Source organism: Sorex fumeus, unplaced genomic scaffold, assembly GCF_029834395.1.
Source record: "Sorex fumeus unplaced genomic scaffold, SorFum_2.1 ptg000041l, whole genome shotgun sequence".
Taxonomy (NCBI): domain Eukaryota; kingdom Metazoa; phylum Chordata; class Mammalia; order Eulipotyphla; family Soricidae; genus Sorex; species Sorex fumeus.
Genome location: NW_026606098.1, coordinates 9244259 through 9376431, shown reverse-complemented (window position 1 = coordinate 9376431; position 132173 = coordinate 9244259). Strand labels below are relative to the sequence as shown.

At 58.1% G+C, this 132173-nt stretch overlaps 12 protein-coding genes and 2 non-coding genes across 19 annotated transcripts; 5 read left to right on the top strand and 9 right to left on the bottom strand.

Moving 5' to 3' along the window:
- Positions 1–13329: 13329 nt before the first annotated feature.
- On the top strand, positions 13330–37623 carry LOC130028852 (zinc finger protein 433-like). The gene is made up of 8 exons (XM_056119696.1): positions 13330–13419; positions 15397–15523; positions 15934–15991; positions 18448–20698; positions 27196–27261; positions 34571–34665; positions 36120–36312; positions 36463–37623. The coding sequence occupies exons 1-8, from the start codon at positions 13387–13389 to the stop codon at positions 37621–37623; spliced, it is 3984 nt and encodes a 1327-aa protein (XP_055975671.1). The 5' UTR covers positions 13330–13386.
- Positions 37624–49897: 12274 nt separating this feature from the next.
- MAN2B1 (mannosidase alpha class 2B member 1) lies at positions 49898–64004 on the bottom strand. The gene is made up of 24 exons (XM_056119250.1): positions 63792–64004; positions 63053–63155; positions 62744–62917; positions 62195–62388; positions 61218–61350; positions 60564–60709; positions 59502–59618; positions 58412–58494; positions 58191–58311; positions 58036–58114; positions 57669–57778; positions 56536–56643; positions 56242–56358; positions 55615–55785; positions 53859–53956; positions 53661–53778; positions 53256–53374; positions 53070–53171; positions 52864–52951; positions 52677–52757; positions 51899–52120; positions 51344–51499; positions 51136–51238; positions 49898–50248 (listed from the first exon to the last, which is right to left on the bottom strand). Exons 1-24 carry the CDS (start codon positions 63951–63953, stop codon positions 50130–50132), a joined length of 3024 nt encoding a protein of 1007 aa, XP_055975225.1. The 5' UTR covers positions 63954–64004; the 3' UTR covers positions 49898–50129.
- A 795-nt stretch (positions 64005–64799) lies between these two features.
- WDR83OS (WD repeat domain 83 opposite strand) lies at positions 64800–65982 on the bottom strand. Its single transcript, XM_056119271.1, has 3 exons — positions 65853–65982; positions 65651–65756; positions 64800–65217 (listed from the first exon to the last, which is right to left on the bottom strand). The coding sequence occupies exons 1-3, from the start codon at positions 65900–65902 to the stop codon at positions 65053–65055; spliced, it is 321 nt and encodes a 106-aa protein (XP_055975246.1). The 5' UTR covers positions 65903–65982; the 3' UTR covers positions 64800–65052.
- Positions 65983–66206: 224 nt separating this feature from the next.
- On the top strand, positions 66207–69540 carry WDR83 (WD repeat domain 83). The gene is made up of 9 exons (XM_056119268.1): positions 66207–66379; positions 66461–66581; positions 66672–66777; positions 66923–66971; positions 67061–67187; positions 68499–68566; positions 68672–68780; positions 68866–68980; positions 69319–69540. The coding sequence occupies exons 1-9, from the start codon at positions 66277–66279 to the stop codon at positions 69466–69468; spliced, it is 948 nt and encodes a 315-aa protein (XP_055975243.1). The 5' UTR covers positions 66207–66276; the 3' UTR covers positions 69469–69540.
- Positions 69541–69545: 5 nt separating this feature from the next.
- Positions 69546–73638, bottom strand: DHPS (deoxyhypusine synthase). 2 transcript variants are annotated; one of them, XM_056119258.1, is made up of 9 exons: positions 73326–73638; positions 72655–72819; positions 71487–71608; positions 71311–71407; positions 71106–71192; positions 70314–70419; positions 70141–70244; positions 69762–69887; positions 69546–69676 (listed from the first exon to the last, which is right to left on the bottom strand). In XM_056119258.1, exons 1-9 carry the CDS (start codon positions 73530–73532, stop codon positions 69581–69583), a joined length of 1110 nt encoding a protein of 369 aa, XP_055975233.1. In that variant the 5' UTR covers positions 73533–73638; the 3' UTR covers positions 69546–69580. The 2 variants fall into 2 exon arrangements, with proteins under 2 accessions (XP_055975233.1, XP_055975234.1); XM_056119259.1 differs by lacking the exons at positions 71487–71608; positions 72655–72819 and having other exon boundaries at positions 73326–73461.
- An 858-nt stretch (positions 73639–74496) lies between these two features.
- GNG14 (G protein subunit gamma 14) lies at positions 74497–74928 on the top strand. Its single transcript, XM_056119621.1, has 3 exons — positions 74497–74512; positions 74599–74691; positions 74760–74928. The coding sequence occupies exons 2-3, from the start codon at positions 74599–74601 to the stop codon at positions 74883–74885; spliced, it is 219 nt and encodes a 72-aa protein (XP_055975596.1). The 5' UTR covers positions 74497–74512; the 3' UTR covers positions 74886–74928.
- Positions 74929–75245: 317 nt separating this feature from the next.
- Positions 75246–80177, bottom strand: FBXW9 (F-box and WD repeat domain containing 9). Its single transcript, XM_056119424.1, has 10 exons — positions 79727–80177; positions 78430–78569; positions 78214–78342; positions 77641–77753; positions 77464–77555; positions 76184–76332; positions 75986–76099; positions 75805–75894; positions 75663–75728; positions 75246–75591 (listed from the first exon to the last, which is right to left on the bottom strand). The coding sequence occupies exons 1-10, from the start codon at positions 80124–80126 to the stop codon at positions 75517–75519; spliced, it is 1368 nt and encodes a 455-aa protein (XP_055975399.1). The 5' UTR covers positions 80127–80177; the 3' UTR covers positions 75246–75516.
- Positions 80178–81929: 1752 nt separating this feature from the next.
- On the bottom strand, positions 81930–92236 carry TNPO2 (transportin 2). Of its 3 annotated transcripts, none has more exons than XM_056119428.1 (25): positions 92081–92236; positions 90636–90747; positions 90100–90175; positions 89873–90022; positions 89089–89195; positions 88867–89000; positions 88685–88766; positions 88477–88599; positions 88282–88400; positions 87437–87497; positions 87191–87356; positions 86943–87095; positions 86588–86813; positions 86219–86390; positions 85955–86041; positions 85765–85872; positions 85453–85611; positions 84935–85022; positions 84660–84758; positions 84242–84337; positions 83936–84041; positions 83746–83845; positions 83590–83664; positions 83368–83499; positions 81930–83285 (listed from the first exon to the last, which is right to left on the bottom strand). In XM_056119428.1, exons 2-24 carry the CDS (start codon positions 90732–90734, stop codon positions 83392–83394), a joined length of 2694 nt encoding a protein of 897 aa, XP_055975403.1. In that variant the 5' UTR covers positions 90735–90747; positions 92081–92236; the 3' UTR covers positions 81930–83285; positions 83368–83391. The 3 variants fall into 3 exon arrangements, with proteins under 3 accessions (XP_055975403.1, XP_055975405.1, XP_055975404.1); XM_056119430.1 differs by having other exon boundaries at positions 83936–84011; XM_056119429.1 differs by lacking the exon at positions 92081–92236 and adding an exon at positions 91745–91855.
- On the bottom strand, positions 84826–84900 carry LOC130029050 (small nucleolar RNA ZL2). Its single transcript, XR_008793265.1, has one exon. It is a non-coding gene; the product is annotated as a small nucleolar RNA ZL2 (small nucleolar RNA).
- On the bottom strand, positions 86463–86532 carry LOC130029047 (small nucleolar RNA SNORD41). The gene has a single exon (XR_008793262.1). It is a non-coding gene; the product is annotated as a small nucleolar RNA SNORD41 (small nucleolar RNA).
- Positions 92237–96136: 3900 nt separating the features above from the next.
- Positions 96137–98839, bottom strand: TRIR (telomerase RNA component interacting RNase). 2 transcript variants are annotated; one of them, XM_056119472.1, is made up of 3 exons: positions 98420–98832; positions 96633–96710; positions 96137–96466 (listed from the first exon to the last, which is right to left on the bottom strand). In XM_056119472.1, the coding sequence occupies exons 1-3, from the start codon at positions 98753–98755 to the stop codon at positions 96359–96361; spliced, it is 522 nt and encodes a 173-aa protein (XP_055975447.1). In that variant the 5' UTR covers positions 98756–98832; the 3' UTR covers positions 96137–96358. The 2 variants fall into 2 exon arrangements, with proteins under 2 accessions (XP_055975447.1, XP_055975448.1); XM_056119473.1 differs by lacking the exon at positions 96137–96466 and having other exon boundaries at positions 96634–96710; positions 98443–98839.
- Positions 98840–100212: 1373 nt separating this feature from the next.
- Positions 100213–105594, top strand: GET3 (guided entry of tail-anchored proteins factor 3, ATPase). Its single transcript, XM_056119427.1, has 7 exons — positions 100213–100393; positions 101147–101294; positions 102679–102827; positions 102919–103069; positions 103882–103989; positions 104091–104288; positions 105372–105594. The coding sequence occupies exons 1-7, from the start codon at positions 100233–100235 to the stop codon at positions 105501–105503; spliced, it is 1047 nt and encodes a 348-aa protein (XP_055975402.1). The 5' UTR covers positions 100213–100232; the 3' UTR covers positions 105504–105594.
- A 4351-nt stretch (positions 105595–109945) lies between these two features.
- On the top strand, positions 109946–114238 carry BEST2 (bestrophin 2). The gene is made up of 9 exons (XM_056119695.1): positions 109946–110097; positions 110218–110312; positions 111082–111315; positions 111417–111571; positions 112083–112160; positions 112330–112482; positions 112605–112685; positions 112768–112922; positions 113815–114238. The coding sequence occupies exons 1-9, from the start codon at positions 109946–109948 to the stop codon at positions 114236–114238; spliced, it is 1527 nt and encodes a 508-aa protein (XP_055975670.1).
- A 1483-nt stretch (positions 114239–115721) lies between these two features.
- On the bottom strand, positions 115722–124422 carry HOOK2 (hook microtubule tethering protein 2). 2 transcript variants are annotated; one of them, XM_056119347.1, is made up of 21 exons: positions 124268–124422; positions 123729–123814; positions 123583–123655; positions 122736–122786; positions 122522–122654; positions 122363–122430; positions 121653–121715; positions 121353–121433; positions 120966–121267; positions 119878–120079; positions 119354–119464; positions 119137–119224; positions 118964–119033; positions 118430–118567; positions 118263–118350; positions 118047–118081; positions 116828–116910; positions 116618–116718; positions 116409–116519; positions 116254–116325; positions 115722–116183 (listed from the first exon to the last, which is right to left on the bottom strand). In XM_056119347.1, exons 1-21 carry the CDS (start codon positions 124310–124312, stop codon positions 116034–116036), a joined length of 2151 nt encoding a protein of 716 aa, XP_055975322.1. In that variant the 5' UTR covers positions 124313–124422; the 3' UTR covers positions 115722–116033. The 2 variants fall into 2 exon arrangements, with proteins under 2 accessions (XP_055975322.1, XP_055975323.1); XM_056119348.1 differs by lacking the exons at positions 115722–116183; positions 116254–116325; positions 116409–116519 and having other exon boundaries at positions 116613–116718; positions 118166–118350.
- Between the last annotated feature and the right edge of the window lie 7751 nt (positions 124423–132173).

Genomic DNA, 132173 nt, shown 5'->3' with positions numbered 1-132173 from the left:
AGCTCTATATTTGTCTGTCTTTGCACGCATCTTGGAGTACTACTTCTGTTTGTTTGTCTTGTTGTTGTTGTTCTTTGGGTCGCCTCTGGCGATGCTCAGGGATTACTCCTGACTCTCTACTCAGAGATCACTTCCGGTGGCACTCAGGGGACCATATGGGATGCTGGCGGTTAAACCCAGTTTGGCTGCGTGCAAGGCAAACACTAACTAGACCCACTGTACTATCACTCTGGCCCCTCTCCAGTCCTGTTTTGCTTGTTTGTTTGCTCTTTTGGCTATACCCAGCTGTGCTCAGGGTCCTCCAGACGGTGCTCAGGAATCACTCCTGCGAGCCTGGAATAGACCCAGCCCTGGCCGCTGTCCTCTCTCTGCTGCTCCCGAGCAAAACTTCTGAGTGAGGCTGAGCCCTGATGCATCACTCGACAGAGAGAAAAGAGCCGATGCTTGGCTGGGGCAGACGTGGATGCCACACTTGTGCGTTGGACTCCCCCTGGCGGTGCTCCCGCACCTGCACTTCTTCGGCGGAGGACGCTACGAGGCACAAACTCATTTTCTTTCTTCTTTTTTTTTTTAGGGTGCTCCAGGAGGAGTGGAGAAGGCAGTGGGACGGTGGGGAGGGGGACAACGGCTGCTATCCTTTCTCCCACCACTGAAATGATAGGTCACACTTGAGCACCGATTCCCGAGCAGCAAGAGAGGGTGGCCACGGAATATCCCAACTCTGGGGAAGGGGCTGGAGGACACCCACTTTCTATTCTTCCCTTTGTGATTTCTGGGCTGCACCTGGCAGTGCTCAGGACTTGCTCCTGGTTCTGTGCTCAGGGATCACTCCTGGTGGGGTTCAGTGAACCCTATGGGGTGCGGGAGATGGATCCCAGGTCGGCCCTGTGCAAGGCAAGCGCCCTGCCCGTGGTCCTATTGCTCCAGCCCAACCCCACTGCTGTTTCCTTAATAGCCACATCCACACCGCCTGGCTGGGGACTGTCCCTTTAATTCCACACCCTTTACAAAGAGCAGAAACCTTCTACCTGCATTGAAAATGGTTTCAAAATGTGAGTTGAGTACATCTTAATATTAACTCCTCCCATTAATAGACCATTAATGAGCTTATCTCCTGACAAGGCAGACAGACAGTGAAAGTGGAGGTGATTACGATGGAGAAACCTTTAACCACAGTTCAGATCTTTTTGATAATTTTTGGGTCCCACCCAGCAGCGCTCAGGGCTGACTCCTTGGCTCTGCAGTCAGGGATCACTCCTGGCGGTGTTCAGGACACCCTAGGGGACGTCAGAGATGGAACCAGAGTAAGACGTGCGCATTTAGACACGCTGGGGCTGATTTTGCAGCAAACTTTCTCCTCTGAGAGGCGAAGTTACATCTCCAGTCTGTGTCCATCCCTGTGGCCCCACCATTATTTTTGGTTTGTTTGCTGGCTTTGGGGTCACACCTGGTGGTGCGCAGGGTTTACTCCTGGCTCACTCAAAAATTACTCCTGGGGGCTGGAGCGATAGCACAGCGGGTAGGGTGTTTGCCTTGCACACAGCCGACCCGGGTTCGATTTCCAGCATCCCATATGGTCCCCCGAGCACCGCCAGGAGTAATCCTGAGTGCATGAGCCAGGAATAACCCCTGTGCATCGCTGGGTGTGACCCAAAAAGGAAAAAACAAAATTACTCCTGGAGATTCTTTTTTTTTTTTAATTAATTTATTTATTTATTGAATCACCATGGGAAAGGTTACAAAGCTTTCAGGTTTAGGTCTCAGTCATGCAAATATCAAGCACATTTCCCTTTACCAAAACTTATTTTTTACCATGAAGAACCCCAATAAAACCCCACCCCCACCCCTCCCAGTCCCTGTGGGGCAGATGAATTCTAGTTAACACTCTATCTGCTTTGATTAGATTCATTGTTTCAATAAAAGATTCACCACTATTATTTAGAGTTTACTCCCCCCCCCCCGAATCAGACATGCTGACAAAGCATTGTGAAGTGATTTGCTTTCTACGGCTGGGTTCAAGAATTAAATGTTGGTTTTGGATTTCTGCTCTTTTACCTATTGACCCTGGAAGTATTTCTACTGAAAGTCAGATAGTTAAGAAATTGGTTTCTGTGCTCTGGAGTCGTGGCCGTGCTGGAGAGCCGCTAGTGGGGGGCAATTGGTGGCCTCGGTAGGGCGTGAAGGGCGGACCGAAACGCCCCCCTTCCCATGAGGTTTTAGTCGCCCCCAGTCCCCCGGCTCATACCTGCTGTCCACAAGGCTCCCATGCGGCCACCATCTTTCTTTCCAGAGAGGAGAAGGTGACTGGGGCAACACCCTTTCCCCTACTCCTGGAGATTCTTGGGGTGCTGGGGATTGCAAGCCCAGTGCCCTACCCTCCCTGCTGTGCTATGGCTTTATTTTTTTCTACTTGGGTCACACCCGGTGATGCTCAGGGGTTACTCCCGCTCATGCACTCAGGAATTACTCCTGGTGGTGCTCGGGGGACCATATGGAATGCTGGGAATTGAACCTGGGACAGCCACGTGCAAGGCAAACGCCCTACCCGCTGTACTATCACTCCAGCCCCTGTGCTAGGGCTTTGACCCCAAGGCCCCTCCATATTTTGGAGGGTGATGCGGTCACACCTGGTGACTTTTGGGAATTCTCAGTTCTCTCTTCAGGGTTGCTCCTGGTGGTTGTGGGGGAACATGTAGAGCTGGGGATGGGTTTCTGCGTTCCCTCTGCTCCTGAATTTCTCTGAATACCCCCGCCCCATACACACACCCCTTACCTCCTGCCTCCTTCCTGCCAGATGCAAACTCTGGAACTTCGGCTGGTTTCTCTCCTTTAGCTGCATGTACCAGGCTGGGCTCCGCTGACTGGCTCAGAGGGGAGCTGGCAGGGAGCTGAGGGTGTGCGGGGAAGTTGTCCTTCATCATCTCTTCCAGCAGCTCCTTTTTCAGCCACTGTATCAGGAGAGGGAGGGGATCAGCATCCAACACCCCCAAAACGCTGGCATCCCTGGGAATTTAAGGTGGGACTGGGGGAGCTAAGTTTTCCCTATTTTTTGTTCTTCTACTTCCCTTGGGGGCACACCCAGAGTGTCTTGGTTGCTCTTAGCAGAACTGAGGGTCCAGGAAGTGCCAGGAATGGAAGCAGGGACAGCTGCACGCAAGCAAACGCTTTTAGTGCCTGAGCAATCTCTGGGACTTAACTTTCTTGGAGGGGCATAACGTGATACTCCCGGCACTGTACTCAGGAATTAGGGTTCGGGGGACCGTATGGGATGTGGGGACTGAACCTGGTCCGCAGTATGCAGGGCAAATGCCCTCCCTGCTATACAATTGCTCCGGCCTTGCCTATTTTTATAGCACAAAGACCCCCATTGGTCAATTGACACGAGTTTACAGCATCTGTCTCTCCAGAGTTTGTTTTTGGTTTGGGGGCCACACCCAGTGGTGTCTAGGGCTGACTCCTTAGTTCTGTGCTCATGATTCGCTCCTGGAGGGCTTGGGGACCATATGAGATGCCGGGGATTGAACCCAGGTTAGCCGTGTGCTAGGCAAACGCCCTCCCTATTGTCCCATCTCCCCAGCCCTGGGGCTTTTCACTCTTGCAGCCCGTTGACAAGACCCTGGTGCGCTTTGGTGAGACTGCACTGGCCAAACAAGTAAAGGCAAGTGGGCTGGGTTCCCCTGTGCCCCCCAGGTAAAAGTAACTTCATGAAAATAGAAAAGAAATTTACCCCCAGGAAAAATACCCGCTCAGGTACGTGCTCAGGAAGCGAGAGGGCCCCTGTCAGGAAGTGAGGGGGACCTGGAGTGCTAGTACACCAGATAAGGTGTACTAACATATGGCCAATCCGGGTTCAATCCGTGGCATCTGGTCCTCTGAGCACATCCAGAAGTAACCCGAGTTCAGAGCCAGGAGGAAGCCCTGAGCATCACTGGTTGTGACCCAAAAAGACAAAAATAGAAAAAAAATAAGTGGGGGGTTCCTATCAGGAAACAAGGGGGTGCTGTCAAGAAGTGAGGGGGCCCTGTCAGGAAGGGGGGGCCATTATCTGGAAGGGGGAGCCCATGTTAGCAAGTGAAGGGGCCTGTGCCAGAAGTGGGGGGCCCATGTCAGGAAGAGGGGAATGTGTCAGGAAGTGGGGGTTCATGGCAGGAAGTATGGGGGCTGGTCATGAAGTGGGGGGAAATGCATCAGGAAATGGGGGCCCCATGTCAGGAAGAGGGGAACGTGTCAAGAAGTGGGGGTCCATGGCAGGAAGTGAGGGGGGCCCTGTCAGAAGTGGGGGGCCTCTGTCAGGGAAGTTAACTGTCTAGAAAGCAAGAACAAAGCGTTTACAGAAAGAACTCCAGATTCCAGTGATCCAGGCCAAACGACACAGTTTTTATTTTTATTATATTATTTATTTATTTTTGCTTTTTGGGTCACACCCGGCGATGCACAGGGGTTGCTCCTGGTTCTGCACTCAGAAATTACCCCTGGAAGGGCTCAGGGGACCATATGGGATGCTGGGAATTGAACCCGGGTCGGCCACATGCAAGGCAAACGCCCTACCTGCTGTGCTATTGTTCCAGCGCCATGACACAGTTTTTAATGACAGATACTACAGACACCCTCCCAGGGATTGACACAGTGGTTCTGCAGAGTCGGGGTGCGGGGACTGGGGGGCACCATCTGGCTAATGCATGCAGGGGGATGCAGGAGCCTGGGGCAGGGGATCACAGCAATCAGGACATGGTGATGTGGACGATGAGTCTGGGCCACGGACCCCACAGATCCACCTCGGAGACGGTCAGTGTGTGTGGTCAGGGGACCAGGAAGGAGCCGTGATGGGCCTTCAGGAGGGTTGCAGGAAGGCGCGGTGGCCACGGGCACCCGGAGGAGAGAGTCAGGCCCTGGCTGGGTGCGGAAGGATCGGGAAGGTCAGCGAGAGGCCGAGTGTCCCTCTGGGAGCAGCCCAGCTCTCACGGGCAGGTGTGGCCCCAGGCGCAAGCAGATAGGGCCTGGCCTGTGACCACGCCATAAGCCCCCAAGATCCTCGCGCAGGGAACAGCCTTAGAACGGGGCACCTTACCCAGAGGGCGAAGCTCAGTGCAGAGTTGTGGCCAAGGGTCTCCAGGGAAGAAAGGCAATCCATGGCCCCAACGCCGTTCTCAGGCCTGGGAACATGCATTCAGGTTTTTGCTTCTTTTATTTTCGAGCATCACACACAGCGATGCTCAGGGCTTAATCCTGGCTGGGCTTGGGATCCCTGTGGGGTGCTGGGGATTGAACCCGGGCCGGCCTGCTGTCCGATCGCTCCAGTCTAAGTCTAAGTCTCTTTGGATTTTGTCTTTGGGTCGCACCCAGGGATGCTCAGGGCTGATTCCAGGCTCTCTGCTCAGGGATCACTCCTGGCGGTGCTCTGGGGACCCTATGGGGTGCTGAGCCCCGAACCCGGGCCACCCACATGGTGAGCGCCCTCCCAGCTGTCCTGTGGCTAGATATCCCAGTGGGGGAGGGACGTGTGATCCCTGGCAAAACTGGCTGATAGGACCATCCCAACAGAACCCCAAACGTCACTCACGGGGTCCCATTCTCACATGGCCAGGGCACATGGTGGCATCTCGTGGACCCGAGAGCTGGCATCTGAAGGTCTTGGGGCACTGCCCACCCTTCAAAGCTCCTGACACCTCCGTGTGCATTGTCCAAGCGCCTGTAAAAACCTTCAGTCCCCTTCCTGTCCCGCATGCGGCGTCCCACCCGTGGACCGCCTAGTGGATCCGAGGCCCGGAGAACTGAAGGTTTCCCTGCAGCATCTCAGCCATCACGTCACCGCTCGAGGCTCCGAGAGCTGCTGGGTGGTCCAAGGCTTTGCCACACGTCACCAGGCTTCCTCCATGCGGTCTCTCTGGTGGGTTCCGGGCGCATGCAGGACTGTTCTCTGGCTGGGTTAGGTTTGAGGGTCTGTGTGAGCGGGTGACCACAGCGCCCACCTGGCACAAGCTGGGCCCCCTCTGACTTCTGTGAATAAGCCAGGGGCGTGGGGCTGAGGGCGCGAGGGGGGGCAGAGCTGCAGGGGACGGCACCATGGACGGTTTTCTGGCCCCTAAAGCATCTCTGTGAGAGCACGGGATCTGAGACGAAGGACAGAGTGACACTAACAGTGACATTAATAGTGGCACTAAACACTGTCGCTCCAGCCCCAGTCATGATACCTTCTTAAGGATGCTTCGAGTGACTGATTTTTTTTCCAAGCACATGTTACCCTGGGGGTGTGTGTACGGGGGGAGACTGGGGCCAGAGAGTTAGGACAGCAGGGAGGGCATTTGCCCGGCAGGAGGCCAACCCGGCTTCAATTTCCAGCGTCCCATAGGGTCCCCCTGAGCCTGTCCAGGTGTGATCCCTGATTCCAGAGTCGGAGTCAGCCCTGACCACCACCAAGACTAAGAAATAAAATACAATAAAAGTTATGGGAAAAAATATCAATATTAAGCCACAGCTCTCGCAGATGGTCTGTGGCAGGGACTGTCTGCTCTGCAGCTGCCAATGCCCCAGTTTGGAGGGTGAAATTTCTCCCCCAGTCCCTCACATTGTTCCACTGGGGGGTGCCCACATCTTCCTGGGGGTGTAGATTTTCTTCCCTCTGGGGGTGCTTGTCTAAACATCTCCCCCATGCAGAGACGTGCCCAGCGCTTGGGGCCAGTCACCCCAGATATTCACCTGAGCGTCCTTCCCAGGGTGTGGAACCGACTTTGCAAAATCTTCCCACTTCTGTCCTCTGAGACAGACCCAGAAAAACAACACTGAAATAATCTGATTTTGCAGGCAGAGTCCAAGGCACCACGTCGCCAGTAACTGCGCTGAGCTGCTTGCCCAGCAGTGCTCAGGGCTCGCTCCTGGCGGGGTTGGAGAACCCTATGGGGTGCCAGGAAGAGAACCAGGGCCAGTTGCATGCAAGGCCAGTGCCAGGCCCGGCTGTTCTTGGCTTCTGCCAGCGCCTCGGCCTGGGGCTGCAGGGACGGTGGGCAGGTGCTTCACTAGAGAGGATGTTTCTGTGGGTCCTCCTCCTGAGAGGGTCCAGTAGTGCCCACTTCTCAGGGTGATGTTCACGGCCACGTCCTCGTAGGTCACCAAGTCCTGCAACAGCCACTCAGTGGGGAGTGTCAGTGTGTGCGTGTGTGGCTGTGGGAGTGAATCTGTAGATTCAGGTGCCTGAGTGTGGATGTGAGTGGAAGTGTGAGTGTGTGTGGATATGAATGTGGATTTAATTTGTGAGTGTTGATGTGAGTGTATATGTGTGTAGATGTGTGTGAATGTGCGTATGTGTGAGTATATATGTGAGTATGACTGTATGAGTGTATGTGAGTCAGTGTAAATGTGAGTGACTGTGGATGTGAGTATTTGTATATGAGTGTATGGGGATGCGTGAGTATGAGTGTGTATGTGTGAATGCATATGTGAGTGAGTATGAGTGTATGGATGTGAGTGTGGGTATGAGTGTGTATGTGTGTGTGTGGGACGTGAGTGTGAGTGTGTGGATGTGAGTGTGTATAGATGTGAGTGTGTGTGTATGTGTATGGATGTGAGTGTGTGGGTGTAGTGTACACACGTGAGTATGGGGGTGAATATGAGTGTGTGAGTGTGGGGTGTGGGGGGATGTGAGTGTGTGTTGAGTGTGGCTGAGTATGAGTGTGAGTGTGGGTGTGCGTGTGGGATGTGAGTGTGAGTGTATAGATGTGAGCGTGGCTGTGTGCATGAGTGGGTGCTGGACACTTAGTTCAGCTCAGCCCTTGATTCCTGGCATCCGTGGCCTCCCAGCGTGTGGCTCACTGCTCGCTTCTCCACTCAGAAGCCCCCTGAATCCACAGCATGGGGGTGCTGGCTTTGGCTGGTGGGGGAGGGGGGCGTTCTGATGCAAGGCCGGGCCAGTGGCCCGAACAAACAGCGGAAATGCTGCAGGGGTGAAGCAGCGAGTCTTGGCACCCGCCCACCTGCCGCTCGCTGGGACACAGCAGTCCACGATGGCAGCAGGCTGGATATACTCGAGATTACAATAAACCAGAATTCTGCCGAGAACCGCCAGCTTGGCCTCCTGCCAACACCGTGGAGAGTCCGGGGCCTCAGGACTCCATCCTGGCGGGGCCCAGGGCCCGGAGCCTCTCCCAGAGATACTCATGGTTGACTCCTGACTCCTGGAAGGGCTCGGGGGACCCTAGGGGATGCCAAGGATTGAACCTGGGTCAGCTGCGTGCAAGGCCAGCATGAAACCACTGTCCTATCGCTCCGGCCCCCTAGAAGACGAAGTTTCACGAGGGAAAGATCGCTGCTTCTCAAACCCCACACGCGGAGCTTTTGTGCTCGAGAAGGCGATGGTGACTTGATGGTGTCACTGAGGATATACTGTCGATGGCAGGACAGGAGACGAGGGTGGGGCGTTACTCACCATTCCGCCTGGCCTGCAGGGGACACCTCGGGAGTGGGGGTTGTAAATCAGATGGATGAGACCAGAGCAGGAAGCACAGCCAGGAAACTCTGGCTAGAGCGAAAGCCCGGGTTCAAGACCCAGGCTCCATAAGGTTCCCTGAGCACCACCAGGAGTGATCCTTAAATGCAGAGCCAGGAGTAACCCCTGTGCATCGCCGGGTGGGACCCAAAAAGCAAAAAAATTATAATAATAAAAATAAATAACTGTAGCACTGCACTGTCCTCCTGTTGTTCATCAATAATAAATAAAATTTAAAAAACAATAATCCTGTGATTCACTACCTGCCCCTAAGAATGCTAAAACTCGAGACACACAAACAAATCTCGGACCTGAACAACTTGCTGCAGAGATGGCCCTGGACTTTGCAATAGGCTGTTTCCGGTGGGCCGTTCCAGACGGGGACAGGTGCTGTCGCTCCACCTGCCCTCCAGGAGCTCCGGCAGCTGCTGGTGGGAAAAGGGCTGCTCGTCTGCACCCCGTTTCTAGGGTTGCAGACAAGCAGGAGACAGAACCTTCAGAAAGTGTCTGATGCACAGAAAAGGGCGCTGTCTGCCGACCAGCTAACTCCAGCTATTGGGTTGATAAAAGTTCGGGGGGCAGGGTGAGGAGGGTCGGGGAATCACCCTTATTTTGGCACCAAATGCCTTTCCCTGGGGCTAGAGCAATAGCACGATGGGTAGGGCAGTTGCCTTGCACGCGTCTGACCCAGGTTCGATTCCCAGCATCCCATATGGTCCCCTGAGCACTGACAGGGGTAATTCCTGAGTGCAGAGCCAGGAGTAACCCCTGTGCATTGCCAGCTATGACCCCCCCAAAAAAGGGGAAAAAACCAAATGTCTTTCCATTTAGAAAGGATCTCACGGCTTTATGACACTAGGCCTCATCATCTTCCTTACACAGCTATGTTGTTATGTCTTTTTATGCAAAAACAAGTTTCTAAGGGGTCAGAGCAATTTTCCTTGCCTGGGTTCGATTCCTGGAACCCCACAATGGTCCCAAAACCCTGCCATGAGTATTTCTGAGTTCAGAGCCAGGAATAACCTCCGAGAGTGCTAAAGAGAAAAACAGGAAAAATTACACACACTCTCTGAAACACAGCTAAGAAGCGGCACTGGTCACCTGAGCCCTGTGTGGGATCTCATGGTTTTGCTTGTGGAAGGGTGTGACAAGGTCCAGGGTACCTGCAAAGCACAATAAAACCAGGGGTGCCTGTACTTAATTCATGGGATTTACAAAGTGTCCTTGCTGGAAAAAGGCAGATAGCGGGCTCGCACATCTGGGCCTCGCCCACACACTTTATTTGTCAATTTCATCTCAGTAAAAGTGGCAAAAAAGTATTTGCCAAAATAGTAACAGGCCCTCTTACTGCGTTCAAGACCGCCATATGCACCAGAGGCAACTGCCATGACAAAACGTTTGCTGCCCCGACAAGGATCAGCAACAGAATCTCAGATGTAAGTTTCTCCCATATTTATCCAAAGTACTGAACTTCAGTCTGCTAAGTGAATTATTTTCCCTACCACTTTCTGGAAACAACTGATCCGGGGCCAGAGATTGAGCAAAATGGGCTGGAGCACCTGGTCTGCAAGTGGGAGGCCCAGATTCCATCCCCAGCACAGCATGGCTCCCCACATGGCCAACATGGACACCAAGTGAATCAACAGAATTGGGGAGGGAGGCCGGAGGCATTCACTCGCAGATACACAAATGCACATGATTCGCATCTAACGGCATAAACGGACTCAAGGAAAAATTAAATTTTGGGGGAGGACAGTGGGCAGTGCTCAGGGCTTGCTCCTGGCTCTGCACTCTGGAATTACTCCTGGCAGATTCAGGGGAACCCTACGGCATGCTGGTGATGGAGCCTGGTCAGCGGCAAGGAAGGCAAGCACCCTAGCGGCTATACTATCACTCTAGCCGCTCCAGGAAAACCTGTAAACCAAGGACAGCATCGTGCTGCTCAGAAGAATCAAGAAGGGGCTAGAGCAACAGCAGAGCGGGTAGGGAGTTTGCCTTGCATGCGGTGACTCGGGTTCGATTCCCAGCATCCCATATGGTCCCCTGAGCACCGCGAGGGGTGATTCCTGAGCGCAGAGCCAGGAGTAAGCCCTGTGCAGTCCCGGGTGTGACCCAACAAGCAAAAATAAATAAATAAATAAAAAGAAGAAGAAGAAGAATCAAGAATAGGCCATGATGAGCAGCCAGCCAGCCCTGCCAGGGCCAGGAACAGAGTGGGCGCTGTGGTAACGAATGATTGTCAGGAGCTTAACCAAGGGCTCAGGGCTTTAAGAACGTGGATGTGTGCATGTGTGTGTGTGCATGTTTATGTGCGTGCTTGCTCGCTCAGGGCCGTCTGCTGTCAGGAAGCACCTTCTGTTCAGAACTGTGTGTCTGGACTGCCACATGACTGTCCACTGAGATGCCACCATGGTAACATCCTATCTGGACCTCAGAGCAAGATAGCTGCAGAGATGGCATGTTGGCAACTGTGCTGAGGTCCCTGAGGGAGTCCAGATAAAGGTGACTCAGGCCTGGTAGAGAGAACGCAAACGCCGCGGAGACGAAACTGCAGAACGTGGCTTAGCTGCTAGTTGGACCAAGCAGAGTGCTACCCTGCTGCTGACTGGACGAAGCAGAGTTTTGCCCAGCTGCTGACTGGAAGAAGCTGTGTTGCTAGCTGCTGATTGGATGAAGTACGGTTGACCAGATGCTGATCGGATGAAGCTGGGTTGCCCAGCTGTGATCGGATGCGGTAGAGTGTTGCTCAGCTGCTGACTGGATGAAGCACTTTCATGTGCATGGAGGCCAGGGCTGTAGAAGATGTGACCAGTCTTCTGGTAGTGGCCATCCGCAGTGTCATTCGTACTGTTGGGGTTCAAGAACAGACTAATTAAGGCTGTTAGCATAATCATTCCCTCACCAGAAGGCAGTGTATAATGTCTTTCAATCCTTGGACGCCTAGTGACTGCGTTCCGGACCAGATCAATACTGCAAGCCACTGAGACTTTTAGAGAGCTTATCTTCCTCTGTGGCACTTATTTTCAGGATTTAGTAGGGCTGGAGCCATAGCACAGCGGGCAGGGCGTTTGCCTTGCACGCGGCTGACCCGGGTTCGATTTCTCCGCCCCTCTTGGAGAGCCCAGCGAGCTACCAAGAGTATCCCACCCTCAAGGCAGAGCCTGGCAAGCTCCCTGTGGCCTAGTCATATGCCCAAAACAGTAACAACAAGTCTCACAATGGAGACATTACTGGTGTCCTATGGAGCAAATCAATGAAGAATGGGAGGACAGCGCTACAGTGCAGCAGGTTACTAAGTTGCCAGAGGAGGGTTGAGTTTACTACCTCAAATGCTGCAGGAGTTTCAGATTCAAGCATGCTTTGAGAAGCTGTCCTCTACAACCTAAATAGGAACTTGATGGGTTCCACCTTTAACGTTTCAACAGCAGGGGCTGGAGTGATAGCACAGCCGGTATGGCATTAGCCCTGCATGTCGAACCCAAGTTCGATTCGCAGCATCCCATATGGTCCCCCAAGCACCGCCAGGAGTAATTTCTGAGTGCATGAACCAGGAGTAACCCCTGTGCGTTTCCGGGTGTGACCCAAAAAGCAAAAAAAAAAAAAAAGTTTCAACACTAGGCCAGAGAGACAGCACAGCAGATACTGTGCTTGCTTTGCATTTACTGGCACCATAATGATTCCCCCAGGGCTGTCGGGAGTGACCCCTAAGCATCACTGGGTATGGTTCCCACACCAAAAAATAAATAAATGAAAGCCCGAAAACTTCAACGCTGCAGACATGAAACCTGGTGTCAAAAATAAGAGGACAGGACGTTTGCCTTGCACGCAGTGGCTGGATCTCCAGCACTTCATGTGGTCCCCCAGGCTCTGCCAGGAGTCACCCCCTGCACGCAGAGCCAGAAATAAGCCCTGAAAACTGCTGGGTATAGCCTAAAAACGTAAATTTTTTTTCAGTAAAAATTAAAAACAGGTGAGTTTTTTCTCCCCTGCGAGTGCTTGCAGCCACAGTTCAGATTTGTACATTACTTTAATAACTCTATCTACCATCATTTACCAAAAATAAAATGAAGTAAAATAAAAACATATCTGGAGGGGCTGGAGAGATAGTGCAGCAGATAGAGCGCTTGGCTTGCACGCCGTGGTTCGATCCCCAGTAAAGGTAAAAGGTAAAGGCCCTCCCGTTGATCGTCGATTTGCTCGAGCGGGCCCAGTAACGTCTCTATTGGAGACTTTGTTGTTACTGTGTCTGGCATATCGATCCCCAGTATTCCCTATTATTCCCCGAGACCCCCAGGAGTGACCCCTGAGTTCAAAACCAGGAGTCACCTTGGGCATAAATCTAGCGGCGCCTCCCAGGGACCCTGGACGAACTGGGCTCCTCAATACTATGTCTGAGTAGTTAATAAACTTAGTTTAGGAATTTTTTCCCTGCTAGCGGGTTTCGCTTCTACCGCTGCTTTTTCTGATTCTGACTTCAGGTCTGGCAGGATGCCTAACTCCTGCTTCCCGGTCATCTGTGTCCCGGAGCGGGAACCACCAAATACAACTCCGGTTATGAGCAAAGGCCCAAGCCAGGAGACTTACTTACTGTAATAGTGCGGCGAGTCAACCAACTGCGATTGCAAAGACAGACCCGGGTTCCAGGGCTGCAGCTGGGCTCCCGGGCTGCGTGCAGAACGCCGTCTGGCAATCGGCTTAGACACCTAACCAGGGGGCTGTCACTCCATCACGGGGGGGGGGGGGGTCTTCCAGGCGGCCCAATCAGGAGGGACGCCGAGATGGGTGGGCGGGGCAATTGTCAGAACCTCGCGGGACCTCGCGCCTCCTTCACTTAAAGGCACCGTGGGGGCTTCACAGTCTGTTTCGGTGCCCCGTGGCCTGCGCCGCCCGCACAGAGGGTCGTAGCTATGGCGCCGAGACCCCCGGGACCCCCAGACACGGTGAGGGCGTGGGGTTGAGATGCAGACGCGCTGGCAGCTGCGCACTGGCCGTGAAACCCGGGACTCCCCTCTTTTCTCCGCGATGGGGCGCGGCTCGAACTCAGGCCCCGGGCCACAGCGTGGGTCCTGCCTGTCCCCGGGGATCCCGCGTGTCTCTGCGCGGCCACTGGGGCTCGGGTCCGGAGCCTCTCCGCCAAGCCCCCGCCGCCCCATCTCCCCCCAAGTCTGCGGGGCGGGGACCCCGGGGAAGGGGCTGGTGGGGGGCGTCCTGAGTCAGATTTTGAGGTTGCTTTAGTTCCCGAACTTCAGCCGCAGGGGTTCTAGTGGGAAGATGCCTGGCTTCGGGGGTCCCCAGCCTCTCTCCCTCCTCTGTCCCAGCGGCACCAGCCGGGGATGAGCCGCTTAGACCGAGGTCCCTGCACCGACCAGTGTCTAGACCGACAACGAGTGTCCAGATTTCCCTGATGTTTCCTGGCTGGAGCGATAGCACAGCGGGTAGGGCGTGTTTGCCTTGCGAGCGGTCGACCCGGGTTCAATTCCTTCATCCCTGTCTGAGAGATGGCAAGCTACCGAGAGAGCCTGGCAAGCTTCCTGTGGCCTATTCGATAGGCCAAAAACAGTAACAAGTCTCACAATGGAGACGTTCCTGGTGCCCGCCCCAGCAAATGGATGAACAATGGGAGGACAGTGCTGCAGTGCTCCTGCGGTTCCAAAGCCACCTCCACTCCTTCTCAGGGTCACCATATTGTTGTCAGCAGTTCGTCACTGGTGCATTTCATTTCGTGCCAACAAGATTTGTCTTGGTTCTATGATTAAGCAGGAAGCAGAATCAGATCGTGGGATGGGGGATCCCTCCCTGACTGAGCACCGCTGGGTGTGATCCAAATTCACTCTCCTCCATTCATTTAGTCCAATTCTTCTTGTTTGGGGGCCGCACCCAGCGGTGCTCAGGGCTGATTCCTGGCCGTGCTCTGGGATCCTCCTGGCAGGGGCACTTGGGGATCAGATATGTGGTGGCAGGGACTGAACCCTGTTCGGCCGCATGGAAGGCAAGTGCCCTACCCACTGTAAGTGTATTTTTACGTTTTCAACTTTATGTGGAGTTTAAAAACCTGAGCCTCATGGAGGGATGCCGATGGTATCAGTGCTAGGAAGATGGTGGAACTGATTTACCAGGAATGAATGGTGGCAAAGTAACTTTTGGACATGTTTTGGTCATTGTCAACCTCCTCTGAGCTTTCCAGCTAGAACTAAGACAATGGGATCAGAGTGAAAATGTGTCAGACCTGGGGGCTGGAACGATAGTACAGCGGGGAGGGCGTTTTCCTTGCACATGGCTGTCCCGGGTTCAATCCCCAGCATTCCACAGGGTCTCCTGAGTACTGCCAGGAGTAATTCCTGAGTGCAGAGCCAGGAGTAACCCCTAAGCATTGCTGTGACCCAAAAAACAAACACAAAACAAAAATGTGTCAGACCTTTCTGTTGTTGCACAAAATTTACATTTATTAGTATGATGAACGGCAGAGATCAAAAGTGCCGTGAGGGATTGGAGCAATAGAACAGTAGGGAGGGCGCTTGCCTTCACAATCCAGAATTGATCCCCAGCACTCCCCAAGCACTACCAGGTGTGATCCCTAGCACAGAGCCAGGAGTAAGCATTGAACACTGCTGGTAACCAAACAACAAAAATAAAGTTCACGTGTCAGGGGCTGGAGTGATAGCATAAGCGGGAAGGGTGTTTGCCTTGCATGCGGCCGACCCGTGTTTGATTCCCAGCGTCTCATATGGTCCCCTGAGCATCACCAGGAGTAATTCCTGAGTGCAGAGCCAGGAGTAACTTCTATGCATCACCAGGTGTGACCCAAAAAGAAAAAAAGAAAAATTCACGTGTCATTATACAAGACCTTTGTATCACTGATAAACAATGTCCAGTCCTGTCACTCACTCCCCTTCTGTGTATGCATGGGGGTGTTGCAGGGCGCAGTGGTCTATGAGGATGTGGCCGTGAACTTCAGCCTGGAGGAGTGGGCCCTGTTGGATCCTGCGCAGAAGCAGCTGTACCGGGAGGTGATGCGGGAGACCTACAGGAACCTGATCGCCGTAGGTAAGGATGGCCCTGCCCCAACTCCTTGTGCACTGAAGGACAGTGTTTCTCGTTCAGCAATGTGCCTCCTATTAAATTCAGGAATTGGGCCTAGAGCAATAACACAGCAGGCAGGGAGTTTGCCTTGCATGCGGCCGACCTGGGTTCCATTCCCAGCATCCCATATGGTCCCCCAAGCACCGCCAGGGGTAATTTCTGAGTGCATGAGCCAAGAGTAACCCCTGAGCATCACTGGGTCTGACCCAAAAAAGCAAAATAATAATAATAATAATAATAAATAGAATTCAGGAAGGAAGAATATTCATAAATGGGCATGGTCAGAGCTGCCCAGAGGCCTAGTAACTTAATGAGCATTTGGACCTAGAAGCTAATGATTTGTGTGTCATTTCTGATCATTGGATTCATTTTAGGAAAAACTTGGGAAGATCATAGCAAAGAAGATCAGAACCATGAATGGAGTCAAGTAAGGTGAGTCACACAGCAGAAAACAGTGTCTGCTGCGGGAATCTCTTGTGCTGTACATGTAAAGACAAGGCCTTTATATAAATAGTACAGAGGGTTGGGCTTTTGCCCTTTGCATGCGTCCCACCCAGGTTCAATCCCCAGCATCCCATATGGTCTCCTGAGCACTGCAGGAGTAATTCCTGAGCAGAGAGCCAGGAGTAACCCTTGAGCATCACTGGGAGTGGCCCAAAAACCATAGGGGAAGAAAAAGTTTTTAATGGGTTAGAAGACTGATCAGTGTTTAGAACTAACCACAAGTGTGTGGGGCTGAGGGTAGGACAATAATAGCTGGGAATGATCACACTGGACAAGATCTGAGGGTTAAAAGTAGGTAAGGGATATTCTTTATATGTATATAAGGGATATATGACCTTTCAGTATCAATATTGCAAACCATAATGCCCAAAGAGAGGGAACCTGGGGACACTGGTGCTGGGAAATGTGCACTGGTGGAGGGATGGGTGTTGGAATATTTTATGACTGAAATCTAATCATGAACAGCTTTGTAAGGGTTTTTTCTCACAGTGATTCGATAAAAATGTTTTTTTTTTCTTTTTGGGTCACACCCAGCAATGCACAGGAGTTACTCCTCTGCACTCAGGAATTACCCCTGGCGGTGCTCAGGGGACTATATGGGATGCTGGGAATCAAACCCAGGTCGACTGCATGCAAGGCAAATGCCCTACCCACTCTGCTATCACTCCAGCCCCTTAAAAAGTTTTTTTTTTTTTTAAGTTTTTAATAGCTAGAACATGCTAAGCATTTCTTGAAGAAATATTTTTGGTAAGTTGTGCAGTGCAGGGCTAATACAACCTTCAGTGTATGTAAAAACCATATGACTATGAATTGTAAGGTGTGTAAGCTCACACAAAGGGGGCACGGCACACAGCGGTGGCTCTATCTCTCCCGCTGCCCGCGTTTGGTAGTCTCACCCTTCTTCCCCACCCCGGGGAGGTCGATGGTGATGGGCAGGCAAAGGAAGGAACGAGGGCCAGACTGGTTGGTCTTAGTCACAGTTTATTCCAATCCTCTCTCCATCTACACCAGTCTCTCCTCTCTGCCTCTGTCCCCCTCTTCTTCCTCCCCCATGCTACTTCATTCCCCTCCATCCCCCTTCATCCTCCTTCTGTTCCTTCTGATCCCCGAGCCCACTCTCACAGTCTAGTTATATCTCTCTCCATGAGGAATTGGGGGAACCATTACACATAGGAGCGGTCACAATCAATAGGAATAGAAATCTTAGCCTCAGGGAAAGCCGCTCCTAGGACAGATCCTCATTATCAGATCAACCCACCCTAGAGCTGGTTCTCCTGGGTGTGTTTCTTCTCTCCTTGTCTAGCAAACATATAAGCATATATAATATAAATCATTTAAAGCAATATCCATTTTGTATGGATACAGTAAGAAATACCTTAAACTTAAAGAATTGCTCTCCTAGGGCCATCTCGATCTCAGACTACAGTGCTCAGGCCAGATAGTCTTTCCCACCCCTAGCAGGATCCTAGTCTCGTCGTTACCTTTGGATCATGACAGAATTTGTCTATGATCAAACTCTTAACTTATAGTTAAGAATCGTGGCACTTTGGCCTGGCCCATTTCGATGCCAGGGTAGCTCACCACTTGCCCTGGGTCCATTCAGTCCCTCGTCGTGACCCTGCTTTTGGGGTGTTAGGAACTAAGGGCAACTGAGGCTTAAGTTGAGAAAGCAGATGCCCGGGAGTGATAATATTCAAAGCCAATCAAATCCTAAATTACAAAGCATAATGTTAACGGTCTTCCTGTATCTATACAAAAAGGATATTACTTTAAGGTAAACTGTTCATAAGGCATAAGGAGAGGAGAAAGGCAATATTTCACTCATACATATAAAATCATAGATTTCTGGGAAACTGACCTTACAAATTAACAGAGTCTGATTAGGGGGAAAGCTGATTAACTGGGTGGGGAGGAGAGCATAGGGAAGACTGTTTACAGATAAACACAATGGAATGGAAGTGCCTCAGGAGCACTGTGATGGGTGTAACCATATAAACCTAAACTTCTTGTGGAAGGACAAAGCAATGTCACCCTACAGTAAGGAAACCACTCTTGTCTGGTTCTAGAAGTCACTATTTTGGTAAAGCCAAGAGCACCATTTTCTTGCAAGATAGTATATTTTAATTCAGAAAATCAATCAGGGAAGGGAGCCGGGAGTCTTCCTGTAAGTGATGAGTAGTACAGAGTCCTCACTGGGGGCCAGGGAAGTAACTCAACTCTCTGGCGCTAGTCCTTTGTAGCCAGGAGCCTGGCATTGGATTGGCGACACTCCTGGTCTCCTGACTGTCACCAGGAGCAGTCCCTAAGCACCTAAGTCTCCCGAGCCTGCTATCACAAAAAAAAAAAATTATCATAAATGAAGCATGTGATTCTCATTTTTACAGATGTCAGGTGCTCGAGAGACTCCGTGGAGGTAAAGAGGTTAGTCAGAGTGGAGAGAACTTCAGGCAGCTTCCCAGTCTCAGTCTGAACAAGAAAATGACTACCCTGAAACCATGCAAAAGCAGCACGGGTGAGGAGGACTCCAGCCTCCCCGCATCCCTTGCTCAGCATGCCCGGTGCCCCGCTGCGGGTCAGCCAGCTGCATTGGCGAACTCTGGAGAGAAGCCACATCACTGTAAGAGGTGTGGGAGGACCTTCAGATTTCCCATTTCTCTCCGAATCCACGCAAGAACCCACAGTGCAGAGAAACGGTCCCGGTGTCAGCAGTGCGGGAAAGCATCTGCAGGCCACGGAAGGAGCCAGCGTGGAGAGAAGCCCCGTGCTTGTAAAATGTGTCGCCGCACACTGCCCCATGCCTCATTCCCGAGCCATGCACAAACTTCCCCGGTGACGAAGCCATATGAATGCGGGGAGTGTGGGAAGGGTTTCCGCGCCCCCTCCGGCCTTCGAGAGCATGCGATCACCCACACCGGGGACGCAGCTTATAAATGTCTCGAGTGCGGGAAAGCCTACAGGTACCACAGAAGCTTAAGAGCGCACGGGCGGACCCACGCAGGAGAGAAGCCCTACAAGTGTGAAGACTGTGGCAAAGAATTCACTTGCCTCAGATACCTCCGGAAACACACGCGAACTCACACCGGGGAGAGGCCCTACCAGTGCCAGGAGTGCGGGAAAGCCTTAACTTCGTCCTCCAGCCTCCGGACACACATGATCACGCATACCGGTGAAGGACCGCATAAATGCCAGGAGTGCGGGAAAGCTTTCAGGGCCCCCTCGAGCCTGCGCGAGCACGCAATCACGCACATGGCAGACGCCCCCTACACATGCCAGGAGTGCGGGAAAGCCTACCGCTACTACAGCACCTTCCAGACGCACCAGAAAACACACACAGGAGAGAAGCCCTACTCGTGCGGGGAGTGCAGCAAAGCCTTCAGTTGTCTCAAGTACCTCCGGAAGCACGAGAGAACTCACACCGGGGAAAAGCCCTATGCGTGCCAGGAGTGTGGGAAAACCTTCACCACCTCCTCCAGCCTTCGGACACACATGATCACGCACACGGGCGAGGGGCCTTACAAGTGTCAGCAGTGTGGGAAGGCCCTGATTTCTCCCAGCTCGCTGCAGATCCACGAGAGAACGCACACGGGGGAGAAACCTTACGTGTGTAAGTGCGGGAAGGCTTTCCGATCTTACTCGAGTTTCCAAGTCCACGAAAGAAATCACACCGGGGAGAAACCATACGTTTGTAAGACCTGCCCCAAGGCCTTCAGTTGCCTCCATTACCTCCGGCAGCACGAACGAAGCCACACGGGCGAGAAGCCCTATCAGTGCCGAGTGTGTGGGAAAGCCTTCAGTTCCAATTACGTCCAGCTCCACGAAAAGATGCACACAGGGGCCAAGCCCTATGGGTGCAAGGAGTGTGGGAAAACCTACACTTCCGTTTCCAGCCTCCAGAAACATGCCATCACACACTCGGGCGATGCCCCGCACAAATGCAAGGAGTGCGGGAAGGCGTTCATCTCCCTCAGCTTGTTCCGGATCCATGAGAGGACGCACACGGGAGAGAAGCCATACGCATGCAAGCAGTGTGGGAAAGGCTTCAGCACCGGGAGAGGCTTCGAAGCCCATGAGAGGAACCACGCCGGGGAGAAGCCCTACGGATGCCAGACGTGCAGCAAAGCATTCAGTTGTCCCCGTTACCTGCGGCAGCACGAGCGGAGTCACTCCGCAGAGAAGCCATTTCAGTGCAAGATCTGCGGCAAAGCCTTCAGCTCCACGTACATTCGGCTCCACGAACGGACACACACAGGCGAGAAGCCCTACGCGTGTCAGACGTGCGGGAAAATCTACACTTCTTTCTCGAGCCTGCAGAAGCACACAGTCACGCACACGGGGGACGGGCCATACAAGTGCAAGGTCTGCGGGAAGCCATTCATCTTCCCCAGCTCGCTGCAGAAGCACCAGCGGACACACACAGGTGAGAAGCCTTACAAGTGTCAGCAGTGTGGGAAAGCCTTCAGCTCGGCCCTAAGTTTTGAAGTCCACGAAAGGAATCACACGGGAGAGAAGCCATATACATGCAAGACGTGTCCGAAAGCCTTCACCAGCCCCGTGTACCTGAGAAAACATGAAAGAACACACAGTGGGGGCCTGGAGAAGCCAGCACCTGCTTCCCGTGCCTCCAAAGACGCCCAGGTCACTGTCGCAGAACCCACTGAGGAAGGCAGGGAGCCTTCTGCCACCGCTGCTGTCTCTGAAGGGACCAAGGATGCACTGGATAAGACCTCTTGCTTACAAAAAGAGAAAGGACAAAAAACAAAACAAAAAAAGATGTGATTGCAAACAGCCTGGAAAAGGCAGAGAAAGGTCTACTGTTTCACATCTGCGAACTGCAGTGATTCAGGAAGATGTTCGGGGGACTCGCCCACCTGAATTCAAGGACAAGTTCCAGTATGAAAGAGTGTTAGTGGGGGGCTGGAGCGATAGTATGGCGGGTGGGGCATTTGCCTTGCACATGGCCGACCCGGGTTCGATCCCCCTGCATTCCATATGGTCCCCCAGCACCGCCAGGAGCGATCCCTGAGTGCAGAGCCAGGAGTAACCCCTGAGCATCACTTGGTATGACCCAAAAAGCAAAAATAAATAAAATCCACCAAGCTTTAAAAAAAAAAAGTGTTAGTGGGCTGGAGCAATAGTACAGCAGGGAGGGCTGCCTTGCTTGCAGCCAGCCTGGGTTCTATCCCCAGCATCCCATATGGTCCCTCGAGCAACACCAGGAGTAATTCCTGTGTGCAAAGCCAGGTGTGACCCAAAAAAGCCAAAAAAAAAAAGTGTTAGAAAACCAGCTAGGCTGGCTTTCATAGGCTTCTTGGATATCTTAATTTCTTTGCTGCTCAGAGCTTCGTCCTGACTTTGCGCTCAGGAATGATGCTTGCTGGGCCCAGAAGCCCACGTGGGGCACTGGGAATCGTGCAGGGCAAGTGCCCTCCCCGCTGCATTAGCGCTCCTGCCCCAGTGCTTCTTGCGTTTCTTCATGGTTGGACTCTTGTGGACTTCTTCCAGAAACACCGAGGTGTTAAATTCCGCAGGCCAGCTTTGAGCGATGTTCCGGAAAGGTGCCAGAGACTTCCATCAGCGAACAATATTTCCTTTCCATTCTGAAGCCTGTTGGACATGGTTGAATTCAAGTGTGTGCCTAAATGCAATTAGGATTCATGTATTCATACATATTGTCTTGGGGTTACACCGGGCTGTGCTCAGGGCTTATTCCTGGCTCTGCACTAAGGGATCATGCTTGGTGGACTCCAGGGAACAGACCATATGGGGTACCAGGGGTCAAACCCGGGTCAGATCTGTGCCCTGTTGGCTGTACTATCTCCTCAAGTCCTCCCAAGTACACTTAACAAAGCATATACATTCACCTAAGCTGTTTTCACGTTTGGCCCTTTGCTTGTCATTCTACTGGTTATTTAGTGAATAGACTTTGAATTTAAAGGAAATCCTATGATAGATTAAGAAAATGCATGTTCACCCGAGCAATAGTCCAGCAGGTGGATGTTTGCTTTGCATGCAGCCGATCTGGGTTTGAACCTCGGCTTCCCATATAGTCCTCCAAGTGCCGCCAGGAGTAATTTCTGAGTGCAGAGCCAGGAGTAACACCTGAGCATTGCTGGGTGTGACCCCCAAAAAAGCAGAAAAAAAAAAGAAAAAGAAAGAAAATGCACGCTGGAAGGGAGACAGTCTCATTCTGATGCCACTATCCCAGGGAAGACAGATTCACACACAGTGGAGGCTGGGAGAAGCCAGCACCCCCTCCCTGCACTTCAGGGAATCTGTTCCAGCACATTTACCAGGTTCTTTGCTCTTCCAGTAAAAAGCATCACCAAACTACCAACTGAATGATAGTTGTTTGTTTGTTGGGGGGGGCACACCCAGCAGTGCCCAGAGCTTAGTCCTGGCGCGGTGCTGTGGAGTCACCCCTGGTGGGCTCCGTTATCCCTCCTGGATGCTGTGGGTGGAACCCGTGGGCCATGTACGAGGCAGGCACCCTCCCTTCTGTACTATCTCTGCAGTCCTAGGGCTGTTAGTATTTGGGGGAGGTTCACACAGTGGTGCTACTGGGGTGAGGGTATTCCTGAGAAATCTCTCCATCTGTTGTCTGCAGTGCTTAAACACCTTTGAATCCTTTATGCTTCAAATCTCTAAGGACACAGAACAAAATCATCAGCATCATAACAGATCTTCAGTACATTTCCTTGGGGTGGGGGGGTCTGATGGTGCAAGGATGCAGCTTGTGTCTCGTGCTCAGGTTAGACCAGTAGCATTGGGCAGATGGCACTTGGATCAGAGGGGTGTGTGTGTGTGTGTGTGTGCGCGAGCGCGCGTATGTCTGTCTGTCTGTGTGGGTGTGTTGGGAGTGACTTAAATTGATCTGGTGCTTTGCCCTAGAATGATCCCTGAGGTTCCATCACTATCACCAAAATAGAAGAGCCAGACTGTGCGTAAACTGGTGAGGACACAGACGGAAAGGACAATTCACTCAGTCCGCCCCCAAACCTGGCCGTTTAAAAGGACTTAAATCCCCTGACCGCAATCAGGCCTGGCCCCAGCTGCTACCCTAGGTTAGTGCTTGCACCTCTGCAAACAGAATCGGGAATCCGCTGATCTCACCTGGGTCGCATCTCTCCAAACCGGCAATCGTGCAAAACAACCCCAGACAAGGAAAAAAGCGAAAAGTTCTGTTTAAACGCAAAGAAACTTTCTCCACTAACCTCACGCCTGCGGGCACTGGGGTTTAGGCTCTACCCCGAGCCCGCCCACTTCACCTGTCGCTCCTGCTGAAAGGGGCGTGGCCCTGGGCACGGTCCAATCAGTGGCGCCGTAGGGCGGGTTGGCGTGTCACCACCGACCCCAGGCCTGAACAGCAGTCCTGGCCCGGCGCGCTGTGGGTATGCGACTGGCCGGCCGCGCACCGTCCCTGCGGGCTTGGCTGCAGCCTCAGTTGCGCTGTGCATCCCCGCCCCCCCACCCACCTCGAGTCCTGGAGCCGAAGGGAAAATCCCTCCAGAGGTCTCCGACATGGCAGGGGGCGTGTTTTGGGGACTCCGATCTCCCCGCTGTTCCCTACCGCAGGCTGCGGACCCCAGGTCACTGGGGAGCCCGGGCACCTCCGTCTCCCGGGTTCAAACGCGGGGCCGCTGTGATCTGAGGGATCCCCAGTCCCTACTGTCACCCCCGGGGGACCCGTTTCTGTTTTTTGAAAGTTTCGGGGGCAGAGGAGCAATCCCCACCCCGGTGTCCCCCCGCCCCCCAGTTTCCCTGGGGGCATCTGTTAAGTCCAGAATCGTCCCCGCGTGCGTCCCCCAAGACCCCCTTCTTCAGAACCCCCAGCATTCTCGGAGTTCTCATAAGATCTATTCCAGCCCTGCCACGCCATGGTCTCTCTCATTTTGTCTCACTCCGTGGGTTTATTTGTAAATACTTACTATTATTATTGATTGGAGGGGGGGTGTTGGGGCCACACACCCGGCGAGTGCTCAAGGATCACTCCTGGTGGACTCGGGGGACCTGAAGACGCAGGAACTGTATCCTCTCAGGTGAGAAACCCTCTCCCCGCAGGCCTGCAGTGAGGGCAGGCCTTCAGCTGCCCCCACCACCTGCGGGGTCGGGACAGGAACCCCTGAGCATCAGTGAGTGTGACATCAAAAACCCAAACCAGGCCATCTTACAGTACACAGCAACAAAGAAGAAAAGCGGCTGGAGGGCCCCCAGCTCCCGGAGAATGCTCCAGGTCCCAAACAGAGCCGATAACACCAGGAGGTCCCAGATGGGGTAGGTGCTGCCGTCCCACCTTCTCCAGATGGAACCCCGGTGACCATGAGCTCCTACAAACATAGCTCTGGCAAATGGGTACCAGGACATTTTTTCCAAACCACGCGGCCATTATGCAGCCGCGCGACATCTCCTCATATACAAAGTGATCAATGGAAAGTAAATCATCCAATATTTCTCCCTGAAAATCAGGCTTAACTCTTTTGCAAACCACAACATCCAAAAGGAGAGAGAACAAAGGGAAATGCCCTGCCACAGAGGCAGGGTGGGATGGGGGGGATGGGGAGTGGGAGGGATACTGGGATCCGTGGTAGTGGGAAATGGGCACTGGTGGAGGGATGGGTATTTGAAAAATTAAATAAATAAATTTAAGAGAGAGAGAGAGAGAGGTGTCTGCCATAGAGGCAGGCTTCAGGGGAGAGGTGGGAGGGAGGGGATACTGGGGACATTGGTGGTGGAAAATGTACACTGGTGAAGGATGAGGGTGATGGAACTTTGTATGACCAAAACTCAATCACGAACAACTTTGCAACTATGTATATCAGGGTGATTCAATTTTTAAAAAACGATTAAAAAAATTGAATGTTAAAAAAAAAAACCGAAACCAAACAAAAAGAAAACCATAAGGGCAAATGCAGACTGAGTGCAAGCTTTGTATGCAGGATGCCCTGGCTTGATCATGGCTCTATGTGGCCCCCTGAGCACTGCCAGTGCTGGGAGTAGCCCGTGGTGCCCAAACGCTGGTGGAGAATGGAGACAGAACCAGCGGATCAGAATGAGCCCCAGTGGCCAGCGCGATCTGCCTCTCAGGGGGCGGGGCTAGAAACCACCCAATCAGGGCCGCCGAGGGGTGGAGTGGGCGGGCCGCGTCCTTGAGCGCTAAGTTTGGATAAGGCGGGCCGCGTGGCTTCTGAGATGCTACCCCGGATACCCTAGGAGACACGGGGGACCCCAAAGCCATGCAATGGTGAGTTTACAAGGCCAGGAGCCCTACCTGGGCTGGCCCTTGCTTCCCGGCTCCCTCGGATGTAGCCACGGGCAGCTGCGGACCCGAGGCCAACAGGTGCCGTCAGTCCCCAGGACCAGGGATGGATGTGTGGGGTCCCCATCCCTGCATTCTCCCAGGGGACCATTCTTCGAGATGTTTAGGAAGCGGGGCGTCAGATACACCGTATTCACAGCACCCCCAAAGTGATCTATGCCTTTCATCTCCCCAAATCCAGTCTCCTGCCAACTCATAGCTTTGTTGTTGTTTGGTGGGGAAGGGTCCCGGGGCCACCCACAGGGATATGAGGCTGAGTAATATCAGATCCTCCAGTACTCGCAAGTCACCAGGACTGCACCCCAGTGGCGCTGCGTATCCAATCAATCCAGTTGGACCGCGTGCAAGGGGTGCCCCTGTTCAAATGTCCCTGTGCCCTCCCACACCGTGTGTTCGCCACTGGCAATGCAGGGCGCTTTTCATTTGATTCTTTTTCTGATTTGAGGGCCACACCCAAGCAGTGCTCGTGGCTTACTCCTGGCTCTGTACTCAGGGAGTCATTCCCTGCAGTATTTAGTGGAGACCCTGTGTCACTGGGGGTCGAACCAGGGTTGTCCATGCGCAAGGAAAGCACTATCCGACCTTGGGTTTGTGTATTTTTTTTTGTTTTTTATTTATTTATTTTTTGCTTTTTTGGGTCACACCCAGCGATACACAGGGGTTACTCCTGGCTCTGCACTCAGGTGTTACTCCTGGCGGTGCTCAGGGGACCATATGGGATGCTGGGAATCAAACCTGGGTCGGCCACGTGCAAGGCAAACGCCCTACCCGCTGTGCTATCTCTCCAGCCCCTATTTTATTTTTTATTATTTCGGTTTGGGGGTTTGTATATTTTATTCGATTTGGGGGGTTGTATATATTTTATCCAAGGGGGGTTTGGGGAGGTTGTAAGGGCGTCAGGGAACACAGAGGCGGAAGCACAGGCTTAGCGTGCCGGGAGCAGAACAGATCCCCAATGCCACCTGCTCTCCCAAACAGCACTGCCAGGTGTGGCACCCCAAAACCAAAAAATAAGGCACAGAGCCCCTTACATGGGGAGCAGAGGCCTGAACACTGTTTCCAGGCTCAGGGCCCACACAGTCTGCAAAGGGAAGTTTCCAGAGGCTGAGTGAATGAATCCTGGGGTGCCCCCCACCCGTGGGTGTTTGAACTGAGGCCCTCCCCAGGGAAGGAGCTTCTGAACTAAGATTCTGTAAAGCCCCTGGCAAGTGGGGGAGCAGAGCGGTGGGAGCCCAGAAAGGGGCACTTTTTGAGGTGGTGCTGGGTTCCCCCACCTTTCCACATGGGTTTGGGGCTCAGGGGTGGGGGTTTGGCTCTTGAAGTAGGATTCAGTACACTTGGAAAAAGTGGGGGCAGTCCTGGAGTTCTGGATGGGGGCTCGGGCTAGGAACCCACAGGTTTGTTTGGGTCAAAACCTTCAAGGATATGAGGCTGGGTGCTCTGTCACTGACCAGTGGGAATCCTGGGGAGCAGAGCCTTTTATTGGGGGGTTGAGGTGCTCAGGGATCACCCCTGGCAGTACTCAGGGGATGCCTTGGATCTAACTCTGGTCAGCCATGTGCAGTGCAAATGCGTCCCCACTGCACCAGCTCTGTGGGCTGGGAGTGATGCTTTTCATCATTTCTCTCAGTCCAGGCATCGGGCCCGCTCCCTGGGTTCATTCCTCTAGCCCCTCAGGTGACCCACCCCCTTTCTTCAGGCACTGACCCCCTCAGGAATTCTGTTGGACAGGATGTGGGATGCAGGCTCCTGGGCTGAGCCCTGGTGATTAATCCCCTCTGTTATCCCTTAGCTCGCTTCCTGTCTGTGTCTTTTCCAGGACTTGGAAAGGGAAGTTGATGACAAGTCTCTTGGGAATACAAGGAAAGTCTGGGACAGTGAGAAGGTTTGTTCATTCTACGTATCTTTTATTTCTCTTTGAGGGGGTTGAGGCCACATCCGGTGGCGCTCAGGGCTTGCTCTTGGCTCTGCTCAGGGCTCACTCCTGGCCTCTCCTCTTGGGGATCACTACTGGGGGGGGCTCCAGGGGCCCTCTGCAGTGCCAGGGATAGAACTTGTTTCAGCTAGGGTATACCCCGCAGCACTGACTGGTGTGGAATTGCCAGGATGAGGCGGGAAGGCAGAAGGTGGGGACCCTGGGCAAAGAAATGGGGGAAGGGCAATGGTTTTGCTGGGGTACCCCAGAGACAGAGGGCGCTGTGTCTCTGATAGGCTTGGGGGAGAAGGACCAAGCCCCAGGCAGGAGATGGGCTCCCCCAAACAGCTGCCACTTAACAAGAACAGAGGGGAGATAGTCTCCTGTCCTGGGGGCCCCCAGTACTTCTACTGTCCCCCACCCCCTCGAGTTCTGGGATCAACCTCACCCTGTGAAACCACCATCCCTCATGTGTAAGCCTCCTAACCCTGATTTGAGGGCTCTGGAAAGGAAATGATATATCCCAGGATTTACAAGCCTCCAGCGGGGACCCCCTCCCCGAATTCCATGTACTTGAGAGGCCTAAAATGCAGCTCAGAGGGGACCCAGGGGACCAGGACAAGGCAGTGAAACCAGTAAGATTCCCCAGCTGACCCCAAGTAAGGCTAAGAGCCTGCGTACCCCCACAAGAATGAGGATGGGCAGAGCCGGAGTGATAGTACAGAGAGGAGGGCGTTTGCCTTGCACACGGCCAACCCAGGTTTGATCCTTGGCATCCCATATGGTCCCCCAAGCACTGCCAGGAGTAATTCCTGAGTGCAGAATCAGGAGTAACCCCTGAGCACCGCTAGGTGTGGCCCAAAAAGAAAATAAAATGGGGGGGGCACTGGATCGATAGCACAGCAGGCAGGGCCTTGCATATGGCCAACCTGGGTTCAATTCCCAGCATCCCATATGGTCCCCCGAGCACCGCCAGGAGTAATTCCTGAGTGCAGAACTGGGAGTAACCCTTTGTACATCGTTGGGTATGACCCAAAAAGCAAATAAATAAATAAATAAATAAATAAATAAATAAATGAGAAAAGGAAAAAAGAATGAGGACAGGGTGTTGGGTCTCATGCTGACACTGGTTGACCTGCCCCTTGGGGACTTGCACTTTTGCCCGGGATCCCACCGCAGAGAACCGTGGAACCCTAGTGATCTGGGGTAGAACTGAGATCTCCACAATGAGATATAGTGTTGTGGGGAGCGTATATGCTTTGCATGTGGCCCACCCGGGTTCAATCCCTTGCAACTCATAAGGTCCCCTGAGCACTGCCAGGAGTGATCCCTGAGTGCAGAGCCAGGAGGAAGCCCTGAACATTGTAGGGTGTGGCCCAGAAAACAAAACAACAACAAAAAACAGAAAAAAAAATCCCTGGCATCCTTTTTAAATAGACACACCCCTTGGGTACCAGGTTTTGCTGCCAATGTCACTGATGGAAATGCAGATTGTCATCTTACTGGACAGATTAAATATCGTTATCCTCTTTGCAAACTGCATCCTTGAGATTTTTACCCCTCAATCTCTGCAGAAAAGAATGTGCAAACTGGTTTGTAGAAAGATCCATTCTCCAGCGTCCTGGGGTGCCCGGATGCTGCGTCCACAGACGGACAGGGCCTCAGAATGGGCCTGGCTTGCCTGTCCCGCCGTGTGACACCTCCTGACTTGGTCCCTCGCTAGCCTTCCCCACGTGTCCTGTCCCCAGGCGGATCTCCACTGAGGAGCATTGGTGGAATTTACCGGAAAGCTCCTCAGGGTTCTTGGTCCGTTGGATTGTCTGGAGCAGAAACCCTTGTGGACCCGGGTTCGGGCAGGGTCTAGTTCTCCCAAGGGAAGAAAAGGTGGAGGTGGGGAAGGGATGCGCATGCCCCAATGACCAGAGCTGGGCATGCGGACCCCCAGAATGACAGATGGTGGTCACTTTTGCATTTCAGCCTCTGGGGAGAAGCGTCCTGGGCTACTGCCTCGATGCCGCGCACTGTCCCTGCAAAGGCCGCCCAGCCTGGACACAGGTCGGCCCAAAGGCGAGACCCTCTGGCCCGTCACTCAGTCCCGCAGTGGGTGTGGCCAGGAGAACCGTCCGATCGGAGGCGTGGCCAAAAGCTTGCGTGGAGGCGTGGCTTTGTAGTTGCTATAAGGTGGCATGGGCAGGACGCCGGCTTTCCTGCATGCAGCCTCACTTGCTGCGCGCCCCTCGCTGCACTCCTGCACCCGCGGCCTTCCAAAGGCCCAAGATTCCCACGCCCGGATTACCACCAGGCTGCTGCTTGCGGCAGAGCTCGGAGCATCTACTATCGCGCCTCCCGGGATGGTGAGAGTGCAAAGGGAGGGTGACAGGCACAGCAGGGTACCAGGCTTCCCGAGGGCGTTGGGCATCAGTGGGGCCACAGGGGCGACTCCAGGGTCTATCCGCTCCTGCACGGCTACTGGGACCCCAGCCCCAGTCCTCTGTCCACTGTGCGTCTTCCATCCTGTGTCTGTCCCGGTGGTGTGGGGGGCTTCGGGGAGCAAGCTGGGGGGCGGACCACGATGACTGGTCCCTCCTTTCTTCAAGGAACCCAATTTTCAGCAGTTTTCCGAAATCTTTGGGAGCAGGGTTGCGATTCACACACCCAGGTTCTTCCACCATGCTTCCCCCAGGAGTGGCCGTGCGCCCCTGCTGCACATCCAGGCACGCAGGCCCGAAGCTCCAGAACCTCCCCGAAGCTCCAGAACTTTCCCGCATTCCCCAGCACCATCTTGCCCTCGCCAGTTCCTCCCAGCGACCTTAACCATTTGTCCCCCGCGTGCATTGCCGCTGCAGGATCGGGATCGCAATCCCGGCTCCCGTCGGCGCCGGCGCCGCCGCATCCGCAGAGTTCTGGGGACATTCCCGGGGGTTCTTTTCTGGCCCTGGAAGCAGCCCTTGCAGTGCACGTGAACCCGCCTGGGATGGTTCCCCCGCACTGCCCAGGGAGGGACCTTCAAGCCCGGAGTATGACGAACACCCCTGCATGTGACCCAAGTTCCGCTCCCCACACCCTACCCTTGCCCTAATGTTCATTGCTGTGTATGGATGTTTGACTAGAGCAAAAAAGAAGCGAATAAGCACCTCCCCAGAGTCAGGTTCCGGAGGCCTGGCCCCGAGCCCGAGACCACCCCTGGGCATACATGTCCTATGATCCAGGCAGAGGTAGTTCTTTCAAACTTTCCTGGGTGATTTGTCTTCAGCAAACCTCCTCAGGATTGATGGTTTAGTAATTTTGTCCCCAATTTTTTCCAGAGAACTTTTTTGTTTTACCTTTTTTGGTTTATCTTTGGCCTTTTGGGTCACTCCTGGCGATGTTCAGGAGTTACTCCTGTCTCTGCACTCGGGAATTACTCCAGGTGGTGCTCGGGGGACCTTATGGGACACCAGGGATCAAACCTGGGTGGATCATGTACAAGGCAAACACCCTCCCTGCTGTAGTATCGGTCGGGCCCCTTTTTTTTCAGAAATTTTTAATTAATGGTTAGGCAACTCAGTAGGAGAGCACTCGCGTTGTGCCTGTGAGGCCGTGGATTGAGTTTTTCCTCACAAAAGAGTAACAACAACAAAAAATAAATATATATTATACTTTTCTTGGATCGATCTGGGATCAACCCAAGCCACCTCTATGTAGACAGCATCTGAACCACCATATTATCTCTCCAGACCAATTAGTATATCTTTTTTTGAGGGAAGGGGGTTGGGTCACACCCAGTGATGCTCAGATCTTATTTCTGGTTCTGTACTCAGGAATCACTCCTGGGGACCTGGCAGAGGGGGGGTCCTATGATTGCCAGGAACTGATCCGGGTTGGCTGTGTGCAAGGCCAGCACCCTGCCTGCCGTTCTCTCTCCAGCACTATCTGAGGATTTATTTTGGTAGGTGGATATGGTATCACGGGGGCGGATGGGGTGTGTGTTGTACTCCCTGCTCGGCTTCCCTGGTTTGCTCCCAGGGAACCTCAGGCTTGCAATATTGGGGATGAGCCTAAACCCCTGGGCTGCCACGTCTGCCCTCTCCCTTTGACCTCTCCCTGGTCCCTGGTGATTTCAGATGGAATACAGGGCTTGGATTTCCCACATGGAGACATGAGTTCACTTAGCACTGTCTGCCAATTGTTTGCCCTAAGAGCGCAATAACTGCTATTATTTTCTGGAAAGGAATAATATTTGTGCGTTTTTCTTAACTATACTCAAGCCTGTGCTAGGGACCCCCATGGTCAAGCAGTTGGGCCCCCTTTGAACTGGGTTCCAGGCTTACTTACACCCCCTGGTGGTGCATCGCAGCTCTGCATGTACCCGCACCCCCACCCACCACCATCACCATTTTTTAAAAAATTGTGTTTGGAGCGAAAGCATAGCGGGTAGGGCGTTTGCCTTGCACGCGGCCGACCCGGGTTCGATTCCTCCGCCCCTCTTGGAGAGCCCAGCAAGCTACCGAGAGTATCTCGCCTACGCTCTCCCTGTGGCATATTCAGTATGCCGAAAACAGTAGCAACAAGTCTCACAATGGAGGCGTTACTGGTGCCCACTTGAGCAAATTGACGAACAACAGGAGGACAGTGCTACAGTGCTACTGTGTTCAGGGAGCACTCCTGGCAGGTCTCAGATCTCGGGGGACCCTATGGAGTATCGAACCTGGGTTGACCACGTAAAAAAGCCAGCACCTTCCCAACTCTATCATCTCTCCTTCCCTTTGTGCTTTGAATTTTTTTCTTTTTAATTTTTTTGAGGGTCACACCCAGCAACACTCAGGGGTTACTCCTGTTCTGCACTCAGGAATTACCCCTGGCGGTGCTCAGGGAACCATATGGGATGCTGGGAATCAAACCCGGGTCGGCCGCGTGCAAGGCAAACACCCTACCCGCTGTGCTATCACTCCAGCCCCATGTGCTTTGAATTTTTTTTTAACAGTCTGGGTGTGGGCGCCATGGGGTACTGGGGCTGAAACTTTAGCCTCCCACTCACATGCTAGACTCTTGCTCTGGACAATTAAGCCACATCCTTCCCTGCAGCCATTAGTCTTCAAAAATTATCCCAGAGGCCAGAGCAATAGAACAGCAGGTAGGGCGCTTGCACGCGGAGGCTAACCCAGGTCCAATCCCACATAGTCCCCTGAGCACAGCCGAGCCTGGCCCAAAAACAAAAACACAAACCAAGAAAACAATTGGTTTGGTTCTAATCATGGTTTCTTCTGCAGAAACGTAACCATTAAATCCCGTCACTGCCACAGGAATTTACATTTTCTGACTATGGAAGAGAAAATACAGCCTTGGAATTAGTTGAATTATTTTCAGTGATGCTTATGAAGAAGTCGGTGAGACAGTTGAGCACAGGCTTTGCATGTGGGAGCCCCGGATTTGCACCTCCAGGGTGGGAGTGTAGGCAGGATGAATGGGACTCTGGACAAAGCATTGCGTTTTGCGAGCGTTTCCCTGTATGTTCGAGGGGGGACTCTGCCAGAGGTTGGGTGTCCCGAGTTGCGGGGGGGGGGGGGATGGGGAGAGAGAGGCTGGACCCGCATTGGGGGCTTCCCACAAACAGTTGTCACTCAAGAGGAGCAGAGCGAGACGGGGGCAGCCACGTCCACTTTCCTCTGCAAGAGCTCCTCAGGCTAACCCCACTCCTGCTACAGAGACCCTCATCCTCGTGGCTTTGGGGTCAGCACCCCGGTTTTGCTATGGTGCAGCCACTTACCGGAGCCGCTTAAATTGCCTGAGTAGCAAAATCTGCCTAGAAACAGAGGCTGGTTCCAGGGAGCGGGGCGGCAGCGCGTTGCTTGGAGACACTGTGAGCGTGCCTGGTCCTGGCGCGCCCTCTGCCGGTGGCTCTGGGATTCCTGTCTGTGTCCCACCTTCCCCAGGGAGCCGGGGATCACGCCCTTCTCAATCTCCCCAACATCCCTTGTCCCCCCTCTTTATGTTTTTTTTTTGGCTTTTTGGGGTCACACCTGGCGATTCACAGGGGTTGCTCCTGTCTCTGCCCTCAGGAATCACTCCTGGAGGTGGCTCAGAGGGCCCTATGGGATGCTGGGAATTGAACCCGGGTCGGCCGCGTGCAAGGCAAACACCCTACCCGCTGTGCTATCACTCCAGCCCCTGTCCCCCCTCTTTAAAGATCCCACGAGAGCAGGAAGGACCGAATCTCAGCGAGTTACAAGCTCACTTTTGCACTTGGAAATCATTAACAAAGCTGGACCTCCTCCTTCTGACTTTTTTATTTTTGGTCACACCTGGTGGTGCTCAGGAATCACTCCTAGCAGTGCTTAGGGTACCCTAAGGGCGCTGGGGATTGAACCCTGGTCGAGTGAAAGGCAAGCTCCCTAGCTGCAGTGCTATCTCTCTGCCCAGAGAGGGACTTAACACGGTCCCATTAAAGAGCATTTTTACTAATTCAGCTGCATCTGACTACTTCTCATGGCTCAGAAACTTCTGGTCTAGGGTTGGAGTGATAATATAGTGGGTAGGGCGTGTGCCTTTTATGTGGCAACCTGGGTTTGATCCCTGGCACCCCATAGGATCCTCTGAGCATTGCCTGGAGTGATCCCTGAGCACAGAGCCAGGAGTAAGCCCTGAGCATCACTTTGGGTGGGGAATAAAAATAGACAAACAAAAAGCCAAGAAGCTGGAGATGAACTCATTTCCCTGGTTCTCCTGAACTCAGATCCTGGAGAACAGTAACTTTTGTTATATTACATTTTATTTTATTTTTGGCTTTTGGGTCACACCTGGCAATGCTCAGGGGTGACTCCTGACTCTTCACTCAGGAATTACTACTGGCATTGCTCAGAGTACCATATGGGATATTGGGGATCGAACCTGGGTCAACTGTGCAAAGCAAATGCCCTCCCCGCTATACTATCGCTCCAGCTCCAGAATCTTTGACTTGTCCCACCTTATGGGACGGTGATGCTTGTTTTACTTATGTGAATATTCCTAGCAGTGGTCTGAAGAGATAATACAATGGGTAGAGCACTTGCCTTGCATATAGCTAACCTGGTTTCAATCCCTGGCATCCCATATGGTCCACCAAGCACCACCAGGAGTAATTCCTGATTGTAGAGCCATTTGGTGGACTCGGGTGCCCGCTGTGCTCTTGGACTGACAAGGATGGCACGGTTGGGATCTGGGTAACGAGGTCCGAGAAGTGATGTTTTGCCGTCACAGTTGTAAGTGAACCTGCATGTGGCTGTGCTCCATGGATCGTTCGTGTGGCTGGTCCGTGTTGTAGGATTTGGTGGCCTGTGAGGACGTGGCCGTTTACTTCAGCCTGGAGGAGTGCGTCCTGCTGGACCCTGCAGAGAAGCAGCTGTACCAGGAGGTGATGTAGGAGACCTACAGGAACCTGGCGTCAATAGGTGAGGATGGCCCTGCTGCCAGCACCTTGTCCCAATAGAACACATGTCCCTGGCCCAGGAACATAGTCCCATTACATGTTTAGATTAGATACTCAGAAAACCTTGGGGGGTGGGGAGGGTGGACCACACCAGGCAGTGCTCAGGTCTTATTCTTGGCTCTGCAATCAGGAATTACTCCTGGTGGTGCTTGGTGGACCATATGGGATGCCAGGGATTGAAACCAGGTTAGCTATATGCAAGGCAAGTGCTCTACCCATTGTATGATCTCTTCAGCCCACTGCTAGGAATATTCACATAAGTAAAACAAGCATCACCGTCCCATAAGGTGGCAACCCAGTATGACTGACTGCTCTTCTCTGGGTCTGCATTCTACAGAGGAAGAAGGAAGACCCTGACATGGGGTGGTGAGTCCAGAGCCTGGGGGAGAAATCTAGCATGAGTCAAGCTCAGCAGGACAGCAGGGCCCACAGAGGCTTCCCTGCAATGAACACTTTATTGATTTGGGCCACATCTGGTGGCTCTCAGGGATCATTTCCTGGAGGGGCTCAGGAGATCCTCTGGGGTGCCGGGAATTGAACCCAGGTCTGCTGCATGTAAGGTAAATACCTTAACCACTGTACTCTAAACCCTGGACAGTTTTTTTTTGTTTGTTTTTGGGTCACACCTGGCGATGCACAGGGGTTACTCCTGGCTCTGCACTCAGGAATTACTCCTGGTGGTGCTCAGGGGACAATATGGGATGCTGGGAATCGAACCTGGGTCGGCCTAAACACCCTACCCGCTGTACTATAGCTCCAGCCCCCTGAACACTTTATTTTTAAATTTATTCTTGAGCGGTCCCAGTAACGTCTCCATTTTGAGACTTGTTATTACTGTGTTTGGCATATCGAATACGTCACGGGTAGCTTGCCAGGCTTTGCCGTGCAGGCGAGATACTCTCGGTAGCGTGCCGGGCTCTCCGAGAGGGGCGGAGGAATCGAACTCGGGTTGGCCATGTTGGCCGCTTGTAAGGCGAACGCCCTACCCGCTGTGCTATTGTTCCAGCCCCAAATTTATTCTTACAGTGTTTTTTTTTTGGGGGGGGTGGAGGGCGGTGTCACACTCAGTGGTGCTCAGGGCTTACGCCTGTCTCTATGCTCAGAGATCACTCCTAAAGGAGCTTTGGGGTGGGGGTGGGGAACCGAGCCCTGGTCGGCCACATGCAAGGCCCGTGCCTTTGCCACTATCCTGTCTCTGCCTCCTCTCCTTTTTATTGTGTTTTGACACCACACCGCCAGTGCTCATGCCTGATACCGGTCTAGTTCTGCGCTCAGGGATCACTCCTTCTGGGGATCGAACCTGGGTGGCCTGTGTAGACAAAGCAAGCGCTTCGCTGCTGTCCTAGGGCCCCGGCGCCATCCTGTGCCCCATCGTTTCCCGCAGGGGTCCCACGGTGGCGGCAGGGCACACGGGGAAGCAACGCAGTCCTGACGGAGACCTCTGCAGTGGTGAGAAAGCAGCAGCGCAGGCCAAACCCCGGGGCTGCAGCCTGGGCGCCAAAGCCTTCGCCACGCATTCGTCCCGGAACCCGTACCTGCGCTCCTGCAGCGGCGCCCCGATGGCCGCGCCCGGGAGGGTGGGGCGGTGACCCACCCGGCTGCCGGCAGAAGCTCTACACGTGCCAGGCGTGCCGCAAAGTCTTCAGCTGCCTGCGGCCCTTCCGGAAGCACAAGCAGAGACACTGCGCCGAAGACCGAAGACCTACGCGTGTCCGCACTGCGGCCAGGCCTGCTCCCTGCAGTCAGTGTGCAAGCACGCGTGCACGCACACGCGCGAGCGGCCCTACCCGTGCCCACGCTGTGGCAAGGCCCTGTGCTGCACCAGCTCGTTCTGCAGCCACACATGCACGCACACGGGCGAGTGGCCCTACCAGTGCCCGGGCTGCGGCCAGGCCTTCCCGTCGCGGGGCAGCTGCCAGCACCACCTCATCACGCACACCGGCGACTGGCCCTATAAGTGCCAGGCGTGCGGCAAGGCCTGCAACCGCCCCGGCTCCTACCGCGTCCACGAACGCCCGCACAGGCTGAGAAGCCGATCACCTGCCCCGTCCGCAGTGAGGCCTTCAGCTGGGCCAGCTCCTCCGGCCCCGCACTCGGCTGAGAAGCGCCGCCACCGCGCCCGTGGCAGTCAGGCATTCCACCCGCTCCCCACCTTCCGGGTGCTTGCGTGTAGGCACACGGCCGAAAAGCCCCAGAGCTGCCGGCAGCGTGACGAGATCCTCGCTTCACTCACCAGCTTCCACCGCCAGACGACAGGTGACGGGCCATGCAAGTGCCTCGACTGTGGCCAGGCCTTCAGCTGTGCCAGCTCCTACCGCGTGCACACATGCAAGCACATGGGCGAGAAGCTGTTCGCCAGCGCTGTCTGTGGCCAAGCCTGCAGCTGCGCCAGCTACGTGCAGGTGCACGCGGGCTCGCACAAGGGCGAGAAGCTCTTCACCCGTCCCATCTGCGGCCAGGCCTGCGGCTGCGCTAGCTACATGCAAGTACACATGTGCACACACACGGGCGAGAAGCCCTATGCGTGGCCCAGGTGTGACCAGGCCTCCGTCTCCTGCACCACCTTCCGGGGCCACCTGTGCCCGCACACAGGTGAGCAGCCGTACCGCGGCGATACGTGCGCAAGACCTTCCGCCCTCCCAGCTCCTACCGCAGCCACGGGAGGATCCACACGGGCAGAAGCCGCTGGTGTGCAGGCACCGTGGCAAGAACTTCAGCTGGCCCACATCCCTGCACAAGCGTGTGGTCAGGATGCACAGCACATGGGCTGCGGTACCTGCGCCTCCGCGAAGGCCGCCAGCAGCCCCCAGACCAGACGCAAAGGCCTGAGATTGGAGGCGAGTGAGGGGTCCACTCCACTCAGCGTTGACCCTTACGTGGCGACTTGAAGCACAAGGTCCCGGGCGGCTTTTGCAAGTCCGAGAAGTGGGTGAGCAGCGCTGGCTCCTTATCCCGCAGGCGGCCTGGATGCCTCAAGTGCCCTAGATACCTCGAACTTGCAGACTGGGGCAGCCTGTCTCCATGGAGACAGAGCCCGCACTCCCTCACTTCCTAACGTCTTTTCTGTTGTTGTCTCATCCTATAGTAATGACGTCTGTGTTCCCAGACCCCTGTGCTAGGCAGTCAGGAAGAGCGGCTGGGAATATACTCCTCTCTGGCCTGAGCTAAAAGTACCCCAACTTCCTGTGAGAAGCTTCACCTTCCAGAACCTTTCAGACACTGAGGACTAGTTCTGGTTATTCCCAGGCCAATATGATTCCTCACTACATTTAAAAGTCTTCTTTTACTGTATGTATCACCTTTGGGTCCATATTCCTTGGAAGGGACTGGATCTATAGGCCAGCAGGGAAGGTGCTTGCCTTGCACAGGGGCTGACCCAGGTCCAATCACTGGCATCGCCTAGACTCGCCTGAGTACCGTCAGGAGTAATTCCTGAGCGCAGAGCCAGGTGTGTCCCAAAACAAACAAAAACCCAAAAAGTTCCTTGGAAATGCTTTATTAACTGCTTCAACAATATGTACACGAGCAGATCATTGCTTCTTGTCCCGGCTAGACTAGATTAAAACCATACTGTCGGGGCTGAAGCGATAGTGCAGTAGGTAGGGCATTTGCCTTGCAAGCGGCAGACCCAGGTTCAATCCCCGGCATCCCATAGGGTCCCCTAAGAACTGCCAGGAGTAATTCCTGAGTGCAGAACCAGGAGTAACCCCTGGGTGTGACCCCAAAAATCAAAACAAAACAACAACCATTACTTTCATTGGGACTTTCTGATCAACCTCGTTAGTGTAGTGAGTTCGTCCTTCCATAGACTGACTTCCTGGTCCTACAGGTTCTTTAGGATTTCTTTATTTTTTTATTTTTTTATTTTTTTTTGCTTTTTGGGTCACACCCGGCGATGCTCAGGGGTTACTCCTGGCTCTGCACTCAGGAATTACTCCTGGCGGTGCTCGGGGGACCATATGGGATGCTGGGAATTGAACCTGGGTCGGCCATGTTGGCTGCGTGCAAGGCAAATGCCCTACCCGCTGTGCTATCGCTCCAGCCCCCAAGGATTTCTTTTTCTAGACAGCTTTTCACTATTTATGCCTTCATCCCGTGCTAGGTTTGTCATGGGATAAGTTTCTCATTTATGCTTAATTAAAATGAACGTATTTTGTTGTGATTCCTTCTTCCCCACAAGGATCAGGATGGGGGCTGGAGCAATAGTCCTGCATGGCAGGGGGGCATTTGCTTTGTACGTGGCCGGTGCGGGTTCCATCCCTGGAACCGTGTCGAATCTCCCAGCCCAGCCAGAAGTGATCCCGGAGTGTCAATGGCTGTGGACCTGTGACCCTATACAGTGAGTCAGAGGGGCCTGAGGGGCAATAAGGGTGTGATTGTGAATCTCCTCTGAGACGGTCTTTTGGTTTTTGTCTGTTTGTGGATGTCACACCTGGATGATGCTCGGGGGTGATAGTACAGTGGGGAGGGCACTTGCCTTTCACATGGCCAACCCGGGTTCGATCCCTGGATTCTCAATAAGGTCCCCCCAAGACCCTTAGGAGTGATCCTGTAGCACAGGCAGGAGTGTCAGCCCTGAGCACTGCTGAGTGTGACTCCAAAACAACCCCCAAATGTTAATAAGGCCCAAGTAGAGGAACTCTGGTTCCAAAGTGGCCACTCAGCGGTTCCAGAGTGGTGGAACTTTGGGTGCCAAAGTATAGAAAACCCCCTGCTGAGCCCGGGACCACAAAGTACCCCAGAACAGCAGCTTTTTTTTTTCTTTTTAAGGAAAGAGCATGAGAAATACAGAGGGTCTTGGAAGAAGCACTGTGCCACCCCATAATAGCTTTCTTGAATAGAACAAAATCTATTTGGAACATGGAAATTTCAGAGGGAACAGAACCAGAGGAGAAATGTTGAAACACCTTCACATCCAGGTTGGGGGACAGTGTCTAAAATGACAGTGAGGGGCTGGAGTGATAGGACAGCGGGGCACATGGCCAACCTGGGTTCAGTCTCTGGCATCCCATATGGTCCCCCAAGCACCACTAGGAATTACTCCTGAGTGCAGAGCCAGGAGTAATCCCTGAGCATCGCTGGGTGCGACCCCCAAAAAGAAAAATAAATAAATTTTAACAAAAATAAAATACAATGACAGCGAGGGGCCGGAGTGATAATACAGTTGGGAGGGCACTTGCCTTGCACACAGCCAACCTGGATTCAATTTCCAGCATTCCACAGGATCCCCTGAGCACTTCCACGAGTAATTCTTGAGTGCAGAGCCAGGAGTAACCCCTGAGCATCAGTGGGTGTGACCCAAAAAGCCAAAAATAAATCAAATGATGGCCGATTTCCCAAGGTCGGGTAGGACCTTCAATTCTGGGTACTGAATTAAGAAGCTTTAGACACTGTGTTTGCTTTTGGGGCCATACTTGCTAATGCTCGGAAGTTTTGCTCCTGGCTGTGCACCCAGGAGTTACTTCTAAGATCTGCAAGGCAAGAGCCCTACCTCTTGTACTACCTGAACAGCCCCCGGCCCTTGACATTTAGTGGTTGTTTGTTTGTTTGTTTTTAGTTTTGGGTCACACCTGGCAATGCTGAGAGGTTACTTCTGGCTCTGCACTCAGGAATCACTCCTGGCGCTGTGCTAGGGACCATTTGGGATGCTGGAAATTGAATCCAGGATGGGATGACAGGGATCGAACTCGGTCGGTCATGTATAGGACAAACACACATCCACTGTACTTTGGCTCTGGCCCCGCATTTAGGGTTTTGAGGTACAGTGACCAGAACTTACTTTTGCCAGGGTGCCCAGTACCCTCTATCACTGTCCCAAGGTTAAAATCTCAATATTTTTACATGTGGTTTTCTTTTCTTCCTTCCTCACCACACCCGGCTGTGCTCAGGGCTACTCCTGGCTCTGCACTCAGGACTCACTCCTGGTGGGCCCAGAGGATCCTAAAGGGAGCTGGGGGTCGAACCCGGTTGGCTGTGTGCAAGTCAAGCACCTTCACTACTGAACCATCTCTCTAGCCAGCTCTGCATATGCTTTTTTTTTTTTTACAGTTCAGTGTTCCAGGCAATAGCAACTGTTTGCTAGATCCATGTCTTATCTCAGAAGTAAACTTAAATCCAGCAATCCAGTAAAATGATCCAGAGATTCAGTGGATTCCCACGAGCAAAATCCGCAGAACTTGATGAGGAAAACAGAAGAAATGGCTGAAGAAAGAGAGCCAGAGTGGCAGCACAGTGGGGAAGGCACTTAGTACCTTGCACACCAATCTGGATCCAGTCCCAGCACCTCTGACCGTCCCTTGAGCCAACCAGGAGTGATTCCTGAGCACAGAATCAAGAGTAAGGACTGAGCACCTCCAGGTGTGGTCAAATCCCACCTCTCCCCGTCAAAACAAAAACATCAAGATTGGAGTACTCTGGGGTTCATTTTTATTAAGACTCAATATTATGGGGTCAGAGAGATAGAACATAGGTTAAAATTCACACACCTGCACCTTGGGCCAGAGTGATGCACGTGGCCGACCATGGTTCGATCCCCGGCATCCCATATGGTCCAATGAACACCACCAGGAGTAATTCCTGAGTGCAGAGGCAGGAGTAAGCCCTAAGCATTGGCAAGTATGACCCTAATAGTGAACACCTACACCTTGTATGGTCCCCCGAGCACCACCATTGTAGGCCTGCCAAAACTTTTAAAAACTTTTAAAATTGGAGGACTCATTAATAGTTTTTAACCATATGAAGAGCTGAGAGAAATCTTTTTCTCTATCCCTGGTTTTATTTCATCCAAGTTCACTGTCACTATCACTGTCCTCCCGTTGTTCATCGATTTGCTCGAGCGGGCCCAGTAACGTCTCCATTGTGAGACTTTGTTGTTACTGTGTTTGGCATATTGAATACATCATGAGGAGCTTGCCAGGCTTTGCCGTGTGGGCGAGATACTCTCGGTAGCTTGCCGGGCTCTCCGAGAGGGGCGGAGGAATCGAACTCGGGTCGGCCATGTTGCTTGTGTGCAAGGCAAACGCCTTACCCACTGTGCTATAACTCCAGCCCTTCATCCAACTTAGCCAAAAAAAAAAAAAATCAAACATACAAACAAATCAAAACCTGAAGCCCATGGAAGACTAATTCTTGCTGGAACCTTCCATTATGCGTTTCCATCTTTGACCTTGTGACTCAGTACATCTGGTGAACCAGCAACATTCCTGCCTGGCTCGGGGCACCCGCAGAACCTTTTGGTTTTATCTCCATGTTGGCTGATAGCTACGTGAGCCCAGGAACGTTCTCTCCTGGCCCGAGAGTGGCCCGGTGGGAAAGAGGTATCTGCTGTCTCATTTCCTCACTTTGGACACTTGCTGGTTCCAAAGGAAACTGACTGGAACTCATCCTTGCCAAGCCCGGTGAATCTGGGTTCCACGTGTGCTGCACATTCTGCCCAGAGGCTGACAGCAGTGGGGTGACGACAGATACATGGGCTGAGGAGTGAGCTCAGAGGACTTGATGTTACATGCTGGAGCCCCAGATTTGACCTCTGGTCCCTGAGCAGAGTGGACTGCAGCCCCAGAGCAGAACAAAAATTAAAACACGATTCCAGACTCGTTGAGTCACACCCCGTGGTGCTCAGGGGTTACTCCTGGCTCTGCACTCAGGAATTACTCCTGGCGGTGCTCAGGGAACCATATGGGATGCTGGGGATCAAACCCGCGTCAGCCGCGTGCAAAGCAAACACCCTACCCACTGTGCTATCGCTCCAGCCCGACTCATGCATTTTTGAATAGCAATGATAGTACAGTAGGGAGAGCATGTGCCTTGCACACAGCTGACCAAATGTTCAATCCCCAACACCCTATGTGCTCCCTTGAGCCCACCTGGAGTGATCCCTAAGCACTGCTAGGTGTGGCCCACACCCCCAAATAAAGAATAACAGGTTCATGTACTTTCAGTTTAATGCCCCAAACAATTGCCATTTCATAAGTTAGTGGGGGGGGGGGGGTGGAGCCATAGTACAGCAGGTAGGGCATTTACCTTGTACATGGTCGACCTGGGTTTGATCCTTGGCATCCCATATGGTCCCCCTAGCAATGCCAGGAGTACTCCCCTGAGCATTGCCAGGGTAACCCAAAAAGCCAAAAGCAACAACAAAAATGCACCTTGGACTATTGCTCTAGTCTCTGTCTCCAGCTTAAACCAAAATGCAAGGGGGTTCTTGTGGGAGCCTACCTCTGGCAGCCCTCGTGAAGACTTTCAGGAGAGATCAAACAGAAAGTAAGGTGTTTTCCTTGCATGTGATAATCAGGGTTCGTTCCTGGCACCTCATAGGGTCCCCAAAGTCCTACCAGGAGTGATCCCAGAGCACAGAGCCAGGAGTCAGCCCTGAGGGTGTGGCTCCAAAACAAAAAGTTTGAGTAGGAAAATTTACCAAAAAATGGGTCGTGGAGAGGCACCCCCTCATGCCCCTTAAAATATTTCCAGGGATGGGGCTAGAGCGATAGCATAGCGGGTAGGGCGTTTGCCTTGCATGCAGCCAACATGGCCGACACAGGTTCGATTCCCAGCATCCCATATGGTCCCCTGAGCACCGCCAGGAGCAATTCCTGAGTGCGTGAGCCAGGAGTAACCCCTGAGCATCGCCGGGTGTGACCCAAAAAGCAAAAAAAAAAAAAAAAAATTTCCAGGGATGTAGTAGGCCAGGAAGAAGGAACTATCTGAGAAAAAGGGCCACAATCAGACTCACTCTGGGAATTCATGCAGAAAAAGAGCAGATCAGGGCCGCAGAGATAGTACAACAGTTAGCATTCACCTTGCACGCATCGCATGCATCCAACCCAGGTTCCATCCCTGACATTCCATAGGGTTCCCAAATCCACCAGGAGTGATCTCTGTGCACAGAGCCAGAAGTAAGCCCCGAGCACAGCCGGGCGTCACACACACACACACACACACACACACACACACACACACACACACACCAGGTGCGGGTCCCTGCACTCTCTACCCCCAGTCCCACATGCACCGGGCTCAGGACGCCCTGGTGGCCCCTGAGTAACTCTGGGCTGAGAAATGCCTGGAATGTAGCCTAAGGACATAAAATGAATAAGCAGATAAAAGTCCAGAGGGCTGGGGTGAAGGAATGCTGTGCTGGTCTAAGTGCTTGGTGTTGGAGGGTCCGGCCCGAAGAAGTTCACACGTAAATTTCCTTTTGGCCCCAGGCCCCGAGGCCCCACCCCTTTCCTGAGGCCCCGCCCCTGCCCAGAGGCCCCGCCTACTTAAAATTGAGCATCAGTCAAAGAACTATGGGGAAGACTAAATCTCAGCGCCCCCCTCCGCGCGCCCCTGGCTCTCCAGCACTCGCGTGCCACTTCGGCATCCTTGGAACTTTTCCCTTTCCTTCTGGAATGAAAATGTGCCCGCTTGTAGCTCAGAGGAGAAAGCACCTTTGTAGCACTTAGGCGTCATTTCTTCTCCTAACCGGTCACATTTCAAAAAAACTTTGCTCATTTTCAGCCCAAGCTGGAGGCAGATGGGCTTGTCACTCCAATCCATTCTGCAGATGAGTATTGGGATTTCTGGATTTGGGCGGATCTGACCAGGATTTGACCAGAATTAGTTCTCGGGCACCCCATATGGTCTCCGGAGCCCTGCCAGGAGTGACCCTGAGCGTATAACCAGGAGTAAGCCCTAAGCGACACCCGGGTGTGATCCCAAAACAAGGAAGGAGTAAGAAAGGTGCTTGGGATCTGTGTGATAGTACAGCGGTTAGGATGCTGTCCTTGCCCGTTGCAGACCGAGGTTCAATCCCTGGTACCCCAGAGGGTTCCCTGAGAATGGCCAGGAGTAAGCCCCGAGCATCACTGGGTGTAGCCCAAGCACACACACATGTGCGAGAACTCGCGTGCGCACACACACACACACACACACACAACATTTTCAACAAATTCTTGTGATCACAGCAGGTGGAAGTGTCTGAGCCGGCGACCAACAGGGATGCTGAACTAGCGTCTCATCGCTGAGCAAACCTGGGGCCTCCCTGGAAACGCCCGCTGGCCCCGTCCGAGGTGGGGACCTCCATGCTTGGGACTTGCTTTAGTCTGGGCCCGGGGCTTTAAGCTTTCTTGCAGCCCGTCAACCCAAAAAGGAATTCCCTGATGGATTCCTCAAAGTTCTCCGAGGGCACTTCCCACCACTCCTCCAGCCATAGGTATGAGGTCCTAAGACCAAGATTTTGCCCTCTGTTGTGTACAATGGGCTGAAGTGATAGCACAGCGGGTAAGGCGTTTGCCTTGCACGCAACCTGCACGGGTTCAATTCCTCCGTCCCTCTCGGAGAGCCCGGCAAGCTGCCGAGAGTATCCAGCCTGCATGGCAGAGCCTGGCAAGCTCCCCGTGGCGTATTCGATATGCCAAAAACAGTAACAAGTCTCACAATGGAGACGTTACTGGTGCCCTCTCGAACAAACTGATGAATAAGTGCAGGACAGTGCTACAGTGCTACAGCATACAATAGACAGATTTTGCCACGAGGTGGCGCGCCTGACTTTGGAATCACCAAGGCTTTTCCCTGGACCTGCAGACCAGCCTGGAAAACAAACTGAGGGAGAGACCACCTGGTAGAAGGAGATAAAATACAGGAATCAGGTATGCACGACTAGGAGTCAACAACCCTAGGGCCGGCTCAAGGAGCCTGAGCACGAGCTCTGTGTGCAGGAGGCTCGAGTTCAATGCATCGTGAGCACTGTGGGGAAGGGCTCCTGAGCACCGCCACGTGTGTTCCAAGAACGGGAACCAAAAAAAAAAAAGAAAGAAAGAAAGAAAGAAACCAACAGCCTTGGCTAAACCGGAAGAACAGTATGTAGCTACAGGGATAAGTCCCACATCACTGACCCTCACGCCCACGTCTCCATCCCTTCCCTTTCTCCTGGAAACATTTATTGTCTTGGAATCCAAATTTGGTTTGATTTGGTTTGGGGCACTTTGCTGGGTTTAAAGAACTTAGATTCCACTGGGTAGCTGCCCTCAAATGGGGGTGGGAGGCCATATACCTTTGGCTGCCTAGGATCTGGAAAGAAACCCACCAAATGAACCCAATCAACTTAAATAGAACATTTAAGGTCAGAGACTGTGGGTGGGGGGAGGCGCATGCCTTGTCAACAGCCAGTAACCAGCACTGTGTAAGGTCCCTGACTCCACCGGGTGTGGCCAAAACCTTTCCCCACCTGTAATAAAAGAAAATCATTTAGTTTGGGGGCCACACCTGGTGATACTAAGGGGCTATTTCCAGCTCTGTGCTCGGGGTCCATGGGTTGCCAGGAATCAGATCTGGGTCCAGTATGCCCGATTGCCTGGTTGGTAGAGAATGAGTTTTTTTTTTTTTGGTTCTGGGTCACACCTAGCAGTGCTCTGGGCTTACTCTTGGCTCTGTGCTCAAGAGCAGGCTTGGGGACCAATGGGATCCTGGGATCTTAGGGATCAAATCTGGGTCAGCCACGAGCAAGGCAAGCACCCTACTCTCTGTACTATCACTCTGGCCCCTAGCATGAGGCTTTTAAATCTGGATTTCCTGCATGCAGGTGTCACTGTGCTACAACCCATTTCCAGTCCCACCAAGAGACCTAATTTTGGGGCTGGAGCAATAGCACAGCGGGTAGGGTGTTTGCCTTACACGCGGCCAACCAGGGTTTGATTCCCAGCATCCCATATGGTCCCCTGAGCACCACCAAGGGTAATTCCTGAGCACAGAGCCAGGAGTAACCCCTGTGCATTGCTGGTTGTGACCCAAAAAGCAAAAAAAAAAAAAAGAGAGAGACCTAATTTTATTTAATTTTGCTTTTTGAGTCATGTCACACCAGCGATTACTCCTGGCTCTGCGCTCAGGAATTACTCCTGGCAGTGCTCGGGGGACCAATGGGGTGCTGGGAATCGACCCCAGGTCAGCCACATGCAAGGTAAATGCCCTACCCACTGTGCTATTGCTCCAGCCTCCGAGACCTAATTTTAAAATGGTTATTTTTTCCTTATTTTCTACCCAGGCCCACTTTTGTTCCAATTATTTTTCTTTTTGGGTCACACCCAGCAATGCTCAGGCGTTATTCCTGGCTCTGCACTCAGGAATTACTCCTGGAGGTGCTCAGGGGACCATATGTAATGCTGGGGATCAAACCTGGGTCAGCCATGAGCAAGGCAATCGCCCTACCGGCTGTACCAATGGCCTCTCTGGCCCCTCCAATGACTCAATGACTTTTTGTTTGACTGTTTTTGCAGTGCTGAACGTTGAACAGAGGGTTTTTTTTGGGGGGGGGCGGGGGAGGTGAATCACACCCAGTAATGGTCAGGGCTCACTCCTGGCAGGGCATGGGGGGGGCCATATAGGGTGCTGGGGATTGAACCCGGTTGGTCTCGTGTAAGACAAGTGCCTTCCCTGCTGTCCTATCTGAGAAGTTTGTATTCAGCTCTACTGAGGAATATTTGTCTAATAAAATTGTAAGAGATTTTGGAGGGGTGCCACACCTCCCAGCACTGCTCAGGGGCTGCTACTAGCCCTGTGCTCTGTGCCCTTGCAGGGCTGGGGCTGAAACAGGGGGCCTCCAGCATGCAAAAGCTGAGCTTAACCTGCTACACTTTCTCTCGTCCAAAGTGTGTATCAGGGTGATCTGACATGCTGACAGTGTGGAAGACTCTGTGCGTGCATGTGTTTGTGTGTGTGTGTGTGTGTGTGAGAGAGAGAGAGAGAGAGAGAGAGAGAGAGAGAGAGAGAGACAGACAGACAGACAGACAGACAGACAGAGACAGAGAGATCTTTTCTTGCAGGGACTATGGAATACATCTTATTTTGGGGGTGGGGGTTCACCTCACCTGGTGGTGCTCAGGCAGTGCTCTGGGCACCCTCTATGGTGCTGGGGATCAAACGAGGGTCTGCAGTACTCAAGGCAAGCGCCTGACCCCCTCCCAGCACTGTCTGGCCCCTTTGGAGCTATTCCTATGTGGGAAGTTCTAAGCACACGGCGGGCAACTCGGGCATCAAAACAGACATGCACAGGCAGTTGGAGCAATAGCACAGCGGGTATTGGGGGGTATTTGCCTTGCATGTGGCTGACCCGGGTTCGATCCCCAGCATTCCATATAGTCCCCCCAGTACCGCAGGAGTAATTCCTGAGCATTGCTGGTTGTGAACCAAAAATCACTATCACTGTCATCCTGTTGTTCATCGATTTACTCGAGTGGGTGCCAGTAACGTCTCATTAGTCCCAGCCCTGAGATTTTAGCAGCCTCTCCTTACTTGTCTTTCCCAATGTAGCCATATTGGAGGCTCTTTCAGGGTTAGGGGAGTGAGACCCGTTACCGTTACTGTTTTTGGCATATTGAATACGGGTAGCTTGCTAGGCTCTGCCGTGTGGGCGGGATACTCTCAGTAGCTTGCCAGGCTCTCCTAGAGGCATATAAATGAACTTACATGCAGGGCCAATGCTGTGTTTGTCTAATCCGTGGACATACCTCTGCAGTTAGGACCACGCCAGGAGCCAGCCAGGCACTCTGCTTTAGACACACTCTAGGCCCGGGGCCGGTCTCCAGCAGGCGATTCCTGAAAGCCCATCGGGAGCACCATTGGGGGGCAGGGAGGACAAACACCGCAAGATCAGGCTCGCAGGGCATCCAAAGAAGGCAAGGAAGATGAAGGCAGAATTTAGAGCAGGTGTGTGGCGGTAGGGTTGGGTGAATGCGGGGAAGGGCAGGTGACGGGAGTAACATCAGTGCAGCAGCCCCGGAAGGGGACTGGGTGAGCTGAACACAGCCAGGGCCCGGCCTTTTGCTGACGGCGGTTCCCTAATCTTGTGCACGACACCCTTCCACCCCCATTCACATGAGTTTCACATGTGACACTCTTGAAATTTCTTTTTCCTTTTTGGGTTTTGAGTCACACCGGGCAACACTCAGGGGTTACCCCAGGCTGTGAGTTCAGGGATCACTCCTGGTGGTGTTCAGGGGACCCTATGGGATGCTGAGGATCAAACCCGGGTTGACCACATGCAAGGCAAGTACCCTAGGTGCTGTGCTACTGCTCCAGCCCAGAAATATATTTTGGTGCCACACCTGGCAAATCTCAGGGGTCATCTCTGCTCCGAACTTAGGGATCACTGCTGGTGGTGCTCAGTAAGCAGTGCCGGAGACCAAAGGGTTAGCAGCCTGCAAGGCAAGGTGGGTGCCTTTATCTCTTGTACTAGCGCTCTGGTCAAGGGCTGGCACCGATCACCTTCTTGTTTTTCTCTTTTTGCTTTTTGGGTCATCCTGGAGATACACAGGGGTTACTCCTGGCTCTGCACTCAGGAATTACTCCTGGTGGTGCTTGAGGGACCACATGGGATGCTGGGAATGGAACCTGGGTTGGCTGCGCACAAGGCAAACGCCCTACCTGCTATACTATGGCTCCAGCACCCTGATCACCTTCTAATGCAGTGACTTCAGTGAAAATTTGGAGGGCTGGAGAGAGTGAAGGAGATTGACCTTGCCTTACCTGATGAGGCTGACCCTGGTTTATCCACAACCCATTAAGGTCCCCTAAGCCCTGCTTGTCAGGTGTAACTCCCAAAAAATACTTCTCTAAGGGGCTGGAGACAGCATGGGGATTAAGGGCTCCTTTGCCTTGCCCCCGGCCCGGCAGGACCCTGCAGCCTGGGGGAACGTCTGGGGTGGCCCAGGGGAATCCCAGCATGGCAGGCACACCTGGTGGGAAATGTGTAGAGCACAGGCATGCACGGCAGGTACTGTTCTCCCTCACATCCAGGGGAGGCAGTTTGGATCTCACAGGTGGGCGCCCACCTGGATCAACCTCAGCCCTAGCTCCGTCCTGAGACGAGAAAAACGACCGCTAGGTGGCGCCCGACAGTCGCAGAGGCCCGCGTGCCGCCTTATCCGGATGGGCTGGGTGCACTGTGGCATTGCCTGGATGTCTCCCCACCACCACCCCCAATCTCTGCCCCCCTCCCCATCTCCAGCCCTCTCTGAGGGGCTTAGGCATTTTTTGGGGGTGCTGCGGCTCGCGGGGGGTCCTGGAGGCTCAGTCTAGCCCACAACCCAAGACCACTTAGCTATGCCTTGGGTAACTGAGGGACCTGCTCTTGGCTCCCTGGGCACAAAGCAAGGCCGGCCTGAGGATGTGGGTGGGCAACAAGCTCCGTGGCAATGCGTGGGGGACGCTGGCTTCTCTGGATCCTTAGTCCTTCCCCTCTCCCCTCAAAATCCACACCTGGCCCCTGCCTTCTGGGTAGTGGCATTTTATTGGCTACCGTAGTCAGCAGCAGCTGCACCAGTAGATGGGGGTGGGGTTGGAGCGTCACCCCACACCTGAGCGAGGGGCCCAGCATTGAAACATGGGGCACCGTGCCCCACACCAAACCCCGAAAGATCTACTCCTCCACGTTCCACTGAACCGAGGCCAGGAAGGTGCGAATCTCCATAGGTCTCAGCTCCACAGCGGCGGGATCCAGCTGGGCATAGGCAGGCCGGGGCTTGGGGTGATCGTCGTCTGCACAGATGCAGGGAAGGAGGAATGAATGAAAGGCACAGACTGCCAATTTCACCCGCCACACCCCCACTGGCACTCAGGGCTTGGAAGCAGCCAGATGCCCAAATTCAATCAAGCCCAGCCCATTTCCAGCCCACACATGGCTTCTGCGGCCTGAACACCCGATCTTCCCATCCCCTGGTGCCTGACACCATGGCACAGGGTCATTAAGTTGGGGCCCATGGGTCCCCTGTCCCACAGTAATAGAATCTCATTTTCACTTTTATTTTTGGGCAACACCTAGCGGTGCTCAAGGCTTACTCCTGATTCTGTGCTCAGGGATCACTTCTGGATGTGCTTCAGGGACCCAATGGGGTGTCGGGGATTGAACCCGGGTTAACATACTGCAAGGCAGATGCCCTACCTGGTGTTGACTTAAGATAAGTTAAGTTTCATCTTAATTACTGGGGCTGGCGCTATAGTTCAGTTTCAAAAAACCAGACCAAGCATGCCAAGATTGATTCCTGAGCACAGAACCAGGAGTAACCACTGAGCATTCTTGGTTGAGACTCCTCTCTCCCAATAAAGAATCTTCTCTTGTGGATATTTTCTGGTTTTTGGGGTCACACTCAGCGATGCTCACGGGTTATTCCTGGCAGTGCTTGGGGGACCACATGGGATGCTGGCGATTGAACCCGGGTCAGCCGCGTGTGAGGCAAATGCCTTCCCCACTGTGCTACTCTGGCCCCACCCCAAAAAATTTTCATCTTAACTCCAGTCTCACATCCCCCAGTTTCATGGCTAGTTAGCTAGTTTGCTGACCTTGAGCCCCCTAACCTAGACCTGAACATTGTCCCCGCCGTGCCTACCATCCTGGCCCCTCAGTTCCCACAGACACAGGACCCCACCTGTGCTAACAGTCCACTGCAGCCGGGAGGCCTTGGATAGGAGCTGGTTGGCAGCCAGCGTGGTCTCTTGCAGCTGGGTGATGCTGAAAGTGGTGAACAGGTCCTGCAAGCCGTGGAAACGGTGGGAGGGGGTGTGAGACTGTACATAAATCGGGTTCGTTCATCCCTCCCCATATCTCTTGCGTCTCTTGTCTCCTGCCCATCTCACCCTCAAGTCCAAGGTCACGGGTGAGCTCAAGTTGCGGCCTGCATCCTCCCCTACAGCGAACTGGTGCTCGAAGCGCAGCAACAGCACGTTGGGGCCATGGCGGGCCAGAGTCAGGAGGTGCACGGAGGGCGGCAGCTCCCGGCGCAGCCCCGAGAACTGTGGAGGAGTCGTGGGCGGGACTGAGCCAGGGGCGGGGTTTACAGGCAACCGTGGGAGGGGCAAACGGTGCGTCCGCCAATGGAGAACTGGGGCGGGACTTAGGTGGGCGGGGCTCCGGCGGGCTTAAGGGAATCCGGGTGCAGAGCTGAGTGTGACGGAGCAATAGGACCGTGGGCAGGGCGCTCGCCTTGCACACTGGAGACCTGGAATCGATCCCGGGGTACCCCACAGGGTCCCCTGAGCCCCACCCGGAGGGATTCCTAAGCACAGCCGGATATCGAACCCCAAACCCAAAAAGGACTTGAGTATCCTAAGAGGCGAGCCGGGCTAGAAGGGTCCTGGCCCAGCCGAGAGGGGCTCCCCGAAGCCCGTTAAGGCGGGTCCCGCGGCCGTCACCTGCTTGCGCGGAGCACTGCTGCTGTAAGCGGCGCTGGGACCCGTGGACAGCACCAGCTGCGGGGAAAGGATCTCCTTCTCGGCCTGCAAGCGGTGGCCGGCGGCCGCGGTCTTGACAGTGTCCAGCAACAACAGGTGGCGCCCGCGTACGAGCTGCCCCGAACTGTCCTGCAGGGCTTCCCCGACTCCGCGCGCATCGTCCTGCAGCAGCCGACGGTGCACCTGGAGGGAGGCAGGTAAGGATGGTGGTGGGGGAGGAGGGGTGCGGCTCGAGGATAACAGGGCAAAGGGAGGGGCGAGGCCAGGCCAGGTCGGGGCGTGGCTAAAGGCGAGAGGGGGCCAGGGTGCTTGTCTAGCACGCCTCCAAGCTGGGTTCATTCCCTGGCACCCCCAATGGTCCCCACAAGCCGGCCAGGAGTGATCCCTGAGCACCACCGGGTGCCCCCATCCAAAAAAAAAAAGTTAATACATCTGGGGGTACGGGGTGGAGGAATAATACAGTAGGTGGGTCATTTGTCTTGCTGACCACCGACTCAGGTTCGATCCCCGGCACCCTGTATGGTCCTTGATCCCTGAGTCAAAGCCAGGAGTAAGCATGAGTACAGCTTACAGTTGTGCCACCCCCCCCCAACAAAAAAAGTGTTCCGGTGAAAATGGGGATCTTGGCTCAGTGTCCACTACAAATGTGGTGCCTAGGGAAACAGATGGCTAGGAGGCTTGGCCAGGGAGAGCCAACAGGGAAGTCGAAGGCGGGGCTATGGAACTTGGACCCACTCACCATGAGTTCCACAGAACCATCCATCAGGCTGCTGCCGCCCTGGGAGCGGTCAGTCAGAATGGTCAGCTGTGTGTTCCCATCCTGGGGAGCAGGGGGACGATCAGAGTGAGGAGCTGTGGCCAGAAGTGAGAGAGAAGCGACCCCGCCCATCCCAAAGGGTGTCAGGAAGCAGCCAGAGGGGCAGGACCTTGATGTAAATGCGGGTGCTGACTGGATAGTAGTTTCCGGCCACTGGTTCTGTCTGGTTCAGTGTCCAGGTGTCCCGGTGATCCCGCCTGCAGGCAGAGGGTTGGGGGGCTCAACCCTCAATTCAACTCACTCCCCCCGCCCCTTGGGATCAGCAGATGACCCCATCACTTCCCCATGCCCCTCAGAGAGGCCTGGTCAGCCCACCTCCTCAGCAGGATCTCCCGGCCATTGCTGTCGGTGTAGAACTTCCCTCCCGTCTTTAGCGGTGTGTCGAATCGGCTGATGACTTCCTTCCCCCAGCCATCTCTGTGCCCAATGGGATGCAAGGTCAGGTGGCCCAGCTCTCTCTTCGCCGCCCTCACATCCCCAGGCCCCGCCTGTGCCACTCACCCAACTGGGATGGGTCCCACTGTCCACTCGAACTCCAGGTACCGCTCTCCTGGGTACAGGCGGACCACTTGGGAACACCAGGAGGAGAAGTTCTGGTGGACTTCCTGCACCAAGACCTTCTGTGGATACATGGGAGTGAAAAAGGTGTGAGCCTGCATCTGGAGGAGCCCAGCCTAGGAGGTCTGTACCTGAGCCACTCCCACTAAAAAATGTCATGGGGACCTAGCCACCTCCCCGGCCTTGGCTCAAAGGCAGGCATGATGGCTGGAGCTTGTGCAGCCACTTTGGGCAATGAGGTGGATGTGTTGCACCACTGCCAAAGCTGAGCCTCATCAGCCATGAAGGAACCTCAAAGATTCCCCCGGGTCCCAGTCCTTTGCTCTGGCATCACTTCTGACAGCTGACCTTCACCAGGCGGGTTTGAGCCCAGTGGCTCACAAAATAGGGCTTCTGACTGTCAGGTCTGAAGATGTAGGCGCCTGAGGCCTGCTGGCTGACGTTGTTTCCAATGCTGGCGTTGTACCTGGGGTGGGGGCAGGTGGGAGTCAGAGAAAGGGCGCCATACCCCTTCCTCCCCTCCTTCCCCCTGCAAACTTCTCTCACCAGTAGAAGGCTTGCTGAACTGGCAGCTCCAGATTCTTCTCCAGGTTCTCTATGGCCACTAGGAGCCCTGACTCACGGTCAAACCTAGCCCGGATGTACTGGGCAGGAGGAAAACAGTTAGTGGTAGTCATTTCTGTGTGGCCTCCTCCCTCTGGGGGCTCAGAACAACTCCTGCAGGGGCCAGGAGGCAACTGAGTGGGAAACAGCAGGGCTCACATTGCATGAGACCCAAGTTCAGTTCCAGGTATCCCCTCCCCCCAACACACAGGACTAGGGCCCATGGCAGCCTGCATTGTCTCTAGCTCATAGCCAATGATGCTCAGGAACTATTTCTGGCTCTGTGTTTAGGGGAAAACTCCCATGATGCTCAGGGGATGTTTGTGCTGCTGGGTCAAACCCTGATCTTTTTTTTTTTGGGCTTCTTTGGGTCACACCAGCCGATGCTCAGGGGTTACTCCTGGCTTTGCACTCAGGAATCACTCCTGGCAGTGCTCAGGGGACCATATGGGATGCTGGGAATCGAACCTGGGTCGACCATGTGCAAGGCAAACCCCTACCCACTGTACTACTGCTCCAACCCCAAACCCTGACCTTTTGCATGCAAACGCTGCGCCCAGCCTGCTGAGTTGTCTCTCCAAGCGTGGCCCATGACAATCTTTATTATTTATTTTTGGGTTTTGGGGTGCTTGGGGTTAACTCCTGACTCCGTGCTCAAGGATAGCTTCTGGAGGGCTCAGAGGAGTGTATAGGATGCCAGGGATCAACACTGAATCAGCCACACACGAGGGAAGCGCCCTCCCTGCTGTGCTATTGCTCTGCCCTCCCCCCCCATGGAAGTCTTAAATCAGCTCTAATCACCCCCTTGCACCCCTGATCCCCAAAGCCTGCTCTGACTAGTCACCTCCCGCCTCCACCCTGCAGGCCTGTGGTGTCTCTATTAACTTGCAACTTTCTACTTCCACCAGCATTAATGTGCCACTGCCGAGGGTCACCCCTGATCACTCTGGGGCCTCGGGACACGTCCTTATGTGGGGAAGTGCCATAGCACAGGGGCAGGTGGTGACAACACGGCTGCCAGCCTGGGGGAGGCCCCAGGATGAGCCCAAGGTCTTGCCGTCACCATGACACCTCAAATTCAAATTCGTCACTGTACAGGCAAAGGGATCTGATGGGGTCTCACCTTAATTATTATTATTATTTTTGGCTTTTTGGGTTACACCCGGCAATGCTCAGGGGTTACTCCTGGCTTTGCACTCAGGAATCACTCCTGGCGGTGCTCAGGGGACCTTATGGGATGCTAGGAATCGAACCCGGGTCAGCCGTGTGCTATCGCTCCAGCCCCTCACCTTAATTTGTTTTCTTTTTGTTTTGTGTTTGTTTTTGGATCTTGCCTGGCGAAGCTCAGGTCTTACTCCTGGCTCTGTGCTCAGGGAATCACACCTGGAGCTTAGGGAACCATATGGGGTGCTGGGAATTGAAACCTGGGGTGGCCACGTGCAAGGCAAGTACCCTCTCTGCTGTCCTATAGCTCCAGCCCCTCACACCTCATTTCCTTTCCTTTTTGTGTGTGTGTGTGTGTGTGTGTGTGGAGAGACACCCCTGACGATGCTCAGGATTTCCTCCTGGCTCTGTGCTCATGGATCATTCCTAGCGGGCTTTGGGGTTCCCATGGGATGCGGGGGATTGAGTCTGGGTCAGCTGCTGGCAAGGCCTCCCCTCCCCTCCCCGCTGTGCTCTGGCTCCAGCCCCTCCTCACTTCATTTTCGATGGTCATAGTGGACAGCCACAGCTTGCGGGCCGTGACGTGGGGGGCCGGGGGCTGGGGGTGCGCGTCAGTGGCTTGGACCGTGTACACGCTGAAGCCCAGAGCAGGGACCGAGGCCGAGAACAGCAGCTCCTGCTGGTCCAAGTCGAGGTTCAACACCACCTTGAGGAAAAGAAAAGGGGAACTGAGGCACCGTCCTGCTCTGAAGTCATGCTTGGGGTTGTGGGTAGCGACCTTGGCAGGGGGATGGCGATGGGGTGCCAGGAATTCTGAGTTCAAACGTCCAGATTCATAATGGCAGGGTCAGGAGGGCAACAAGGGGGGCGTGCGGTCACTGAGGGAGAGGGTGTGGGGGAGAAGACTGTGTTTACAGCTCCAAGTTTCATGGGGGAGATATGAAATAAAGAGGTCTCCCTTTATTTATACCCAAGGTGGGGGGAAGGAGCTTTTCCAAGGGGGTGAAGCTGATCTTAATAGCCATCTGTGAAATTTGGCATCGAGAGTGAGGGACAGAAGAGAACTCGCCCCATGGGGGCAGCTGGCTGGAGATGGGGGGAGGGGGGCATGCAGAACCCTGGGGTGCAGTAAGGAGTGAGGCTATTCATGAGATGGGCTCACTTCACTGGGCACCGTTTTGTCCTCGGGGTCCTTCACAAGCGCAGCTCTAGTGCTGATCGGCAGTCGGACATTCCAATTCACTCTGCGTCCCAGGGGGTTGTAGAGGGTCACCTGGAACTGGGATGAGAGGCCAGGCCTGGGTCAGATGGGCACCTGGGCCTCGAACGCCCCTGGGGGTGTCCGAGCCCTGGCCTGAGCCAACTGCACTGCACTGGTGGGGCCTTCAAACACAGCACCCCGCCCCGACTGTTCGGGCCGTCACCCCAACCCGCCGCCCGCCCCTTCCAGGCTCACGGTCTTCTCCCTCAGGGTGATGGGGCACCGGCTTATGTTAAGGTAACGGCAGAAGCTGAAGTTCTTCTTGGCGCCGCCGAGCTGGGCCAGTGCGTTGCCTACGAGCACCTGGGGAGCAGCAGGAAAGATGCGTGTTTCAGGATGCCCCGCCCCTCCTCCTCGGCCCCACCTGTCCCCTCCAGTCCTCCGGGGCCACATTCACGGACCTCTGTCTCCCTCCTCTCTTCCAGGCCCCGCCCTTCACTCACAAGCCCCGCCCAGGAAGCCTCCTAGGACACACCCACCACCACCACCAACTATGCCCCACTCCCTGGCTAGGTTCCCTCTACAAGCCCCAACAAGGGAGCCTCGTAGGCCCCACCCATTAACCACGCCCCACACATGCCCCCGCCCCTCGTCCCCCAAGCCTCGCCCCTCCTGCCACAAGCCCTGCGAAAGAACCCTTCTAGACCCGCCCTCTACCCTTAACCACGCCCACACTAGCACCTTCCCCTTACCCTATGCCCCACCCACTATTCTTAACCACGCCCCATTTGTCCCGCCCCTTCTTTCACAAGCTCTGCCCAGAAGCCCTCTTGGACCCTCACCCCCATTATCTCTGACCATGCCCTGCCTCCTCCCCACCAGCCCCGCCCAGGGAGCCCTCATAGACCCGCCCACTACTCTTAACCACGCCCACACCAGCACCCGCCCCTTACCCCATGCCCCACCCACTATTAACCACGGCCCATTTCTGTCCTGCCCCCCCCTTTTTTTTTCTTTTTGGGTCACACCTGGCATGCACAGGGGTTAGTCCTGGCTTTGCACTCAGGAATTACTCCTGGCGGTGCTCAGGGGACCATATGGGATGCTGGGAATTGAACTCAGGTCGACCGCCTGCAAGGCAAACACCCTACCGGCTGTGCTATCACTCCAGCCCCAGTCCCGCCCCTTCTTTCACAAGCTCTGCCCAGAAGCCTTCTTGGTCCCTCTCTCTCATTATCTCTGACCACGCCCCGTCTCTGTTCTTTTGCAGGCCCCGCCTCCTACCCCACAAGCCCCGCCTAGGGAGCCCTCCTGGACTCCACCCACAATTCCATGATTCGCCCCATTCCCGACCCCGCCCCTGCCTTTCAGGCCCGCCCCCTGCCCACCTCACAGTTGCTCCAGCCCCTGGCCAGCTGGCGGGCATAGTCATTGGCCACGTGCTGCTTCGAGGTGCCAGTGACAGCGTCGTGGTGCTGGAGTACGGCCATCGCCTCATCTGAAGGGGGACATGGGACCAGGTGGGATCTCTATAGCCTGCTTGGGCCCCCACCCAGCAAGAGCAGTGACAGGTCCGTGTAGAACGGCAGGGTCGGGGGTCGGGAAGCTTCTGTTAGGTTGAGGATGGTCGGACTCGAGGTGTCCGGGGCCTCTGAGGCGGTGCGGGGTGGAACCAAGCCTTTTCCTGGGTCCCAGGGGTGGGGGGAGATTGAAAGGTCGCGTCTGCCTGCACCACCTCCCAGGGGTGACACCTACTGAGCGTGTTGCTGTTTCCCGATCCATAGGGTCCCTTGTTGGCGCGCTGACCCACCATCGCCTCCAGCTGGTTACACACCTAGGGGAGGGCAGGGGTATGTTGGGGCACCAGCCCTTGGGCCGCCCTCTCCACCCAGCTGCTTTGTGCCCCCAACCTGCTGAAACTTGTAGCTGAGTCGCTCATAGCGCTTGAGGGCGGGCCGGCTGGTGAAGTAGCCGGTCCAGAATTTGTGCGGGCCATCGGCATATGGGAAGAAGTCGTCCCTTTTCACTGACCTGCAGGGCAGCAGCGTTGCAGGCACTGGGAGTCAGTCCCGGCCGGCAGGGCATACCCACCGACACCCCAATTCCCCCAGCGCCACTCCTCCCCAACTACCAGGTGACGTTGGCCTTGTTCAGCTCCCAGAGGTAACAGGCGGGCGTGGAGTAGAGAACGTTCACGCGGCTCCCACTGGCCTGCTGCTGGGGCAGGGGGACCGTAAGCCCTGATAGCCCCCAGCTCTGGGGGGACACAGGTGCTCAGGACACCCTCACTCACTCACACTTACATCCACTATCACTCACTTCTGTTCTCTCCACAGAAGACGGGCCTCGTGCAATGCAAAACCTTCTTCCCCCCGGCCCTGCCCTGGCAGATGGATTTTTGGTTTTAGGTTGGGTTTTGTTTTGCTTTTTGGGTCACACCCGGTGACGCTCAGGGGTTACTCCTGGCTCTGCACTCAGGCATCACACCTGATGGAGCTTGGGCGACCCTGTGGGATGCTGGGGATCGAACCCGGGTCGGCTGCATGCAAGGCAAGCATCCTCCCCACTGAACTATTGCTCTAGGCCCCCAACAATCCTGGCAAAAATCCAGGTATGCCAGGGCTGCAGCGATAGTACAGCGGGTAGGGTGTTTGTCTTGTATGAGGCCGACCCGGGTTCGATTCCCAGCATCCCATATGGTTCCCCCAAGCACCACCAGGAGTGATTCCTGAGTGCAGAGCCAGGAGTAAACTCCTGAGCATTGCCGGGTGTGACTCAAAACGAAAAAAAAAAAGGATCCAGGTATGCCTTGCAGTGCTGGCCTGTGTGGGTTTCTGAGGGAAAGGGGCCTCAAGTGGAGAAGCCGTGGGGCTGGAGTGATAGCATAGCAGGTAGGGTATTTGCCTTGCACACAGCCAAGCACGGTTCGATTCCCAGCATCCCATATGGTTCCCCGAGCACCACAAGGAGGAATTCCTGAGTGTGTGAGCCAGGAGTAATCCTTATGCACACCCGGACGTGAACAACCCCCCCTCAAAAAAAAAAAAGACTGACAAAAAAAAAAAAGTGTGGAAGACAGGTCTGAGGCCACACCATCAGCTACAAAACCTCCTCAGCCCTGTGTGTCTCTGGCAGGCAGAGCACCCTGTGAGAGACCCAAGAACACCACACACACACACACACACACACTCACACACACACACACACACACGCACGCGGACCTGGGCATTGACCAGGCGGATGAGCTTGTCCAGGTTCTTGTACCACAAGTTGGCATTCTCATACTGGAAGTCGGAGCCCATGGTCATCACGATGTGCTTGGTCCGGTAGTGCTGGCCCTGTGTATGGGGGGGGGGGTTGTGGGTCACAGGGGTGCTCAAGTCACGGCTGTGTCCTAGGTGATCCATGGGCTCAGAGTGTGGGTCCATAAAGGGACAAAGATAGGGAGATTTGGGGCTGGAGCAATAGCTCAGTGGGTAGGGCATTTGCCATGCACGGAGCTGACCCGGGTTCGAACCTGGCATCCCACAGGGTTTTTCGAGCACTACCAGGAGTGACCAGGTGTGGCCCAAAAACCAGAAAGAAAGAGATGAGGATCTTGACATGGGTCTGAGAGCCACAAGTAGTAGCTGCATCATTGATTCTGCGTGCATCATTCATTCTCTCTGGCCACCACCAAAGGTGGAAGAATGGGTGCCAGGCCATGGCAGCTCATGGGGGTGCACTCCAAAAGATCAAAGAACTCTTTTCACAAGTGTTAGGGGACCCCAGAGGCCAGCAACATGGCTCGGGCGGCAGAGCGTGTGTCTAACAGAGATGTTCTCCCCCGTACTCCCACCTCACCCTGCAGGCGACACTGTGGGCCCAGATGGCCAAGACACCCATAGCAGAAGGGGAAAATAATAATAAGGCAGGTGCCTCTGCACTACAGATGTATTTACCACACCTCACTGCATAACCGTTTCAGATCTTTATACTCCCCCTTTTTTGGCAATAACAGGGGGCAAGGGCACTGGAGAGAGATACTACAGCGGGCCAGGCACTTGGGGACTGGAATTGACCTCTGGTGCCACAGATGGTCTCCCGAGCACTGCCAGGCATGATTCCTGAGCACGGAGCTGGGAGAAAGGCCTGACACAGCTAGGTGCGCCCCCCACAAAACAAAACAAAAGTAAAATGGCAACAATCATGCAATGACATGATCGGAAGGGCCCAGGAGGCTAGGGGCCCAAGCCGCTTCAGGTGGGGCAGAATCTGTCTCCACACGCTGGGTGGTGGCTTACCTGGACAGCGGCCAGCTTCAGGAAGTACGTGACCATCTCCTGTGCGTTGAACTCGGGGCTCTCCTTGTCCTCCACCAGGGGGCTGTCGGAGCAAACAGTGTCCCAGCACATGCCGTCCGGCGGGTTATACATGTTGGGGAGCACACCTGCAGAGCACACCAGGCTTGCAGGGTCAGGGAGGAGGTCTGGGGACCCCAGACCTACACCGGAGCCAGAGCTGTCTGGGTGCTTCCAGACTCTGCCTGTGATAGGTTCCGGAATGTTCTGCGCCAGGGCATGAGGCAAATGCTGGGCCCTAGGGGCTAGGGTCATGGCTCAGGGGCTGGAAGACAGGTCAGCACCTCATGCCCCCAGCACCTCGAGGGTGACCCTGAGCACTGAGCCACAGAGTAGCCTTTGATTTTTATTTGTTTATTTTTGGGGTTCCACATGGCGATGCTCAGGGCTGACTCCTGGCTCTGTGCTCAGGGATCCCTCTGGCGGTGTTAAGGGGACCCTATGGGATCCCAGGAATTGAACCCGGGTCGGCTGCGTACAGGCGAAGGCCCTCCCTGCTGTGCTATCGCTCTGGGTCCCAGGACTAAGATTTGCGCATTACCAGGGCATCGCCCCCCTCAATCAAACCAAAGCAAACCACCTGGGCCCAGCCCGTACCAGTGAAGAGGTCGGCTGTGGGGGGCTGGAGGCTGTCGCTACCCCGCCACACCTGCTCCATCTCCCGAGTCGCCTTCCGCGCCACTTTATCTTGATAGTCGATGCGTCCCAGGAAGAAACCGTCAAAGCCCATCTGGGGGGACAGGGCGGTGGTGGGTGGGCAGAGTCTGAGGAAGTCTCAGCCTTTTCCCCACCCTCCGGAGGGAAAACTGGGAAACACCCTCCCCATTTCAAGGCACAGGGAAGTGTCAGAAGTTTGTATTTTGGGGCTGGAGTGATAGCACAGCAGGCAGGGCGTTTGCCTTGCACGTGACCGACCCGGGTTCGATTCCCAGCATCCCATATGGTCCCCTGATGCACCTCCAGGAGTAACTCCTGAATGCAGTCAGGAGTGACTCCTGTGATCAATGGGTGTGACCCGACCCAAAGAGAGAGAGAGAAAAAAGAAGTTTGTATTTTGCTTCTGGGCCATACCCGGAGATGCTTAGGGTTTAACTCCTAGCTTGGTGCTCAGGGATCACTTCCAGTGGTGCTTGGGGGACCTTATGGGGTGCCTGGCATCGAACCAGATTGGCCGCATGCACAGCCAGCGCCCTCCCTGCTATGCTACTGCCGTGGCCCCACGTCAGAAGCTGGGAACCCAGCTCAAAACCATTACCTCCTCCTCCAGCTCAGCCTGACCCCAGGATTCCCCACAGTTGGGGGTACCATGCAAGAAGTCAGAGTCACTACCCAGGAGAGGGGGGCAGTAGAAACACCCCACACAGGGGGGAACCAGCATCAGAGCACCCAAGAGCCAGGCCTCAGCTCCAGGTCAGGGGCGGTCAGGGGATGGGGCTTCAGCCAGGAATTAGTCCAGAATGAGGGTAGGGACAGTGCTGGGTATCCAGGTCACTCAAGAGGTCAGGCCTGTCTGGAAGGACAGGGAAGGGGGGCCCTGAGCAGTTCAGCCAGTGACCAAAGGGCCTGGCTCTCACCTGAGCAAACAGTGAAGCCTGTTCCCTGGAGTGGCCAAAGGGGTCGATGTGCCAGGCCACTAGGGGGCGCCCGTCCACGCCGAAAGTGTCTTCCAGGAAGTTAAGGCCCAGGGTCATCTGGTCAATGATGGCTCCGTAGTGGGTGGCTGCCTCGTCGTTCATCACCCAGCCACCGTTGGCAAACTCGAGGCGCCCTAGACAATGAGGGGCAAAGTTCGAGTCGTTATCAGGACTCAGGATGTGGCCAGGATTGGGGTTGCTGCATATAAGGTGCATCGTCAAGAGGGTGGGTGATGGAGGGGTCTGTCCTGGGTTGGAGTAGCCGGGGGGTACAGAGGGAAACGGGTCATGTAGGATCCAGCAGAAGGGGCCATCGGACGTGGGGTTTTGCTGGATGCATAGGAGTTCTCCTGTACAAAGGAGAATCCCAGGCAAAGGAAGATCTTGTGACAAGTTGTTCAGACCCTGATCATATCGCGCCGCAGCCAACCACAGAAGAAGCAGAAATAGTCAGGGCTTCCTCTTCTCACTTCCTCCTGGCAGGCTCACCCTGGCGCACCAGCTCCCGCACGACTTGCTGCGTTGCGTTGGTCTGCTGGTGCCACCAGCGCGCGAAGAAGGCCATCTCTACGTAGACGAAGCGACGGGAGGGATCCGCCAGTAGCTCAGAGATGACTGAGTCCAGGATGTACTGCACGCCCGCATGCTGGATGTCATTTCTGACTGTGGACACAGGAATCAACGTGCCATCAGGGGTGGAGGGCAGCCCAGGCTGGCGGGGATCCAGGAAGCATTTCAGGGGCTCAGTGGGGTTATAGGGATCCCTGGGCCCGCCACTGCCTTCCACTCTCTACTCACTGCCGTAAAAGTATTGGTCCACAGTCTTGAGCCAGCCCACATCATCGTGAGTGTGGGCTATTAGGTGTACGTTGAGCATGTCTGGCATCACACGGGGGCATGTCTGCATGGGGACCCCAAACACAAACCTGGTCAGTAATCCCCCAGGGAAGAGGTATGATGGGGCAGAGGCAGACCGGGTAAATTGTTTTGTTTCCTTTTGCCACACCCAGCAGGCTAACTCCACACGCTGAGCTCAGGAATAGCTCCTGGCAGGATTCTGGGGTTCCTATGTAATGTCAGGGATCGAATTCCGCGTGGGCCACGTGCAGAGCAAGTTCCCTAAACCCGGATCTCTCTGACCCCGGCCAGGCTAGTTTTAACCAAGAAATCAGCTGATTCAGAGGGAAGGGGGCGGAGGCCCCTGGGGGGAGGGCGGGGAGAGAGATATCCTGAGACCTAGCCCTTAGCACTATCCCTCAGGGCAGCTCGAACGCGGTCAGCGGAAAGTTAAGGACTTTGCGGGGTCGGAGAGAGAGTCCAGCGCGAGGGGCTTGTTAGACAAAGTCCAGGTGATGCCCAGAAGCCGGGAAGCAGGTAGGACAGTCGCAATCCGAAGCGCTCAGCGACCCAGTCAGACCGCACAGTTATCTGAACCCTCCGCCGCGCGCCCCCAGAACAGACCCACCCGCGCCCCGTGAACCCCACCTCGGGGCCTCCCTCCGGCCGGTGGACATTTCCGCTCCTGGGCCCCACTCACCTTGTAACCCGCCGCCCGGGCGCCGGGCGCCGCCAGCAACAGCGACAAAAGGAAGCAGAGAGGCGGGAAGAGCGGCCGCAGTACGCGGGGGTTCGTGCAGGGACCCCAGGCGCCCCGGCCGCCCCCAGCACGGACCCTCGATGGCCACGCGTGACTGCCCATGGCTGCGCCGCCGCCGCCACTTCCCGGGGTTCCCGGGCGCGACCCTAGTCGACAGAATGCCCCGCCCCCTGGAGGTTCAGCCAATGGGTGCTCCAGGGGGCGTGGACAGGGGCGTGGTGAAGCAGGGGCGGGGCGTCATCGGACCTGGGCTGAGCTCAGCGCAGACTTAGCCCCTTCGTGAAGCTGGTTTGCCTAAATGAGTCTTTAGTTTGCTTGTGGCATGGAGCATCCCTTATGTCCCTGTGCGAGCAGAGGTCGTTTTCCTAAAGGTGTGCCCAGGGAACGAATGTAGGGGATCCTGGGGTGTCCTCTTCTAGCTTCAGGCTAGGTTTGGATGGGCCCTGGTCACGACCTGGGGGCATTAAGACCTTGGGTAAAAAAACTGCACTCAGCCTGTCCCCACAGTTCCAGTCCCTACCAGTCCAGTTTGAAGAGATAACTTCACCCCTTCCTGTGATAAGAAAACTCAGGCATAGGGCCAGATAGATAAGACAGCAGTTAAGATGCAAGCCTTGCATGCAGTACCAGGACTGACCGTGCATACCACTTATGGTCCCCTGAGTGCCCCCAGGACTGATCTCTGAGCACAGAGCAGAAGTAAGCCCTGGGCACCTGGACAAACTACCCAACAACTTAAAAAAAAAAAAGTTCAAGTCCTAACCGAAGCAAGTTATCTGCTGAACTGTCATTTGCAGGTAGCTGGTTTGGGCCAGAAAGCTTATGAAAGAAGCACAAGTGAACCCACAGATGGTTCCAGACTGGGGCCGCACCCTGGCTGGACTGAGTGGAACCTGGGGGCCCATCCGCTGCTGAAAGGCTCTGGGACGCACAGAAAGAGGTCAGAGGGCAGGTGATTGCAAAACTTTATTAGTAACTGGATCTTATGAGAAGACCAGAGACAGGGATGGTATCTCCAAGCAGCGGCAGGTAGGGCTGGCTGTTGCCTTGTCTGCCCCAGTGGGAGAAGGACACGGCCTGACTCCCCCTGCACAGCCACAGTCCCCTGAGATGACCTCGCCCGGCCAGAGCAGCAGGTGAACTGGACAGTCCTGGAGGGCAGTGGGTGGAGGAGTCCGGGAGGTGACCCTCTGGGCCAACATCACCAGGGCGGCGTCATGGGCTGTGGGTTCTGCAGATAGGACATCACCACCGCTGAGATGGACAGCATGAAGCTACTCATCATCTGCTTCGTGTCTTCAGAGCTCCGGGAGTTGGCAAAGCTGATGAAGGAGCAGTAAACTGCGACCCAAGCGCACCACTTCAGCTGTGGAAAGATGCAGAATTAGATCGGAAAGAAGGGCATGCCCAGGCCCAGTTTCCAGTCCACCAGCTCCACCCAATGCATCTCTGAAGGGGCCTGCTGTGACCCCTCACCCCCAGCTACTGCAAAATAGCCAGCTTTTTTTTCCTTTTTTGGGGGGGAGGTCACAACCGGCGATGCTCAGGGGTTACTCCTCGCTCCGCAATCAGGAATTACTCCTGGCGGTGAACAGCCAGCTTTTGGTCCTATATCTGGCCATCCTGCTGAGAATCCCACAAGACCCCAACCCAGCTGCATTCAGCTCCACCCGGGCAAGGGGAACCCTCTCCCCCACCACGCCCCCCACCCTTCGGGTCCAGCTTTCTCCGCCCACTTCACCCGGCCCCGCCCCCTGCCCCGTGGTCAGGTGGAGCCACTGACGCCCAGTCCCGCCCACCTTGAGCATGAGCCCGCACATGCTAAAGATCATGCCCAGCAGATTCATGTAGTCTGGCGTCGGATCGTCCAGGGCCGGGTTACACTCGCTTGGCGGGGGCTTGTACCTGCGGCGGGCACAAGGGTCAGGGCAGGTCAGAATGGATTTCTGAGGCCCTGGGCCACGACCCCCAACCCGAGCCCCGTTCCCTCGGGGTGCTCACCTCAGCACTTTGTTCGGCCTCCGTGGGTCCGACATATTGTTCGTGGACATGGCGAGTGGAAGGTCACGCCTCTTCCGGAGCTGGAGTGGCCGCTTCCGCCTTGGAGGCGCCGGGTGGCTTTTACAGTTGCACCCCGCAGCCCTCGGACTTTCGATCCTAGCAGCGGGTGGACACGGAACTCGCAGGATTCCACTCAGGCTGGGGACCGAGGACGACTACAGGCCAGGAAATATCTCAACATACAAAAAGAGGATGGGAAAAATGCTAGAAGCAGGTGTTAATTTCTGATAACCCGCAACGTAGAAGCCGGAAGTCCGAACCGGAAGTGGCCCCTGGGGGACTGTTAGGCAGGTTACACCGGAGCGTGGTTTCCCAGGGCTGCGTCCCGCCAGCGAGCAGGAGCTGAAGTCGCCGTCCCCGAGCCATGGCTTTCCCGGCGCCGAAGCCGCGGGCCCCGGAGCTGCCGCGGAAGCGCGTGAAGACGCTGGAGTGCGGGCAGGGGGCGGTGCGGGCCGTCCGATTTAATGGTGAGCCCCTTCGTCTCCGTGCCGGGCCGTCCGGCCGCCCGCCGAGACCGGCCTCCGGGTAACCCCGCGGGTGTTCCCCAGTGGACGGCAATTACTGCCTGACGTGCGGCAGCGACAAGACCCTGAAGCTCTGGAACCCGCTGCGGGGGACGCTGCTGCGGACCTACAGCGGCCATGGCTACGAGGTGCTGGACGCGGCCGGGTGAGCCGGGCAGGGGATACCCCGGCCGGGATGGGGCGACGAGGCCGCGGCCGCAGGTGGACGCTGACCGCCCTGCCTCTGCCCCCATAGCTCCTTTGACAACAGCAGCCTCTGCTCCGGCGGCGGGGACAAAGCTGTGGTGCTGTGGGATGTGGCGTCGGGGCAGGTCGTGCGCAAGTTCCGGGGCCACGCAGGGGTGAGTGGGAACGGGAGCCGAGGCAACGTAGGAGCGTGTTCCGAAGCCCAGCGTTTACCGAGCCCCGCAGCCCCCTGCTGCCCCCCTTGCACTCCCACCCCCCTCCCAAGTCCAGCTCCCCCCGAGCGACTGTTCTGTCCCGCAGAAGGTGAACACGGTGCAGTTTAACGAAGAGGCCACAGTCATTCTGTCCGGTGAGGGCTGGGGCTGGGGCTGGGGCAGGGAAAGGCCGGGCTGCCCCCGCCCGCCACCCTGCCCTCACCTCCGTGGGCTGGCCCACCAGGTTCCATTGATTCCAGCGTCCGCTGCTGGGACTGTCGCACGCGGAAGCCAGAGCCCGTCCAAACCCTGGATGAAGCCAGGGACGGCATCTCCAGCGTGAAAGTGTCCGACCACGAGATCCTGGCGGGGTGAGTGGGGGACCAGAACCTCCCCTCTCTGGGCTCCTCCAGGGGCTTAAAATCTGGCTTGGTTTTTGCCCCACCTTCAGCTGTGCTCAGGGCTGACTCCTGGCTCAGTGTTCAGGGATTACGCCGGGCGGGGCTTGGGGGACCCTATGGGGTGCTGGGGATTGAGCCAGGAGAGCCGTGTGCAAAGCACCTTGACTCCTTTCCTGTTTCCTCATGCCCTTAAATTCCGATCATCCTCTTAAACCTCAGAGCACCCAGCACTAAGCACTGGCTGCTGCTAAGCTGGGGCTTGAATGTGGTGTCAGTCTCCTCCTTGATCAGTGTGCTAAGTGTTTGGCTAGCATAGGCCCCTTCGCTGCCTGCAGGGCCCTTCCGCGTATTTGAGGTTTATTTCAGCACCCGCCTGCACTGATATTCTGGGCACAGGAAACTAAAGCCCTGTAGTGCAGGTGTAACATGTGCAAGGCCCTGTGTTCAAACCCGGCTCTGCATGTCCCTGAACATTACCAGATGTGGCCCTGGTGCTCCCAGTGCTGTTGGGCCCAAGTAGTGGGGCCCCACCAGGCCTGAGCGTTGAGCCATCAGTTCAGGCTGTGCATCTGACCCTCTTCCCACCCATCTCCTCTTGACCTTCATGTGGTGGGCTCCCTCCTGTCCCTCCAGTCCCTAATTGGGGACATCTTCTCCAGGAAGCCTTCTCAGATTACGCTCAGAAGGGGTGTCAGACTGAGCTGCCGGCCTGGTCTGGTCGCTGCTGTGTTTCAGGTGTCTGTGGCCCATTTTCTGTTGTGCTGGAGGGCACCACTGCACACCCCAGTAAACCCAGAACTTCACACAGCCAAGGTTCATTGTGTTGTGTTTTTTTGGGTGCAGTACTGAGTTTCGAACCCTGGGCTTACTCATTCTAGGCCTGCGCTCTGTTGCTAAGCTACATCTCCTTGGACCCACATATCTACCCACCACCCCCTTTTCTTTTTTTTTTTTTTTTTTGCCTTTTGGGTCACACCGGGCGATGCTCAAGGGTTTCTCCTGGCTCATACATTCAGGAATTACTCCTGGCGGTGCTCAAGGGACCATAAGGGATGCTGGGAATAGAACCCGTGTGCAGGGTCAACCGTGTGCAGGGCAAACTTTAAATTTTTTTAATAAAAATGATGCAGTAGACCCCGTTGGCCGTGGATCTGAGTTAGAACCACTGGGGGCTACAGTTTGGCATGTGTCCAGTCTGACCTTTGGGGGTGCATGCTGGGAAGGCACAGCTGGGGTCTGGTCTCCCCACCCGATCCAGCTACTGTCCCGCCCCTCCTGCAGTTCCGTGGACGGCCGAGTGAGACGCTACGACCTGAGGATGGGGCAGCTTTTCTCCGATTACGTGGGCAGTGAGTGGGGCCGAGGCCATGGGCAGGGTGTGGCGACGGTGGGCAGATCGGCAGATCGAGGGACCCTGGCCCCACCTGCCTGTTCTTTCCCTCCCACTGCCCCAGGCCCCATCACCTGCACCTGTTTCAGTCGGGACGGCCAGTGCACCCTGGTGTCCAGCCTGGATTCTACGCTGCGGCTTCTAGATAAAGACACGGGGGAGCTGCTGGGCGAGTGAGTCCCTGGGAGTTGGGGGCCGCCCCTGCCCCTCCTCCCCAAGCCCAGGCTCTGCTGACCCCCCCCCCCCGCCCCCACCCAGGTATACCGGCCACAAGAACCAGGCATACAAGCTGGACTGCTGCCTGAGCGAACGTGACACACACGTGGTCAGCGGCTCAGAGGACGGGAAGGTGTTCTTCTGGGACCTGGTGGAGGTGAGCCCTGCTTTCCCGAGCAGGGGACAGCATGCACGCGGGTTGGGCCGGGCTGGGATGCTAGTGGGGGGAGGGGACACATTCCGTAGGCCCTGTCCTCTTGGCTCCCCACCTCGTCTGGGACACTGCACCAGGACAGACTTCCAGGCTTTTGGAATCAGGGAGGGAGCCCCTGAGAGACTGGAGGAAACAGGAGTCGGGGTTGGAGCTAAGAGACCCCCCCAGGTTCTGCCCTCCTCAGGGTCTGGTAGGCCGGAAGTGAGTGACTGGAGAGGGGACGCCGAGCTGGTGGGGTCAGGTGGGGGGCCCTGGTAACCATCCCCGTGCTCACTCTGCAGGGTTCCCTGGCGCTGGAGCTGCCTGTGGGGGCTGGCGTGGTGCAGTCCCTGGCCTTCCACCCCACAGAGCCCTGCCTGTTGACTGCCACGGGGGGCAGCGTCCACTGCTGGCGGGAAGATGCCTACGAGGCGGAGGGGGGAGCCGGCTGAAGCTGGGGATCCACCAAGGATGGACACACAGACCCCCAGAGAAGGACGGGTGATGCTTTATTCTGGACATGTGGGGGGGTGGGGAGAATAAAGCAGGTGGGGGGCCCGCCCCTCAGTCCTGGTTCTTCTCAGCCCTGAAGGCATCCACCTTCTGTGCGAATGTCTCGGCAACCAGCAGCGGGAACACCAAGGACGCGTCGGCATAGACCTTGGGGGTGGGGGCAGGGAGGTGAGGGTCCAGTCCAGGGTGCCACCCCAGAGACCCTGGGACCCTGCCAGCCCTCCCACCTCACCTTCACAGGCTCAGCGTCCACCCGTATCTTGCCCCATGAGACCGCCTCGTCGGGCCGCGCGCCAGAGTCGGAGCCATCAAATTCCTGGGCCGTGTTGATGTAGACGGCGTAGTCGGCCCCGTTCCGCTACGAGCACGGGGGGGGGGGGGGGCACGGTGGAAGGGGGGCTACGGACAGCCCCGCAGCCGCTTTCTGCACCCCACTCCCCACTCCATGCCGCATTGGCTCGTTCTCTCCAAGACCCTGACAACTACCCCTCCTCTGGCACCCCCAGTTCCTGGCTGCCCAGGGGAGCCCCTCTAGGCCAATGGCCAACTGTGCCCCCCTCGAGGCCCTGCGTGTTCTCCGGAAGGGCATTCCCGGGCCTCCGGCTGCTCACCATGAGGTTGGCATTGGCGATGTGGTGCTTGACCACACCCCCGCCCAGGATGATCATCCCGCTGCGCTTGGCGAAGATGGCCTGCGTGTTGATGAGCCGCAGGTCTGTGGGAGAGGCAGCATCAGCGTGTCTGGGCCCCCCACCCTGTCCCCCGCGGCCCCGCCCCCACTCACCCTCCACAATGTCCAGGACCAGGCCTGGGTTCTTGTAGGAGTGGAAGAAGATCATGTCTCCCAGCGAGCCGTCTGTGAGCGCCGGGCTCAGCACGGGGATGTGGTTCTGGGGACAGAGAGGAGGCAGCGACTGAGGGCGCCCAGGCCTCCCCCGCCTCAGGAACCACACACAGTCGCGCCTGCTGCAGAGAGCTGGTTGTTTCGGGGTCAGGCAAGAGCTTGAGGGGCCGGAACCCAGGGCTCAATCCTTGGCACTGCCAGGGTGCCCACCCCCCCAGGACCAAGAACAATCAATGCAAGAAAACTACCCCCTTCAAAGTTAGTGTTTGGGGGCAGGAGTGATAGTACAGCGGGTCGGGTGTTTGCCTTGCACAAAGCCAATCTGGGTTCGATCCCCAGCATCCAATATGGTCCCTGGAGCACCGCCAGGAGTAATTCTTGAGTGCAGAACCAGGAGTAGCCCCTGAGCATCACTGGGCGTGGCCCCAAAAAAACAAACTTCTTGTTTTAGTGTTTCTTCAGGGCTTGCCCTTGGTGAGGCTTGGGGGGCGGCACATAGGATGCTGGCGATTGACCCCCACCAGTCCTTGCTGCTGGACTCTCCATCCCTGCTCATTTCTCATGGTTCCACTGGTTGAACCTTAATCAGTCTGAGGAACTCCGGGATCCACTGCCAGGCCCCTGGGGACTGCCCAGCCTGGCCCAAGTCCAGGGTGACCTCACATAGCTCTCCTGCACCCACACTCCCGGGTGGGCTGAGAACAGAATTGCCCAGGCTGTGCGTGCCCTCACCTTCTGCGCCCAGTAATACACCGAGTCCGGGTTGTTGATTTCTTTCCCCAACCGGGCGATCATCTTGGAAGGCGTCCACTTCACACCCTGGGAAGGAAGCTGGGCCTCAGGCAGCGGTGCCCCCATCCTCATCCCCGCCCCGAAGGGCATGCCCCACCTGGGCCTACCCCTCTCGGGCCCACCCCTGCCGCTGCCCCAGGCCCACCTCCGTGTTCTGCTCCAGCACCATTTGGTCCAGGATGGGCATCAGCCAGTCCTCAAATTTGCAGTAATTGTCATTGGGCACCAGCAGGTTCCCGATCCTGTGGACAGGAGGCACATGGGCTGCCCACTCTGCAGCCCAGCTCCCACCCAGCCCCCACCGGGGGGAGGGGGGCCCACCTGTTGATTCCATTCTCACGCAGTTCCTTCCCGGGGAGGCTGAACTCGCCCAGGTAAGTGGGTGCCAGGCACTTGATCAAGTCCTCCTCCACACCCCCTGCCGTGGTCACTAAGACGTCCACCTGCAGTCACACGGGAGTGACGGTGACTCAGAATGCACCCCCAGCAATCCTCTTGGGCAGGACCCAATACTCAACCCTCATTCCCCCAGCCCTTCCCCTGTCCAGGGAATTCTGCCAAACAAAACTCCATGCAGGGGCTGAAGCAATAGCACAGCGAGCAGGGCGTTTGCCTTGCATGCAACCGACCCGGGTTCGATTCCCAGCTTCCCATATGGTCCCCCAAGCACTGCCAGGAGTGAGTTCTGAGTGCAGAGCCAGGGGTAACCCCTGAGCATTGGCTGGGTGTGACCCAAAAAAAAAAAAAAAACAACTCCATGCAGTGTCTCTCCTTTGAAGGTTCTGCTTCCCACTGAAACAGCCCAGTCCTGGGCTCTGGAGACTTCAACAGGCTGGGCACAGGCTTTGCAAGCAGGATTTCCAACTGAGTCCCAGGCACCATAAGTTCCCTAAGTGGACCCCAGCACTAAGCCAGGAGTAGCTCCACAGCACTGCTGGGGTGTGGCTCAGAAGCAAGTTTTTGTTTTTTGGCTTTTGGACCACATCTGGTGATGCTCAGGGGTTACTCTTGCCTCCTGCCTCTTCACTCCAGAATTATTCCTGGCAATACTTGAGGGATGCTGGGATTGAACTCAGGTCAGCTGCATGCAAAGCAAACACCCTCCTCTCTCTTGACTATTGCTGTTCATTTTTTTTTTTTTTGCTTTTTGGGTCACACCCAACGATGCACGGGTTACTCCTGGCTCTGCACTCAGGAGTTACTCCTGGCGGTGCTCAGGGGACCATATGGGATGCTGGGAATCGAACCTGGGTTGGCTGTGTGCAAGGCAAACGCCCTACCCGCTGTGCTATCTCTCCAGGCCCTCAATTTTTAATTAAAATTCATGGGGGCCGGGTGGTGGTTGCAACGATGCTTAGTGTCAGTTCTGTGCTGAGGGACCCCCTAAATAACCAAGACCTGGGGCCAGAGAGATTAGTACAGGTGGTAAGGCACAGAGTCCTGAGCACTGTTAGGTGTGTCAAAAACAAAAACAAGATCTTATTGCGACCATGTTGTGCTGCACGAGGTAGCGGATGGTCTCCCGGATGCCTGAACTGATGAGGTTGGACGTGTAGCCTAGGAAAATGGTGCAACCGGTGAGCGGCCGGCGGCTCTGGGTCAGGTCCGCATGGTGGTCTTCGTCCTCGGACAGCGGCTCCAGTTTCTTCTCGATCTAAGCATACGGGCGGGGTCCGGTTAGCCTCTATCCTCTGCTTAAGGATGCCGGCCGCGTTTCTGAGTTCGGTCCTGCCCACTCGGATAGGATGTGGGACTTAAACGTGGAACCCCTGCCCCATAGCTCCTCCCAGTGCAGGCACACACACTCCGTCACACACCTTGAATCGTGCAGGCTTTGCCCCCTTCAGGTATCTCCACAAGCCCCTTCCCTGCCGGGATTACTATCAACGCCAAGAACCCGCCCAGAACCAAAGGTCCGTCCAGAACGCTTTCGCACTTATGGCCCCAAACCCGCCCCCAGCCATAATAGGTCCCCTGCCGGCGGGTGGCTGGTACTAGGCTAGCGGGGATTCCGGAGTCACCTTTCTTTTCCCAGGAAAGAACAACACGCCCAGTGTGGCCCCGCCCGCTACCAGCGATTGGACAGTCACGGAGGAGGCCCCGCCCCCACAGTGCGGCACTGGCGCGCCCCAGGCCAGGAAGTCCCGCCCACGGCCTCACCATGGCGTTGACTTGCTGCACCGCGCGCCCGAAGTTGGTGGCCTGGAAACCCGTGGTGCCGTACGTCTTCAGCAGCGCGTGGTAGTCCACGCCGCGGTTAAAGTCGTAGCCCCGCACCTGGGCGCTCTCGGCCGGCAGAGCCGAGCTGTGTTTCAGCACGGCGGCCAGCGCCGCTGCGGGCGCCTTCTCCTCCGGGGCACCCTCCATGCCCCTGCGACCGCCGTCTCAGCGCGGAGCCGCCCGCGCCGGGCCGAGACGCATGAAGGTCCCGGCACACGCTTCTCGTGAGGGCGCAGGAAGCGGGACTCCGGAATCGGCGGAGGATGCCGGAAGCTGCAATGGTCACGTGGCAGGTTTTGCATGAGCGCCGCCATTGGGTTTATTTCTTCCGTACTACGGAAGCCGTGAATCCCCTTCACGTGCTCCCAATGATTGCCCTCGATGGACTACCCCTATAGTTTTGAGGGGGGGCGGACCATGGGGTGCATAGGGGGTACACGCCTCTTCTGTATGAAGTCCCCAAAGTTATCCAAACTGCAAAAATAAAGATTATATACAGGCTTCAGAAATGTTAACTCATCACAGGCGCTCTCTGTGGCAGCAACCACACCCCAACTCCTTTTGCCCCTGAGCCTCAGGCCAGACTTAAGAGTGAGCCCTGAGCCCCTTCCCCAGAGGAAGATTCCTGGGGGTGGGGTGTAGCTTTAGAACTCCCCTTTGAGCTGGAGGGAAGGATGATGGTGTATTGGGGGGCACGAGTTAGGGGGTCGCCCTGAGTCTGACTCTAGTTGAATGGGTCATCTGGGTAGGGCTTTTTGGGGTGTGAGGTCTGGGGACGGGCGCCGGAGGCCACGAACCAGAGGGGTTGGGGGGCTGAGTCCCAGTGGATGCTCCCAGGTGCTGGGCAGGACAGAGATGGGCAGGCTGGCGTTGGAAGTCCATGGGCAGCAGTCAGGCCCCGCCCGCACGGAGAGCTTGCCGCCAGCAGGGCCCCCGGGGCGGGGACCCCCTCTGCTGCTGCAGCTGCAGCTGGTGACATTTTCCTGGGCCAGTCCGGACTTCAAAGCCCCCGCGGGGGTTGGGGAGAAGGAGGGGGCATGGGGGAGCGGCGGGCTGCAGACAGAGACAGAAGAGCCAGCAGGGCTGAAGGAGCTGAAGGAGCCGCAGCCACCGCATCCGCCGCTGAGGTAGGTAGTCCTGGATAGGGCTGGGGGCACCTGGAGAATGGGGCTCGGGGGTCCTGCCGCCCCTGACCCGACTTGCCCTGTGCCAGATGTCGGGTAAAGTAGCCCTGGGCAGCGACATTGGGCAGGCCCGGCGCGCTGTGGAGCAGTTGCGGATGGAGGCGGGAATCGACCGCGTGAAGGTGAGCATGGCGCACACGCGGGGTGTTGCGGGGACTCCTGGCCTCGGAGCTGACTGGCCGCCCCGCAGGTGTCCAAGGCAGCCGCCGAGCTGCTGCAGTTCTGCACAGAGCAAGCCAAGAGCGACCCCTTCCTCGTGGGCATCCCAGCGGCCACCAACCCCTTTAAGGAGAAGAAGCCGTGTGCTATCCTGTGACCACATGCCAGCGGCACCCGGATGAACGGCACTGAGGGCTGAGACAGGGCAGTGTGTGTGTGGGGAAGGGGGGTTCCCCAGAGCTGCGCACAGCAAGAAGTAGCCCACAGCATCACTGTGTGATTCCCCAAACCAAAAATAAACATGCAGTGAATGTCCCTGGGTGTTGCTGCAGCAGGCTGTGGGGTACACACAGCAGGGAACCCCCACAGGAGGGCACACCTGCCCCGGCTTGGCATACTGAGCCCCCCAAGCCAGCAAGCACTCCAAGTACAGGTGCCTTCTCTTAATCCCCAATGGGGAATAGGGGTGGCCCCCATCCTGGTTCCACGGGGTGACCACACACCACAGAGGTTCGGGCAACAACACAACCGTTTATTTCTCCTTCCTGTTCAAGAGAGCCTGGGGAATCCATAACCAAAGTAGGGTGTGTGGGGCAGAGGGGTGCAGCCCCCTGGGAGGGCTGGCCGTTCTCTGCCCTCCTGTGGCACAGGGACCAGCCCAAGGGCCCTCCCAGGCATGTGGCCTGGAGTCCTTTTGCCCTAGGCCTGTGGGGCGGGCCAAGGGAGGGAGCACCAGTGTGGGGGAAGGTCCCCCGAGAAAAGAAGCAGGTGGCATCCGCTGTCCTTTCTCAGTCCTGCAGACGCCACACCTCCAGCGACAGGCCCCCGGAGGCGGCCACCACCAGGTTGCCGTCAGCACAGATCTGGGAGGACAGGGCGAGCTGGAGTCAGGGGTGCTAGGGCAGGTGGGTGGGGTGCGGGGGCGCGGCCTTACCCCATTCAGCGCGTTGTCGTGGCTGCGGGTGCAGATGGTCCTGGGGGGGTCGGTGGGCAAGTGGACCTGGGGGGAAGGGGCAGGTCAACCCCAGGCCCCAGGTGGTTGGGTTGGGCGTGGGCAGCTGGGGGGGGGCCCTTACCCGGAAGGTCTTATCGGTGGATGTGGTGTACAGGGTGCCCAGAGAGTGTCTGATCCCTGTGATCTGAGAGCGATGGCCCACGTCAAAGGACTGTGGAGGGTAAGGGAGGGACTGTTAGGGGCGAGGGAGGAACACAGATGACCCCGCCCTGGCCCCGCCCCCTTCTCGGGGCCACGCCCACCCGGAAGTGCTGGAAGCAGCCGTGATGGTTGGCGAAGACGTGAAGGGCGCCCTGGTTGTCGCCCGCCCAGAGCTGGGGCTCCAGGTAGGACAGGCACAGCAGGTACGAGTCGAGCTACGGGAGGGAGGGGGCGCGCACATGAGGGAGGCCGGCCGGCCGGGCGGAGCGGCCCCCATCACAGCGGTGCAGGGCGCCCACCTGCAGCCGCTGCAGGACGCCGTGCTTGCGGCGGTCGAACACCACCAGTGTGTGGTCCTCGCTGGTCGACACGATGCGCCGCTCGTCAGCCAGCAGGGCCAGCACCGGGCTGGAGTGCAGCCGCTGGCTGTGCAGCAGCGCCGGGCTCGCTTCGGGGAAGGTGGCGTCAGGCCCCTGCGAGACCCCCGGACTGCCGCTCTGACCGCCCCCCTCCCGCGAGGGTCCGGCTCTCCTTGCGGAGAGACCCGGCCCACCCCACATCCCTTGCACCCAAGTTCTCAGCACCACCTCCTCCCATCAGCCCCCGGGGGCTGGATGATTGCCGGGAAGAACATAGGGAAACTGAGACTCACGCGGGCCTGGATGCCTATGACTCAGAAGGGGGGCTGGGGTCAGAATTGCTTTGTTTGGGGGCACACCACCTGTGCTCGGGGCTCACCGCTGGCCCTATGCATGGTGGGAATCACTCCTACGTGCTCAGGTTACCTTTTGGGGTTCCACCGGGGCTGGCCGGTGCAAAGGTGGTGCTTGACCAGGTGCTTGCTCTCAGGGCCCAGGGAATAAGAGTTCTAAGCCCAGCAGAGGCATTTGCCTTGCCCACAGCAGACCCCTGTTCATTCCCCAGCTCTACACAGGGGTGTCCATTGCCTGTCCGGAGTGAGCCCCACAAAGAGCAAGGGGTTGAATGTGGCCACAAAATTAAAATATATATGGGTAATATACATATACATATATTTGCTCGAGCGGGCCCAGTAACGTCTCCATTGGAGACTTTGTTGTTACTGTGTCTGGCATATCGAATACTCTCGGTAGCTTGCCGGGCTCTCCGAGAGGGGCAGCGGGCTGGAGCGATAGCACAGCGGGTAGGGCGTTCGCCTTACAAGCGGCCAACATGGCCGACCCAAGTTCGATACATATATTTAATTATTATTAATTTGGATTTGGAGCCACACCCTGCCTTTCTCAGGGCTTACTCCTGGCTCTACGCTCAGGAGTCACCCCTGGAAGTGTCCCGGGACCACATGGGATGTCAGGGATTTGAATGGGCATCTATCATGTACAAGGCAAATGCATGCACTATCTGTACATGCACACACTGTACTATCTCTCCCACCCCGTCAAAAAGTCTTTCTTAAAGAATTCCAAGCCTGCTGCCAGGCCCCCTGATGTAGCCCCCTCTGCCCCACCCCCAGTGGGAATGGGAAGCAATCTCGGTGCTTTTTCACCCACCCTTGCCTCACCCAGGCCTGCAGGCCACCCGCCCCAGGCCCCCGGCCCACCTCTGGGGTCATAGATGGACACTTTCTTGTCGTAGCTGCCGGCCACCAGGATGTCAGGTAAGTAGGACAGGCACAGCACAGCAGCCTTGCCCCTGGGGACACACACACCGCCGGGCTGGGGCCTGGGCCAGGCTGGGGTCTACCCCCCAGCACCGCCCGGCCCAGGACCCGTCGAACTTGATCTCGCCGAACTGCTGCCCGCCGGCGTCCATGTCCCAGAGCTTCATGGTGCTGTCCCAGGAGCCCGAGCACACGCGGTGGTCCAAGGATGTCAGCGACCAGACCCAGCCCTGCAGGGACAGCCGGGAGCCCCATGACCCAAGAGACCTGCAGGAAGGCCTCCCACAGCTCACCCCCAGGCTCTGCAGAATGTTCGAATTGAACTGCCAGTGCGAAGTATGGGGTGAAGAGGGCATCTGGGGGGTGGGGGGGTGCCTCTCAGGCTGGAGCACAGCCGGCCCCCTAATCCCCAGTGGGAGCACCCTCCCCAAAGCACAACAACAAAAGCTAAAAGCCAGGGTGGGGATCCTTCCCCACCAGCGGCCGCCCTTCCCCTTAAGCCCTTGAGAGAGGGACACTGGGGTCGCAGCCAGACAGTAGACAGGAACCCAGGCGGAAAGTGGCCCTGTGACCCGCAGCCTGAAGCCGACACCGCGGATGTTCTTGACCTGCTACTCCCTAGACAGACAGACTGAGGCACAGAGAATCACGTCCCTGAGTTCCAGCAGCAGGCCCTTGCCAGCCACTCACCTTGTGGGTGCTGTGGGGCTGGGAGCCCAGGGCCTTGACCAGCGCCTGGCCTGGCTCCTCCCCGAGCTGGCGAAGATCCCACAGGTTCACGTTGCGATCTCGGGAGCCCGACAGGCAGAACGACCCACCCTGGGGGGGCGGGGGAGAGAGGCGAGCTGGGGGCAGGGTTCCCTGGGGCTCCCTTCGCGTGGACACCCCCTCCTGCCCCCACCGCACCTCAAGGAGCAGCACTGAGTCCACGGAGGCGATGTGGCCATTGGCCAGGCAGAAGTACTCAGCCCAGCGCCCGTCCTCGGCCCAGCGCGCCAAATGCTGCTCCAGCTCAATGCAGGCGGCCGGCCAGTCAAAATCTTCCTCTGGGGGCACAGAGCAGTGTCCCCGGGGGGCAGTGAGGGGACACTCATGTCCCGGCCCACCGGGGCTTCCATGGAGGCCCCTCCTGTGCTGCTCAGAGAAGAGAACTTGCCTGCACCCCTCTGGAGGAGATCCGCATTCCCACACTGGGCCCACTCATCCATCTGCCCCCTCCCCACCTCGTGCACAGGTACTCACCCCAGGCCAGCTCAGAAATGGGGAGCTAGGATTTTAGGACATTGAGCCCCCCACCAGCCAATAGGAGTATCCCCAGAACCCGCAGGCTAGGCACCAGCTAGGACTTCCTGCACAGCTTCCTGCCAATGCTGTGCAGGAAGTCATTGCTGGGCACTGGAAGAGGCTGTGCGGCTCAGGCCAATCTCTGGCCACCAGAGGGACCAGCAGCGAGACACAGATTCAGGGTTCGAGAGAGGCCTGGAATAGCATCATTCAAGAGCAATGAATCAGTTCCAGAGGGCCAGAGAACTGGGGGGGAAGGGGGCGGTGTGACCTCGTCTGCGTGGTTCAGAGGTCGCATCCCACCCCCCATCCAAACCTAGGCTCAGGGCTGAAGGGTCTGTGCAGCAGGGTTCAAATTCCAGGATGCATGCCAGGGCCCCAGGTTCCATTCCTAGCACCACGGAGGTAGCCCTGACGCACATCCCCACCACAAAAAAAAAAAAAAAGATTCTAGGGTTTGAGAGGGCATCAAGATGGGCTTTTAGGCACTTGCCATGCATGATCCTGGTTCCACCTCCAGCATTGCAGAGTCCTGCGACCACCACCAGGAGCGAGCACCCCAGGTGTATCCCCAAATTTCTTATACTCCCGACCCCAGAAAAGAAAAATTCCACCACTGAAGGGGTCCAAACAGTGCCTGAGGACCCTTAGGCTTTCCGTGAGCCCCAAAGACAGATTTCCAAAGCTGAGACTTAAAGCTCTCCCATTCAGTTCCCAGCCTGGTGACAGGGTGTTGGGTCCCACTAGCTCCCCCGAATCTGAGCATCTCCAGATTCCCCACTCCATCCCCCTCGACGTGGGGGAGCTATGGCGACTCCTCTAACCGCCTCCACACCTCCCGTCCCCAGTCGGAGCGGGCAGGCCCTCCATCTCCCGGCGCCCGGCTTCCGGCCCGACCCCGACCCCGCGGCGGGCGCACCTTCCACCACCGGGTAGCGCGCGCGGACCCGGCGCTGGGCGCGGAGCCTCCAGGTGACCTGGTCGCGCACGAGGTCGCGGAGCGTGTTACACACGCGCGGCAGGACGTGGAGCACGAGGCGCGCGTCCAGGTAGGCGCAGATCTGGAGCAGCAGTTCGGGGGGCAGGCTCAGCAGGCCCGGGACCCCCGTGTCCGGCCCTTTGCGCGCGGCCAGGGAGCCGGCGAACGCGGCCGGCGCGGGCCGCGGAGGGACGCGCGGAGGCTCCGGCTCGAGTCTCGGCGGACCCAGCACGCGGGCGACGTAAGCCTCGGCCTGCGCATCGGGGTCGGACTCCGGCTCCGCTTCCGAGTCATCGTCCCAGGCGTTGGGGACCTCGCGCGGCCCAGGAGGCAGCTCCATGGCGACCGGGTGGGCGCGGCCAGCCCGACTCTTGTCAGCTGGAGCGCCCCGCGTCCCGTTTCCTAGGCAGCGCTAGGGTACTTCCGGCGCCTTCTGATGACGGAGGCGCGGACCCCGGAAGCGGAGCGCCCACGTGAGACTAGGTTTGACAGGGTATCGGCCGGCGTGGTTGCTTCCGGAAGGGCATAAGATCTGCAATTGGTACCAGTTCCGGCGTTTCTTCTTTTTGTTTGGCTTTTGGGACCACACCCAGGGGTGTGTAAAGGGTCGTGCAGTGTTGGGGATCGACCCTGGGCGTCCAGCATGAGCTGTATCTCTCTGGCCGGGTTCCTGCATCTTCCAAACGCGTCTGGCCAGTTTGAAAAAGGGAGTTCCGGAGGCAGCTTACAAATACAAGGAGATTGCTCAAAAGGACTGGCACCCGCCTCCCGTGCCTGCTCGACCACTTCCAGTAAAAATAACACTTAGACCCTTTTGTACAGTTGCGATTCCAAAACCGGTTTCCTTTTCTGGAACCAGAAACTTAATCAGTAGTTAATGTTTCTTGGAATTACCTACGTGTTGGGGGAGGCCCACACCCACCGTGCTTAGGGACCAAACTGGTGTTGGCCATCTGCAAGACAAATGTCTTTTAACGGTCAATAAAAGCTTCTTTTGAGCTAGGAAGCTAGCGAATTGAGAACTGTTCTTCTGCCCAACAGCTGACACCCATTCACAGGACTTTTGCTCACTTGCAGTGTTGACTCCTTCCCTGAGAAGCTATTTCCCCTCTTTGATAACACTGTCCTCCCGTGCTCCTTGGGGTCACATCCGGGCCTCCAGAGGGCTGGTCATGTCGGTGCATGTGGCTCCTGGGACCAGGCATGTCCCTAATCCTCTTCCTCTGACCATCTCTCCAGCTCCCAGCTGTATTTCTTTGTGGGGGATGGGGGGTGGGGCTGGGGGCAGCAACCATATGTTGGTGTTGGTATGGACCAGGGTCTACTACTTCATGGGGTTGAGCCTTAACTCCTGAATTATCTCTCCAGCTCCCAGCTGTATTTCTATGGATACAAGCACTGTTTTCTTCTGGTTTTTGGTTCCCTGAACCCAGCAGGAGTAATCCTTGCAAACCCACCAGTGCTTAGAGCCAGTAGTATGAACACCCACTGACCCCCACCCAAAGAAAGTGGTGCTCCTTAATGCTGCTCCCACAGCCCTTCCCTGACCCATGACTTCCGAACCAACTCCAAATCCCAGCTCCTCCACCCCCTGCCTCTATTCCCCAAGCCAATGCCACAGGAAGCCAGACGGAGACATGTTTCACAAGAAACTGATCTTTACTCAACAAAGTTCTACACAAGTGGACCCGCACGCCACATGGGCGCCAATCCCCAGCACAGCACGGTCACATGTGGACAGAGCCTGGAGCCCGCGGGAAAGGGGGAGGGGAGAGCTGCCCATGTCAGGGTCGGCAGCCCTGAGCAGGGGAGAAAGTGGAGAAGCTGAAACTTCGTTGTGCAAAAATCAACCAAAAAATAAATTAAAAAATTAAATAGTTTCCTAAAAAAAAAAAAAAAGAAACAAAAGGAAGAAAGAAGGAAAAATAGATAGCCAAACTCCAACCAGGCTCTCCTCCCCTTCCCTGATGACAGCTGGGGGATCCCACCCCAAATCCTGGGTGGGGGTGTTCCCAATTTAACCCAGCCACATGCCCAGGCCAGGCCCCAGCAGTGGGTGCTCCAGGGAACTGGAATTACCAGCAAATTAAACGGTCTTTAAAAGAAAAAAAGAAAAACTTTTTTTCTTCGTTATTTTTTTCCCCTATTTTTTTCTTTTTTTTTTTCTTTTTCTTTTTTTTTTTTTTTAAACAAATGGCTTCCAGAGACCTGCTGGAGTTCCACTGGGGGAGGGGCCCTGCTGGGTGAATGGAATGTGCAGCGAGTACCCTGGGCTTTGAGGCAGGCCTCATCCTGGCTGCGAGAAGAACTGGGGCCCGTGGGCACAAGGCCCGGTGCCCCAGGATACCAGGATCCAGCAAAACCTCTCCAATCCCCCAAAGCCCTCCCCCCCGCAAATTAAGAAAGCAGAAGAGGGGCAGGAAATCAAAATTAAAAAAGAAAGAAAAAGAACAATAAAGGCATCGCAGGGCCCATTTTCAGGTTCCAGGCCAATTGAGAAGCCCTGTCCCTAAGCGGGCCCCCACCAATCTAGAAAGTTCCCTGGTGTCACTGGCCCATGGCGGGGTGTCTGGGCCCAGCCAGGAGCCCCTCCTCTCCCCCCGGCCATCATGGCCGGCCCTCAGCCCTCGTGTTCTGGAAGCGCATAGAAAGCGTCTGCTCATGCGCCTGCACGGACAGAGAGCCACAGCTCTCGGGGACCAAAGTCTCCGCAGTCCTGGCCGCTGGAGCGCAGCGGGGAAGAAGGGGCGCTCTTTGCCCCCCCAGCAGCTGATGGTCCCCACGCTTCCAGCCGGGGCAGAGGGGAGCACACGGGCAGCAGGCTGCCCAGCTGGCAGGGAGTGTGCGGAGCAGGCCCGATGCGTGTGTGTGCTGGCTGGAGGCCCGAGACGGCCAGCCGCTTCCTCCCGACCCCCAACCCACCCAGCCCTCCCCACTCACCGCCCATTCCGGCGAAACAGCAGAAGCTTCTTAAACTCTAGGTTGCAGATTACAAAGGCCTTACGGGCTAACTCAGGGGGTTCACTAATTCTACTGTCTCCATGCAGTCGGGAAAATAGGGGGGCAGCTAGCCCAGCCTGGCTGATGGCTGCGCCCACACATGCGTGTGGCCACGTGTGTACATGTGAGTGTACGTGTCTACAAGGACCCCCCCTCCCCGCCTGCTGGCCCCGCGCCTCACCCTCAGCCGGTTCCCCTCGGCCTGTCAATGCGTCCCTCCCACTTAGCTGGGCCCACCCTCCCGATGGGGTGCCCGAGGTGACCCCGATGACAGCCCGGGGCCCTGGCCAGGAAGTCCCACCCCCCTCCCTTTTGTCGGATGAGCGTGGAGGCCCCTCCACCTACCCGCCAGCACCGGCCAGGCGAGGCAGGGAGACGGCTGGGGAGCGCATCTGGATGTGGGGCCCTCTCCTCCCTAACCCCCCTTGACCAGGGCACGGCGACTTCTGAACGCAGCGTGCTCCCTAGAGACCCCTCCGACGACGACGCAGACAGAAACCTGTGGGGAGGGTGTGGAGGAAGGTCAGGGCCCTGGCGGCGCCCCCTGGCCCCCCGCGGCCGCCCCACTGGGCCCCCCTTACCTGGTAGTCCCCCCGCTAGCCTGTCTAGACCCCATAGAACGCGGCCAGTCTCTCCTTGAGCAGCGGTGGGAACTGCTCTGAGAACTGCTGCCAATTCTCCTCCCCGACCTGGTCTTTGAAGCCATGGAGAATCTGGGGGTGGGGAATGGACGGAGCTCTGAGCATGAGGTGCCCCCCAACCCCCCGCAGGCCCCGCCCCCAGGAGGGCCAGGGACACCTCACCTTATAAAACATGTCCCGAAGATCATCCTTCGGGCTCACCCAGGAGGCGACCGCGTCACAGAAGAAAATAAAATCCTGCGGGGCCGAGGAGGGGTGAGGGGCCACCCTGGGCCCGGCGCCTGCCACCACCCCCGCCCCCAGCTGCACACCCCTCACCTGCACGACGCCCCCCGGGTTGACGCCGATCATCATGCAGATGCCCCGGAAGGCCGAGTCCTTCTCCTCGTTGTCCCGGATGTTCCTGAGCGAGGTGCACCTGCAGGGAGGGACGGGACCTCAGCCTGCAGGGTTCCAGGCGTCCCCGCCCACCGCACCACTGCAGCCCAGACAGGCGACAGGCACGTACCAGGGTCGGATGAACTGCTGCAGCATCGGGGCCACCTCCTGGGGGCACACGTAGCCCAGGCGGCCGATGGTGATGGCTGGAATGGCAGAGGAACTCGTCAGGCGACCTGAAAGCCCGAGCGGCCCCGGGACGGTACGTGGCGGGGCCTCTGCTCGAGGCACCAGCCCCGCCCCGGAAGCCCAGGGGAAGCGCTCCTGCAGGCCACCTGGGCCCGGGCTGGGGTCTGGGCACCTCGGTCATCCCTGTGTCTGTCCAGGCCAGCAGCTCCCCCCGGATCCCCTGCGATAGGTTACCTGGCCCCCTCACCTGTGTTTTCAAGAAGCGTCTTGGGTGTGTTGGGTCGGTTTATGATTTCCACCAGGTTGTTGAGGACCATCTGCACGTACGGCTGCATCTCTGCCCCTGGGGGACCGGCCAGTCAGAGCCACACCTGACAGATGGACACCCTCCACAAACCTGATGCTTCCCTGGAATCCTGGTGCGGCTCTGAGTGGGATCTCAGCCTCGGCCCCAGCCTGGGATCATCCCAGTGGCTGATTAAGGGAATGGCCCAATCTGAACAGGCCGCTCAGCGCACCTCTCTGGAGGAGCCAATCACAGCTGTTCTCCCACTGCACCTCTCTGGAGGAGCCAATCACAGCTGTTCTTCTCTCACTATACCTCTCTGGAGGAGCCAGTCACAGCTGTTCTCCCAGCCTGTGGGTGCTGCGGGCAGGGCACTCACCCATCTGCATGCAAATCTCTCCAATGGCCCAGGTGGCGTTGTTGCACACAGAGATGAATTCAGGGTTCAGGTTGGTGCCCAGGATGGGCATAAATTCAGCTGCGCGGGAGAGAAGGGTGCTGAGCAATGGGGCCCGCCAGGGCCCACTCCTTGGCAGGTGCCGGGAGGCCCCCTCAGACAGTACGAATACAACCGGGTGCGGTCACGGGAGTCCCTGGTCATGGGCTCATCACCGGGGGCCAGGACTGGGATCCCGGGAAGGTGGGGCGCCGTACCGATGCAGGGCTTCACATGGATGAAGCAAGCTTTGGTGAGGTCTCCCAGGAGCGCGAAGGAACTCTGCCGGACCTCAGGCATGGAGTCCTGGGGGTCAGAGGAGCGTTGGGGTAGCAGGCACCTCCCCCAAAACCAGAACTTAGGGTGGGGCAAGAGGGAAGCGCGCGAGGTTCCCTTGTTCAGGCACTGCCACGGAGCACGGGGATGGTACAAAGGGATGGGATGGCGTCAGGGAACAGTGCGTGGGCAGTGACGTTCAAGCCTGGCACCGCCACCCCAAAGGCCTCCTGGCCCTGTGCTCAGGGATCACTCCTGGAGGTGCCTGAGAGACTGTATGAGGGGCTGGGGACCACACTGGGGTCAGCCGCGTTCAAGGCAAGCGCCCTCCCTGCTGTATATCACTCCGCCCCTACTGCAACCCATTCTGACAGTCCAGGGGGCAGAAGAGAAGGCGCAGGCTGGGGTGGCAGCCTTGAGATTCCATGGGGGTTACGGGGCGGGAAGTCGCCTCACCCACCTGCATGCACTGGAACAACAGCGTCATGATGTTGCTGCGGGCCACCAGCTGCTCCACATGGCCACCCAGGCCCTCGGCCAGGCCGCTAAGCAGGTCCAGCGCCACGATCATGAAATCCTTATCGGGGGCTTCATACTGCTCCGGGTGCTGGGTGTACATCTGGCCACAAAGGGGTGGGTGAGGGGGACCCAGCAGAGCCGGGGCACAAGGGAGGGTCAGGAAAGGGTGGGTGGAACCTGACGAGAGGCATCAGGCCAGCAGGTAGAGGGCAGGGCCTGGCACGAGGGCTAGGTCCAAGCTCTAGGGGCTCACCATGGCTTGGGCCAGCGTCTTTTGCACCAGGGTGACGCAGCGCTGGTAGACAGGCTCGCAGTAGGGCAGGAAGCCGCTCTGCAGGGCGGTGGCCACGGAGGACAAGCACTGTGACAGCAGGACAGAAACTGTGAGCTGTGCGCCAGGGTGGGGGGCTCAGGCCCCGGGAGCAGGCCTGGGCACCCCATACCTCCAGCAGAGGGAAGAGATCCTTGTCCTCATCCTTGAGCTCGTTCCACTTCTGGATCAGCGGCGGCATCAGCTTCTGGATGTATTCCTGCAGGGGGACAGGATGTTGGGGTCCCTGCTGTCCTGAGCCGGTCCCTTCGGGGCTCCTCTCAAAGGCTCCAGGAGGTGGGGGGTGGCCTGTGAGGCCCCGCATTCCACTCTCTGGGCATGCCCAAGGAACCCCTGGCCTCAAAGGAATGAGCACCGACCCAGCCCCAGCTCTCACTGGCTGGTTGAGGTGGTGGCCCACGGAGTCAGCCAGGGTGCCGATGGCGTCGTAGAGGATGAGCAGGTTCTTGTGCTGGTACTTGCCGAAGGCGAAGACCAGGGTGTCCAGGATGTAGCTGAGGTAGGGCACCAGCTCCGTGCATGCTTCCTCCTCCAGGGTGGCAAAAGCACTGCAGGGCAAGGTGGTGCTCAGCGGACTGCCTTCTGGCAGGGGCAGGCGAGGCAGGGCTGAGCGGACGCCCTCAGATCAGCCAGTACGAATACGAGAGGAATCAGCGCGAGGTCAGCCTCACACAGTGTCATCACTTCAGGAGGGTCAGGGATGGGGGGAGCCGGGGGGGTGCGGACAGGGCTGGGGTGCGGTCACCTGCAGGCTGCCTCCTGTACCCTCTTATTGCCGTCCAGGATGCGCTTGAGCAACTCGGTCATGAGGGGCTTGAGGTGCATGTCGGGGGGCTGGCTGACCACCCAGTGGGCGTAGCGGCTCAGCGTCCAGCAGGCAATGGAGCGGACCAGGGCCTTCTTGTCGGACAGGCACTGGATGAGGTGTGGGATCAGCTCGGGCAGGTAGGGGACCATGCCCTGCATGCAGCCTGTAGGGACAGAGTGGGGAGGACACACAGCCTGAGCCCGGCAGCTAGGGAAACTGAGGTCCAGGGACTGTGGGGACTAACAGGGCTGTGATGGAGGCCGGTTATGTTTCTGGCTCCACGGGCACTCACCCTCCGCAATAGCGCCCAGCACCAGGATGCCCGACTCCTTGACCACCCACTCGGGGTGGAAGAGCAGGCCCTTGAGCAGCGGAAGCAGGTGAGGCAGCAGCTCCTCCCGGAAGACGTTGGCCAGGACATCCAGGGCAGCCGCTGAGCACTTCCCTGGGGAGGAGGAGGAGGAGGGTAGGCTCAGAGGGGTGCCACTGCCCCATCCCCGCCACTCCCCGCCCCCCCCCGCCCTGGGCCAGGCCACACACTCAGGTTCCAGTCGGACAAAGCGTCATCATCATCGTCATCGTCCGCGTCCTCGGAGCCATCAGGGCGTTCAGCCTCGTGGGGCAGCGTGACCGTGCGGGATTTGTGGAAACGCGGTTTTATGTCTTGCTCACTGTCGGGGACCGCCTCGTCCTCCTCCACGTCGCCCTGGGAGGCCAGGCCCACCGTAAGCACCACCCGAACACACGTACCCATCCCCCACATGCCCGGGCCCAGCCCCTGCCCACCTTCAGCAGGATGATGTCGATCTCCGAGTACTTCATGCCATTCACCAGGATGGGGATCAGCCTGGGGGCCGAGAGGCAGAGGCATGAGCAGAGGAACAGAGGGTCGGGACGGAGCCTGGACAGAGCCTGGGTAAACCTGGCCTGTCTGGGGGATGGGGTGGGGGTGTGGAGGTGCTATTCTGTTCAACTATATGATGTGGCGGAAAAAGAAAATAAAGACCCAAGAAGCACCAAATACCAACCTCCTGGGCTAGAAAGAGGCTTAAAGGACCAGAGTTGGAGACTAGAGCGATAGCATAGTGGGTAGGGTATTTGCTTTGTACGCAGCCGACCCAGGTTCAATTCCCAGCATCCCATATGGTCCCCCAAGCACCGCCAGGAGAAATTCCTGAGTGCATGAGCCAGGAGTAACCCCTATGCATTGCCGGGTGTGACCCAAAAAGCAAACAAAGGAAAAAAAGAGGGGGGGGCAGACCTTACACTCCCCATTCAGTAAACTGGGGTTCCAACCCTAGGCACCGTATAATCCCCAAAGCCCCAAGATAGGATTGAGTCGCCCCTGGGCATCACCAGCAGTGCCCCAATAATGGAAGACAGTGAACAACAACACTCTTCCGAGAACAAAGCTGACACAGAAGGCAGTCTGAGACCCCCCAGACCCCTTTCACATCCTCAGGGCACCGAGATCCAGCCGTATCTGGAGCTGTCATTAACATTTCCCTATTTCCCCCTCCAACTTCCGGGTTTGGGACATAGTTTGGGCTGTCCTCTCAGAGCTTGGTAAGAGAAGCAGCTACCCGGATGGGGCGGGGCAGGGAAGTTGTGCAGGCGGGACCGGCACTCACTGGACCAAGTGGGAGGCCAGGACCTCTTTGCAGATGGGCTGTTCAGCCAGCGTCAGCCAGAACTCACAGGCCTCCAGCGCCACATTCTCATCGTGGTCCTGGGTCCTCTGCAACATGTACTGCAGTGGGAGAGAGACGCTGAGGTCCAGCTGGTGGCAGGGGGTGGGACCCCACCCACCTGGCCCCCAGCCGCACCTGGATGATGCTGTGCATGTGGGGAATGAGCCGGTCGATGCGGACCTCCAGCAGCATCACCAGCGCCCGGCACACATTCTTGCGCACCTCGGGGTCGTCATCCACGGCCAGGGCGAACAGGTGCTGCGGGGAGGATGGGGTGAGCGGCCACAGGAGGCCTCGGGGGCCCTCGGTGCACCCAGTTCCCTGGGGGGATCCCGCAGCCCACCTCGATGAAGGTGTCAATGTTGTCCATCAGCGCCTGGGCCCGGTCCATGATGAACTGGTTCACACAAGCGATGGCGTGGGACCTGGGGGAGGGCAGCGGACAAGACATAGGGCTGGGGGCTCTCCCCGAGCAGCCCCGCTGCCCCCTGCTCCCCTCTGTAGCCCTGGGAGCTGTGCACCCACCGGATCTTGGGGCTGCAGTGTTTGAAGAACTGCAGGAACTTGGGGATCATGATGTTGAGGGGCCGGTTGAGGGCATCGCTGTCCAGGAGCTCGGACGAGTCCTCGCAGATCTTCTGCAGGGCGCCGAAGGCTCCCTGGGGGAGAGGGAGGGCAGGAGTGGGTGGCTGGCACGGTGCCCCTGGGCCTCTCCCCTCGCTCCCACTGGCCTCCACCCATTCCCACCTCGCACGTGTTGTAGTCCTCGGAGTTGAGCAGGTTACAGAGCTGGGGCAGTAGCTCTGGCCACATCTGCAGCTCCCCCTTGGAGGCGATGGTGGTGATGAGGATACCTACGGCGGCCAGGGAGGGAACACGGCCTCAGACTGGGCGGGCGCCCCAAGCACACACGGTGACCAAGGCAGCCCTCCAGAGCCCAGGACAAGCTACTCCCCAGCAGACAGGCCAGGGGAGGCCTGGGGTGGTCTCTAGAGGATTCTTATTTTTTTTTTGGTGGGGAGGTGTGGGTCACACCTAGTGGTGCTCTGATCTCCTGGTAGGTTCAGGGGACCCTATGGGGTGCCGGGGATTGAACCCACTGTACTGTCTCTTTGGCCCCTCTAGGGGGCTTTCATGCCTCCTCTCTGGTGTTGGGGCCACATCCAGCAGTGCTCAAGCTACAGGAGCCCCAACCCTAGCACTGAGCTTAGCATGACCCTGAAACAAGCCAGCAAGCAAGCCGCTGGCAAGGAAAGACAAGCACCAGTGTTTCTGGGGAGCAAAGCACCTGAGGGGAAGGACACCTCGCTGAACACCCTGCTAACCCTCAGTGTCGGCAGTCAGGAGGGCTGGGTCGGATCATCCCTGTCCCCCGAGGCCACCCAGCCAGAGCCCAGCCAGGACCCAGCATCCCTTGGCATACGTGTGTACCACCCGCCAGAGCCAGCAGGGCAGTTTCTCGAATGTGGGGCTGGGGGCCTGCCCTGACCATCGTAGTGCCTCAGTTTCCCCACTGAGGCTCAGCCCTCACCGATGGTGGCACGGATAAGGGAGGATGCGTCCCCAATGTTGTTGAGACACTCCTGCTTGATGAAGTCAGCCACAGGCGGCGGGAAGCTCTGGTAATGCGCCTTCACGTTGTTCTTGAGGATGAGGCCGCTGAGGGAGCGCGTGGGCTCATCTGGGGGGAGGGGGGCACTCAGGAGGGGCCCGGGAGAGTGCGGGGGCCAGCCGGCCTGAGGGGAACCCAGAGCATACCTTCTGACTTGAGTCGGGTCAGCACGAAGATCAGGTAATTGTTGAAGTCTGGAAACTGGTTCAGTTGTTTGAGTTTCTGCCAGGTCGTTAAGGCATTAAGGGATTTGGGTGGGGGGGCGTCCCCCCCACAGCCCGCATCTACCCCCAACCTAAGAGCAAGCGAGGATCAGCAACCCCCTGCCTTCCAACCACCACAACCTGAAAGAGGGAACGTGCTGGGGATGAAGTCCTAAATATAATCTCTTAATGGCTTTCAGTTTGGGGGTGCCTGAACCTCAAACCTTCGAGTGACAAGCACAGTGGAGATGCCCCGAGTAACACCCCCCAGTCCCTTAACTCAGGTGGAGAGTTCAATCCCCTCCCCAAAAGAAAGAAACCTAAATCGCGTTAGATCTACTTAACCCAACCCCCAAACCCTTCTGATGTCTGGCGGGAGAAGACCCCAATTCTAATCCCTCATCCTGCACTGCCGATCGGGCCCCAAGGGGCCTTCTCTGGCCGTCAGGGCCGCTAGTGGAAGCCGGCTGGTAGGATGCGTCCTGGACGATGCGCTGCGTGGCCGTGTTGGGCGACTGCGAGTCTTTGAGAAGCTGCAGGACCTGCTGCAGGCCCTGCTCGTCCGGCTGCCAGTCCATAGTGCAAGGCGAGCTGCGAGGGGGTGGGAGCCCGGGTCAGCGCTGGGCCCGGGGGGAAGGGAGGGGTCTCCTCATGAGCCGCAGGTTGAGCCTCCCTGGGGCCCAGCACGCTCCGGGCGGCCAGGCGAGGTGGCAGGACCACGCCTGCACCCAAGCGGGGTCTGGGCCGGCCGTGCCAGCCCGGGCGGCGCAGTCCCGGGATCGAACGCCGGCGCGGGCGGGTTGGGGGGCTGTGGAAGCGCGCACCGGAGGCGGCGGTGGCGGGGCCGAGCCGCCGCCCCGAGGTTTCGGTTTCCCGTGCAGCGGCTAGAGCTGAAGGCCCGGGCACCTCCGCATTCAAGAGGGCTTTCCCCAGACCACCCAGGCGCTGGGCCGCGCCACCGGAAGCTCCACCTAGTCCTCAAGCCCAGCCTCCGCGCTCGGCCACCTCCCCGCCGCCTCCTGCCTTGCGCCGGCCCAGGTGCGGGGTCCCCGGGCGCGCCCGGGCGCTCCCGACCGTCCCTCTCGCCCCCAACACCTCCACGCCCAGGCCCGGGCCACACACCCGTCCCCTCCCGCCCTAGCCGGAAGCCTTTGGGGAGACTCCCTTCCGTCAGGCCCGAAGCAACCCCCAACCCCAAAGGGCCTCTCCAAGGCCCTCCGCGCAAGGCCCTGCTCGCTTTCCCTTTCGCCCCCTCCCCCAAGTGGCCCTAAGTCGCGCTGGCGCGGATCGCCCCAAGCTCTCCCCAGTCAAGTTCGAGCGAGCCCCAGTGCGCATGGCACCTCCGGCCGGAAAGCCCCGCCGAGTCCCATCTCTGCAGTTTCGCCGCCCCCCACGAGGTATTGTGGCCGACCACCGCCCGGAGCATAGCCCCCAACGGAACCCGGCGACTCCCCGAAGTCGGACCCAGCACAGCCGTCTAGACCGGAGTCGGCCACCCCACCCGCCCAGGGAGCAGCCCCCCGAACTTTTCACTGCGGCCTCCCCCAACCGGAGCCCTCCGAGCCCCGCCAAAACAACCGCCACACACCCGGGCTCCCGGAGGCGTCCCCCCGTCCGGCCCAGAGCAATCCCAGGCGCTTCCTCCACCCTCCACCCTCCAGCACGACCCCAGCCGCCCCACTGGCCCGATTCTCGCCGCTCCGGGACCTGGCCCCATCCGAGGCCCCACCCCCTCGAGGCCGGCTCGGCTTTCCCCCTCCCCCGCCCCGGCCGGTTCTCGATGCTTTGGCAAATCGGGCCCAACTGGGTTCTCGGCCTTTCCCGGTCAGGCGCGGCCCCGACGTCCCCAGGCCGCGCGCGGCGTAGACCCGTAGCTCCGTGCGGGTCGACCCGAGCCGGTCTGGCTCTGAGAAGGCCCACTTACCCGGCCCGGGGCGGCGGCAGCAGCGCCAGGCGATGCGGCTTCTCCAGAGACTCGCGCGGAAGGAGGGAGCCAGGAAAGGAATTAAAAAAAAAAAAAAGAAAAAAAAGAAAAAAAAAGAAAAGAGAGGAAACGCGGCCGGGGATGAACTGCGGCGGCTTCCGTACGCCGTTCAAACTGGCTCAGCCCAGCCAATCGGAAGGCGCGGCCGCCGCACGTGGCCCGGCGACTGGAAGACCCTAGCCCCGCCAAGCTTGAGTCACGTGATCTAAGAGTTGGCGGCTCCTCTGGGCACCTCTGGCCCCCGGGTCCTCCCGGCATCTCGTTTCCTCCGCGTCTCCCCGTCGGCCTGACAGCCGCTCTAGCCAGAGCCGCGAGTTTGCGACACGTGGTGACTTTTGGCATGTGCTTGAACCGGGATCGACCGGCCACGACCAAGTGCTTCCGATCGCCCCCTCCTCGAGTAATTGAACAGTTTTTCCCTCCCCCTCCCGCCTCCTGTCTCAGAGCATGCTTGGGATTGAGTACAGAACGTGCCCGCCTGGAGAGAGCAGAGGGGGCTGAGCGTGGGGTGGACTTGATCCCCTGGAGACAAAGGGAGGAGCGCCCGATGGGCTAAGCTTCTGCGAAAGCCTCCACTCATTTTTTGGGGTTTATTTTCCAATCTTATCTTGGCAATTTTGACTGGGCATGTGTGGGGCGGGGTTAGGGTGGGAGGAAGCTCACAAATATATAGCTTTAAAACGAACGAATAAAATGAACGCGGAGTTAAAGGCCTAATCCCATTCTCTACCGGGTTGAAGTGGAACAGCCCAGGAAATCTGGGTATGCGTGCCCAGGGTCCGGAAGGAAGCTCTCCGTGATAACTGTGCCATTGGAGTATTAGCTACAGCCTCTTTCCGTTCCCGGTGGAGCAGAGCAGAACAGGGAGGCGCGGGGGACACTGGGAAGGCGGGCGGGGAGGCGGGGGCGTGTTACCTCTTGCCACTCTGAGCTTGCTTTCCCACGTGCCAACGGCTACTAGAGTAGTTTGCTGGGTTAGAGATAACTGAGTTAATCCGATCCTGCCCATTCTATATTGTTCCTTGAAAACGTGGGTTGTTTTTTTTAATTACCTCTCGAAGCCCAAGGTCTTTTTTTCACTGTAACCAGCCCCTCCCTAAAACAGTATTTACTGAATCAACCAGTCCTTATTCCAGAGGAAAATCCAGCCCTGACCCTTAACAGTACTTTACAGAGTCTGGAGAAATGAACTCTGCGTTCATTTCTACCCTGACTTCTAAATGGGGGAGCCGATTTCTCAGCCCACTGTCTACGTCAGTCTCGGCGCCCTTCATGCCTTAATAGCAGACCCCTTAGGCCTCCTGCAGAGCACTGTGGCCTCGCAAGTCTGAAAAGAGTCAGATGGCGCCCAATTCCACTCCGAAGATACGGGTAGAGTACCTGAAAGAGCAATAGCGAGCTCCACCCCAGCGGACAAGCAGAAACCCCGCTAGAGATCCACGTGGGGGGCGGCGCGGGAAAAGCCTCTTCCTACGCATGTGCGGTGCCTTGGGAACTACAAGTCCCATCATACCCTTTGCGCGCGTATTGTCGTGCTTCGGGGCCCTTTCGAGGTTCCTCTAGTGTTGTGAGCTGTGGGGCGGGGGAGGGGAGGAAGAGGGGAGGAGATTGTAATGCTTAAAGACCCCTAGCCGAGCGTGTAGATCTCAAGGAAGGAGTGAAATTTAGGGGCTGGACCTGAGCTGGAAGTCTCAGCAGAAGGTACTACCTGTAGTGTTTTGAGTCACACCATATGGGATGCACCCTTCCCACTGTACTACCTGTCCTACCCTGTGGAATGTGGGGGGGAGGGGCGTTTTTACTCAGGATAAGGGCCGGGGAGATGCCCGGGAAACTCCCCTACTAGGTCAGGTTTCAAACCTCCCTGCACTAGCCTTGAGAGGGAGCTGCCTGCTCCGAGGCTTATGGTAGTCCTCTTCCCAGGGGCTGAATTTGAGTGATGGGTCCTGCAGGGCTCTCCCTGGGTCCCTCGTTCGTGGAACACCTACTGGTGTCTCGGCGTTTCCAGCTGTCATTCTCCCGACAGTCTCGTGCATGGCCAACCAACTGCCTTCTATGCTCCACGCGCATGGAAGCCCAGGAAGCTGATGCACAAGCCTCAGTGGGAGATGAGAAGCACTTTTCGGTTGGCCTCAAAGGGCCCCTCATTAGAGTGTAAGGGTGGGAGGAAGGAGGTTGGGGACCCTGAGCATTGCCCTCTTTCCAGCTTGTGTATTCACCCGGCTGACAGGGTAGAACATCCAGCAAGGCTAGGTGACTTACCCAGGGGCACACAGTGAATGCGCACCAAGGTCGTTGGCAGGCCAAACTGCTTTGGAGTACCCAGCCCCTTCAGACTTTGCCCAGGTGCGAGAGGAGTGCTCTGGGTTCAGAAGCCTCTGCCTCCTGCCACTCCCGACCACAGGCAGGGTGACCCACATCTTCTTCAGCTGCTTTTTGGAGAAATCCAGTGGAGTGGTGGTAGCCTGCTGCTGGGCAGGAAGGGTGGGGCACTGGCTTCCCATGTCCCCTCCTGCTCCTCGTACCCCAAGGCAAAAGTGACACCTGCATGCTCCCCCATTCCCCTAAGTCTGTGGGAGACCTCTGAGCCCAAACAGGAAAGCAGCCAACCCGCTAAAGGCAAAGTTTCTCCTAAAACCCTCATGGGGTTAGGGTCTCACCTGGTCCTTGGGCAGGCCAGCCCCCACTGCCCCTCTCCTTGGAAGATTTAAATCTAGTCACCTCCTGAGCTGGAGCAATAGCACAGCGGGTAGGGCGTTTGCCATGCACACGTCCGACCCGGGTTTGATTCCCAGCATCCCATATGGTCCCCTGAGCACCGCCAGGGGTGGTTCCTGAGTGCAGAGCCTGGAGTAACCCCTGTGCATCGTTGGGTGTGACCCAAAAAGAAAAAAAATCTAGTCACCTCCTGGATCTGGCTGTCCCAATCCCCCATTCAGCTGTTTCCCCTAGAGTGGCCCATCATGGTAGCTGTCTTCTCTCTCAACTGTCACAGAGCTGGCAGCTCCAGACATCCCACCCCTAACCCTGGAAGGCGGGATCTGGCCCAGTCTGAGAGGCCAGGCTGGTCCCACCTAGGCCTCCCGAAGCCTGGGGGTGGGTTCTCCACATTCCTGGGTGGAGAGGCCCTGAGGTGGGCTGGGGTGCTGGGGGCCACGCCAGGATGTGCAGTGAGGCCAGGACACCATGGTGGAGCCCCTGCAGGCCCAGCCCCAGCCAAACAGTACCCACAGCCCAGCCCCTCCCATGTGACCCCCATGGAGTTCAGGATCCCTATCCCCCTTATTTATTTCACACCCACCACAAAGACACAAGTGGGTCCAGACACAGGGGCCCAGTAAGATTGGCACCCTGGTACCCCATACATTCCTCCTGAGCACAGCTCAGTGTGGTCCCCAAGCCCACCTCACCCCAAAGAACGCATGCGATTTCTTCTCAATTCCAATCCCCTTGAAAAGCTGCTTCTCACTGAAGAGAAGGTTCCAGGAGCCGAGAGGAAGGCCCAGTGCACCCTGGGTGTGGCCCCAAACCCAACCTAATCAACAAAGTTCTGTGATGGGGAGGTAATTTAGGGTTGGAGGCACCCTGAGTGCAATTCCCAGCACCCGGTGCCCTACCCCCAGAATAACATTCCAGCCCCCCACTACAGCACTCCGCTTGACGCCCCCTGTGCAGGCATCCTCAGTGGCCTGGTGTGGGCACTCTCTTGCCACACCCTAACTTTGCCTGTAACAGGGTATCTGCCCTGCTCCCCACTCCCCTCCTGTCCTGCATCTCACCCACCCAGGAGGGCTTCGTCTTCGCTGTCTCTTGCCACCAGGCTGTCCTTCCCCGGTCCCTCCAGCTCTGTGTGTGTGGGGGCGAGGGGAGCAGTGACAGGTGGCCAGGCGGGTGCAAGCCACAGGCCACTAAGAAGCACACCAGACACGCGCTCCGTGCCAGCACTAAGTCAGGTCTTTACTTCCCAGAAGTGATGGCCGGGGGGCGGGGGAGAGGAGGACAGAGGCGAGAGCGGGGGGGGGCGGGAAGGCAGGGGGGCAGTGAACCACTGCTCTCTGAGTCTCAGGAGGCAAGTGCTCAGGTACAAAAGAGTCCCGGAGAGTGGGCCGCGGCCACGGGCGCCGCCGGGCTGCTGCGTGAACAGTCCTCGGGGAAGGCCAGCGCCGCCGCGGTCAATACTTATGTACAGCGCAGAGTCCGGCCACAGGCAGCGGGGGCTCATTTCACCAGGGGCCGCGTCTTATCGTCGTCGCCGCACTGGTGGGCTTTGTACTTTTTCACCTCCGCCATGTACTTCGCCCAGGCGTCGCCTTTACTTGTTAATACCTGGGGGGAGCGAAAGGGAGGGGAGGGGAGGGGGCGGGAGGACACAGCGAGAAGGTGGAGAAGAGGCCAGAAGACCCGATTAGGGCGGTGCCAACGCCCCCCAGCGCAGGCCCAGTGGCGGGCAGGGGGCTTGGGGGGAGGCCACGGACATGCCCAGCTGGCTCACCTCATCCTCCGTCTTCTGCTTCTTGGCTACTATTCCCGTCTTGAGGGCTAGTTTGTTCCCGCCTCTGCGCCTGCCCACCTGGGTGAAGGGACAGAAGACTGCAAGGGTTACCGGCGCCGGCCCGCAGGCGGCAGAGGCCCGCTAGACCTTCCTAGCCCGGCCCGGTGGCCCGTCCCGACGCGGCGCCCAGCTCCGCCGGCCGGCCGACCTGCGCAGCAATCAGAGAGGAGCACAGGACTCAGCACCCACACCCAGGGGAGGTGCCGGCTCCATCCTGGACGCCCGCTCCGGTGCCCGCAACACACCCCGTCAGGGCTTGACCAGCCCTGTGGATGCCCCGCGCCCAAGGTGAAGCCTAAAGACACCCCTTTCCAGGAAGAGCAGGTAAGCAGTAGGAGAGGCCCGAGCCCCTTGTCCTTGTTGGGGCACAGCGGGCCAGACGCGGGGTGCGGGCAAGCAAGTACCCTTGGCCACCAACGGACAAGCACCCGAGTGCCGCACCCGCCTCTGGGGCTTCCTCCCTGCCATCCACTGCCTGAGGAGCTCCTAAGGTGTGCACACTCAGAGTCCCACTCATCCTGGTGTCCACCCCTCCCACGAGGCCTTCACTACCCCAGTGAGGCCAACCTCCCTCCATTCATAACCTGCAGAAACCTGAGTGTTACTCTCAAGTCAGTTTCTTCTTCTCCGCCTGCATCTCGGGCGGGATCCCCGAGACCACTCCACAACCCTCTCAGGATTCCTGCAGCTCAGAGCTGTTTCTGGGTTTAGCACGGAATCCTTCAACCTCAAGCCAGCAACGTTTCAAACCTGGCCCTTTCTGGAGACCACAGCTAGAGTACAGCGGGGAGGGCCTTTGCCTTGCATGCTGCCCTCCCTGGTTCCATACGGGACGTACGGTGCCCCCAGCACTGCCAGGGGTAATTCCTGAGTGCAGAGCCAGGAGTAAGCCCTGAGCATAGCTGGCTGTGACCCCAAACGTCAAAACAAAAACAAAACTGGCCCTTTCGAGGCGGGGAGGAGGGCATGGCTGCCCCGTTGGGGCGGAGCTGAGTGCGACCCTAACCAGAGTCCCTACTGCCCCTCCCCCAGTTCTGACAACCAACGATGGTCTCCAGGCTTGGCCAAAGTGGCGGGAGGTTGTGGAGGGAGAATCGTTCCCAAATGCCAACCAGAATGCAGCCCTTCCCAACGTCTGAACGGCCGCCGTCGCTGAGCCCGCGTCTCCGGGGAGGGCAAGGATGCAACTCGGGACAAAGGCGTCCGGGAAAGCCGCAGGTTTTCCTGGCAAGTGCCCCCTGGGCAGCCCCAATACCCGGTGCAATTCCCAGCACTGGGGCGAAGGAGACACAGAGAGATCAAGCGCTTTCGCTGGGGCCACTCAGCCGGCGGAGTGGGTCTCTGGAGCCGCACCACGCGACCCCTAGCTTGAAACCCGGCCCTCCCACCCCCGGCTTCTGCTCGGGGAAGGGGTAGAAAGTTCAGGCACAACCCAAAGCGGAACCCTGGCAATTCTGGGGCTCCAGCCCCCGAGCGCTGGCGCCGAGACAATTTCCCAGTCCGCGAGAACAGGCTGTCGGGGGGGGGGGGGGGAGGGGCGGCGGACTCTCCCCCCGCCTCCGCCCCCGGATCGCTCTCGGGTCCGTCGGGATTCCGCCTCCTCCACGGGAGACCCGGCCGGCCCCCGCTCGTCCAGCTCCGAGGGGCCCCGGCCCCCCGCTCTCGGGCCCTCGTTCCCCTCGTCCAGGCCGGTCCTGGCGCCCGCCCCCACCCCCGCGGCTCCTTACGAAGCTGAGCGTCGGACCCGGGCCGCCCTTCCTCTTCGGATCCCCGGGGCCCGCGGCGCCGCCGGCCGGTTGGTCGGGTCGCGGCGGGCCCGGGGGCGGCTCCTCCTGCCGCTGCCGCTGCTCCTCCTCCATCTTCCGCTTGAACAGCTCCAGGAAGCTGCCGTCGTTGGCGAACAAGTTCACGCCGCCCGACACTGGGCTCGAACCCGCTTCGTCGTCCCCGCTCTCAGGAGACGTCCCCGGCCCCGACTCGGCCCACCGGCCCCCGCCGCCGCCGCCCGCGGGGCCCGGCGCCTCCCGGCCCGGAGGCTCCGCCCGTCTCCCTCGGGCAGCCATTTTGTCGCCAGGTGCCGCGCAAAGGACTCCGGGAAGGCCGCTCCGGCCCCGCGCTCCGCGCCCGACTCGCCGGGTCCCAGGCAATGCATGCTGGGAATCGCGCTACCGCCCCCCCCCCACACTCGCGCGGCGGAGGCGGGGCCAGATGGGCGGGGAGAGGGCGGGGTCGGCGCCGCTGTCCTTCCCCCGCGTAGTTTTTCGGAAACTGCTAGCTTTGGGCTGGCGCCGCGCGGACCGTGTCTCCCAGAGAATGAGGCCGCCGTCTAGATCCGAGGCAGGAGCTGGCTCCCCGGAAGGAGGGAGGATCCCGCTTGGGACGGGAGGAATATTAGATTTCCAGGGCTCCAATTGTCTTCTGTCTCGAGGGATCATTTTCTTCTGAGGCTGTGTGTTTAGCTTTGAGACCGCGGAACTAGGTCCCCAACTAGATCTAGAGGGTGTATCTACGTTTGGACACCACCCCCCACTCCCCGAGTGGAAAGGGAGGTATTTCTGGGTTTGGGTGTCTGTCTCTGTGATGGTCTTTGGCACACAACTGGCTCCACCGTACGAGCGCCCCGGAGCTAGGGCTCCTATCTTATAAAGATGATTGACTGGAGTGGTCCGATGAAGTTGAGGGGCATTTCTAGGCTGGAGCCTGCATCTAAAGGTAAGAGAAAGTATCCGCTAGCGGTATAGGACCCGGGGTGTATTTTTGCACCGGGGAGAAATTCAAACAGAAAATTGGTCGAACTGGAGTCTTCCCTTCAACAGCGAACAATATGCAAGAAGGTGATAGGGAAGAGTTCCTGCTTCTATAGTCAAGAGTACACTTTGCAGGGGTGATCCCTGCACAGGGGCTCAGGCTATACTGGCCGACGATCTGCGGACCTTACCCACAGCCGGAATCGTTTTACCACCCAATCGCAGCCCTGGGGACCTATATCCAGTGAACTCATCAACTGGTTGGTCACCGATTCGCTTCGAGACATCGATGGCTCAAAAGCATATAATAGTAGAGACGGACATGGGGAGATGCTGGAACCCAGTCTGGCGAACTGGAAAGAAATGACCACAAAATGTTGAGCCTATGTAATCAGGGCTGCAAGAACCTCGCGCGTAACTTCACCGTTTGGCTGGTTGCTAAGGAGAGGTCCGCGGCTACGGAGCGTGAGTTTGATTGGTTAAAGTCAGAAAATCTGTAGCCAGTAAGAGGAGAGCTACTGGATGCAGGGTCCAATCAGTGAAGGGGAGTATCTGGGGCCATACCAATGTGTTGACTAGCAGGAGGAGTCCATGAAGGACCACAGGCAAGAGGCCGAAAGGGTGGCCCTTGAAAGGAGAGAACATGGGAACTTTGGCTTCTATTATCATTCAGAAGCCAGGCCAAAAGGACGTGGATGCCGGCTTCTGGCCTGAACGAGGATGAGGGAGGGAGCGCCCTCCTGCAGGGGCGCTGAATGGTGCGCTCCTCCGGGTCACGTGAGCCGGTTCCAAGATGGCGGCGGGGGTGGCCGGGTGGGGGGTTGAGGCGGAGGAGTTCGAGGATGCGCCTGATGTGGAGCCACTGGAGCCCACGCTCAGCAACATCATCGAGCAGCGCAGCCTCAAGTGGATCTTCGTCGGGGGCAAGGGTGGCGTTGGCAAGACCACCTGCAGGTGAGGAGGCTGCGGTGGGAGCCCGGATGGGCGGGTGGGATGTACCACTTGATGAGGGGGAGACCAGGGACCGTCGTTTCCCACTCCGTGGCGGGTCTGAAATCCGGGCTGGGGTCTTCAAAGGGTGACCTCTCCGGAAGTTACCCGGGACAGATGGACGGTCCCTCCTTAGGGCCGGTCCGGCACCCCCTAAGTTAGACCATGCTGGTGGGATTCCAGGGACAAACCACACCGTGAACCCAGCGCTTGGGGGGGAAGCCGGGGCGGGGATGAGAGGGCAGGGAGATGACCCGAGCAGCTGGACCAGACGGGGCTGAGGACAGGGTTAGGAGCACCGAGGTCTGGTCTAGACCCGGATGAACCCTGCTCTTTTATGCCCTGCGTGGGGTTGGGGTTGGAAGAATGCTTGTATCGCCTGTGCCAGGGAGCTGGAGAAGGGGAGAGACTCACCTGCCCCGTTGGACTGAACCACCCTGAGTTTAGCCGGGAGATCTCTTAGCTTAGCCTAGAGTGAGAGTCCGGCATGGAAGCTCAGTGGGCTGCACAGCTGGCCTGTGGTTCTCTCTGCCCAAAGAAGGAGGAAGCTCACAACTGCATGAACTGTCAGGCTGGCCAGCTGGAGGGACCCAGGTGCCTTTGCGGGACTGAGGCTTTGCCCTCCCCATTATCCACTTCCCTCCGCCCATCCTGGTGTGAGACTTGGCCTCCCCCTAGCAAACCCCCGGAAGCAAATCTTGACTCCTCCCTCCCCAGCTGCAGCCTGGCCGTCCAGCTGTCCAAAGGGCGGGAGAGCGTGCTCATCATCTCCACGGACCCCGCCCACAACATCTCCGATGCCTTTGACCAGAAGTTCTCCAAAGTGCCCACCAAGGTCAAAGGTTACGACAACCTCTTCGCCATGGTGAGTAGCACGCGGCAGGCTCCACGTTCTCGCAATAGCTGCTTCTTCCGGTTCCTGCGAACACCCCCGCCCATCCCCCTGCAGGCGCCTTGCACCGCTGCCACCCCTCCAGCGGTGTCCCCTACCCGAACTGCCTGAGGGCATAGGAACTTGGAATGTTGGCGGAGCAGGAAGTGGGTGAGAGACCCGGACTGAGTGAGTGAAAGGGCAACATCATGGTAATCAGGGAGAGCCTGCTGCCAACCTACTGTTGCCCTCAGCGTGCTTTTAATGGCAAGTTTAATGAGAAATGATCCAGGTTTAGCAAGGCAATATCAAGTTTCCTATTTCTTTAACTCCCCTCCCCTGCAGATGTCAGAGGGCACAGACCCACGCCTGGCCGCGCTGCCCCCACATGTGCTTGCACACAAGAATGGAGGGCAGCGCGCCTTCGGTGGCCGCTCACCCCTCTGTGCTCACCGGGATTGGATACTGTAATCTCGGTGGTCATGGGGATTGGATGCTTTGGTCGAGGTGCTCACTGGTCAGAGGATGCGTTAGTCACGGTGCCCATGGATGAGTGGACGCTGTAATTGTGGTATTCACTGGCGATTGGCGACTTTAGTTCCAGTGTTCACTGGTAATTGGACGCTTTAATTTTTTTTAACTGCTTTAATTGCGGTGCTCACCGACGATTGGCTGCTGTACAGTCCTTCACCAGTTACAGTGCTCACCGGGGATCAGATGTTTTCCTCACAGTGCTGACACACCCCTGGCTCCATCCAGGATCACCCGTAACAGAGCTGCCCAGGGTCCTGCCCAGAACGTAGGGCAGCACCAGGGATTGAATCCACAGCCTCACGCTTACAAGGCTTTTGTTCCTCCAGGTCTGCAAATTCACTGTTTTTTTTTTCTTTTTGGGTCACACCCAGTGATGCTCAGGGGTTCCTCCTGGCTCTGTACTCAGGAATTACTCCTGGCGGTGCTCGGGGAACCATATGGGATGATGGGAATCAAACCCGGGTCGACTGCATGCCAGGCAAATGCCCTACCCTCTATGCTTTCGCTCCAGCCCCGCAAATTCACTTTTTGCGAGTTCCCTGGCTGCCAGGCCAAGACTGGGTTGTTAAGTCAGGAGTGGTGTGAAGAGACAAGCGGATGGAACTGGGGTGGGTGCAGAATGTTTGGGGGCCCCTCCTGGCCCTGCTGGGTCCAATCACTTCCAGGTGGCCGGGCGGATGGAACCCAGTGCTTCTGCATTGCATCCTCGGCAGCTCCTGTGCTCATTTCCTGTCCTCTCGTGTAAAATTCCGTGACCACTCTGGGGTTCAGGCCAACTCCTTGGGCCAGCAGGAGGACCCATCCCCACTCCACGTGGCACCCCGCACTCCCCTCTCGCCCCCAGGAGATAGACCCTAGTCTGGGCGTGGCCGAGCTGCCTGACGAGTTCTTCGAGGAGGACAGCATGCTGAGCATGGGCAAGAAGATGATGCAGGAGGCCATGAGCGCCTTCCCCGGCATCGACGAGGCCATGAGCTACGCCGAGGTCATGAGGTCTGGCCTTGGGCCGGGCGGGGTGGATGAAGGGCCGGGGCAGGGGCGGGCGGGCGCCCCCGCAGCCCTGACGCCCATCTCCTCCCCGCAGGCTGGTGAAGGGCATGAACTTCTCCGTGGTGGTGTTTGACACGGCGCCCACGGGCCACACCCTGCGGCTGCTCAACTTCCCCACCATCGTGGAGCGGGGCCTGGGCCGCCTCATGCAGATCAAGAACCAGATCAGCCCTTTCATCTCACAGGCAGGCAGTGGGGAGGCGGGCAGAGGGGCACCCCTGGGCCCACCGCAGCCTGTGACCCCGCTTCCCAGTTTGTGTGTATGTGGGGGGGCTCGCAGGGCCTGAGGACTAGCCCCCTTGTGACCCCTAAGGGGGTTCGGAACGGGAAGCTTGTGTTCTGGAACTAGGCCACCCAATGTGGTTCGGGACTTGGAACTTCGGGACCCCAAGCAAGCCCCTGGGCTTCCCTGGGCCTCCCCTTCCTCGTCAATCAGAACCCGTGAGTGCCTCCATGACCTGTGAGTAGCGGGCCAACCCAGTGCTCTGCATTTCTGTAGGTACCCCCTTCTTCGCTTATAGGGGCCCCCTCAAGGACCGTGGGTCTGGAGCACCTTCTCCTCTCTAGACACTGCCCCCGCACATCCCTGCTCTTAGCACAGGGCCACTCAGGTTTGGCCTACAAGTGTAGGAATCAAGAGACGGGATCCCAATGTAGGTGGCTGTAGGTGGCTGCAGGTGGCCTCGAATCAGGCCCTCGCCCCAGGGCACCCTACACTTTACAGGGCAGAGCAGAGATGTGAGGGCCGGAGCAATAGGACAGCAGGGAGGGCGCTGGATTTGCACATGGACAACCTGGGTTCGGTCCCCAGCACCCCATAGAGCCCCTAAGCTTCGCCAGGAGGATTCCTGAGTGCAGAGCCAGGAGTCAGCCCCAGTACTGCCGGGGTGTCAGCCTCAGCTCAGCTTGTCAGCCACCAGCCTGCCGTGTGAGGGACTCGGCAGATCCCCTCCAGGGGGGTTCTGGGCCGCCATGAACCTCCCATGTTCCTCTGCAGATGTGTAACATGCTGGGCCTTGGGGACATGAATGCCGACCAACTCGCCTCCAAGCTGGAGGAGACGCTACCCGTGATCCGCTCTGTCAGTGAGCAGTTCAAGGACCCTGTGAGTTTCCGGGGGGCGTGGGGGGCAGCAGAGGGGGGACCCCCTGGTCAGGACCCGCCCTCAGCACCCAGGGGGCCTCCCCGCTCCCCGCACCCCTGTAGGAGCAGACCACGTTCATCTGCGTCTGCATTGCCGAGTTCCTCTCACTGTACGAGACGGAGCGGCTGATCCAGGAGCTGGCCAAGTGCAGGATCGACACGCACAACATCATCGTCAACCAGCTCGTCTTCCCCGACCCTGACAAGCCCTGCAAGATGTGCGAGGCCCGCCACAAAATCCAGGCCAAGTACCTGGACCAGGTGCGTCCTGGGTCCTGTGCCCGGTAAGGGGGAGGCTGGCCCCATCAGGGCCACTGGCCCACATACAGTTGGAAATCTTGAGTGTAAATTACTTGGGCCACAGATACACACACACACACACACACACTGGATTTGGGAGCAACTCTCTGTGGTTCTTGGGGAACTAACTCTGTGATGTTCATGGCAGGACTTGAACCCAGCCCTTGTACCCCCGCCCCAAATCCAGGGAACTCTCGGCAGCCTCCCAGGTGCTGAGACTGGAGGGTGCTCAGGTCTCTTTGCCCATGAGTTTGCCTCCACTGTGGGAATCAAGAGACGGGACCCCAGAAAGACAGCCCCCCACCCCCAAGCCCCCACTGTAGGGAGAGAAACCCAGGAGGTAGGTGGGGTGCCTGCTTGCACACGGCCGATTCCAGTTTAGTCAAAGCACTGAGTAGGGCCCCCTGAGCCGCACCTGGAGCAGTCACAGCGCCGAAGCAGGCATCAGCCCTGAGCACGGGGCAGGGGGCACCAAGGCCAAACAGTAGCACTATGAGGGACTCGCAGTGCACACAAGGAGCTCGGTCCCAGGCCAACAGTGGTCCCTGAGCACCCCCTCAAGATTTTTATTTTTTGAGTTTGATCCCTGGCACCACACCGCCCTGTCATGAGTGATTTCTGAGCAACCCCCTTAAAAATTTTTATTTTTGGTGGGGGGAGGGTCATATCCAGCAGTACTCAGGGCTTAGTCCTGACTGCGCTCATGGATTGCTCCTGGCGAGCTGGTGCACCCTGCAGGATGCTGGGATCAAACCTAGGTTCAGCTGTGCGCAAGGCAAACACCCTCCCCACTGTTCTATAGCGCTGACCTCAGCACCTCCAAAATTTTGGGAAAAAAAATAAAAAAATAAAAAAGCCTTGTTCGCCTCACCTGTGGCCTGTCCAGTCCAGATCTGTGGTCAAGGGCCAGCTGTATTATATCCCTGATTACCCACCCCACCCTACCCTACCCCTGCAAATTCTAGCCGGGAATGGGGCCAGGCCTGGTGGGGTCCCCTGGCCTCACCATCGCTCCATCCCTGTCTCCCCGGCCTGTGCCCGCAGATGGAGGATCTTTACGAGGATTTCCACATCGTGAAGCTGCCGCTGCTCCCCCACGAGGTGCGGGGGGCCGACAAGGTCAACACCTTCTCTGCCCTCCTCCTGGAGCCCTACAAGCCCCCTAGTGCCCAGTAGCGCCGCCGCCGCCCCCCACCCTGTCCCAGGGCCGAGTTTGCACAAAGTCCCCCCTTCCTCCAGAGGAGAAGGGGAGTCACTTGGGGAGGCAAGAAGGGAGCTCCATTCCCCCCGGTGGGGGTGGGGACTGGAGCTGCCCCCCACCTCTCCCCGCCTCTTGTTCCTCAATAAAATGACATTGAACCACGATGCGTTTTGCCTTGGTCAGGGTGGGGGGTGGGGGCCAGTGCCTCCCGGTGCAGTTGTTGTGCACTGCTCAAAGCCGCCACCCACACCTGGCAGACTCACAGCCAACTCAGCACTGCTGCTGACTCAGCACTGCCATCGCATGGTTTAGGAAGGGGGTACCGGTTCTGGCTCTGGAGAGTGTGGGGTAAAGTGGGGGGTGGGTCCCTCCTGAGGCTGTAATGCCAGAGGGTACAGTGGGACAAGAAAGCTACCACTGTCCGTTTGCTCCCAGGCTCAGAGCGTGGGAACTGGGAGGCTCCGGGCCAGCAGGAGGCCAGTGGGGAGCGGATTAGGCAGCAGCCAGCCCAGCCCTCCTGCTGTTGGGCTGGAAATTAGTGGGCACCCTGGGCAGAGCCCCTTTTGCCAAGCTGGGGATTAAGGATCTCCACAAACAGCCCCCCCAGCAGGGGACTGCACAAGGGGTTCTCATTAGGGGCCTGGAGAGCCAAGACTCAAAGCAGAGGTGCCTCAGTTTCCCCCGCTGCCGCACCCCCAGCCCTGTCTTCCCAGGTGGCAGTAGGCAGGTCCTTGGGCCAAGCCGTGCCTCTGCACCCCCACCCCGAGAGGAAGCACAGGGGGGCCCTGGTGGCGGCACAATCACAGGCCCACGGCTGTCTGGAAGGCACCAGGAAGCCCCTCACGGCCGCTTCCAGCGCTGCGGAGACTCCCAGGATGGGCCATGACCTTGGCTGTTAGCAAAAGCCCAGCTGCAGCTGGCTAGGAAGGGGGGCCCCCTTTTGCCCCCCCAGAGCAAGCATGAGTCAGGAAGGACTCAGGCCATGCACGCCTCTGGGCGTGCCGGGGTGTGTGTGAAAGGGGAACCCAGCCACGAGCCTAGACGTGTCCCCCACTCTTAGGCGTGGACAGGCGGGGCAGCCCAGGTAAACAGACACAGGGTGGGGTGGAGAACCTCAGACACCCAGCCCCCATGACAGGACAGGCCGGGTGTCTGCTGAGCCTCAGTTTCCCTTGCTGAGAAGCCGGCATCACAAATCAGCCTCATGCACCCTTGGGCTCAGAGGACCCTGGGAGATGAAATCCAGACGTGGCGGCTCCTGGAGTCGCGTGTTGGTTACTCGCAGGTGACCTGGCCCAGCCCAGTGGGGTCCTGCCATGCGCAATGCGTGGGGGCAGGATGGGAGCACGGAGAAGAGGAGAGCTGGAGAATGAGGGGGGTAGGGACCGGTGGTGGATGGGGCTGGTACCCTGGAGCCCGTGCCCTCCCTACGTCCTACAGTTAGCCCCTCACCCCCTTTTTATAGACCATTGGGCAGCTGGACAGCGGAGGCCCAGGTCCGAGGGTGGTAGCCCAGGCTGGCTCCTAATTACCCCGGGTGGGGCAGACATCTGCCGGGCTGGAACACCGAGTCCCGAGCACAGGGCTTCCGGGCGGGCTGTGCTGCGGGGAACCCTCTAGGTTAACACAGATCCAGATTCAAGGTGGCCTCCAGCTTAGGGCACCCCCCCGGACACCCACTGAGCGACCCCCCTCCGAAGCTCACACTGTACATTCCGTGTTCAAGGTTGGGGGTTGGGGAGTCACCTGGGGTGCATCTCCCTATTGGTGTCTGCAAAGGAGCCACCGGCCCCACGCCTAGACACACGCCATATACAGGGAACAGCCTTTAATCCCCAAAGTGCCTTCACAGCAGCTCGGAGGGGCACGTATGGACTGTGTGTGCTAAAGCAGGTGATGGGGCGGAGGTGTGCCCCAAATGTCAGTGAGACCTGAGTTTGTGGGTGATTGGGGAGAAGTTGTTATTATGGCTTTTTTTTCTTTTGGGGTCACACCCGGCAATGCGCAGGGGTCACTCCTGGCTCATGCACTCAGGAATTACCCCAGGGTGTTCAGGGGACCATATGGGATGCTGGGAATCGAACTCAGGTCGTCCATGTGCAAGGCAAATACCCTACCCGCTGTGCTATTGCTCCAGCCCCAACTATTATGACTTTTTTCTGGCAGAGGGGCTACTCCCAGGGGATGCTGTGTGGAGTCTGGGATAGAACGTAGGTCAGCTACGTGCCGGCCAAGTGCCTCCCCTGCTTGTGTGCCCGGCTCAGGAATTGCTGTGACACGATTGTGTCCTCGCCACAAAGGTGAGCCCAGGAGCTGCCCACTTCACTCTAAGCCCGACCCTCACCCCGTCTGCATGGGGCTGGGGCTGCATCTAGGGCCAGAGGAGCCTCTGGGGAGGCCCTGGGCAGGTGAGACCTGGGCTCCTTCCCCTCTGCCCAGTGCGCCTGCGCTGCAGTTTGTCCTCCCTCCAACTCCTCCCCCAAGAAAATGCCAAAAGGTAGGAGAGAAAAAGCCCTCCAAATCCAGAGAGGAAGCACAGGGGTGAGAGCATGGGTCTCCCACGCAGAGGGGAGATCCCCAGAACTACCTATGGTCCCCCCTGAACACAGAGCCAGTAGTCAACCCTGAGCACCGCTGTATATGGACCCTCCCCAAGGGAAAGAAAAAGCTCCCAAAAGAAGGACCCTAAAGAAGAAACCTCCGAAGAGTCCAAAAGAAGCTCCCCCTCCCCCTGCTTTTTGTGGGGAGGGGGGAGTTACAGCCTGCACTTAGGGATCCCTCCTAGCAGGGCTCAGGGGACACCATGGGGTGCCAGGAACCAAACCCAGGTTGGCCATGTGCCAGGCAAGTACCCTAGCCACTGTACTAACTCTCCCCCCCAATTTAAACCCCCAAGGCATTAGCCCCAGGGCAGTGCAGGAGACAGAGCTATCTGTCTCTGGTCACTCTGGGTCACTGTGCTTGCAGGAAGCTGCCTCTGGCTCTAGGATGTGATAATGTGTCTCTCGGTGCATCTTCGTCTTTAGTTTCCTTTGGTTTTTTTTTTTTTTTGGTGGGGGTTCCACACACAGCAGTGACCCAGGGTTACTCCTGGCTCTGCACTCAGGAATCATTCGTAGGATGCGGGGAGGATCCTATGGGATGCTGGGGATCGGACCTGGGTTGACCTTGTGCAAGGCAAATGCCTTCCCCACTGTCCTATTGCTCTGGCCCCTCATATGTGGGTTTGGGTGGGTGGGGGACATACCTGGCAGTGCTCTGGAGAGAGAACACCAGCCCGGGCTGCAGCCCTCAGAAGTCTCCCCTCTGTAACTGGGACTGTGTTCGATAAGCGGTGACAATGTAGTCAGCTGAGAGAGGAAGAGCACCTAGGGAGGGGCAGGGCTCCTGGGAAGGACCCTCCCCAAGGGAAAGAAAAAAGGGCACCTGGGAAGGAGCCCTGCCCCTCCCTTGGATCCCTGGACAGGCCAGTGACAGGCAGAGGGACCCAGAGGGGCGGGGAGGGACAGGGTGGATTTACCCCCAGTCCCAGGTGACAAACTGGCCTCTCCAAACAAAGTCTGTCAGCTGCAGAGGAGGCCTGGGGGCGGTCGGCTGGGCTCAGCCCGCCCATTCCTCACATGCCCTCACACCCAGGGTCTGTCTTCAGCCCCACCCAGTGCTGAAGCCACCGGCCCATCCAGTCCCTGTTCCGAGTGTCCCTGCACCCAGCCACCAGGTGAGAAGGACCAAGGCCAGGAGGACAGAGGCACCCAGAACAGACAGAGCCCCGGGGCGGGGAGTGGAGGGTTTATTAAGCTGCGGGGCAGACACCGGCCCCAGCCGGAGTTAAGGTAGGGGCAGAGACAGCGGGAGGTGGGGGTCATTAAACTTACATGGACAGGCTGGGCAGCTGCCGCATGTGGGGGCCTGGGGGTTGGGGACAGGAATTCAAGGGCTTCCGAAGGACAAGCAGGGACAATGGACAGACTGGGAGTGAGGGGCGGGGCGGGGGCAGAGGTGGGACTGGGAGAGCGGGCTTGGGGTCAGGCCGGTTTGGACGCCGAGAGGCTGCGGGCGCCGGGAGGAGACACGGCCGCCACGGTAAGGGGAGCGGGGGGAGGGGGCTGCTCGGAGCGTCCGAGAGCTGGAGGTGGCAGGGGACCAGGGCGGGGAGGCGGCGTCGGGCACTGGGGCACTGGCACCTAGAGCCCGGGGAAAGGGCGGCCTGTGAGCGGGCCGTGGGGAAACGGGGTCCGGGACGGCGTCGGGTCGGGCTGGGAGGACACGGAACCGGCCCGCCACCGAGCAGGGAGGAGACGGGGGCGCGGGCAGGCAGGGGCACGGGAGCAAGTCCCGCAAGTGGTCCCCAGTCGCGCCGTGTCCCTGCGCCCGCAGGACCGGGTGCCGCCGAAACCCGTCCCGTCGGGCCGCCGCGATGACCGTCACCTACACGGCGCGCGTGGCCAACGCGCGCTTCGGCGGCTTCTCGCAGCTGCTGCTGCTTTGGCGCGGGAGCATCTACAAGCTGCTGTGGCGGGAGCTGCTCTGCTTCCTCGGGCTCTACATGGCGCTGAGTGCCGCCTACAGGTGAGCGCGGGCGAAGGCGGGCGGCGGTCCGTGCTACGGGCTGCGGGCTGCAGGGGACCGAGCGGCGCGCGCCACTCACTGCCAGGCACCCCCCACCCCCACGCCCCGCCTTGCTCGCAGGCTGGTGTTGACCGAAGACCAGAAGCGCTACTTCGAGAAGGTGGTCATTTACTGCGACCAGTACGCCAGCCTCATCCCCGTGTCCTTCGTCCTGGGTGCGTCCTCTGGGTAGGGTGTCCCCGCTGCCGCCCCAAGGCGACCTGGATTCCTCAAGTCCAGCGTCCCCGCGCTCCCGTCTCCCCATCTCTCCCTCCTACAGGCTAGGCGGGGGTCCTCAGGAGACCCTGGACGCCGCCTGGTTATGGTTACAGAGATCCTGGGTCCACTCCCCCCGCTTGTTTCTGGAAACTTTGAGACTCCCAGCTGCGTCGATACTTTTTCTGGGGTGTGTGGTTAAGACCATACCTGGTAAAGCCACTGACTTTGAACTCAGAAATGACTCCTGGAGGTGCTCGGGGATCACTTGGGATGTCAGAGACTAAACGACAGTCAGCCTTCTGGGAAGCAAGTGTCCTCCCCTCTGTACTATCTTTCTAGTCCCTAATCTCTCTGGCCCCTATATTTTTTTTTTTTTTTTTTTTTTGCGGAGGGAGGTCACATGCAGAGGTACTCAGAGATCAGTCCTGGCGGGTCTCTGGGGTGGGGGAATCCGCCATGCGCAAGGCAAGCACTCCCCTGCATAGATTATTAAATACCTCCTAAAAGCCAGCGTGTGTGTTCTCGGCCGGGATCCCCCAGCCTCGCCTCTCAGGATCCCTGCCTCTGTGCCCCCCAGGGACAGCCCAGTGGCACTGCGTGGTCCCAAGCCACCATCCTGCCCCGTGTCGGTGTCCCTAACTAAGGTGGACGGGATGTCGCAGGCCTTTTCCCACGACCTGGGCCCCCAAACACCTCCTAAGTGCCCGGGTTCCCGTTCCTCTGCAGGCTTCTACGTGACGCTGGTGGTGAACCGTTGGTGGAACCAGTACCTATGCATGCCCTTTCCCGACGCGCTCATGTGCGTGGTGGCGGGCACAGTGCACGGGCGCGATGAGCGCGGCCGCCTTTACCGCCGCACGCTCATGCGCTACGCGGGGCTGTCGGCGGTGCTTATCCTGCGCTCGGTCAGCACCGCGGTCTTCAAGCGCTTCCCCACCATCGACCACGTTGTGGAGGCGGGTGAGTTTCCCCTGGCAGGAGAGGGGCGTGGTCAGGCAGTCAGGGGCGGGGCCTCACGGCGAGGGGCGGGGTCGTTAACTCCCGAACTCCCCGCCCCCCAGGGTTTATGACCCGCGAGGAGCGCAAGAAGTTCGAGAACTTGAATTCCTCCTACAACAAATACTGGGTGCCCTGCGTTTGGTTTTCCAACTTGGCGGCGCAGGCCCGCCGTGAGGGCCGCATCCGTGATAACAGCGCTCTGAAGCTACTGCTAGAGGTTGGTGGTGCCCAGAAAGTGCCAAGGAAGGGGTGCCTAGGGAGAGGGCTCAGCAGGCTCAGACTCTGCGCTGCAGCAGGCTGCATGGTGCCCTGGACCCTGCCAGGTGTGAACCCCCCAAAACTACACCAAAAAAATATATACATATATCCAGGGAAGGGCAGGTGTGTGGTGTGGTGGTAGAGTACATGGCTCATAAGTGTGAGACCCTGAGTTCCATCCCCTATCCTCTGGCATTGCAGGCAACCACTCACCTCCATTCATCGGGGGTACCCACCTGATTTCAGCCTCCATCCCATGATTTGTATTCCTTTTGTTTGTTTGGGGCCACATCCGGTGATGCTCAGGACTTACTCCTGGCTCTGAGCTCAAAAATCACTCCTGGCACTGCTGTGGGGACCAAATGGGATGTGGGGATCGAACCCGGGTCTGCCTCGTGCAAAGCAAACGCCTGACCTGATGTACTATGGCAGCGGCGCCATGACTTGTATTCTGCCCACCCCGCCCCTAGGAGCTGACAGCGTTCCGCGCCAAGTGTGGAATGCTTTTTCATTATGACTGGATCAGTGTACCTCTCGTCTACACCCAGGTAAGCTCGCAATTGAGATCTGGTTGCAAGGGGATGGGGGGAGGGGGGGGCGGGTCGCGGGGGGAAGGCGCCAGCTGAAATTCCTTCATCCCTGCACTGGTCTCACCGTAACCCCAGAAGCCAAGAGAATCCTGACCTGGCAGCCCGGTGTCCCCCTCCCTGCCCCCAGGTGGTGACCATCGCGGTGTACAGCTACTTCCTGGCCTGCCTGATCGGCCGCCAGTTTCTGGACCCTGCCCAGGGCTACACCGGCCACAACTTAGATCTGTGCGTGCCCATCTTCACCCTACTGCAGTTCTTCTTCTATGCCGGCTGGCTCAAGGCACGTGTGTGTGGGGGGGGTGGGGGGGAAGGATGGGGCAGAACCCTCAGGATGGGACACCAGGAGGTGGGGTGCACCAGGGGGTACTCAAAGCTCCGCCTACCTCCCCACTCCCCACTCAGGTAGCCGAGCAGATCATCAACCCCTTTGGAGAGGATGATGATGACTTTGAGACCAACTTACTGATCGACCGCAACTTCCAGGTGAGTCCTGCCCCCACCCCACCCGCAGTGGCCGGAGACCCCCGAGCTTGGCCACGCCTCACCCAGCCCTGCCCGCGCCCAGGTGTCCATGCTGGCCGTGGACGAGATGTATGATGACCTCGCCATAATGGAGAAGGACTTGTACTGGGACGCGACGGAGACTCGCGCCCCCTACACGGCGGCCACCGCCTTCCTACTGCAGCAGCCTTCCTTCCAGGGCTCCACCTTCGACATAACGTGAGCCCCCGGGCCGGGACAATAATTAGGACTGAGGGCATGGCTACACCTTGGGGAGTGGCTTTTTCAGTTCCAGGGCGTGGCTTGTGTTTGTGGGCGTGGTTACTTCTTGAGGCTCGGTTTTTAGGGTTCAGGGGCTAATTTAAACCTTGGGACGTGGTTTAAGCTACAGGGGTGGACGGGACCAGAACGATATAGCACAGTGGTTAGGGCGTTTGCCTTGCACGTGTGCGAATTGGGTTCAATCCCGGTATCCCCTCTGATCCCCTGAGCACAGCCAGGAGTAATTTGTGAGTGTAGAGTCAGAAGTTACCCCTGAGCATTGCCAGGTGTGGCCCAAAAGCCAAAAGCCAAAAAGAAAAGACTGGGGAGGGAGTTGAGGCTCCCAGAGGTTTTACAGCTTGGATTAAAGGGGAGATTAGTTAGGCTCAGGGACTGGGGTTGGTGGCAGATCATAAAATTTTGGGGCTGAGACTTTTTTTTTCGGGGTGGGGGTCCTACATCCGGCGATGCTCAGGGCCTACTCCTGGCTCTTAGCTCAGGGATCACTCCTGGCCGGCTGCTATGAGGTGCCAGGGATGGACCCGGGTCGGGCTCGTCCTACCCACTGTACTAGCGCTCCAGGCCCTTCCGGACTGAGGCTGGGGAACTGAGGTAGGTGTAGTTTGAGCTAAGGAAGAGGACCAAGACGGGGACCCTGGGCCATTCCTGCAGGGCAGAGTTGGACATGAAGCAGGGTGCTGTGGGTTGAGGAGCCAAGGTCTTTGGAGATACGGGAAACATTAACCTAGGAGAACCAGGAGCCGCAGCCTGCTTGCGACTGACCCTGTCAGTTATGGAGAGACCGTGCCCCTGCCCCCCTCTTCCCCCCTTGACCCAGTCCTTCGCACAGGCTGGCCAAGGAGGACATGCAGTTCCAAAGGCTGGATGGCGTGGACGTGAGGACGGGCGACGCGCAAGGCGACTTCCTGCAGCGCCTCCTGCCGGCGGGTCCGGGAAGCGCGGCGGGCGCGGGCGGCCTGCTGGGGCGGCGCCTCCCGGTGCTGCGCCGTAAGAACAGCTGCGTGTCCGAGACGTCCACGGCGCCCGGCTGCACGTGCGCGGGCGGCCACGACGGCGCGGGCCCCGAGTGCAGCTGCGGGGAGGCGCTGCTGGAACCTGGCCCACGAGAGGCGGAGCCCGAGGGCCCCGGGGTCCCTGAGCTTCCCTCCGCCACCCACACCCCGGAACCCTCCACCAACGTGCCCGCGCCTCGGGGCCCGGCCCCACCCTGGCTGCCCAGCCCCATTGGCGAGGAGGAGGAGAGCCTGACCTGAGTCTCGAGGAAGTGTCTCCAAGGACGGGGAACCAAGCCCCGGACCCCAACACGCAGGCAGAGATCTGCACATACCATGAGTAGACTCGGCCTGCCCGCTGTGGACCATTCCTGTAGATCCCCAGCCAGCTTCCGGGGCTTGGAGAGATTCCCAGACCCGTGTTGCTTCCAACTTCTTTGAACTGAAGCCAGTTCTTGCCCAGCCCCTCTTGTACCCCTGCTGCCTGAAAGGCCTTTCTCTGCATACTGCCTTTCTTTTTCTCCAAAGTGTGAAAATGTGATAGTGAAGCGGATGAGAGGACCCCAGAGGGTTTGTACATAGTAGGTGCTCAATAAAATGAGTTTTTGATTTTTTTTTTTACTTTGATATCAAGTGCCTTGTCTCTGGCACTGTGCTAAGGAAGAAGCATCTTCCTGTTTACTTGATGATAAGTCTATCCATTACTTCTGTCTGGGTGCCACACGCTTTGCTGCTCAGGAGAAGTAAGCTTCTGATGTTCGAGGACAAGATGGAGCTAGGGACCTTACCTGAGGCTCCTGCATACTAAGCCTGTGCTCCAGCAACCCCCACCCCCCGTTTTTTTGCTTTTGAGGGATCTTATGGCATGCTGGAGATTGAACCCAAGCTGGCGGAGAGCAAGGCCGGAGTCTTTCTCACTGCAGTATCATTCTGGTCCCCACCTTTACCTTTGAGATTCTTCCTCAACCCCATGGTTTATATTTTGTTTGGGGGAGGGGTGGGAAGACCCACCTACAGGTGTCCAGGGGATACTCCTGGCTAAGTGCTCAAGGGACCATGAGGTGCTGGCAATCAAACCTGGGCCTCTTGTATGCAAGACCTGGGTTCCAGCCTTTTGTGCTGTCTCTGGACCCACAGTGGTAGCTCTAGAGAACAGGCCAGGGATGGTGAGGGAGATGCTCCCAGGGGGGAACTCCTGCTTCCCGTGCAGTCTTGGGGGTGCACAGGGGATGGGACTTGGTTCCTGCGACACCAGAAAACATCTTGAAAAATAGAGGGAACTCACTATAGACACATTATCCTGTGTCCAGCAGCCGGCTATCTGGTCCAGGGGTCAGGGAGGGGATACTGACTGGTCTAAACTCAGGAGTCTGCAGCTAAGAGACAAATTAAGATGTGGAAGGGCTGGAACGATAGCACAGCGGGTAGGGTGTTTGCCTTGCACGTGGCTGACCCAGGTTCGATTCCCAGCATCCCATATGGTCCCCTGAGCTCCACCAGGAATAATTCCTGAGTGCAGACCCTGGAGTAACCTCTGCACATCGCTGGGTATGGCCAAAAAAAATAAAAAGTCCCTCCTTCCACACCCATGTTCCCTTCCTGCAGCGCCTGACTCTGGACAGGTCAGCACCAAGTGGCCGGAAGAGGCTTTCTCCCAGGAAGCCTCTGCCGTCCACACCCCAAGTGCACGCTAACGGTCACACGTGCTGGTAAGAGCATATCAGCTCTGGTGTTTTGTCTTTTATTTCCAAGTAGTGGCTGCGCCTCTAAGCCACCTCCTCGCCCTCACGGCTGTGGCAGCGGAAAGTCCTTACAGTCTTCTAGACACGACCACGTCAAAATCACATTGCTGCGGGGACCGGCCAGTCCGTCATACCTACCTCCAGCCGGCCCTGACCCCCTTTGTCCCACCTAGCGGCACTCGGGTCAGAAGTCACCACGTCAGCTGGGGGCAGGAGCCCCTCCCAGCCCCAAAAGAATTCTGGGTGCTCGGGAGGGGGGCTCAGGGTGGATCCGGGCCTGACTGGCCGGGAGGATGGCAGGATCCAGAGGCCCCTCAGTGTTTTTCCAGGGGTCGTGTGTTGAAGGTCACCTGGCGTCCCAGGAGTCCACGGCGGGCGTTGGTGGCCAGTCGCTGCTGCGCTAGGAAGGACTGGGCATGCGCAGGGGCACGCGCCTCACCTGCTCGCTGCTGCAGTGCAACGCCCTGGAAAGAGGGGCAGGGTGGGCATCAGGGGGGCTCTAGGGGGTGCCCTGCTCCTCCGACCAACACTCACCATGTTATACCAGGCGCTGATGAGCAGTTTTTCCTCCTGCTCCCGCTGACTCCGGCTCTTTTCAAAGTTCATCTACACGGGAGGCAAGAATCAGGGGCCTGCGCAGAGGTGGGGTGCGGGTAGGGCGGCCCCAAAAGCTACGGGGTGACCCTCACCTCCAGATTTTGGATGCGGGCTATCCGCTCACGCAGCTCTGTCCTCAAGCTGTGGAGGTCCCGGGACGTCCCCTGGGGGGCCTGCTGCTTGGGTTCTATTGTCTGCATGACCTAGAGGTGGGGGCAACCCCCGCCAGCCACGGTGACCTCGGGGTGGGGGGGCTGGGGCGCGGCGGTTCGGGCGGAAGGGGCGGCCCCGGCGGCCTCACCGTGCGCGCCTTGTCCACGTAACGGCGGTAGCGCTCCTCCATGGCGCGCAGGTCAGCGTCCTTCTTCCGAAGGCTTTGCTGGAGCTCCTCGATGCGCCTGCCTGCGGGGGACAGAGGGGGAAGACGAGTCCTTGCCCCCGCTCAGGGCCACGTCAGGCTGGGGGGCGGTGCCCTCCCATCCGCCCCCCATCCCTCCTGCTCTGTGCTCACTGTTGCTATCTGAGGGCGTCTCCAGATCCTCCAGGTACTCCCGCTTCTGCTGCAGTTCCACATCCTCCTGATGTAGTTGCTGCCTGCAGGCGAGGAACACAGCGGGCTCACCTCCCCCTCCCGGGCGCTTCTCCTGTACCCCCAGGGGCCTGCATGCACCCTAGCCATGGAGTAGTGCTCCAAGACCTCAGTCTGTGCCCACTGGGGCGGGGAGAACAGCTCAGCAGGCAGAGAGCATGCTTTGCATGCAGGAGATCTGGGGGCTTGATCGCCCAAGCAGTGAGCAAGCCCTGAGCACAGAGCTGGGAGTGGTTCCTGAGCACTGTCAGATGTGGCCACACAAAACCAGAAAAAAAACTAGACTCCTCCTACCCGTGGCCCAGATTCTTTGTTTTATTTGATCATACCCAGTGTTGCTCAGAACTTATCCCTGGCTCTGTGCTCAGCACTTACTCCTGGCTCTGTGCTCAGTGCTGACTCCTGGCTCTGTGCTCACTCCTGGCAGGGTTTGGAGGCTGGATTGAACCCAGGTTACCCACATGCAAGGAAAGCGTCCTACCCACTGTACCAGATAGATCCAGCCCCTGGCCCAGCTTTTTGGTTGGTTTGTTTGCTTTTGAGTCACACCCAGTAAAGCTCTGCACTCAGGGTTCACTCTTGGCAGGCTTGGGGGACTATATAGGGTGCCAGGGATCAAACCCAGGTTGATTGAGTGCAAGGCAAAAGCCCTCCCCACTGTCCTATTGCTCTGGCCCCAGACCCAACTTCCTAAACTGGCGCTCCCGTGGGGCTGGAACAATAGCACAGCGGGTAGGGCGTTTGCCTTGCATGCAGACGACCTGGGTTTGATCCCCGGCATCCCATATGGTTCCCCAAGCACCGGCAGGAGTAATTCCTGAGTGCAGAGCCAGGAGCATCGCTGGGTGTGACCCAAGAAGTAAAAAACAAAACAAAACAAGGAGTCCTGAGCAATCTGGCATATCAGAGGTTTCTGAACATGCAACCACCCAAGTTGAGTTGTGGTGATCTGGGGTGTTTATGGCAACACTTGCCGGGTCATATTTTTGAGGGAACAAAGAGGGCCCAGTGGGAAGAGTTTAGGAATCCCTGGTCCTCTGCATGTTTCCACTGGTGGGGTTCCTCTCCTAAGCAACATCCCAACCCACACAGAACCCAGCCCCCCCCACCTCTGCCCCAGCCCTGCCCCTGCAGGACTCACAGGTGCTCGTCTAGCTTCCTCTTCAGGACGGTGGGCTAGGGGGCAGAAGGGATAGGCAGTGAATGGGGGTCCCTGAGATCCAGCGGTAAGGGGGTGCCACCCGGGGCCTCCATACTTACAGTGGACTTCCCAGAGCACCGGGCAGCAGTGGGGGGAGAGAGGGGGATTACTGCGGGGTGCGAGGGAGGGCGAGGCAGGGAGGAGGCTAGCACTCACGTCCTCGGGCTTGGCCCCCTGCTCCTGTGGGGCCTTCTGCAGCTCCTCCACCTGGGCCCGCAGCTCCGACAGCTGCTGCTGGTTCAGCCTACGAGGTGTGGGGGCCGCTCAGTGCCCGCGCCCACCTCTTTGCCGACGCAGCCCCCCAGCCTCCGCGGAGTCCGCACCGGTGCTGTATCTCCAGCCGGTGGCGCGCGCGGTTGGCCTCCTCCAGGTGGCGCTGTAGCTCCTCCTGCCGCTCTCGGTCCGCCGCCTCCTGCTGGCACAGCCGCTTGTTCTCCAGCTGAAGCCGCTGCAGCGTCTCCCTGCGCAGCGGGAGGGTCCGGTCACCCCAAAGGTCTGCCGGGCTCCCGGGGGCAAGGAGAGGGCCGGCCAGGCATTAAGGCCCCGGGCCGGGTGAGAGAGGGCTTGGAAGGTGAAGAGTGGGCAGGGCGTAGCTGGCGGTGGGCGGGGTCACGGAGGATATATAAGTAGGGGGCGGGGCTACAGGGCAGCAAACCCCACTTGATCCCACTCACTCGGGGTACTGAGTAGAAACTCTCTGCACCCGGCCCAGGACCTAGGGGCTGTACTCAGGGCCGGCCCGTGTTCTGGGGTATGGGAACCGATGCGGGCGAATTTGATCCCGATGTAGCTGCGCCTGGTGGGGCTGGGGGGTTATGCGGAGGGAGGGCTCCGGAGGATGAGCCAGTCCAGGGTACCTGAGCTCCGCAGGCAGAATCTCGGCTGCCAAATTTTCTGCGGCTGGTACGGTGGAATCCAATGAAGGTCCTGAAAATTGTCGGTAAAGTCTTTCAGTCACTCTGCGCAGTACCCCAAGCCAGCCCGGGCGAGACTGCACGCCCCAGGGTCCCCCATCGGGGTCACAGCTCACCCGCCTGGGCCAGTCCCCTGCTCTGCAACTGAGCACAGCGGAGCTCGTCGTTAGCCTCCCGCAGTGAGTCCCGTTCTGTCATCAGCCGCTGGAAACAGGGTGCAAAGGTGCTGCTCAGACAAGATCAGACCTTGTCTGATGGTGGAGGGGAGGGGAGCAGAGCCAGGCAGCCCAGGATGGGCAGGGCAGGGCTTAGGCGATGGGCCCGCAGCTTCACCTCCTTCTCCTTGGTCACCGACTCATACTTTTCTTCTAGATTTCGGCACTCGAACAGCCATTTCTCGGCCTTCATGGCCTCCTCCTGTCGCTGACTCTGCAGCTCCTGAACCTGCAGGGGGTGAGGGTGAGGATGGCGGGATTGGAACGGAAGGGGAGTTTTTTTTTGCTTTTTTTTTTGCTTTTTTTTTTGCTTTTTTGTTCACACCCGGCGATGCTCAGGGGTTCCTCCTAGCTCTGCATTCAGGAATTACTCCTGGTGGTGCTCGAGGGACCATATGGGATGCTGGGAATCGAACCTAGGTCGGTGGCGTGCAAGGCAAACGCCCTACCCGCTGTGCTATCGCTCCAGCCCCAAAGAGGGGGTGTTCTGTGTGGGGGCTGACAGAGGGTCTCCACTACAGAAACCCTGAGGGGTGGGGCTTAGACAATGGGCGTATGGGCGTGACTTGAATCAAACCTAGGGGTGTGGCTTGTGTGCTAAAGAGGGACTCCTTGGGGCCCCACCCCAGGCCCTTTGCACACCTGCCTCCGCTGAGCTTCCAGCTGGGCTCGCAGGGAGCTGGCCCGCCGCAACTCTTCCTCCAGCTGCTGCGTGCGATCCGCGTGGTCTGAGTTGCGCTCCTCCAGCTGCCGCACCTGCCGCCGCAGCTCCCTTAGCTCTCCCAGCTGGCGCTGGCAACTGCTCAGTGTGGCCTCCAGCTGCCCTGCACGCTCCGAGGACTGCCTGGGGGAGGGGGCAAGTGGGGACAAGGAGTTTGGGGTCTGAGCTAAACTTGGGCGTGAGACCTCCAGGCGAGGGGAATGTGTCCCTCCTGGAGGCCTTTAGGTTCAAGTCGAGGTCACGAAGGACAGGGCTCCACCAGGGTCCGGTGCAGCTGGAAGTTTTCAGGGTGCAGAAAGGGAGTCCCTAAGAATCAGTTGATAATCAGTGATCCTTGAAAGTGGGACAGTCTTCGGCCATACGACCCTGAACTCACCCAATCTCATCTGAAAGTGGGATAGTGGGGACACACTGGGGGTACAGGGACAGGGAGGAGGTTAAGAAATCCTGGGGAGTCCCCAAGGGCAATGAGATGAGGGGGGCTTTGGGTGATGGGAATTTGAAAGTGCAGACAGGGCTCTCTAGGCACTTGACCACCAGAAGGGTGTCAGGGGAGCCCTGTGAGGTGGTAGAAGGTGCAAGAAGGTTAAGGGGGGTGGGTGGTAAGAAGGTACAAGGGGACTGGAGCGACAGGACAGCGGAGAGGGCGTTTGCCTTGCACCCGGCTGACCTGTGTTCGATCTCCAGCATCGCTAGGGTCCCTAGAGCACTGCCAGGAGTGATTCCTGAGTGCGGAGCCAGAAGTAACCCCTGAGCACTGCCGGGTATGGCCCAAAAGACCAAAAAAAAAAAAAAAAAGAGGAAGAAGAAGGTCTGCTGGCACCTAATGGGGGGGCCATGGGTGGCAGGCTACATTACTGCATGGTGGAGGCCTGGAAGGCACCAAGGGTGCTGGGGACACGGCAGGACGTGGAGGGGCGGGAGAGTGTCCTGGGGTCACAGGGAGGGCCACGAGGCCTGGGAGTGGCATGCCGAGTGTCCAGGTGGGAGCCGCCCCGCGGGCCCTCACCGGAGCTCGGCCATCTCGTCCTGCAGCGCCTGTGCCTCGTGGGCCAGACTGGCGAGCGCCTGGTTGCGCTGCTGCAGCTCCGCCACCTCCCGCTGCAGCTCCGCGCAGCGCGCATGCTCGTCCTCGCGGCTGTTCTCCAGCCGGAAGTTCTCCTCCTGCAGCTGCTCCATCTGCGTCTGCAGGAGCAGCAGCTTCTTGGCCGTGAGACCCGCGGGCCCGTCGCCCTGCGGCCGGCCCCAGCGCTCCCGCAGCACCGCGTTCTCCTGCGCCAGGTTCTGCTTCTCTTCCGCCAGGAGCTCCAGCTGCGGGGTGGGGGGACAGGGGGTCGCTGGGGGGAGGGGCTCCGGAGGCGACCCCCACCCCCACCCGAGGCGGCCCCGCCCGCACCTGCCGCTCCAGGTCCAGACAGCGCTGCCGGAGCTCGTCCCCTTCATCTCCATCCTCGCTCAGGAAGTAGTACTTGCGGGACTAAGCGGGGTACAGGAGCAGAGAAGTCAGGGACCCAGGAAGGGGATGGGGCGCAAAGGAGGCGGTCAAGAGATCCGCAGGATCTAGGAGAGGAGGCTGGGAGGCCAGCTGGCTTTCCCAGGGTAACTGACACGAGGAACAGGCCAGGCCCCGGAGAATGGTGTGAGGAGGGGGACCTCCTCCTGGCGGGGTCCTGGCCGGGGTCCCCCCACTCTTTACCTGGCTATCGAAGTTGCCGTATGTTTCTGAGGACAGGCCCTCAGGGGGGTCCTTGGTCAGGAACTAGAGGGAAGCAAGAGACCGAGGAGCGCTGAGCCCAGGCAGTTGATGCTTCTTTGACCGCAAACCCTCTGCCCAACGCGGCAGAGGTGCTGCCCTCGGTTTGGGGGTTTGGGGCTCACACCTGACAGTGCTTGCTGGGGTGGAGGTGTTTGCCCCTGACAGTGCTTGGGGAGAACTGTGGGGTGCCTGGGGTCAAAGCAGGGCTTCTGGAGCTGGAGCGTTAGTACAACGGGTAGGGCATTTGCTTTGCATGCAGCCGACCCGGGTTCAATTCCCAGCATCCCTTATGGTTCCCTGAGCACTGCCAGGAGTGATTTCTGAGTGCAATGCCAGGAGTAACCCCGGAGCATTGCTAGGTATGACCCAAAAAGCCAAAAAATTTAAAGCAAAGAATGGTTTGGGCGGGTTCAATTCCCAGTATCCCATATGGTCCCCCGAGCACTGCCAGGCCAGGAGTAATTCCTGAGTGCAGAGGCAGGAGTAACCCCTCTGCATCGCCGGGTGTGACCCAAAAAGAAAAAAAAAAGCGTGCATCAGGCACTAGGAGTCTGTTCTCTGTTCTGCCCGTTGAGCTTTGCCCGGGCATTCTTGGAACTGGCGGGCTGGGGATCAAGGCTGGGAGATGCCAATGGACACACGGGCCTTACCTCCTGGATGGCCTCCATCACCACCTGCTGGACAGACTCCTCCAGCGTCATGATCCTCTGAATGTGCTCTGGGAACAAGGTGCCAGCCACTGAGTGCCAGGGGGAGATGGAGGACGGTGTGCTCCCCTGGGGACCCCTGAGCCCCCACCCCCCCCATACCCTGCTTTTTCTCGCAGCTGACAGCACAGCCCAGCACCAGCTGAAGCAGCTTGCCCAGCTCCTCAGGGTCTGAGAACTCTCCAATGAGCTTCACATCTGGCCAGTGTTGCTCAGAAATAGGATGGCCCAGGACCTGAGTAAGAATGGGAAGAGGGGTGTCAGGGCTCACAGACCCCCCTGTGGCCCAGGCCACCCCCAAAATCCCTGCACTCACTTCCTGGGAGTAGCGCACCAGGCTCTGTAGGATGGTCGTCAGTTTGCGGACCTGGGGAGTGAATGGGCAGCTGTGTCCAGCGCCCCAGAGCCCCCCAGAAGGGGCCAGGATAGATCCCACCCTGGCCGCCCAGACTTGTCCCTCTGTATCCCTCCTCCATCCTGCTCGGCTCCACTCTCTGGGTGTCCCCTCGCCTGGGGTCCCCGCCTGTGCTGCCTGCCCACCTGTCCATCCCCCTGTCTGCAGAACACAGTCCCTTTGCACCTCCACCCCTGGCCCCCTCGGCACCATCATCTCTTCCTGGGGGTCCTGGCCACAGCTCCCTTCATGCTCCATTTTGCTGGAGCAGCCAGAGGGAAGCCTCTGCCCTGGCTCTGTAAAAATCCTTCCTTCACTCTGGAGGACACCTAAAATAGAACCGTCGGCCCAGCCAGGCCTGCCAGCCCCTGATGACCTCATCCACCTCGCTGCACCCGTGCACCGAACACTCCAGGCCATTCCTGGATCTTTCCAAGCTGATGTCCACCCCAGGGCTTTCGCTGGGGCTGGTCCAGGTGCCTACCCAGCTACCACTCAGCGGGCACCCAAGCGCTTGCTCTCTGCACCCCACCTGCTTCCTCTACAAGGGCTCACTGCCCCCAGAAGTCACTGCTGGTGTTTGTGTCCCCAAGTGTCAGCTGTGAGAGGGCCAGCTATGCCACGGTAGCCTCCGGTGATGAATGGAAGGTACACACTGGCTGGTCCCCAGATATCTGCCCCTCTCCCTGTCCAGGTCTTTCTCTCCATCACCCAGGACACGTGTGACCCTCTGGCCATCTCTGTCCCCAGCCAGGAGTCCACCTGTCACCTTCAACCTCCAGTTGGAACCTGGGTCATCGGAAATGTCCTGCAGCCAAGCCTCGTGGAACCAGGAAGGGTCTCTGGGAGAGGGAGAAGCTGGTATGAGTCCCTGGGCAGCACTAGGGGACCCCACGCCCCCACGGCCCCACTCACATCTGATTCAGAACATGGGCTACGGCCAGGCCACTGCTCAGGTCTTGGGGACTGGTACAGGGGGGTGGGACGTGGAACGTTTGCAACTGGAGAGAGGAAAGGACCACAGGCTGTCAAGGTGCGGGGTAATCAGCAACACTTTGGCCATCAACAGTCTCGCTGGGCGGCCCGGCAGCTCCGCGGGCTGTGGCCTCTGCTTACCTGAGCGCGGAGGGGGCGTGGCCTCGCCTCACCTCTGCCCAACCAGGTACGGCGGGCAAACGCGGAACTTCGCGTCCCCTGGGCCCCCAAGGGGACCACGTGACGGACCAGCTCACCTGTGCCCTCATCCCCACGTGACCCGGTCATGGAGGGGCGGGGCCTCACCTGTTCATTCCACGCAGACCTGCCACGTGATGGGGTCGGGTGCCCGGGCCAGAGTCCAACGGACCTGCTGGCCGCTGAGCCCTTCCTGCTCCCAGCCCCCGGACTGAGGAGTGGACCAAGTCAGGGAGAGACAAGCGGGCGCACACCTGTCCCCGGCCCCGCCCCCGACCTACCCAGGTGAGCAGAGACCCGCACAGCTCGACCTTGTCCACGCTCATGGCTCCCGATCGGATTCGATCCCAGCCACGGAGCCCCCGCACCGCAGCCGCCTCCAGATCTGCCACCAGCGAGCGCTCGCAGCCCCGACCTCCCGCTCGGCCTAGAGCGCCGCCCCGCCCCGCCCCCTCGGCGCAGGCCCCGCCCCGAGCACGTGACCTCCCTCCAGCGCCCGCGTCGGCCTCCAGCCGCTCCATCTTGAATCCGGGCAAATGGCGGGGCCCGCCCTGCCACGAGGGGGCAGTGTGGGCCAGCCTTGCGCCGCCCGCGCGGCCGCTGCCCTCGGCCTTCCCCAGCTCTTCGCGGGGGAGTGGGGGGTAGCGGAGACTCACGATTGTTCCTCCGCGGCCGAGGCGGAGCTGCCGCACCCTGTTTACGGGCGCGTTCCTGTCCCTTCCCTTCCCCGTAATGAAATGCTCGGCTCTAAGCAGCACTTCGGCGCTGGAACCGATTCCGCGCTCGGGGGGCGCCCAGGAGTTCTGTGGGCTCAGGGGGAGCCTCTGGGGCGAGCTGATTTGGGAGTCTTGTCCCCCACCCCGGGGTAGAGAGAAGGACATGGTTTGGCCCTAAGTCCCTGAGTGCCAAAAGGGCCAGGCAGGTAACCAGCGCGCCGGGTGACACACAGACCTGCGCCCCCGCCTGGCGCCGTCCTCCCCTGAGCAGCCCTGCGCCAGTGCGTCCCCCAACACCCTCGCCCCGGGCCCTCCTGCTTCAGCGTCTGCGGGGGGCGCGCAGCTGCAGAAACGCGGGCTTTGGGGAACAAGGCTGTGCCCACCCCCAAATCCGGCCCGGTGGAACCCCAACAACGCAGCCCCATTGCTCGGTGCCTGCAGTCATGCGGTCCCTGAGCTCAGCGACCGCAACGTCTAGGGCGGCTGTCGTCGCCCTCCCACGACCCGCGGGGACCAGGGCCCTTTGCGCTCCCCGCGCGCCCGCGAGGAAACAGGTTCTGGGTGGAGCGGCTTTTAAGGGGCGCCCAGTGAAGCCCCGAGTCTGCGGCAGCCCCTCCCCCGCGGGGCGGGCGAGGTAATGAGCCGTAATTAGAGGTTATTAGCTGTACCCCCGGGGAGGGGCGGCCTCGGCTTTGGGGGTGGGCCAGGCCCTGGGGAGGGGCACTGCGCCCCGCAGGACGGTAGCCAGCCCCTTGCTGCAAGGGGCCAGACACAGACAAGGTCACTCTGTCGCGGACACCGGACACCGGGTGACAGCCCACTCAGACGCGCCGCCACACGCTCTCGGGGACCTTGGAGACTCATCTACACCCCCACATCCCTTTCCCGGGTTGTTTTCAGCCTCTACCTCTCCCCGGAGCTGGGGGGGGCGGGGAGCTGGGAGGAAGGGGACAAGGGCCAGCCGTGCCGAGCTTCCGGACCCGGCCGTCTTCCGGCACCCCTTGCCCACAACCAGAGGGGAAATGGCCCCCCCTTGACCAGAGAGGCGCTGGAAGGGGAGCCGGAAGTCCGTCTGTGCCAGGATGGGGGGGTCCAGCCTGCCAAGAGCGGCTTTGCTTGCCCAGTGGTTGGCCGACGAGTATGTGGGTTGGGGGCTCCCTGTGTTGGCCAAGGCTGCAGGGATCCTGTCTTTTGGGGAGAACACGGGTTGCCCTAAATTCACCTCTATCATGGACATTCTAGAGGCTGTCAACCCATACCCCAGATTCAAGCATGCGTGGGGGCCCCCTACTTTGCAGAAGCCTTAACCATCCACTGGGGTCACTTGAAGGAGCCTCCCTCCAGGCCTCGCAGGGAAGATCAGCGATCCCCAATATGGAATTTCTCAGGAACCCCACTGTTGGGGGTGGATGTGAGGAGGACGGATTCCATGGGATCAGGACAGCCCCCAAGACGGAGCAGCAGGCACCCTCTAACAGATGTGAACCCCATCCTGGGTGGAGGGCCTGGGAGCGTGGGTCTGTGCCGGGAGCACGGGGCTGCTGGGGGACCCCACCCCCGCCTGCCTGTTTCCAGGAACAGCTGGGCCCAGCCTGGGCTGTGCTGCTGGGAAGCCAGTGACTCACCCCTCCCGCGGCCACAGCTGGACCCCCGCCTGCCCCCTCGGGCCTCCACATCTGGATAGAGACCCTGGGTTCCCACACTGGGAGGAGGGTTCGGCAGGGCGTGAGACTCCGAGTCCCATCATTCCCGGAGTAGGAGGTGGGGGATGTCGCGTCCCCTACATTCCCGCAGTGGGGGCATTCGGGAAGGGGTCCCTGCAAGCCAGAGACTCACGTCCTTCCAGCACCAACCCCTCCCCCTTTCTGGCTCTGCCCCTCATCTGTCTGGGGGCACCAGGCCCTGAGCAGCGCAGGCCCCGTGGTAGTAGGTGTGAGGTGGCAGGGCCGGGGGCGCCCCCAATGCGCCCCGGGCCGATGCACCCTCTGTCCCCCTGCCCGAATTGAGGTGCTGCCAGCTCTTCTCACTGCAGGCTCTCTCGCTCCCGCCTGGATTTTGAAAGTGGGGGGAGCCGCGCTGCACCCCGCAGTCCCCACAGTGCTCTGTGCACAGGAGCGCTCCCCTGAACTTGGGTGCTGGGGAGGGGGCAGTAGCCGATTCCCGAGCGCCCCTGTCCTGCGTAACCAGGGCAGCTGCGCCCCCGCGGCTGGTGGCCCTGCTTTAAGGGTCCGCTGCAGATCAGGTTCCCGGGCCCCCGGCTCGTGTCCCCTCCTCCGTGCGACAACCGCCATGCAGGAGGTCTGACCCTGGGCCGCACATCCCAGAGGGGCGGGGTGGCTGGTGACACGGTCCCCCTCTATGCGAGCCCGGATGGCCTGTGCGGGTCCCGCCACCTGGTGCCCCGCGTGCTGGGTCGCGGCGGGGCCGGGCGCCCGGCGGACCTGGACGGTGGATCGCAGTGTCCGCAGCCCTGCCTGAGGAACCGGGACGGCGCCAAAGTCACGCGGGGGTGGGGTGAGGCCGCCCCGCGTCCCACCGCTTGGGGAGCTGCGGGGGCGCGTGCGTCGTGCGTGACGTGAGTCACGACGGGGGTCGCTGCGTGCGTGGAGCCGACGCGGTCGTGCGTGCGAGCGCGCGGGGGTGGGCGGGCCGGGCCGGCTGCGCGGGCGGGGGCGGCGGCGGGAGGGGGGCGCTGGGAGCCCGGGCTGGGGGGACAGCTCCAGGGGGCCGCCGTTAACCCCTTCCTGCCCGCTCTGAAACTGGGGCCCCTGGATCGAGCGCAGGGGCTTCCCTGGCGGCGCGCGGGGCCGTCCCCTGAGTGTGTTGGGGGAGGTGGAGCGAAGCCCGGTTACCATGGGAACCGAATTCCCGCGCAGCGCGACCTCTTCCTTCTCCGCTTGCACTCCTCCCTACTCGCTCCCTCACACCGTGCCCCCAGACCCCCGCAGACCATGCAGGAGTATGGGGGGCCCCGGGGCACGGGGGCGGCGGCGAGCGAGGCTGGAGTGACTCAGGCCAGCCCGGGGGTCTCCTGGCCGCAGCCGACCTCGCTCCCCCTCTCCGCCCCCATGACTCACGCCTCCTGGCTTTCCCCGCGGGTGACTCAGGCCCCTGGGGAGGGGGCTGCGGGCCCCGAGACCCCCTTCCAGACGCGGGGCGGGGAGGGGCTCCGGCCAGCGCGGGAGGGTCGGCCCGGGCCTCCGGCTCCCGCGGCGCCCGCACTCAGCCTTGTCCCCCCAACCCGGCCACTGGGGCCTCCGGGAACCCAGCCTGCTGCCCCTTCCCCCCACCCCCCAGCCCGCAGGATGTTTTGGCAGCGCCCGTGGCGGCAATGAAACGGTTAAAGCCGTTGTTTTCTTATTCATTTCGTCCCAGGGTCCCTTTTGACTCAGAGGGAGCGAGCGGGGCTCCCGGAGGCCAGCTCTCAGCCCGCACCCACAGGGGGCCCGGGGGTGTCTCCCGAAGCGCCCATCTGAGCTCAGAGACCAGCTCTCCCCAGGGCCTCCGTCTCCCCATCCGTGAAGGGGGCCAAATAGCCGGACTCTCGGTGGCCCGCGGGGAACTCCTCCAGCCGGATCCTCCCCCAGGTGCCAGGCAGGAGCGTCCCAGCCCTGCCGCAGGCCCCACCTAAGCTTCCTGAGGCCACGGGGTTCATCCCATCCACCCCTGCCCTGTCGGGCACCCAGGAAGTGAGAGGCGGGGCAGGAATGAGGCGGAACCTGTCCAGCCCGTCCGCACCCCGCCCCTCACCCTCATTCCGGGGCCCTCAGCGGCCCCCCCACGCTGGGGGCCCCACCCCCGCGCCTGGACGCCTGGGCCCTGACCCTAGGGAGGGCACGGCCGCTGTGGACAAACTGTGTCTCTGGCACATCCTGTGGACGGCAGCTGGGTGCGCCCTCCCCGGGCAGGGCCCAAATTGCCAGGGGGGCAGAGTAAACATCAGGGCGGCCGGCCGGGCCAGACTTGGGGGGGGGTAGCCAGGAGTGTACACATACAGTCACCCCAGACAGCCAGTCCAGACACACCCCCTCCTGTCACCCAGGCCACAGACAGATGGCCACTCAGGATGGAGGGACAGGTCCAGACACACATCGGAGCAGGATGCAGGGCTGAGACCCCGGGGCATGGCCCAGCCCCCAAGGGGGGAGGGGCGTGGCTCCCAGTGGACAGGAGACAGGTCACACAGGTGACACACGCACTGGACAGGCACTGGGCAGCTCCACCTCAACCTAGGGGCCAGATGTAGAGGGACCCCAGGAGATGGCACAGCGGGCGGGGCACTGGCCTTGGACAAGGCTGACTAGGGTTCCATCCCCAGCATCCCAGGTGGTCCCCCAGCACCGCGGAGTTAGACCCCAAACCCAAACAAAGCTGTGGCGTCCACAGAGGTGTAGGGGGCCCGGGGCTCTTGCAGAGAGCCTGCCACACTCCAGGACAGATGAACTCACCCCGGGAGGCGCAGGCACACTCCCCGGACACCCCAGAAGGTGCAGCTGCACCCGGCCCACATCCAGGGCCACCAAGTCTGAGAGTCATAGACTGCCCCACTCCCCGCGCGTCTGACACAGTGGGATGCAGAGTCCTGGGCTGCACCCACACACACCTCACATATATACAGCCATAGACACACACAGGTCACACACACACACACCCCGATGGAGCCAACGGAGCACAACCCAGCCATGCACATCCACGGGACACACAGCCGCACATTCACAGACCCCAGCCAGACATACGTGCATACACATTGGATACACAGTCACCCACAAACACAGGTACACACACAGAAGCCACAGATACACTGCGACTAGATGTACACTCCGACACAGGCTGGTGTGGAGCACACACACACACATCCAGACACCCAACAGACAAATACACCCGAACACGCATACTCACACAGCCACAGTCATGTCTCACAGACACACATAACAAATACACCCAAACACACATGTCCAGATGCAGACACAGTCATCTCTGTCACACAGATACACAGATACCCAAACACAGACACACAGTCATCTCTCTCACACACACAGAGACACCCACACTAGATATAGACAGAATAAATGCCCAAACACACAGAAACACATACCCAAACACACATGCCCAGACACACAGTCATTTCTCACATACACACAGAGAGACACACATACATATATACCCAGACACATACACATACACCTAAATACACATGCCCAGACACATATCCGGTCATTTCTCACATACACATACTGGTAGGCCCACACACACCCATGTACACACACCCAAACACACATGCCCAGACACACACAGTCATCTATCGCACACACAGACACACACACCCAGACACCAACACAAACCCAAGCACACATGCACAGACACACACATACACACAGACATACACACCCAAACACAGACACACAGTCATCTCTCATACACAGACACACACCCTAACACACACAGTCATCTCTTATATATACACACAGACACACCCAAACACACAGACACACAATCATCTCATACAGGCACATACAGACACACACCCAGATAGACACACACATAGACACACATGAATGCCCAAACACACACAAACACATGCACACACAGTCATCTCTCACATACACACAGACACACACAGACACACAGTCAACTCTCTTACACACAGACACACAGACACAGTCATTTCTCACATACACACAGAGACACACCCAAATACACAGATACACAGTCATCTCTCTCACACAGGCACATACAGACACACACACCAGATACAGACACATAGACAAACACAAATGCCCAAACACACACACTCAAACACACATGCCCACACACACAATCATTTCTCACATACACAGAGACATACACACATTACCCACATACACACACACCCAAATACACATGCCCAGACACACGCACACCCAGTAATCTCTCACATACACGTACACATAGACACACACACATGCACACACCCAAACACACATGCCCAGACACACAGTCATCTCTCACATACCCTCAGACACACAGTCATCTCTCACAAACATACACAGATGCAGATACACACACACAACACAGTCACTTCTCTTCAGGAGCTGCAGCCGTGCTTCCAGAGGGCCCATGGCCTCTCATTCTCACCCCTTCCCACCCCCACAAAGCCCAGTGCCCCCCCCGAGAGCCCAGCAGGTACCCTGCACCCCCTTCCCGTGGTCCCCACAGACCAAGATCCCCCAGGCCCCCAGAGCTCCTAACACTTCCTGCCTCTGAGTGGCCCCCTTTTTCCTGTCCTTCGGCCACTTCCTCCTGGCTGGGACTGTCTTCCCGAGACCTTCCCTGGAAAGGGGGTGCAGGAGCTCCAGGGCACTAGGGACCCCCAGCGGTGGCGGGGCTGGGGAGGGTCCCCTCATGCTTAGCCTTGTCAGCCCAAGAACAGAGCTGCTTCCTGCTTCCCAAAAAATCCCGGGGCCTCGTCTCCAGAGAGGGGGTGAGGGACCCCCAAGCCACAGAGGTGGGGGAGGGACGCAGTTGTCAGGCCTGGCTCCCGTCCACTCCCAAGGCATGGTGCTGGGGTGTGTGGGCCGCTGCTTCTCCTGACTCAGACCCCCCCCTCCAGTTTCCTGGTGAGGCCCTGGCTGGTCAGTGAGGGGGGAGGGGGGTCACAGGTTATTTATAACAAGGAGAAGTCCCTCATGGCAAGACCAAAAGCCCCACACAGCCCTCTGTGGTGGGGGGCTGTGAACTTCCCCTTTAGCCTGGATCCCCCAGCTCTGGGAGTTGCCCCCTGGGCTGGGCCCAGAGGCTGGTCCCCAGGCGGCTGCATCTAGGCTGGGTGGGGAAGGGGGCGACCCCATCACCCCTGCTCCAGGCGCCTGGCCCTTGGCGCCAGCAGGGCGGCATGAGGGGGCGGTGCCAGGCCACAGGGTGAGAATGGCTGGTCCGGAACCGGCTGTACCAGCTTGGCTGGGCCCCCGCCCTCCGTGGCCAGGCCCCACCCCACCCCTGTTCAAACACCCCTGCATAGCGCTTGAGGCTACAGAGGGACCCCCCAGCAGCCCCCTGCGCCCCACTCCCCGTCCCCTGCATCCTTGCAAATGAAGGGGTCTAGGTGAGAAGTGCTGCAGGACTGGGCATCAGGATGGCACTGCCCACCCCAGGTAGCCGTGGGGGCGTCTGCTCACCCTACTCTTGGGGCTGAGCTCGGGACAGCAAGCCACGCCTCTGCTTCCTCAGACTCCCTGGTGGATGGAGAGGGCAAGGGCGGCTGGGCTGTGGGCAGGAAGAGTTTGTGAGGGTATCTGGGCCTCCGACAGACTCCTGTGTCGGCTATTAAAATAATAATTAGTATTTCTCAGGCTGTCTGCTCCCCAGTCTGTCTGTCTGCTGGCGGGAGGCCTCTCCCTGCTCTCTGCCCCCGCAGGGATTGGGTCCCTGGGTCAGGATCCTGGCCCTGACTTCCTGCACCCATGTGGCTGGGACCCTCTAGTATGGGGGTGGG

Excerpts from the sequence above, each read along its gene's own strand:
- FBXW9 (XM_056119424.1), bottom strand. The coding sequence starts at position 80,126 with ATGGAGCTGCCTCCTGGGCCGCGCGAGGTCCCCAACGCCTGGGACGAT. Across the intron at positions 77,556-77,640 it reads CAGCAGTTCGGCGAGATCAA|GGGCAAGGCTGCTGTGCTGT; the intron begins GTTCGACGGGTC and ends GTGTGTCCCCAG. Across the intron at positions 76,333-77,463 it reads GTCCATCTATGACCCCAGAG|CGAGCCCGGCGCTGCTGCAC; the intron begins GTGGGCCGGGGG and ends CCTTCCCCGAAG.
- GNG14 (XM_056119621.1), top strand. The coding sequence starts at position 74,599 with ATGTCGGGTAAAGTAGCCCTGGGCAGCGACATTGGGCAGGCCCGGCGC. Across the intron at positions 74,692-74,759 it reads CGGGAATCGACCGCGTGAAG|GTGTCCAAGGCAGCCGCCGA; the intron begins GTGAGCATGGCG and ends GCCGCCCCGCAG.
- WDR83OS (XM_056119271.1), bottom strand. The coding sequence starts at position 65,902 with ATGTCCACGAACAATATGTCGGACCCACGGAGGCCGAACAAAGTGCTG. Across the intron at positions 65,757-65,852 it reads AGGCCGAACAAAGTGCTGAG|GTACAAGCCCCCGCCAAGCG; the intron begins GTGAGCACCCCG and ends TGCCCGCCGCAG. Across the intron at positions 65,218-65,650 it reads TGTGCGGGCTCATGCTCAAG|CTGAAGTGGTGCGCTTGGGT; the intron begins GTGGGCGGGACT and ends ATCTTTCCACAG.
- MAN2B1 (XM_056119250.1), bottom strand. The coding sequence starts at position 63,953 with ATGGGCAGTCACGCGTGGCCATCGAGGGTCCGTGCTGGGGGCGGCCGG. Across the intron at positions 56,644-57,668 it reads GGGGCTGGAGCAACTGTGAG|GTGCTCGTAGGCAACGCACT; the intron begins GTGGGCAGGGGG and ends GCTGCTCCCCAG. Across the intron at positions 51,239-51,343 it reads CCGTGACCTTGGACTTGAGG|GACCTGTTCACCACTTTCAG; the intron begins GTGAGATGGGCA and ends CACGGCTTGCAG.
- TNPO2 (XM_056119428.1), bottom strand. The coding sequence starts at position 90,734 with ATGGACTGGCAGCCGGACGAGCAGGGCCTGCAGCAGGTCCTGCAGCTT. Across the intron at positions 86,042-86,218 it reads GCCACCACCTCAACCAGCCA|GAATACATCCAGAAGCTGAT; the intron begins GTGAGAGCTGGG and ends GTCCCCCTGCAG. Across the intron at positions 84,759-84,934 it reads CCATGTGAAGCCCTGCATCG|CTGAATTTATGCCCATCCTG; the intron begins GTACGGCGCCCC and ends TCTCCCGCGCAG.
- BEST2 (XM_056119695.1), top strand. The coding sequence starts at position 109,946 with ATGACCGTCACCTACACGGCGCGCGTGGCCAACGCGCGCTTCGGCGGC. Across the intron at positions 110,098-110,217 it reads GCGCTGAGTGCCGCCTACAG|GCTGGTGTTGACCGAAGACC; the intron begins GTGAGCGCGGGC and ends CCTTGCTCGCAG. Across the intron at positions 112,483-112,604 it reads TCTATGCCGGCTGGCTCAAG|GTAGCCGAGCAGATCATCAA; the intron begins GCACGTGTGTGT and ends CTCCCCACTCAG.
- HOOK2 (XM_056119347.1), bottom strand. The coding sequence starts at position 124,312 with ATGAGCGTGGACAAGGTCGAGCTGTGCGGGTCTCTGCTCACCTGG. Across the intron at positions 122,431-122,521 it reads CAGCTGCGAGAAAAAGCAGG|AGCACATTCAGAGGATCATG; the intron begins GTATGGGGGGGG and ends CCTTGTTCCCAG. Across the intron at positions 118,568-118,963 it reads ATTCTGCCTGCGGAGCTCAG|GGAGACGCTGCAGCGGCTTC; the intron begins GTACCCTGGACT and ends CCCGCTGCGCAG.
- LOC130028852 (XM_056119696.1), top strand. The coding sequence starts at position 13,387 with ATGGCGCCGAGACCCCCGGGACCCCCAGACACG. Across the intron at positions 15,992-18,447 it reads CATGAATGGAGTCAAGTAAG|ATGTCAGGTGCTCGAGAGAC; the intron begins GTGAGTCACACA and ends TCATTTTTACAG. Across the intron at positions 27,262-34,570 it reads AAGTCTGGGACAGTGAGAAG|GATTTGGTGGCCTGTGAGGA; the intron begins GTTTGTTCATTC and ends TCCGTGTTGTAG.
- DHPS (XM_056119258.1), bottom strand. The coding sequence starts at position 73,532 with ATGGAGGGTGCCCCGGAGGAGAAGGCGCCCGCAGCGGCGCTGGCCGCC. Across the intron at positions 71,193-71,310 it reads TGCTGGAGCAGAACACGGAG|GGTGTGAAGTGGACGCCTTC; the intron begins GTGGGCCTGGGG and ends CTTCCTTCCCAG. Across the intron at positions 69,677-69,761 it reads TGGACGCTGAGCCTGTGAAG|GTCTATGCCGACGCGTCCTT; the intron begins GTGAGGTGGGAG and ends CCCACCCCCAAG.
- GET3 (XM_056119427.1), top strand. The coding sequence starts at position 100,233 with ATGGCGGCGGGGGTGGCCGGGTGGGGGGTTGAGGCGGAGGAGTTCGAG. Across the intron at positions 101,295-102,678 it reads ACGACAACCTCTTCGCCATG|GAGATAGACCCTAGTCTGGG; the intron begins GTGAGTAGCACG and ends TCTCGCCCCCAG. Across the intron at positions 103,070-103,881 it reads TCAGCCCTTTCATCTCACAG|ATGTGTAACATGCTGGGCCT; the intron begins GCAGGCAGTGGG and ends GTTCCTCTGCAG.
- TRIR (XM_056119472.1), bottom strand. The coding sequence starts at position 98,755 with ATGGCTGCCCGAGGGAGACGGGCGGAGCCTCCGGGCCGGGAGGCGCCG. Across the intron at positions 96,711-98,419 it reads CGGGTCCGACGCTCAGCTTC|GTGGGCAGGCGCAGAGGCGG; the intron begins GTAAGGAGCCGC and ends CCCTTCACCCAG. Across the intron at positions 96,467-96,632 it reads AGCAGAAGACGGAGGATGAG|GTATTAACAAGTAAAGGCGA; the intron begins GTGAGCCAGCTG and ends CGCTCCCCCCAG.
- WDR83 (XM_056119268.1), top strand. The coding sequence starts at position 66,277 with ATGGCTTTCCCGGCGCCGAAGCCGCGGGCCCCGGAGCTGCCGCGGAAG. Across the intron at positions 66,380-66,460 it reads GCGGGCCGTCCGATTTAATG|TGGACGGCAATTACTGCCTG; the intron begins GTGAGCCCCTTC and ends GGTGTTCCCCAG. Across the intron at positions 66,582-66,671 it reads GAGGTGCTGGACGCGGCCGG|CTCCTTTGACAACAGCAGCC; the intron begins GTGAGCCGGGCA and ends CTGCCCCCATAG.